The following is a 144,179-nucleotide window of genomic DNA, read 5'->3' on the forward strand; positions in this document are numbered from 1 at the left end:
ACCCCGAACGATTTTTTAATTATCATCGTTAGCAATGTCAGTTGGGAATGATACTTTAGCTGATTATACTATTGTATTGTATGATACAAGTATAAAACCACTCTTTAACAAAATCTAAGTCTGCACAAATATTTTTCATTAATTTATGTAGTTTTAATTGTTGTGGATGTAGTACTTTTTAGCACCGAACATATTGCATACTGTATGCAAGTTACAATTCATGACTTGATTGGATATAGTACCGTCTGGAACCGAACTGGTTTTTAAATGCCATTTTTGACTTTTTGGGAGAAATTCAGACTTTTGGAAGTGTCAGTGTGTGAGGCTACTACTGGGAATGTGTACACTAATGCAAAACAAAACAAAAATTTTTTTTGGAACAGAGCACTTCAAATGACAAAACATGGTTGACAAGATTTGGATATAATATAAAGCAGCACACATAGGCATATACGCCCCCTATCTACATATTCATACATGTAGTTTAAGAGAAGGGGGATGGGGAAAGAGAGGGGAGAACAGAAGAGTAGATTAGAGAAAAAAGAGAAGAGAAAGGAAGGAAAGGAAGAGAAGAGAAGAGAAGACAAAATAATAGAAGGGAAGGGAAGTGCAGGGAAGGAAGAGAAAAGAAGAAAGAGAAGGGAATGGAAAGGAAGGAAGTGAAGAAAAGAGAAAAGAAGAGAAGAGAATGGAAGGGAAGGGAAGAAAGAGAAAAGAAGAGAAGAGAAGATAATAGTGACAATAAAAATAGGAAATACAAAATAAAGAGATGGGTTACATGTTCAGTGATAATGCCATTATTATCAATCCATTCGAATTGACCCAACCGGGTTCTTAGCTGGCAAATTAGAAAATAAAAATGAATATTTACATTTTTTAATAGAAGCTCATACAAAATGTTAAAAAATTGATATTATCAAATCAAAAACTCATTATGGATTTTTCTGCATATCAGGAAAACCGGGCTAAAACTTTGGACATCAAAATGTGTGCACCTTGTTTAGTAACATTAACAACATAATAGTGTGGGGCATTTGAGTTATAACAATCGGGTACTTATTAACATATGAATTTTCTATCATGACCAATGTTCATTTGCCTATTTTGCGAATTATGTTTATTATGTGGATCTGAAAATATAATTTCATTCACTGACATTAAGGCATCACTTTATACACAAAGACCCTTTAGAGTTGCCACATTATATGCACATTTATTTGGGAGCACTAAATATGAAATTTCTAAAATGACAATAGCTAATGCACATAGTATGTAGATTGTTATACTTTCCACTAATATTGTTCTAACCAACAAAAAACTAAACAATACAAGCCAGTTCATTTATGTTTATAGATCCCTCTACAATTTGTTATTTCTTGGCCATCTTCCAATTGATTTATAATGGGCCATGTTTTATTTGTGTCCTTTATATTATTTTATAGCAAAAAACCAACAACAAACATGTCTAGAATATCCATGTTTTCAGGCGCATGCGCTCTTTATCCATGTGCGGGAGATCTGGGAATAACCACTTTAAAGGTGTAGCCCAGCATAACGTCGAATTAATTTCGACAAATGTAGAAAAAAACTAACGGAATAGTGATTGAAGTAGGAGAATTTAGACAAAAGATTCATGAAGTATAAAATAAGTAGCTCATTTATTTTATAGATCCATACAAAATTTGTCATATCTTGGCCATCTTCTAAATCTTTGTTAATGGTAAATGTTTTGAATTGCTGAATATGAGTTTATTTCACCTTATGCAGTTTTTTTTGTCACGTTTTTTCCTTTCTTGCATGTTTGTCTGTATTGCCAGCCACCTACTATACAATACTTTCATGTAATGTTGCACATTCAGTATCAATATGGCTCAAATGGATGATGAAATTTTTAGATTTTATGAAGACAATATGTACAATTTATGTGACGGTTATGATATCCCTAATGTTAATTGTAATTATCATACAGAAGATCAATTTTTTGAAACAGCACCTAAATATAATCATGCGAACAGTGGCTTAACTCTTCTTCATATAAACATGCGTAGTGTTTGTAAGAATTTTGACAAAATGTTAAGATTCATTGATAATATCAATCTAGGACGTGTAATACTTAGTGTCACTGAGACATGGTTTACGTGTGAAGCCGATAGGAGCCTTTTTTCTATTTCTGGTTTTAATCTTGTTAACAACAATAGACAAGGTAGACGTGGAGGAGGTGTTGCTTTGTATATTCCTTCCCAAGTAGAATACCAGATACATCACGATCTTGATTATAATGTCAGATCATATAGAAACTATCTTTGTTGAGATTGATAACCCTGGTCAAAAGAATCATTTTATAGGAGTTGTATATAAACATGTTAATGTCTTTCTCATTATTGCCCCTAATCACTAAGCCAACAAGAATAACAGAAGTTTCCAGTACTTTAATTGACAATATTTTTTGTAATGTACAACCATATCCACCCTCTGGAATTATAGTATCTGACATGTCTGATCATTTTCCTGTATAATAGTGGAGCATCTGAGCATGAGCAGGCGCGTACGCAGGGGGGTTTGGGGTTAACCCCCCCCCTTGAGTTTTTTTTATGTGTATGTTTTGTGTATGATTTTTGTGAACCCCCCCCCCTTTTGATTTGATTTGATTTTTGTTTTTTTGTAATAAAAAAAAAAAAAAAAAAATTATGCCAATGGCTGACCTAATAAAGGTGACCTTACCCCCCCCCCCAACGGAACAAAATGTCAAATTTTCAAATTTCGAGACCAAAAAAAAAAGTGCCCCCTTGAGTTTTTTTTATGTGTATGTTTTGTGTATGATTTTGTGAAACCCCCCCCCCTTTTGATTTTTTTTTTGTTGTTTTTGTAATAAAAAAAATAAATAAATAAAAAAAAAATTATGCCAATGGCTGACCTAAAAAAGGTGACCTTACCCCCCACCCAACGGAACAAAATGTCAAATTTTCAAATTTCGAGACCAAAAAAAAAAAAGTGTCCTCTTACCCCCCCCCCCCCCCCCCCCCCCCCCACTGGGCGACTTTTCAGCTGGCTTAGTCGGTGCGATTTTTTTTTAGACTCCCCCCCCCCCCAAAAAAAAAAAAAAAATGTCCTCTTTACCCCCTAATTTCCTATATGCAAGTACTTAGCTGAAACTAATTTCCTACTGAACGTGATGAAAGAACGCCTGTGAGTGTAACACTCGGTGGAATGTTTTTACATATGACATACCAAACCGATGAATATACAAACTAGTTGTACAATGTCTGTGTAAGCGACAGAGAAGAGACCACCAAATAGAGTATAAGACACAGCTATACATGCTGAGATGATGACAGAAAGGTTCTGATCCAGCTCCAAGATGACACTGATCGTTGATCCTGAATGACAAATAAACACAATTGGATAGAAGGATGAGTTCTAGCTGGTTAAGGTGAAACAGAATTCTAATTCTTTTTATGTTAGTATGGAAGAATGTTGTAGAAGAATCATTATCCCCTGCAGAGTGTTGCTCTTTACATGCCTACATAATCGAAACTTGAAGCGAAATAGCCTCATGTCTGTGTAGTCCTATAAAGTGCGTCCCAGAAAAAATGAAACCTGGAATTATCAATGTTTTATCATAACTTAATCACAATTATAATCGATAGATGACACATATTTGAAAAAGCTTAGATCCTCATCTTTCATTATTTTGATGCAACTCATTTGATGCATATTTACGCATGAGTGAAAAAGACTTAACGTTTCGTTGACAATCAGCCGTAGACGAAAGACTTCATGCATGGCTGATTGTCAACGAAACTCATGCGTGAAATATGCATCAAATGAGTTGCATCAGGCGCATCAGACTAAGTTATGATAAAACAATTAACGATAATTCTCTGTTTCGTTTTTTCTGGGACGCACCTGTATACACATTTCGGTGTGCAGTGAATGTGACTTTTTAGCAAGACTGAGTCAATAGCTTATAATCTGATGATTTCAAAACCTCACAGTATATATCAATTCTACAACATAATCACCTTTATCAAATGCTGCCAGACAGTTTCTTTCACATTTGATTGATAGAATTAGTTTTGGGTCGTAGGGGCTGTCGTTCTTGTCACTGTTCAATTGACAAGTCATGCTCGATCCTATTGACTGTTAACAAAAAATGTACCTGCGTAGTGCATCTACATTTCCATCACTGAAAACATCACCCTGACCGAACTTTCTTTCAAAGGAGAATGAAAATATGACCATATGTGTGTGGCCAAGTTATGAATAATTACCCCTAGGACCTGCCCTAGGACTTTTAGAGACCGGCAGCACATGCATAGCAAAAGACCGATCTCTGAATAGGATGGCATAGAGAGTGATTTTCATTTGGGGCTAGGTCGTATTGAACACCTGTTATTACTATATGCATATTGGAGAAGTTTTTATCACAATGTGACAATGAATAAAAAATTGATCTCAATAAAAGTAGCGCCGGTCACCAGCGTGTCTCAGATTACAGGATATAATAATATAATATTTCAAAGCATTCTTGAGGAGTATTCGAATATCTACTGGTATATAAATAATATACCAGTAGACATTTACATGAGGAGGGGAGGGGTCTTGACATGCTCCTCAAAAAAAATGTAAAATAATGTTTTTTATATTTTTATATTGGCAAGTGTCCGCTTGAAAAAATGACGCCTGGCTGGAATGCTCCCCATCGCCACGTTTTAGATGTAGGCCCCGCGGAACGTTTTTCAAAGAGGGGGGGGGGGGGGGGGCTAAACTATTTACAATCAGGTCGAGCGTAGCGAGCTTATATAAGTGTGGGGTCCAGTGGCAAAACCCCCGGAGGTTCAAAGGTTTTGGTATTATATTATGGTCAGATGAGCATCAAGGGGGCTGCCTTAGGGGTGAAAGCCCAGGATGCTCGTGGGTTTTAGGCATTTAATTACTTTGAGATGGATGAGCATATTTTGATACTTTTTTTTTTTTTTTGGTCTCGAAATTTGAAAATTTGACATTTGGCTCCGTTGGGGGGGGGGGGGGGTAAAATCACATTTTAGGTCAGCCGTGGGAATATTTTTTTTATTATTATTTTTTTTTAAATATAGGTTTTCCCGCCCAACTTCGTAAACTTAGCATCCGAATTAACATTACGTTCATTCAAGTTCGTGCGAAATTGAATGACTATGTAGATCAACATTCAAATACCTAATTGCGTCATTCAATTTGATTTAGTAGCATGCGATTTCATACTCTTGTCACAGAGACGTGCAAAACGAGCATTTAATTTAGAAAAGCGTGCAAAGAGCATTCAAATTCGCGCCGGACAGACGGTGGTATGTCTTCGTGCATTCAATTTCGTGATTAGGCATTTGTGCATTGCTTTTCATTTGATGTTAATTTGTCACTTAATATACTTCTGTTTGAATAATTTGATGCAAAGTTTACTTAGACGAATGACATGCGTAATCGTTCTGTCATTACACAGGTAACTGTTCCCAGAGAAGGTGCACAATTTTTTGTTCTCTTCTAAGCACAAGCTATATATAAACAGATCTTGGACAGAGGTAGAGCGACATGGTCATGATGGAAACAAAATACAATGATGAATAAAGAAAAAATCACCTACTCAATCAAGATTGATCAAAACAAACCATTAATAATGAAAAATATGAAGATATGAATAAAGTGATGTTTAAACAAAAATAAAGAATGTCGAAAGAAAGAGAAAACATAAAATGCAATATGAATATATCAGATAAATAAGAAGACTGTATAATTTGAAATCATGTCAGAAAAGATCATAGAGGAAAAGAATAAATAAATGAACATGAAATACTGAATATCCGAATGAACATCGAGCCTCATACTATGATTATGAGGTCTAGTTTTAATTTGAATGACCCGATTGCGAAAGAGGTTGCCCATAGACGAAAATGAAACCGCAATTCGCCAAAGAATTCACCTCCCACTCAACATTGGCGAAATTGAATGACCCTTACGCATTTCCAAATTGATTGAACCAAGCTTAAATTTGAATGTGCATGTTTAGAAAATTTGGTGCCTCGAAACGAAATTGAATACAACAAGTTGAAAAATGAAACCGGGGAGCAACGAGTGGAGAAAATTTGCTCGAACATGAATGCACGTTAATGAAATTGATTGCTGCTTTTACGAAATTGGCCGGGAAAACCTATAATTAAAACAAAATACTGTAACTTGAAACTGAAAGGACAGGATATTAAACAAGCCTCCTCTTTTAACTACCTCGGCAGCACGATCACCGAGGATGCCAGATGTGAGACAGAGATCAAGAGAAAGATAGCTCTCGTTAAATCTGCATTTTCAAAGTTAGGCAAAATTCTGGCAAATCGCACAATGGGTATGAGATGAGAGTACTGAATTGTTGCGGGTACAATTTCATTATAAGATAAGTCGATAGATATCGTTTGCACGTTCTTGACCTGCTTAAACGATGTAAAGAATATGCGAACGAAATCTAATGACTTATCTTATGATTAAAAAAATAATGACATTGTCCCCATAAGTGCGGGTCAAAAATATCAAATATTCCTGATTGAGGTGTCACTTTCTAGAAATGTGATTTTCTCTTTGAAATTCAGATACCGTTCGCCAAATGACTTTTGGTACCCTTTCTTCAAATCGTTTTTAATCACTCATGCGTGAAATATGCATCATAATTTATGAGTTGCATTAAATAAAAGAAGAGGATCTAAGCTTTACAAAAATGTGTCATTTATTAATTATAATTGTAATTCAGTTAGGCCTATGATAAACATCGATAATTCTCGGTTTCGTTTTTTCTAGGACGCACTGTACAGAAAGCTGATATGATAAATACAATTAATATTTAAATATATATATATATGATTATAATATATGATTATATTATACAAGAGAATTCATTTTCAATGAACTCTAACATTCAAGCTTCTGCATAGTTTGCAGAATAAGCACTCGTAAATCATCGGAACGGATAGCCTTATATTTTCAGATGCTATAAATACCAATTATCTGATAAACAAAGACATACGTGCATAAGAGACAAAAATCTCCCGTATAGTGGTCAAAAGCTGTATATCAATCGCTCATGAATAAAATGAAAATAAAACACAAGAAACTAAATGCTAAACAAAAGTGAGAAGCGAGACATCTCTTTCCGAATAAGCAGCTTTTCATTAAAAGAAGAAGACTATGAGCTAGTGATCCAAGCAAGCAATAATTTTGACAATACAAGTGCAGCAATGAGGGCATTAGTAAGAATTATCCACACGAGGTACATTTGGAACAGTCTAACACGCCCGAGGCGATAGCCGAGGGTGTTTGGACTGTATTGAAGGTACCGAGTGTGGGTAATTTCACTAATGCCTGAACAAAATGCTGTGTATTATTTGTTTTATAAGATTATGTCTTATTTGTTTTATAAAATGATGTTTTATAACCTGATTTTGATAATGACCGGTCATTACCAAAATTACGCGTTAGGCAAAATAAATGCCTGCATGGTCACGTGTACGCTTTAAACCAATTATTTGATTAGGATCCACGTCATCATCTTATAATGACAACTAATTAAATATTATTATTATTATTATTAATTCCGTAATACGAAATATAAGTAGTGAAAGATTCAATAGACAACATCACTTCCAAAATATGAGGTGGCGGTTGCCCCAACCCCCATCCCCCTATCAGGGAACGGTTCATCTATACTTATTCAGAGATTATGATATCATGAGATGTTATTGACTATTAAAGACCCAGCACAAGGAAAGACATAATAATGGCGCAAAACGTGTGCCCGTGCATGTCTGGCAATCCCAGTACCTACCTAAGGCAGCCAAAATGGCGGCACACCATAGCAGCTCTCCCGTGATAGCGGCTAAAAAGAGAATTCCTCCCATGCGATTTCCGAACTTCTTTTGAAATGGATCGATCATTGTGACGTAATTCGCTGCTCGCATCTGCTTTGCGAAGAAAAGTCCATCTGTGGAGGTAAAATCAGAAAAGTTGAATAAATAAATTTGAATTTTCAGCTATGTGTACCACTGACTGATCTGATGAACTCGTCTTTTCAACAAGGAGTGGTACCTACCCAATGGAAGCAATCTCAAGTAACTCCTACCCCCAAGTCGCAACTAGCAACCATAGTCAATCTTCGACCACATAATAGCCCCAACTAGTAACTTCGCAAAAATGGCAGAATCTTTCAATTGCCAAATGTATTCTGGAGAACATTACAATTCACATTGACTTTAATAATCAAAAGGGCAATCATCCTATTCGTATACTGCCCAGTATTTGATTAAGCTGTCAAATAGTTCTTTCACCTCCCTGCTATAACAGGGTTAAAAGAGTAAATCGTTGTGTGCGATTTCATGCATAGAATTTTCCAGGACGTTTCACATGCTTGATCAGAGCATTACAGTATGTAAACTTATCCAACTTATTGTGAGAGAGTGTATGATAGAATGGATTATCATTAATTTTAGACTTTGACTTGACTTGTCTAATACATTATGTTCAGTAAAAAAATGTTATTAGACTTTTTGTCGAATATAATATAGAGATATCTAACTGTAAAACACTCAAAACAACAAGAAAAAACAAAGATCTTACTAACGACGAAGCTGAAACTGTAGCCCCAGGGAGCTTGGGCCCAAACGAGACCCCACCCTGGGGTAAACACGACTTCTGCTGTTCCATTGATATAGCCTCCTCCGACCCAAGTAGCTGAATATAATTCAATTAAATTCAAATGTTATTGATTAAAATACACTGTTGGTCATAATGGTGGAATATTTATTTTTACCCCAATTTAGGGAAGGATTTAAAAAAATTATTTATCTCTAATAGATCTAGATAATGGCGTACATTCTCAGATTTTATTGAATATTAATTTTCGAGTGTTTGTTTTGCGTGACTGCTTAAGCATATGTGTGCTACTATGCTAATCAGCTAAGGGACCTACGTCCTTAAGTCATAATTGACAGTAATGAGAATTAATGCCTGACAAAAGGGCACTAATATGTAGCTGATCGACACGATTTTAATACTGGGGCCTCACAGTAACGAGGCCATTGCTTAGCCCCTGAATCATGAGTGTACGCAGTGTTTGCTAGGGTACGCGGCCCCTTCCACAAATCCCCCAAAACAAAGAAAATGGTATCAACAGAAAGAGGGTTAAATTTTCTACAACTTTAACGTACAGTCCTTTTTAATACAATATACAGATGAGATGTTATAGTGGATCAAACATAGTAACAATTTAAACTACACGCACTTGAACCAACCCTAAATTAACTTGGCACACAGGAGATTAGTGGCTGGCACAATAGGGATTAGCACTGTGGCACTAAGTGAATTTCATGGGGGCAGCTTAAGAGTTAAGAGATTATTATTATTTTTTTTTTTTGGGGGGGGGGGGGGGGGTCTTCCATTGAGCAGTTTGGGACTGGAATGTATCTGGAAATACCTGCGTTCAAAAGGAACAACTCCAATCGCTTTATATTTATGGGCCTTCAAAATGAGAGGGAGGGGGCATGCGCATGGCTTCACCCAATGATGGATACGCCATTTGACTCCTTTTTCTCTCGATTATTACAACTCACCAATCAGCGTAAAGAGACCTATAAACCAGCCGAAATCCCGGCCTGCCACCATCACTCTCTCTGTGTTATTAGCGCCTTTTGTCTTCCTCGAGGCCCATATTCCCACAGCCAAGATGATCAGATAGAAGAATATCATACCAGCTACCCCACCCCAGTGAACAGCCATTACGATATGCAGAGGTAGATCTTGTGCAGATGTAGTCGAATACTGGAGCAGTGGAGCAGAGCAAAGCTTGATTTTTTGCAATGTATACTCATAAAAAAGAATGAAACGTGGACACTCTTTATTGTTCAAAATTGTCATATAAACCATCGATAAAATATAAAATAATGATAATAAAAGTATATATATATATATATCTATCTCAAATTAAAGACAACATTACTGCTTCATAAACATTTATTACGGTCAATCGATTAATTACCCTTAAATATGTATGCGAAGAATGGAAAAATCCTATTTATGAAGTTTGGATTGGGGTGACGCGAATTCTTTTACCCCTAAAAGGGTGCAGTGTCTAAGAAAAGGTTGAAAAACGCTGTATTTTAATTGGACCACTATGGAAAAACAGCTCTACTGACAAGGGTATTCTACCTATATTTTTATTATGTGAAAATAACTAATATTGTTATTGGCTATATACACTGTCGGTCATAATGGTGGAATGTTTTTTTTTACCCCAATTTATGGAATGATTTTGACCATGTTTTATACGTGACTACTAAAGCATGTGTATGCTACTATCAACCAAGGGACCTAAGTTCTTAAGTCATAACTGACAGTAATGAGGATTAATTCCTCACGAAAGGGGCACTAATATAGCACATCGTCAAAGTTTTGATCTTGGGGCCTCACAGTTACGAGTTCATTGCTTTGCCACTAAATCATGACTGTACCCAGCGGGGGCTAGAGTAGGGGGCAGCCCCCACTTATATAAAAAAAACAAAGAAAATGCAATACATTTTTTAATAATTCATTGCATTTTCCCCCGGTCCCCAACAGAAAAAAATCCTCTGTACGGCCATGCATTATGGTTCAAGGCATGGCCACACAGAGAATGTTTTTCTATTGGGAACCGGTGAAAAAATGCAATGAAAACTGTGTTGTTTATTATGAAGCCATCTTTCGGCTTTCCAGCCTTCGTTGTGGACTGTACACCTATGGAAATGGAACACTAGTAGCATGGGTGTCGATCCCGGGGGGATGGGGGGATATATCCCTCCCAATATTTCAGGTGGGGGGGATGCCCTGTACAATCATCCCCCCCCCCAATAATTCACCATCAAAAAAAAAAAAAAAAAAATGAAGAGAAAAATTAATGATGAGAGCCCGATGAGAGTAGTTAATGGTTATTACTCGCAAGATGACCATCAATATACACATTTTGCTATCTCATTTTCATAATTACATATATACATGTACGAAGTAAATGAGACAACCGTATATGAGACAAGAATAAATTGAATTCTCGCTCATACGGCTTCATCAGGAATTGATGAATTTATTCAATTTGTTCAATCAACAGCATCTTACAAATGCAAAGCCGCAGCGTTAAAAAGCAACAAGCTAAATGTTAAACGCGAAGTGCAAAAGTAGCAATCTGCAATGCACATCAGACAATCCTGGACAGTGTAAACAAAGATGAACTCTGTGACGAATTCGTGATGAGATCGGAGACAAGGAGAACGATTTTCGGACATCAGTATGACTTATAAAATAGTTCACTGGTTGCTATGTTGTTTCCGTTCACCTTTCTTTAAAATTCACGTCATTGTATCTTTGTTTATTTTTTTCATTCATTTTATTTCCTGATATTTCCTAAAACATTTTTCATTTTTGGAGAAAGATTATTATGTCACAACTTATTTTTGTTTCATTTAAAAGCTGATGTAAGCCCATGTCACTAGCGTACTGGTGGAGGGGGGGGGGCAAATAAAATCCAACCATAACTTATTTTCAATTTCATACAAGTGATTTATAAATTTCGTGATATCACATACTTTTCAACAAATTCGCGTTTCTTCATTTCTGTTGCAAACTGACACATTCCCAAATAGCCAGGAAGAGCATATATTTTGTATAGTCACTAATGGGCCTAATTAGTGGCCGTTTCTAATAATTTAATGAAACGTGAAAGCTTTCGCGCTACGCGCGGGATGGGCGAAAATAATTTCAGATGTGGATTAAGAGTAATAATCAAATAAAACGTCAAAGCTACCCCGCTTCGCGCGGGAGGGGGAAAACTGAATTCAGACAAGGACACGATACAACGAATCGTCTTCCTTCTCTAATAATTAAATGAAACAGTAAAGCTTCCGCGCTTTGCGCGGGATGGGCGAAAACGAATACAGACAAGAATTAAGAATAATAATTAAATGAAACGTCAAAGTTTCCGCGCTCTGCGCGGGAGGGCGGGGGGAATTGCACTCAGACCTGGACACGATACAACGAATCGTCTTCTTTCTCTAATAATTTGATGAAACTTAAAAGCTTCCGCGCTTCGCGCAGGATGGGCGAAAATGAATTCAGACAAGGATTAAGCGTAATAATTTATTGAAACGTCAAAGCTTTCACGCTTCGCGCGGGAGGGTAGGGGAAACTGAATTCAGACAAGGATTAAGAGTAGAAAATGGTACATCGAATCGTATTTTTTCTCTAATAATCTAATGAACATCGGAGCTTCCGCGCTACGCGCGGAGGAAGGAGGAAGGGAAACTTGATTGAAACATTAAGGATTAAGAGTCGAGAATGGTACATCGAATCGTCTTCTTTCTTTAATAATCTAATGAAACGTCAGAGCTTCCGCGCTACGCGCGGAGGAAGGGGAACTTGATTCAAACAAGGATTAAGAGTCGAGAATGGTACATCGAATCGTCTTCTTTCTTTAATAATCTAATGAAACGTCAGAGCTTCCGCGCTACGCGCGGAGGAAGAGGAACTTAATTCAAACAAGGATTAAGAGTCGATAACGGTCCAACGAATCCTCTTCTTTCTCTAATAATTTAATGAAACGTCAAAGCTTTCGCGCTTCGCGGGGGAGGGGGAAACTCCTCCCTCCCTGCACCCAACCCCTTGGCTACTAGCTTAGGGAGGGGGTACAACCTGCCACACGCTTCTACCCCTTGGTTGCTTTGATCCATTGCCGAAAATATTTTGGCACCTATCATCCCCCCAACCACGGATACAAATCGACACCCTTGACTAGTAGTACTCAAAATGTTGAAATAAAATAAAATGTAGAGTAAATTATACATACAATAATCCACATAGCAATTCACTGTACAAAATATGATATTCGTGCATTCCTTACCTGTTTTAGTGGAGTTCAGATGTGTTGGCAGTGTTTGCTCGTGTGATATATCATGTGACGTGATCTTGCTTATAAAGGTTTGATTACGGTGCCATCGTCTTTCGCAAGATATCCGTGTGCAAAAGTAGACTAAATTCATATATATATATATATATATACTGGAGCGGATCCGCGTGGGGCCCCCTGGCTTTTTTTTGGTAATAATATTTTTTTTAATAAAGTTGTTTTATATATAATTATATATCTTTTTAGTTAGTGCTCACACTACCCCCCCCCCCCCCCACTGAGCGAAAAAAAACGACCTGCGCGATTTTGAAATTTCTGGAGCAAAAACGAAAACAAAAATTATGCTCACTACCCCCCCCCCCCCCCCCCCCCCAACTGAGCGCAATATTGGCCGGCGCGATTTTTAAATTTCCGTGGGCAAAAACGAAAAAAAAATTATGCTCACTACCCCCCCCCCCCTCACTTTTCACTCTGTATAACCTTATATTCATTACAATTAATTTAGACGTCTTTTCAAAGAATTAATGATATAATGTGACACTTTTAGCATATTTCATATTATGTTCTATTTTTGTCAATTATGTAAATTCTTTTTATTTGTGAAATGTGAAATAAACTTGAAACTTGAAACTTGAAACTTGAAACATTATGTGGTTAATATGATAAAGGAAAAACTAAAATACCTTTTAAATCAAAGAATCGAACAATTACGAACAAACAATTGAGATGGGGTGCTCATGCATGTTTATAGGATGGGGTCAGACGGGTCGCTGGACAACCTTACAGTGAAACCAAATAACAGGATAATACTTAAAAATGTGAAACTAAATATTCAATAATAGTGCCAATAGAATGAAATTCTACCAGTATAACTTGATGGTTTTTGTGTTCACTGTACATTAAACGTTATTGTACCTGATTGATGGTTTGCATTTTATCTCACCAGAGTTAGATTGACATATGTCACTTTCTCCTCATCATAATCGTTAAATACTTGGTCATCGGTTAGGTTTCGTGTATTCAAGTATGAAGTACTGCATGCAACCAGGGTCCCGTATTACAAAGAGTTGATATCAATCGCAACTTATCTGCGATCGATATCAATCGCAAGTATGTACATAAGAGATAGGAGACTGCAAACTTGCGATTGATTGGAGGACTTGTAAGACAGGGCCCAGATTAACATTATTTGCAGAAATTTTACTGACTCAATATTTGTTTTGAATTGCTGTTCGGAAATTCATTCGTATTTACCATCTTCACGATAGGTACTCCAGTGAACAATTATTAAGAAATGTATGTCGATAAAACACTCTCGACGTGCCTCTTTATAGCGAATATTATGAGGTTTACGATATGATTATTTTGGCATTTGGGGTTCTATGGTTTTACATTTGCGGTGGATTTTCACATCTATGCGTTCTGCATAATATAATCGTCTGATATTACCTCACAGTGACACAGTACTACAAGCATGATGTCACGTATATATTTAGGTGGTCTGTTGAAAACAGATCACCTATTGTTTTCGTCAGAATTTTCTTTCTTTATTATTATTTATTATTAGGTGGTCTGTTGAAAACAGATCACCTATTGTTTTCGTCAGAATTTTCTTTATTATTATTATTATTTATTTATTTATTCTTTATTAGGTGGTCTGTTGAAAACAGATCACCTATTGTTTTCGTCAGAATTTTCTTTCTTTATTAGGTGGTCTGTTGAAAACAGATCACCTATTGTTTTCGTCAGAATTTTCTTTATTATTTATTTATTTATTAGGTGGTCTGTTGAAAACAGATCACCTATTGTTTTCGTCAGAATTTTCTTTCTTTATTTCTTTATTTATTTATTTCTTCACTTTTTTGTGGACAAGATAACTCAAGATCAGTTTGATCAATTTCATTCAATTTTGGCACAGTCATAGGTCATTGCCATAAGACGTGACAGGAACATTTTCAAGGTCATCAGGTTATCGTGACGTCATCCAGGCGCCATTTTGTGAAATCACATTATCCATCATATCTTCATGATGCATAAGCAAAGGTCATTCATATTCATATCACATATACTTCAGGTCAAGGGTCAACAAGTCATGTCATCAAAGATCACATAAAATTCATGACGCGCACGTACGCGCGCGTCAAAATTTTAAAATGCTCAAAATCACTTAACTATTAAACGAGAGTACGAATCAGGTCATTTTAAGCATTTCAAAATTTTCCGTCCGTACGTGTCCCCGCGCGCGTTGCGCGCGCTCACAACGCGCGAAAAAGGTCAAAATCATTTTTGTTTACATGATTTAGATTCCTCTTACCATAAATGACAATTTGCATTGATTTCAGTCACCCTTGACCTTTCATAAGGCCGTGAGCGCGCGTCAAATTTCAAAATCCGCGCGTGCTGCTACGGGCAATATAATGCAAATTTGATCAAAAACATGACATTTTAAAAATCAAAATAGCTCTTCAGATAATCAATTGATCCCAACTTTTATATCATGATTAGAGAAAGCATGAGTTGGAGATATGATTTCATGTCTCATTTGACCCTCAATTAACTCATGACGTCATCATAATGGTCTCCCAACTCAAAATTTCAATTTGCATATTATGACGTCAGCAGATTTTTGCAAAATTGATTGTATCTCTGTAAATATTGATCGATTTTCTTCCAAATTTTGATATGATCTAGCTTAGACGATTCTCTACAAACACAGTCACCACAATATTTCATTTTGACAAAGGTATCATGGCGTATTTTTGCGATTAAAGGTGGCATGTCAATTTTTCACATTTTGCGTGTATTCTCTATGGGACATGACTTTTTCTCAAAACTGGATTCTACATCCTGTCTTTCGCGAGCAATATCTCCGTCGTTTTAGCTTTGTTTTCGCTGAGCTTTGAGTATGTTGTAGCTGAGACAATAAGCTATCATAAGTGTGCAATTTATTTCTCGATCAGATGCCGGGATCATGCTCATATTTCACTTGCAAAGTGGGATTTTGAGAATTTCATTTTCCGTTTACGTGTAATCGCTATGGGAAATGTTTTGGTATATCGGTAACGCACTTGACTTCGGACCTCGAGATCCCTGGTTCGAGTCCGGGAGTCTCCAACAATTTTTTTTTCTTCATTTTTTTTTTCTTTTTTGACTTTTCAATGATCATAACATTGAAAACAGACCACCTAATTCGTCCCCATGACGAATTAAATTTCTAGTATTATATTATAGAAATATTAAGTTTCGTTTTTATATATATATATGTATGTGATTGTTACTGTTATTCAGTTATTGTATTTAGAAAAATGCAGAAATAAAATTATATAAAAAAATCAACCTAATCTAATTATCAAAATTATCAAAATATACGAAATCAAATAAAAATGAAATACAGAGAGCTCTCTCGCTTATGAATATGATGTAATGGTTGCTAAACATTGGTAACTACATGTTCTATTTGGTGTAATGGAGCCCCCATCCCACTTTCAGAATTATTAAGCTTCGGAACAATTTCATTTTCAGACCAATGAACCTTTAGAGTAAAGCAATCATTTTGAATCATTAACCCAATTCCATTTTCTCATACATGAACATTCTGGTACAGGATAAATTTTTCGGAATTACGAAGCTTCATGAAAAGAAAATGTTGGAAATATGATGCGCATGTGATAAAAAAAACACGATACTTGATACTTTAATACTCTACATAGCGCCACGGTACATATTTTTTGCTGGTACTTAGACACGCTATAATCTAAATGTAAAGGATTGGAAATCCATGTTGGGGGAAGTCGTTTTAGGGATCGCTTACTATCATGCCTAGTTACAGAAGTGATGCTTCTATAAAACCTTGAGTCTGATAATAAGTGTTATACCAGCTACCCCCACTAGGTGTTCAGGATGATAACTTGATATTATTCATGGCATTATTAAATGAAGGTTGTTATCAATACCCCAGCCGCCATTAACCCGGATGTGAGAAAAAATATCATAATTATAAAACTGTTTGCTATCTATCCAAACTTCATTATTATCATAACAGTTCATAGTAGGCCCCTTTGGCATTATCCGTTCATTATCTTATCCTATATTGAAAATTGATGAGATATAATAATTTAACTTGTTGTTATCATCGTTAGATTTAAGTTAGAATAAGAGAATTACTAAAACACCTACTAATTCGAACTTGTTTTTGATTGGGTTTTACTCCCCGTGATGCCATCCACGCATGGACTGCATCCTGGCCTCCGCATCCGTGTTTAAATGTAGACGTCACGGCTAAATATCTTTTTGGTGCGCCATAAAATTGTTTTCTATCTTAATTATAAACTATTTTGAGGAATAATTCGTCCCACACTTCATAAACAAAACTTGTTATAATATGCAATATACATCGAATTAAACATAATTAAAATATGTAAAAAGATAAAAAGCAATCCAGAGTGCAGAGAAACTAAAAATAACAGACTTCTGTAATACATAATTTGTTTAAATCAATCAAAGACAAATGAATAAAACATGTTGAAATATAAAAGCTTTTTCGAGGGAAATGGGTGGACCAAATTGAATAACCTCTTGTTTTTTCTTCCTCTTGAGACCCACCTGCATGCCAGGAAGATCCTACAGGAGTGAACTACAGAGGAGACTTATCTCAGACAATCAACGGTCATACTTGTCAAGAATGGACGTCTCAGGATCCCCATCAACACGATACGACTCCAGCTAACTATCCTAACGCGGGACTAGACGACAACTATTGCAGAAACCCGGATGATTATGAGACTGCTTGGTGTTACACCACCGATCCTGGGAAAAGATGGGAGGCTTGTGCTGTAGGTTTCCTTGACCCTAGATGCCAAGGTAACAATGCATTTTGGTGTTTCATCGGGTATAAATGTCTTTTTTAATGTCAAACAGCAACAATCAAATAAACTAAGCGCACAAATCTTGAATATGTTTAGTTCTATATTAATACTTATAACTTTTGATTTTTTCCCTCAGGAACAAGTCCAGGAACAACACCAGGAACCACTCCGGCTACAACACCTGCAACAACACCTGGAACATAGCCAGGAACGACACCCGGAACAACACCTGGAACAACACCTGTGACAACGCCAGCTACAACACCTGGAACAACACCTAGAACAACACCAGGCACAACACCAGGTTAGGTCAAGTTTTGTTTGGGGTTTAAAGTTAGACACACTACTGTACTTTCAAGGAGTTGGGTTCTCTGAATGTCATTTCCAATGCCAAACGGCAACTAATAATCAAGTAAACTAAGCACACAAATCTTGAATATATTTAGTTCTTTATTAATACATATAACTTTTGATTCTTTCCCTGTTCCAACTCCTTTGAATATTAAAACACGTACAATCGCAAATAATGTAATAAACAACCATATTTACTTTGTTATTACCCTATTATCACTTGATCCATTACTTTTTGCGTGTAATCCTTATGGGAGATGACTTTTTCTCAAATCTGGATTCTACATTCTTGTCTTTTGCGAGCAATATCGCCGTTATTTCGGCTTGATTTTTGTTGATTTTTTAGTATGTTGTAGCTGAGACTATATACTATCTAAATGTTCTCTCATTTTTTTTCAGTCTGATGTCATCGTGGTCTGTTGATGATAATCATCATCATCATGATGATGATCATCATCATCATCGTCATCCCCATTACTATCAATTAGATCATCATCATCATGATCATCATGATGATCATCATAGTTTACATGTCTATATAACTTCTCCCTTTCTCAATATAGTAAATATTATAATCTATCATAAGACTTGAAGACAGACCACCTAATTCGTCCCCATGACGAATTAAATTTCTAGTTTTTAATTGAAATCGCTATTACGTAATATTACATAATACATATATTAGGTAATAGTGATTTTAATTTTAAAAATTTATACCTTTCTTACAATTTATCAGATTAAGTTCAAACTTTGACATTATACATGTATATTCCTCTGATCTTCCTGCTTTCTTTCAGACCAAATGTGGTCCAATGAGGAACACGTTTAATACATAACACATACAAAAACAATTATAACGAAATTATAGACATATTTTAACAGTGACTGAAATTCAATTTTAATATGTTCTAAAATCATTATAATATATACATCATACCATTTATTAAATCAATATCTATATTTCACGACTACTATGGTTAAAATAGTAATAAACGACATTTTTCATATTAAAAAGAAAACACAGAAGTTGGTTTTAACTTACAGAGACACATGTACCCTTCATATAGATAGCTTCTTTTCTATAGGAAAAGAATACATCTGTATATTTATATTCAATCCCATACTAGCTCTTTCCAGAGGTTAGTGGAGATGGAGAAGAAAGGTGATTACTAAATTATTTCATTACCACTAAATATCATTTACAGAAATATATCATTTTTCCAATGAAAGAAAAAAGGTCAATTCAATAATACTATGACAAGCAGTATCAATTAATTTGTCAAGTACTCATGATAAATTCGTTTAACCGTTGATTCCCCTTAGTTGATTCTTTTGTTCGGATTATTTTGCGGGGAGAAATAGAAGTGAACGGTGTCACGCTTAACAATGTTTTATTATTATTCTTATTTGTTCTTCGTCTCTACAATGCTCTTTGAATTAAAAACGGCTTTTAGTGTTAGCCTTCCGGAAAGAAATTTTGATTGTTGTTAAGAAAATTTTGGTTGCACTCTGTAGATTATGATGACGTGTTTGATCTCATTTTCAATAACAAGATCAAACGCATGACGAAAATCTACTGGGTGCATGCCAATCAGTTCTTTACAACCAGTGGCGTACCTGGGGTACTCCGTCAGGGGGGGGGGGGCAAGCGACCGAAACAAACAAAAAAGGCGATGCTAATTTTCACTTCTGGCGAGCGAGCGAGCGAGCAAAAAAAATCTTTAAGTAACGTTTGGTATATAAACTGGTATTGTTGCAAGTTTGGGGTGGGAACATTCACTTGTTAGCAACGTTAATTTCATTTTTTTGCAAACTAGTGTAGCGAGCAAGAAAAAAATCACTTCTTTTTTAATAATTGCCACTTAAACTTGGTTCAATTGTCCCATGCAGGGCGCGGGAACAATATTGTGTTTAGGGTGATTGTTGCAGGTAGGGGGCGGGCACACTCGTGTTTAAGGCAATGTCAATCCCATTTTGGCGGGCAGGCAACCCCCTACATTTCTCTTTTTAATGATATTGTAGCAGGTTAGTGGTGGGCGTAGCGAGCGAAAAAAAAAATCACTTTTCTTTTATAGGGAAAATATGGTACATAAAACTTGGGTTCATTGTTCCATGTCAGGGACGTGATTATTAAAAGCGGTGTTAATTCTATTTTGGCGAGCGAGCGTAGCGAGCGAGCAAAAAAAAATCACTTCTCTTTATAGGGAAAATATGGTATATAAACTTGGTTTAATTGTTCCATGTCAGGGACGTGATTATTAAAAGCGGTGTTATTTCTATTTTGGCGAGCGAGCGTAGCGAGCGAGCAAAATTTTTGTAATGATAATTGGTTCATAAATTTCAGATTTTTTTGTTGCAGGGCAGGGCTTACACAATCATGTCTAAGGTGATGTTAATTCCCTTTTGGCGAGCACGAGCACACCAAAACTTCTTTGAATAACGTTTCGTACATAATTATTAACTGGTTGTTGCAGGTTGGGGCGGGCACGTTAGCGGTGTCAATTCCATTTTGGCAAGCGAGCATAGCGAGCAAGCAAAAAAAATAAATTCTCTTTTAATAGAAATTAATAAATAAACTTGTTTTTATTGGTGCAGGTCAGGATGGACGCAATCGCGTTTAACGCGATTCAATTCCTTTTTGGCGAGAGGGCGAAAAAACTCTTCCATTTTTAATGATATTGTTGCAGGTCAAGGGTGGGCACAATTGTTTCCAAAGCAATGTCTATTCATTTTATTCGCGAGCGAGTGTAGCGAGCGAGAAAAATGAATTAGTCTCTTTTAGTAACATTTGGTACATATATTGTGTGTTATTGTTGCCATGGTTGCAGGTCGGGGCCCGTCGGGGCAGGCACAATTGTATTCTAGGCAATACTAATCCTTTTCTCTTTTCAGGGGGACGAGGAAGTGAAAACATTTAATACAAAATAGGCTAGCAAGCAGTTCGCGCCAGCGAAGAGTTTCAAATTTGTTATATCACTTATAATAATAATAATAATAGTGGCTACTTGTATAGCGCACAGGTCCACCTTTCGGTGCTCATGGCGCTTAGAAAAGAGTACATGTAACAGGCATAAGAAAGAAAAAACAATAAACCGAAAAACAAATTCGGAATTCTCCTAGACATATTAAATTAAAATATTGCGATAATTACAACGAAAGAAACAAATAGGTTTTTAGTTGTAATTTGAATGTTTTTGAATATTTTCCTATTTTCATTTGTTTTAATTTTTCAGGGCCGTATGCTAAATATTTTTCTGATGGGGGAAGGGGGAAAGATGCGTTAAAAGTTTTCGAAGAATCTCAAAAGCAAAAGGAGTGAAGGGAGTTCGAGCGACCGAACTGGTCATGAGGGTACTTTTGCATTTTCAAAAGTAGAATTGAAGGATTTGGTATAGGCCTACACTACATTTTCAGGAAAAAAAAATGTACGATTTCAAAATATCTGGGGTCAACTGCCCCCCCCCCCTGGTGCTTACGGTCATGTTCTTTATTTTTTTTCCCCATTTTTATTCCTTTCCTTTTCTTTTCCCTTTTTCTTCCTTTTCTCTTCTTCTTCCTTTTTTCTTTCCTTTTTTTCCTTTTTTCTCTTTCTTTCCTTTTTTCTTTCCTTTTCCTTTTTTCTTTTTCTCTCCTTTCCCTTTCTTTTCTTTTCTTTCCCCTTTTTCTTTTTTCCCCTGGAGCCCGTCAGGAGGGGGGGCACTCTGCCCCCCCCTGCCCCCCCCCATAGGTACGCCAACAATAAACAAAAATGAGATGCTATTCACATGGTAGATACAATTATGATCATCAGTACTGGGTATGATAAATTCAAGAGAACTGAATTTTTAACCCGGGCCATAGGCTACCCCCTCTCGTTCTCTCTCTCTCTCTCTCTCTTCATCTCCTAATTACTTTTCCTTCTCTTACCTCCCTGTGCATTTGTATGCCTCGATAATACAGAAAATAAACAAGATTCTTCCTCTTCCCCTCCTTCTCCCTAGTACATATAAGAGTAGTATCAGCAGCAGTATCACAATAATAATGATAACAATTATTATTATTATAACTATTATTATGGTTGGTGGTGTTACCAATGTTATTTTTTGCAATTATTATAATTGTTTTTGTAATTATTATCATTATTTTTATAAAATATTATTTTCATTATTATCATTATCATGATTATTATCATTAACATGATCATTATTGTCCCATTATTATCATCATTATTATTGTTATCATTATGATGACTATGAACATGATTATGATGACGATTAATATAAGTAGTATTATATACTGCATCAACAATTTGTTGGCTTTTGATTGGTTGAGAGCTCGTCACATGACCAGAAATATGTGAACGATTTTTAGAAATTACTATACGAGAGTACTATTTGGGGGGACTATTTGGGAGTTGGAAAAAAAAAGGTGATTTTTTTTGTTGTTGTTTGTTCTTGTTTTTTGAATTGATTTTTTTTCCTTTTTTAAAAAATATTTTAAATATTTTTAGATAAAAATTAACGTTTTTTTTGTTCTAAATTTGTTTTTCTTCCCAAAAATTTTTTTTGTTTGTTTTGTTAATAAAATAAATTTTTGATGCAGGATATAAAAAAAATATATCATGCCTTCTATTCGAGGTACTGGTTAAAACTATGGGCCTCAGTGACTCCAAAAGTACCATTTGCTTCGGCGCTGCGCCTTTCAGCAAATAGTACTATTGGAGTCACCTCTCGCGCATAATTTTAACCAGAACCTCTCAAGTGCATATTTGTATATTATTTTAATTATTATCATATCATTATTATCATCTGAATTATCAGCCTAATCAACAATGGCAGTAGTGTAGTATAGTACATGTAGAAGTAGGCCTAGTAGTACACTGTACTGTCAGGTATCATTTTGATCCTTATTATCCTGATTATTTTTTTGCAATACGTCTAGAGGATAAACTCATGGCAATTCATAATTTGTCACGAATCATTGTCTTTAAGCTTACCATTATATGCATCTGGCTCGAATGTTGCTTAGGTATTTGGTACTGGATGAAAATGGTAAAAATTAACTTGTGTCCTATTCATTATAGTCTTATTCATTTGCATTATGTTTTATTCATTCAAGTTCTAATGTTTCTGACTGTTTTAAAGATAATATCTTTTTTGTCGATCATATTTCTATGTAGCTTAATATATCATGGTAATTTTGAGAGGAAAGCACTCAAAGCAACGATTTCCGAATTTCTGACAATCGTTCGCCTTTGCTGCTCTTCAATATGAAGCATAAAGCTAATACTGGATGCATGCTCACGAAAGTTCTGTAATCATTATTCATGCATGCACCTGTCATACATTGATGAACATAGGTGGGCGTAATCCTTTCAAGAGGGCAAACAAAGAATCACCTCCATGACTTTAGCTGTGATTATTCCAAAAGGCACAAAGTGGGATGTATCTATGTTTAAAAGATCTGTGGATATTAGGGGTCATCTGAACCTTGTGGTAACTACGAACTAGTCTATTGTCTGTGAGCTAGCTAGACTCTTCGCGAAGTCAGCTGCATGGTCGGGCGCTCGTGTTCACTTAAGCTCATGCATGAATAATAATGAACGAATCTTGGAGCCCATGTCAACCGAGTGTTCCTTTTATATAATGGCGAAAGCGGCGGATTTCAGACCGTTGTATATTTCCATTCCATCTCGTCTTTGTCTTGCGATGTCGAACCTTGTGTTGGCAAAGGATGCATCTTTACAAATCCCTGGACGGAAAAGTGAAAGATAAAAATATAGACGTGGTAGAGTTCGAACTGGAATCATGAAATCAAGGACACTGAATTCAAAAGGAAAGTATAGTTTCTTCCACCATTATAATATCCATGCATTATGATATTGTGTTAACAAATTCAATAATTCTCTAGAAAGTATGAAGATATCATCAGACTCTAAAACAAAACATCATACATGATTTGTGATAATAATATAAAAATTGCTTAACCATATAGCACCTAAAAGTCACTTTCGCATGAAAAATAGAAGTATTATTCCAATACATGGTAATTGACCTCGAGTGTCATATTGTGCAGAAGGAAGACAGAGAGGTGCAAACTTTCCTAAAAACCGATATTGTCAAAATCTTTCGATTTAAAGGGATAGTTGAGTTTTGTTGCAGAGGGCGCTACACTAAATCTTTTTGGGTGAGATAATGAAAAACTGAGGGTCAAATTTAATAGAACATACAACTTAATTGACAAAATCATGTTTGTTTGATCAAAATCGGTTCAGAGACGTCTGAAATATCCGTAAATATAATTAGTTCTAATATTTGTGGTGCCCCACAACTATTCGATGATTTGAATCAGCCGTTGAAAAAAAAACGAGATGCGCCTTATACGTTTTTATTCCAGCCAATGCCGATGTTGGCTTTTTCGTGTTGGCTATAATACGCACAACCATCCGGCAAGTGTATCGTTATTATTAATTAATTAAGGGTCATCGTATTTTTTTAAAGTGGAGCTGAATCCGTATGATCGTATTGGCTAAATTTCACACATTTTGGGGTGACATAGCAATTTTAGGTCCTAAAAGAGCACTAGAAATGTCATAATGAGAATAAGAGCAATAATCATGTGTTTTGAAGGCATTTGCGGGTCTGAAACAAGAACTCAACTATGCCTTTAATCAATATAAACAACTTTACCTCTTCTTCCTTTTTCTGTTTGCGAACAGAGAGGAAAGCTACAACAAAGAAACTAAAGGCTAGAACTCTGCCGCATGATGAAAAGAGTGTGAAGACCAGTCTGAAAGCTTTGATGTCATAAACTAGGCAGTTTCCAGTCTTTCCGCAGGATTCTTGAAACAAGAGACATGTCTTTTCGATGATTGCTCCAAAATAAACCGGTCCGGGTATAAAGGCTGCAAACAAATTATGATAATAATGAAGATAGTAATCATACTTGTGCATACCGCTCAGACTAATGCCTCTGTACATGGTCTTTATGTGCTTTAAAAAAGTTATTACCCGACATCAATATCGGTGAATTGCAAGGGATAAGTCATATCAAATGCACATAATTCTGGGTCGAAAGAGGCAAATGTTTATTAGACGGTCCCATCAACTTCTGAACACTGTACCACATTGCCTATCGGTTCAAATTTCATTGGTCAGATGAGATGTGACAAAGACTCAAATGTCCCATTGGACCGACTGAATATAGGATATTCCCAACATAATAAGTAATTATCACGAATAACATGATTATCATCATGGATTTTGGTAACGTGGATATGTTTCAAGAGTTTACTCTCAAAATTATATGCCAAGTCCGGGTTAAGTTACCGTCATCATGAGATGGCGCTGTGTTTTTCCTCAGCGTGTTTGAGAACAATTTTGTGTTTAGGTTTTTTTTAAATTCTGTGCTAGTAGTGTCGATCAACTGTACTATTTCGTTTCATAGCCATCATTCCTTCACTAAAAGCGTACTCATCATGATTAGCATTGGAATTCAGTATGAGATTGATTGTGAGTATATCATCATGTGTCTAAAAATGCTTACAAATAACGTGGATGAAATGCTATCGGTTAAATTCAGTCATTAACATTTTCTTACCGAGAAGTTTCATCAGAACGTTACTAAATCCAAGGGCTGTAGACCGGTCCTCTTCTCGATGTGATCTAAAGAACAGAATACAGAATACAGTTAGAGAGCAGGGAGAGTGTCTTTGGTTTCATAAATTTCCAGGAAAGCACAAATATAAGATGACACGGTTCGGTAGGAGGCTCTCCTCATTGGTTGATGGTATATAACATAACTATACACAAATATACATAAATATACATAATTACCTAATATATATTATGTCCTAGGGTAGTGGGTAGTTAATAGGGCCATTTTCCTGGGTGGTAGAATATTAAAAAATAACCGATTTCATCGTTTTGAATGGTAAAAATACACTAAGACATAGTGGCGTGGCTACAGGGGGCACGTCATATCCCGTCCTAATTGAGTGGTGAATAAATAAAAGAAAACGTGAGAAAAAAGAAAAAGGAAAAGGAAGGGGGGGGGGGTGTGCGTTAAAAGCAGACGTCAAGACCACCTCAATCATAGCCTCCCCAATCAGTATAGTTTGTATTCGCATTTTATTTTCCGAGTAAAACCCTGCCCCCCCCCCCCTCCTTCGTTCCAATTCCCCCTCAATGGATGGACTCACAATTTTCCGCTGTTAAAATACGATATGAAATCTCGTGTTTGTAGACTTTTGTCAAGTTACCGAAATTGAAGCATAAACGCTGGGTTGTAGACGGTGGATCCAAGTAGGGACCCGAAAAGCATCATTCCAAGAAAATAATAGAGTTTATCGCAAGACCATGGGCATTCTGCGGGATAAGCGAACCCGCTACTCAGCTCCTCTATCCCAACGATCACCGTAGAGTTAGATTTCATCTCAGGGATGCAGCTACACTCCACGAAGATCTGTATGGTTGATATGAAAATCAGTGATGACACTTTGAATTTCATTATCAAAGACACAGACACTTTTTATCGTTTGGGAGACCAATGATGTTGCCACTATATCCTTTAGATTAAGCTATGTGGCTGTCGTCTCCATTAAATTTCTAGTCTGCGATATTCGAAACCAAGATAAGCGATTGAGGAAAATGTTAAAGCTACATTTTATCTTCAAAATGTAACAATCTTTTTATTAAAATGCCTTTATCCCCCCCCCCCCCCGTAGTCATTGGGCGTCTAAAGACCCTAGCCCTTGTCTAATATACCTATGTTTGCCTAGATTATTGAATGCCTTTAAGTTGAAAGAACATTGATATTGTCCAATACTGAACATGAAATCTGACTTGCCAACTTGTCGGCAAATTTTCTTTTAATTGACCCTGTTATACATGTTCCAGGAAATTTGCTTTTATAGTAAAAAAAAAAAAAAAAATACATTTCAGGATTGTTGTAATTACCGTTGAATTAACACCATCCACATCAACCATCACAACATCCCTGCAGCCTGCGTGACACGCCGTGGCGTACGTCAACCCGTCCGATCCACACACAGGCACAAAATCTGGGGAGCAGTTACATTCCACATTACAGCTCGCAGTGAGGTCGTCTGAATACTCAACGTTAGTTGGTAGCGTGGCAAATGGCAGAGGACTGTTGACAGAATAAGGAGAAAACAAAATGATGAGTTATGAATTGTGATGATTCGTTTTTCTAATTCATTGATTACAGAGTCTATACGTCAAATAACTTTTGAGTTTTTTTGAAGCAGGCGAGGAATGTGAACATTTTGAATTGTCCAAATACCTTATCAAAATCCTCTATTAAAAAAAAGAACTAGAAAGAAATTGAAAGAAGAAATGGTGGTTTCAAATACAATGTATCCATAAACGTTTGGGAGGAACTGAGCTGTGTCGCCCCTGAAAGGGCACATTCTTTTCATGTTTGTTGCCGAGTCATTAACCCATCTCCCTGAACATATTTAAATAACAACAAGCAATGAATCTCCCCTCAACACCATAGACCAGAATGCATGAAAGATTTCATAGCTACGCTAGCTGTATAGTCCAGGTGCAAAGTATCCATATTATTTATTACCTTTAATCGTTGTTAAGTAGCAATATTACCCCAAAAGGTAAATGTGGTATATGAAAACAAATGAAATAGCTAAATCCACTTACCTAACTCCGCTGGGGTCGGTGTGGTAAGGAACCACAAGACCGGCATTACTTGGGTTGTCACACCCTAGCCAATAGAGCAGCGGTGAGAGAATGACAAGTACTGTGTATATCATGAGGATCATCTTAGCACAACCCTTACTGTCTAATTTGAATTTCCGAACGATAAGACTTGCGAAGAGGTTACCAAAGATGGGCCCAGGGAGCATCATCATACCTAGGAAGGGGGAAATAGAAAAGGCTGTTTTATGAAAAACTATCTCAAAGAGATATCTTGGACGTTATAGTCACATTATTTGGAGAGTAGTACGGGTCTAAGTGAAGTGAGCTCGCATATTTTAATGATTCATTTGTTATTCACTGATATTATGATACCCAGACTATATCCTTTTCGGTGTCGTTGAATCTTCGTAAATTGTCTCTTTACGAAACTAAGAATTCCAACAAAATATCAAGTCAGTGTCAACGATGGTTCACAACGCCTTTTTTTTTCTTAGACAGATCATTTGTTTTTAAATAAAAGAATATTCAATAATAGACGATTACTTTTACCCCCAATATGATCTATTGCTTTTCCAGAGAATTGATTTCATTTTCTTACCAAACAACATAGACGACTTGGCTGGTGGGAGTCGGAACTGGGTATACATGAACTTTGGCCCAAAGATAAACCATCCCACGTGCCCGCTTATCTCAGAAGCTGTCGCAAGGAACACAGACATTGCTGTAACGTTGGTGATGATTCTTTTGAGGGTTTGGAAGAAGTCTGTAAAGATAGAAACATTAGAAATAGTAATGCGATTTTGGATGTTATAAATGTAGTTTCAGAGTTATTATTCTCATGCAGTGGGTTAGGTATACAACTGGATGGAAGAACAGCTTGGCAAAAACCAATTTGCAAGGACTAATGGGAGAAGAAAGAGGGGCAGACCAACTAGGACGTAGAATAATAACATTAAGCACTCGACGAAAATGTCATTAAGCAGTTAACTTCCAAACCTGAAGACAGAAAGTTATTTAGAGCCTGTATCTCACGGTCTATTTCATTGTCGCTTCTTCAAGCCTCCAAGCTATAGGACATAGATAAATAGATAATTTTTTTGGACAACTATAATAAAGTATAAGCAAAAGAAGTGTCACGTAAATAAGAAACTTCATGCTCAGCTTTGAATAACATGTTGAGACCCAATCTTTGGCTCAAAGTAGACTTGAAGAGTTTCCTCATATCATTATGGTTTAAAACTGGTGATGAGCGAGTAAGCACGTACCATCAAATTGTATTAAGCTCTACTTCTTTACTTCAAGAGTTAATAATGAATAACTAATTGCAATATGAAATTTCAAACGATGGCATTCAGATATATTTTCGATAGTCTAAAAATTTAATTGACATTGACATTTCTGATGATCGAGGATAGTCACACCGCTGAACTTTGCTAATTTCGATAACCCTCATGCAGTGATGAAATATAGGTTATTGTCCTTTGATGATAATTATCGTCATCGTTTTTATGGTATATTTAAGAGACTTTTTATGTAAATGTTATTATCTTTGAGAATAACCTTGATAGGCCATTGGCCTCTGTTTTTCCCACTACATTATGATTTAAATTGAAGATGTTTCATTTTAACGTTTGTTATTGTATATATGCATATACATTGTACTTGTTTTTTTTTTTAATAAATCAGATGTGGAAATAAAACCTAAACTTGAACTTGATCTTCTTCATTTGTGTATCACACTATTTGGAATATCGTTTCCATGTAAAACATCAAATAAAAGAGAAATCCTTAAATAAAAATTAAATTAGCTACGTTTGCAGAGGTTTAAGAGAATTCCTATGGTGAATTGTACCTGAAATAAAACTGCTTAGGCCTAATTGATTCGGCCGAATCTCTTTTTTCGTTGAATACATCGTATGGCTGTCGTCATCCCCTTCTCCCTTTCTATTTTGTTCAGTTGATTTCACTTCACTGCTTCGATCAGCGGCATCATCAGGGACTTCATTCCTGACCTGTCTCCGCATGGTCTTCGGGAAGAAGAAGAAGGGGATGCTGACGATGAGGAGCATGCCGCCGTTAATGAGGAAGCCCAGCCACCAGGCCCCGATGTAGTACGGGTGACCCTGAGGGACCGCAGGTGGAGGAACCGAAGGGTCATAGAAGAAGGTTGGGCGAGACAGGCAGGTGGTTGCCAACATGAAACCCGTCGTAGGTCCTAACGCAAACGTGCTGAAGATGATGCCTGCATAACATAGAGGAAAAGGTATGTTTGATTACCAGATAACAGCGAGTCTCGGGCAAGTACAATCCTGACTACGACCCTGGATAAATATCTCCTAGAATATATAATTTTAGATAAACCTCTAGTAGAAATAAGACTAAAAGCGTCGGACAACACCAGCCTATATAAGACAGTTAATCAACCTTACGCTGTTGTCCGAGTGGCCCTTTATCGGACACTTGAACAGGGGAAGGATGAACATGAAAACTTCCTTCAATGCTTTCAAACTAATTACTTTCAGTGGATTATTACAAAATATTATGAACTTCATCATCAAAATGCAGAGTCATCACAGATAATTGTGTACATGTACGTCTGTCGTTACTCATATCCTATTACATAATCCTATACTAAGAATCATTGTACGAAAAAGTGCATTACTCTACATGATCAGATAAGCTTCTCACCAACAAATATCGTTGTATTCCGTTTGTTCTTCACATTGTCATCTAGGTATGTGATACAGAGAGGTTGTGCGCAGCTTCCAAATCCGCAGAGAATTTGCCCGAAGAGTATCCAACCGACTTGCCAGATCAAAGACCCTGATGTAGACTTCTCAGTAGCATCACACTGCTCGGCTATACGAACGTGTAACAGAATAATGATAGATGCCATAAAATAATTTAAAAGAAACATGCAGGAGCAGATCCAAGATTTCAAAGGGGGTGGGGAATAATTACGAAAATTACTAAATGGGCGTTTTTTGTTTGTTGCTGTATACTTGAGGTATCCCATATGATTTTCAAAGGGGAGGGGATGGAGGCAAGTTGCCCCCTCCTCCATAAATCTGCCACTGACTCATGTATAAACGGAAAATATGTTCAATTACATCATAAATCAATTTCTTCTTTTTTTTCACTTCAATCGCAATGTAAATAAAAAATAAATTGTAGAAGCAAAATCACTATATTTTTTACATTTCTTTACGGTGTACAGGAAACATACATTTTGTTTGATATTTATTTGACAAAAGCAGATGTTCAGAAACATTCTTCCCCCTTTCCTAGCTGGGAAGGATTCCAACTCCCTTCCCCATTTTCTGTTCTTGATTATACACCACTGAATTTTTTACTTTTAGACAATGACATGTAATTTTGTCTTTGTATGTCTGTCTGTCTGTTCTTATTGAAAGGTAGTCTCAAAAGAAAGTATCATTTGACGGAAGGGTTCAGAACTTAGTGGAGATTTTCAACAAGTTGATTTTCTATGTTTTCAATTATTGGTCTGGTATAGCAATAAAAACCCGATTATGGAGCGTGTAATGTCGCCTTAATTTTAAAACTTATTTCTAGGGTGTTTAACACAATTCAAATACACCTAATCAATGAACGTAGAAAAATTCATTGTTCTTATTTACATCCATCTGCAAGAAACATTGTATAATTATGTTGTTTGTTTTATCATCCCTACTACTTTCAAACCATATTTCTCTATATATTCTGTTTCATCTTGAACCCTGGACTTCGAGAAGTAGATAGGTAAACAACATTTCAGGTTGTTACTAGATCGTATCACCTACTTGAAAATAGATTATTAAAATATTTGTCAATTTAGCATCCGTGTCATCGGGAGCATCAATTTATAGAGCGTGTAGGATGTTATCATTTTTTTTTTTAATGGAAATATTTCAATCTTGTTTTGCTTTCATTTTTTTCAAACGAGTGACATCACCAACTTGATATTGAAATTATGCCAACAGCAGAGAGACATGCAAAAAGTTTTCTTTTCGCTTGGGCTGCGTTAAACCAAATTTTCTTACTCATTGATACAGGTCGTTAAAGTCGCATAATGCAAGATGATTCATTCATGTGCCGATTTCCCGAACATTATTTGAAATGTACAGTGATCAAGGAAGTCAGTGTGGGGAAGAACAGAATAATACAAAAATTAGTGGGAAATATATTGATTCATGAATGTTATTAAAAGCTATAAAAGCAGTCACGCTTTGATTACTACCACTGACACAACTTGTACCACAATCACTACCCCTCTCTCCCATCGTCCAGAGAGGCATACAGTAGGTACTATTCTCATTGGTCCGATTAAACATAAACCTAACTCAAAGCCAGGAATTATAAGGATGCAAAGGACTAACCGGACTTAAGGATGAAAACATGTATTTGTTCAAGTCCCTTCGGTTCTATGAAAATCTTATACCTAACCTTATACGATGTCGGCCATGTCCTACTAACTGAATTATTATGATCGTGATTATTGCTTATATATCTCTCTGATGTCACAAAAAGTACATACATCGAATGGAACTTACTAAAAAAAACACATCCCCATTGATACTTACGTGGTTGGGATGGACCAAGTGAATCTTCTGGATAACACATATCCTGGATAGCCCAATCTCCACCACCTGTCGAAGTGGTACCGTTCGAACCCCCCAATCCAGACATCTTCTGCATCATGGCAACCGGTGGGTCGAAGAAGAAATGAGGTAGAGCGCAAAGAATTGTTCCAAGACCTGATATGGCAAACGCCGTACCTACAGAGGAGTGATTACATGATGAATATATATTTAGGTCATTGCTACTATGATCGATTTCATAAATTTGTCAGAGTCGGAGCCGAGATGGATGCACTCTGCGGCACAGATTGCTTTTTTTCTATGTATATATTCCATCATAGCTCTACATGCATGCTTTTTTTCTTCTTAGATTGAAGGATGGGGTTACGTGATGTTTCCCCCATAAAGTTATGAGGGCGTCAGCCGCTGTTTGGGATGAGGGCAGCTTCAATCAGATACATGATAACCTAGGCATATGACACAATTTGGTCATTGTTCCTATGTAAACATTGGTCCTTTTTTAAAAAATAATTGTACGCTACCGCATATTCTTAATATCACCTAACCAAAACAAAAAAGCCGATTCATCAGGAGTTAACATTAATTCCAAATCACGTAAAGACCTCTTTCATTGATATGGCAGTATTGTTGTCTTTTGATCCACACACACAAAAATTAAGACCGATTCGCGTTTCTGATGTACTTGAATTTACAAAAAACTATCATTCAATCATTTTGCACGAAATCATTAGTAATCTTTACAAATATCTTTAGAGAAAACAAAAGATCTTATAACTCTTCATTCATCAATCTTTTTACAATAAGGAAGACTCCTACAACTTGCCGGCGATTCTGGGACGATGCCGTGAGTGACCGAAGTGGGTGACGAAGAGGATGGCGAGCATTCCAGCGACATCGTTGATAATGGTGATTGCTCCAGACTGGGAGCTCTTGAGCTGAAAGCGTTGCTCAATGGTGCTGAGAGAGGCACTTACATAGCCACCGATAGATGAGATATACACGACGTTAGCAATGCAAGTCATGGTCACGTAGACCCAGGGATTGAAGAACGGGTGAGGTTCTATGATTATTTCATCTGTAGATATACATGTCAGAAATAGCATCATTATTTCATTTTTCTTCTCTAAATAATTAGTTCAAGTTCATTCTAAAGAATGGATGGGGTAATATGACGGTTTCATCAGTAGGAATGTTCCAAAAACAACAATTTAAAATTATTTATCACATAATTACTTCAAGTTCAATTTCAAGTCAAAGGTTATAGTAAAGGGGGAACACTGTCATATCAAGTTAAAGGTTCGATGCTTTCATACAAGAGGTCGTACAGGTTCGATCCTTGCTCTGTGTTTACACCCTTAGACAATATTTTACCCCTATTTTCCCCTCTCAACCCAGGTGTATAAAACGAGTGCCTTGTAATGATGGGGAAATAATAATTGCAGGGCCCTCAGGAAGAACAGTATTGATACTGACGAGGCTATCTCGGGTAAACAAAATTATACTAGTAGATATACACATTACATTTGAATTACGATCTTTCTTATTTAGTTTTCTGTCAGAAAACTTATCTGCAATTTTGTCCAAGAGCTGCCAGTCCCGTTAACATTCGAATCAAGAAAAATTAATTTTTTAACTGTTGATGACATGTTTAGAACAAGAACGTACATAATTGTAATTGTCATTTTCACTGCAAAATGAAAAGAGAAGAATAATTTATACCATCAAAAATTATCATCCTTTGGCTATCGAAGGGGGAATCGCCCAAATGATATGTTCCGAACAAGTTACGCTTTCGTTTTTTTTCCTCTTAAAATTCAAAATGGATTCATGAATGATATTATAAAGTTTTCATACCGTAGAATACTTTATCAAGATGAAAAACGATGGAAAAAGTAACTGTAACTAAATCTTTTAATTTGGGTTACAGAATAAGAGAATTATGATACAAAACTGTACATGATATAGATTCATACATTACCTTCTTCATTTCCATCTGTCACGTCGTTTTTTGATTTAACAGGAGATCCATTTGGAGTATGTCCTCGTTTTTTCTCCAAAGACAGAGTGTACTCGTCTAATTCCTGCATTGATCGCCATCTATCATCCAACGCCATCTTGAAATGGTCCTGTTTAACGGGGATTCCTTTCCACCTTGGGATCTCTTCTTTAGGGGTAGGAACTGTCTTTGGTGAATATACACGTACTTATATCGTTGTTCAGGACTTACGAATAATTGAGCAGTTCCAATTCCATGAAAATGCACGAATGAAATGTATAAATCCACAGGTATGTAGGATAGGCGAACCTAAAGCCAAAAGCTGTTGAAACTCAACATCAACACAAGAAGAATATTAGGAAGGCGTGTTTTAAACTTCCAGAATGACACTTCTGCGACATATACCAATGTAGTAATTCTTCGCAAGGTATACCTCCAGCTTAATCCACTATATGATTCGATGAGAAGTGTATTGATCGGTTGTGATTGAGGATACTATAGTCTCCACAGTATACTGCTCAAAGACCATGGTCATCTATCTCCTGAAATCTTTCTTCAAAATGTATCCGTGCAATTAACTCACAATAGTTGGTCCATCGATTTTTCATCCAATTCATGGTAAAACAATCCGAAATTATAAGGCGCAACTTCGTCGTTCTTGCTTGGGTGAATATTCATGACATGTAGGTTAACAAGAAAGTATGTATCCCATAGACGCACTAAGCAGTGTGAGTCGTTAGTTGTTTGTCATGTATATGGTTAACAAAGCAACGCCGTAGGTATGTCAATAGTTGAGAAGCTAGATGAAGCCTTGTAATCATGTCTGAAGCCCAGTCCGAAGCATTATTCCCGCATGACGTACAGAAGCCAAGCTAAGCATGAAAAAAGAAGTAGAAACAAATATCACAAGCAATTACTTCAAAATTCTTTTTCTTCTCTTTCCTTTCATCTTACATACCAAATACTGACAGTCTGATTTGAGATGTAACTATTTGTATTCCAATTACCCAGCTACTAGTTAGGAGCGACATCTGCTAGACCTGGACACGTGCGAATAATTTTACCATATGGAAACCATGGTTAAACTACCGAGATGACTTTGTTTATATATTAATAATTTGGATTGGACCTTGGACCTTATCAACACCCAAGAGTTGATAAGGTTTTGGAGGCAACCGATGAAATGAAACATTAAAGGTGTGGAGATTTATGATGAACCGGGACTATTTTGGCGAAGTTTTCATGCTTTGTTTCAATGATCGATGAAGAATATCATTGATCCCAAACTGTTCAATAAATAACAACGAAGAGTGATTGATAGATATATTAATGTGAAGTTTTTATTTTCCTGTCTATACTAAATTTAAGAAAGATGAGGGGGGCATCATTTGTATAGGATGCTCTTAAACTTTCCGGCGTGTCCATTTATTCCAAATATTTATTACAATTATCATTGAATTGTGTCCACCGACTGTAATACTACTCTTATAAATAAAAATAAATAATTTAATATTTCTTTCGATATCGACTCTTAAAAGTTTTATATTCTATATGGGTCCGTTTTTGTTAATATACACTAGGATATAATAGTTCAAATTATTTTGCATACATGAATCATAATGATTATCATCATACTATTCGGAGAATTATACCACGTTGAGTACTATACCCCGCGACAACGGTCCCAGACACCTATTCCAGTTGATAGGATAACAGCCCGGGCACAATAATCCAAAAGACAACTAACTATATGGGACAATTACCTTGGCACAATCGTATCCAAGGACAACCTTTCTCCCGGATAGATACTTCAATAGGGGGAAGAATATAGACATGTGTTGAATCATCATTCATTTGTTGTTTTCTGATAAAGACATAGTTTACCGAGAAACATTTTCCTACTTCTAGCGGTTAATTGTCACGTAATTACAACTCATATTTTTTTTGTCAAGTCATCGACAACGATCATAGAAATCATTGTCATTGAAAGATATCTTCATGGCACAGTAGTAAACTCAGCTCATGGTGTAGTGTGTCCTTGCTTTCTCCCTTCCAAACAAAATATACTTCCTTTTATTTGCACAAGAGCTCGTACCTGCCCACGAAAAGGCCGAAGTCCATGCAGTAGCACCCATCGTCATGAATTTATTGATTGAGCCGTTGGTTAAATATTTTGCACTCATATTGCTTATTTTGACAACGAAACTAAGTGACAAGCTGGTCAAGGCAGTGGCGGATCCAGGGCGGGGGCCCGGGGGGCCCGGCCCCCCCCCCTTGAGAAAAAAATCATGCAAAATCACGCGATTTTTACCTTTTTTTTGGGGGGGGGGTTGGGGCTCAAGGGGGGGGGGGGGGTGCAAATTTTAAAATTTTTGAGGACAAAAAAAAAAATTGTGCTCTCTACCCCCCCAAATGAGATAAGATATTTGTTCGTCTTTCTTTCAATTGTCATATAGAGCATAATATTAGATCATTACACATTTACAATGCAAACAAAATTTTGGCAATGATAAAAAACTACCTAAGAATACATTAAGAAAAAGGTGGTATAAGAAACAAGAAGTGTACAACAAACAACGGGTGAGACTAGACTAGACAAGACGGGAGATAAGAGAGAAAAATATGAGAAATAATAAAAGACAACACCTCATCGACAATAGGCACAGCACACAACGGGCACAAGACAACAGGGGAGGGAATAAAAGGCTGACAATCTGCTAATATTTAGTCAGACACGTAATATAAAGAAGAAGAAATTTTCCAACGTCGTCGACTCCACAATATATAGAATTTCCTTTTTTAATGTAGATGTAAACATACTGTTAATAAATTTGATCGAGTCTTTGGAAAACATCTATTCAGAAATATTCGAACAAACAATATCGGCTTGATGTTTGAGTTCAGTAATATGCGAGTAAATAAATCGACTTTTTAAATTTCTACAAAAACCGTCTTGCAGAGCTCATGTGTTCGATATGTAGCAAGCTACTCATAACAGAACTCTCTTGTTCCTAATAATACATGCTGACTCTCCTTTATACAATTCAGTTATTCCATCTTGTTTCATTCAAGAATGGGGTGACAAAATGTTTAACCTTTAAGAATCTTACATATAATTTACTGCAATTTAAATATACGAAATCCAAGTTTTAAGAATTTAGAGATTCTATAATGGAGTCGAACAGTAATAAGATGTCACCAGACCACGAACAAACATTACTTACCATAACTTCAACCTATTAAAACAAACAGATAAAGTACAAGGGTTTGCGCGTGATTACTTAAAAATTTGGTGGTTAAATATTGACATCAGCTATAAACCATGACATCATGTTGTGAAAGACGGGTGTACATTCGGGAGTATATTAGTAGGAAAAATATCTTAAGGGGAAATTAATGTCTTACGAGTTAAATCGGCACTTTAGTAATTACTTTATTTCTGTATTATTGATTTTTGATTATTAGTTAATCATATAAAGTTAGGAATACTACAGCTATAAATCATACTCTGGTGAGAAGTTTCGTTCTGCTAGTACATGCATAATTATGTTGTCTGTTTTCTGAATGTAATTTGTTAATGTTCAGAATCGGCATTGTCATCGACATGATGAAAGATTATTGCAATGCATGATCATTTCAAGATATTTTAATGTACAGATTTACATACAATTTTTAAAAGAAACCAAAAACAATGGCGATAGCAACAACAATAACATCAACAACAAAACAAAAACAAAACCACAGAACCTGTGATCATTGGTCGTCACTAATGTGTGCGGATGTGGTGGCTATAGCGCACCTAACCCTCATTGGTTCTTTTAATGCACAGTTCACACCGACGCCGAATGTCGCGCTTTAAATCGGCGATCAATTCGGCGTCATTTTTGTTTACTTTTCAAAAAATCTCACGATCTCCTCAAATATGTAATGCTCTGACATCTTAACAAAGCGTGTCAATTGGTGACAGAGCGTACAAAGTGGGGTCACCGCTTTGAACCAAGCTCTGTTAAACTCTGTTAAGCTTTCCTACGCTTTGAGCAAAACTTTTGTGACGCTTTGATAAGCTTTAATACGCTCTCCCCGCTTTACGCAATTCGTGACAGATCGCCTCAAATTTTTAAACAGTTTAACAAATTTTGGCGCTCTTGCCGAATGTCCCGAATTGCTCAAAGCTTTCTCACGCTGTATTACGGTCTTTACCAAGGGTGTCGATTTGTATCCGTGGTTGGGGGGGATGATAGGTGCCAAAACATTTTCGGCAATGGATCAAAGCAACCAAGAGGTAGAAGCGTGTGGCAGGTTGCACCCCATCCCTAAGCGTGTTGCACGCTCCCTAGGGGGTTGGTGCAGGGAGGGAGGAGTTTCCCCCCTCCCCCGAGAAGCGCGGAAGCTTTGACGTTTCATTAAATTATTAGAGAAAGAAGATGATTCGTTGGAACGTTCTCGACTCTAAATCCTTGTTTGAATAAAATTCCCCCTCCTCCGCGCGTAGCGCGGAAGCTCTGACGTTTCATTAGATTATTAAAGAAAGAAGACGATTCGATGAACCATTCTCTTGTCTGAATTCAGTCCCCCCCCCCTCCCGCGCAAAGCGCGGAAGCTTTGACGTTTCATTAGATTATTAGAGAAAGAAGACGATTCGTTGGAACGTTCTCGACTCTAAATCCTTGTTTGAATCAAGTTCCCCTTCCTCTGATGTTTCATTAGATTATTAAAGAAAGAAGACGACTCGATGTACCATTCTCGACTCTTAATCCATGTTGCTTAAATCAAGTTCCCCTTCCTCCGCGCATAGCGCGGATGCTCTGACGTTTCATTAGATAATCAAAGAAAGAAGACGATACGATGTACCATTATCGACTCTTAATCCTTAATGTTTAAATCAAGTTCCCCTTCCTCCGCGTGTAGCGCGGAAGCTCTGATGTTTCATAAGATTATTAGAGAAAGAAGACTATTCGTTGTATCGTGTACTTGTCTGAATTCAGTTTTCCCCCCTCCCTATCCGCGCGAAGCGCGGAAGCCTTGACGGTTCAATAAATTATTACTCTTAATCCTTGTCTGAATTCATTTTCGCCCATCCCGCGCGAAGCGCGGAAGTTCTCACGTTTCATTAAATCATTAGAGAAAGAAGACGATTCGTTGTATCGTGTCCTTGTCTGAGTGCAATCCCCACCCCCGGCCCTCCCGCGCAAAGCGCGAAGGCTTTGAGGTTTCATTTAATTATTACTCTTAATCCTTGTCTGAATTCATTTTCGCCCATTCCTGCGCGGAGCGCGGAAGCTTCCACATTTCATTACATTATTAGATAAAGAAGACGGTTCGTTGTATCGTGTCCTTGTCTTTATTCAGTTTCCCCCCCTACCGAGCGAAGCGCGGAAGCTTTGACGGTTCGATAAATTATTACTCTTAATCCTTGTCTGAATTCATTTTCGCCCATCCCGCGCGAAGCGCGGAAGTTCTCACGTTTCATTAAATCATTAGAGAAAGAAGACGATTCGTTGTATCGTGTCCTTGTCTGAGTGCAATCCCCACCCCCGGCCCTCCCGCGCAAAGCGCGAAGGCTTTGAGGTTTCATTTAATTATTACTCTTAATCCTTGTCTGAATTCATTTTCGCCCATTCCTGCGCGGAGCGCGGAAGCTTCCACATTTCATTACATTATTAGATAAAGAAGACGGTTCGTTGTATCGTGTCCTTGTCTTTATTCAGTTTCCCCCCCTACCGAGCGAAGCGCGGAAGCTTTGACGGTTCAATAAATTATTACTCTTAATCCTTGTCTATATTCATTTTCGCCCATCCCGCGCGAAGCGCGGAAGCTTTCACATTTCATTAAATTATTAGAGAAGGAAGACGATTCGTTGTATCGTGTCCTTGTTTGAATCCAGTTTCCCCCCATATACGCTTGTCTCATTTATTTCGTATATATGTATATATTATGCAAATGAGATAGCAAAATGTGTATATTGATGGTCATCTTGCGAGTAATAACCATTAACTACTCTCATCGGGCTCTTATCATTAATTTTTCTCTTTATTTTTTATTATTTTTTTATGGTGAATTATTGGGGGGATGATTGTACAGGCCATCCCCCCCACCTGAAATATTGGGGGGGATATATCCCCCCCATCCCCCCCGGATCGACACCCATGGTCTTTACGCTTTAATTAAGCTTTGTTACGCTTTGCCGCCGCTTTGCTCGCCGATTTAATTCGCCATCAATTCGGCGTTGGTGTGAACTTAGCATAACCGTTGACTACAGAATTCTGTCATTGCCATAGTCTTAATACACGGGCCATCAGGTTCCAGTAGGCAATGGGCTAATGTACTCTCCTTGTTTGATTTCGACAGTGATCTAGAGTGCAATGTCACGGCTCTGGTCACAATAATTGACAGTTCAAAGACAGTCCAGTTCGTTCATTTCCGGACATAAATGTGCTTCGTGCGGTTTCAGATCGAATCAAATAGATTCAATAATTTGCAAGTGTGTTACTTTTCAGATATTTGTATATTTATACTAAACATAATGTACTTATAAAACGTTTATAAAAAACACCGTACAACAATTAATCTTCATTCTTGTAACCTATTTCTGTTCCAAGCGCGTCCTGTAAGTTTACATGATCTTGTATACATGAACATTTAAACGCTTTTACTGCTATATAATTAATGACGCCTGAATAAAATTCCCTTTCGAATAAATACACTATAAATAACCTTAGAAAAATGAAATTGTCATCTGAGTAAAAAGTATAATTAAGGTACGGTCACTTCGATAAAATGAGACGTAATCAAATCATAGTTGTCTATATAGTGATGTCAGTGTAAATATGAGAATCTTTAAAAAAAAAATACTCCTATATGTGATGGATATAGTATAAATCGACTTCGAATCAAAGTAACAATTTAGTTATACTTACAAGAAAGATCTACCCATGTGTACTTCGTAATTTGTACAGACTGTCGAAACACTCACGCGGTCACGTCCATTCAGAACTATATGCCTCCGTGAATGTGCACTTCATACGCTTATTTAAATACCGTCTTTTTCAATTTTGCCCATGTATGTTTAATGCATTTGCATACATGTCCAAACTTTTCAACATCATCATCACGTGATCACACTTGAAACTACCCGGAAAGGGTGCAGGGTGCCATTGGTTTGGTTCCCACTCTGTAAGTATTTTTAAGGAGGGACAAGAGGGGTAATTTGCCAGTCCTGATATAATTTCCATCAAGAAAAGAAAACTGCAGGCTACCTTTTAATATACGCAAGTAGTTATAACTCAATGAGTGCACTATTGCACACGGATACGAATAATCGACACATTTTCAAAAGACTCACTCCTCTTTCACAAATTCATTATGGGCGATAAGCCCCCCCCCCCCTCCCCCCTCCCCCGTGCGCAAACCAGTGTTTAACAAAAATGGTAAGTTACTACTAGACTACATGCATGTATCACAATATGGGCTGTTTTTACATCCTCCTCAGGCCAAGGCCCGGATACGCCACTGCCCTCCTCTATTGTGTATTGTCGCTGATCCGTATCGACTATATGTTTTTCTTCTGTTTTTAGCCGGATATAGTTCAATGTCATTGTCACTAATTATTTGACAAGAGTGTTTCTTACATCGTGGAATATCGGTTATGAAAGTGGACCGGAACATTGGAAGTTCAATAATAGTTTATTAAATGAAAGAGACTATATGTTTTAAAGATGAGGGAAGCAGAGTTTAAAGAACAAATTAGAAATATTCCGTTGGTAAAAGGAATTTGTTTGGGAAATACATAATTGAAGCAAATATTGTAAGCGGATGAAATAACGCTCTTTTAAGATAGGAGTTCAAGATTAAAGATAAGACATACATTCTGCCCCTGGGCCCAAAGGTGTGTACTCATACGTTTCAGTTTGGGAAGCTCGTAGATGTTGTTAAAATATTAGGTGTTTATTTGTCAGTACATGTAGATATCAAGGAAAAATGAATTAAAAGGAAATATTAAACAATATTTAAAAATATTGACGTGGTGGAAACAGCGTGATTTAACTTTAATGGGTAAAATTCAATTGATGAAAGTATATGGATATTCTAAATTTAGTACATGTAACATCACTAATGCCAGTTCCAGAGTGGGTATTTAAAGAAATTGAAGTTTAATGTTTTGATTTCTTGTGGAGAGGTAAATATAAAATTAAAAGAAATACAATGATTTTAGATTATCAGCATGGAGAGCTAATGATGAATCTTAGGTTATTTGTAAAAGCACAAAGAATAAGGTGGATAAAAAGGCTTGTAATAGGAACTCATGCTATCAAATGGAAACAATACTTTAAATATTTAATGAGACCGATGGGAGGGAATCTAATATTTTATTGCAATTATTGGAGAGATACAGTGAAATTCACGTTACCTTCTTTTTATCGGAATCTTCTGAAAGCATTGATAGATTATGAAAGAATAATTATGTTAACCCATTGCTTACTGGAACCGGGTGCTCCCTGTATTAAGCCTATGGGAATTAGATAATTCAGTAGTCAACGGGTTAAAACAGAAGAGAGATACAGATGGAATAGCATTTTGAATAATGACGATTTAATTGAACTAGAAGGTCAAACCTTATTTGAGGAAAATATGTTTAAAAAAATATATATCCTCTTCATCATATTTGTGATGAAATTGGAGAATTGAAACCTAAAACTTATTTTTTTTAAATGTTAGATAGATGACAGTACCACATGCCTTATTAAGTATATATCTCTATGCAGTACCATCAAAACAGAGCATTTCCGCCCTCTCTTGATAAGAAGCTGACAAGTAGGCAAAAACTTAGTACCAATCAACGTCATGTCTTCAGATATTTTCAAGAAATCTACGGTAGATCCAAAACAAGCGAAACAAGCCTTCAAACCATGCCATGAAGATTATCAAAAGGACACATATGAAGGGAAGAAGATGGCTAAAATGCAAGACCAATCCAACGGAAGTGGTAGAGGAAAAGCAGACTCTCAGTCCAGTCCCACACGTACGGATTCGTGTAGTTACCAGCCTGTAACGCCGACATCAGCGCTGCTGAGAGGAAACAAGATCATTTATGCTGTGCCAATAAGTATCATATCGTTAATGGCGCTAGCTACAAGATTCTACAAACTTCGAGAACCTGGTCACATCTGGTAACTAGCATCACTGCCAAATTAAAAAGATATATAGGTATAGGTATACGGTCTGAAATTATAGTAAATTCTAAAACTTAATTGCCAAAACTTATAAAAACCCTATTCTAGCCTTAAGGGCTCTCTCGAAATGTTTTTTTAATGATATTATTCGAGAGAGCCTTAAACGGCTCCCATACCCCTGCACGGAGAGGCATGTAAACAAAACTCAAAAGTGGTCCAAAATCACACTTTCGCGCACCCGACCAATATTGGACAGTGGCTTTGATAAATTTTGTCCGAGTTTTGGTCTTAATTAGCGCTTTAATTTCAAAATCGGATCTAAAAATAACAAAATAAGAGCAATTTTCTTACCAGACCGATACAGCTCAGCTCCCTTTTCACGTGTACCGTGTGAATTCACGATGTCTACACAATGGTGATGACCTCTGACTGGCACTTCCGTAATTGTGGGTAAATTGTGCTGCTTCCGTATAATGCGCTGTATGAGTGTTATTCAGCGCATTATACGGAAGCAGCACATTTACGAAGTGCTAGTCAGAGGTCATCACCATTGTGTAGACATCGTGAATTCACACGGTACACGTGAAAAGGGAGCTGAGCTGTATCGGTCTGGTAAGAAAATTGCTCTTATTTTGTTATTTTTAGATCCGATTTTGAAATTAAAGCGCTAATTAAGACCAAAACTCGGACAAAATTTATCAAAGCCACTGTCCAATATTGGTCGGGTGCGCGAAAGTGTGATTTTGGACCACTTTTGAGTTTTGTTTACATGCCTCTCCGTGCAGGGGTATGGGAGCCGTTTAAGGCTCTCTCGAATAATATCATTAAAAAAACATTTCGAGAGAGCCCTTAAGGCTACCCTATTCTTTGTTCATTGACTTCTATTCAATAATCAAATCTTGTCCCTGACTAGTACTAGAGAAGGAGAAAACGCATCTTTTACATTATGATGAGAACAGGTATGACTTTTCCTTGTTTTGAATTATCCTAAGGAATCCGATAGACCCTGTTAGATTTATTTAAAAGTAAAATATTGTTGAATGACTAACAATAATATTATTTATACTAGACCTAGATCTATAGTAGTGCTGGTGGGCATGGCATGTGCGTTTGTTTTGTTGTTGCTGCTGTTGTTGTTGTTGTGTTTTTTTTTTTGGGGGGGGGGGGGGGAGGGGTTGTTGCCTTCTTATTTCCAGAATGTTTAATGTTTATTTTTTTTAAAGTAAAAAGAGAAGGATTAAATGCAAAATAAAAGAAAAGAAAAGTGAAATAAGCTTTCAATTTGATGATGACCCATCCGGTGTTGATCAAGCCAATTTAAAATGATGACAGAAACTGGAACTAGTTATGGAGGATTAAGTCTGCATTCACAAGCTTCTATAACTATCCATTTAAGTAAGTAAATACATTGTATGTCTTTTAAATCCCTGGTCTATACTCTATAGCCTTGTATGAAAATAGAATGAACAAAAATGAATAGAATAGCATTGAAAATAGACATACTGATGCTTTTTTGCCTTGCTCTCATCACAGCTAACCGCAAGAATGAACAACTGAAGTTGGACATTAAAAAGGAAACCAAAGGAATAAAGTACACAAAAATAGCAGGGTCTAATGGGATGCATACAAATTCATATGTATGTTCCTCACATTGGCATCATGAATGATGGGGTCAATAGTGGTGGCAATTTAAATCTGCTGGTACATGCCCTAGAGTTTGTGTTAAAATCCACCTTGATTGAATGTTGCTATCAAAGTCTTAAATCTTATTTCAGCTGGGATGAAACTCATTTTGGAAAGATGGGGAGCTTCTACATCAATCGCACATTCTTCTTTGATGTGCACCCGCCGCTGGGTAAGATGTTGATAGGCCTTGCAGGTTACCTGACTGGATACGATGGCTCCTTTCCTTTCGACAAGCCAGGAGACAAGTATGGCGACACCGAGTACTATGGCATGAGAGCTGTGAGTATGTGTGTGAATTTTGTGAGATCTTTGATTACAAAAGGTATTTCTAAACAGTGTATGAAAGATATCGTAAAATTGTGTAGTTTGGAAGAAGGAAGAGTGAGTGAGTGAGTTAGTGAAAAAGAGAGGAGGAGACAGAGAGAGAGAGAGAGAGAGAGAATGAAAGAGAAAAAAAGAGAGAGGGGCAATAAATATACTATAGGATATTGATTATAATGCACCTTTAAAATTATTATTTGAATGGTTCATAATTAAACTCTTCATGTCTATTTCAAAATTTAGATCAGTAACATAATTCAAGCATTTTTCTTTGTTTAGTTTTGCACCACCCTTGGGGCACTCATCATACCTCTGACCTACCTAACCGTGGAAGAAATGACCAAGTCGATTCCTGCAGCAATAATCGCATCCTCACTAATTCTATTCGGTAAGTCTATTTTGAAGGAAGATATATAAGTTCAACTTATTTAGAATCAGAGGTATAAAGTGACACTTTTTGCCTATCTTATATCTTGGGGTATTGTTATAGAATAACATTTATCCTTTTCCAACATAATCTCATTGTGAGATCTTGTATTGTAACCATACATAATTCAGTCTGTGCTTTTGGGGAAAAAAAATGGAAATTCCACAAGTTTATTACTTCAGTATACTTTCTTCAAAGGTAGGCAATTCCCAATTGTCTCATAAGAGAGGCTACAAGGTCGATCTTACTATGTTCAGGGATCTATTTTGTCCCACACTAGAACACTGGGTTATTCCTTCATTTACCTGTGTACATACAAACACTATATTCTCAAATTCTAAAGAAAAGTTATATGCAAGTCTAGAAATGCCTTGCCTTCCCAAGCACCCAAAAGCTAATCTAGTTACCTGATAGTCTGTCTTGCTAAACTCTGCTAACCCATGACAAGTGCTGTGTAAACAAGAGGTCCAGATTTTGCACCTTTCTTTATTTTCTGTTGGCTGTCCTTGTTTTTCTTAGACTGTGGATGCCTGACACTGTCCCAGTACATCCTCCTAGATCCTATCCTCATGGTATTTATCAGTGCCTCGGTCTTCTCTCTTGTTAAGTTCCAATCCTGTCAGTCGAACCCGTTTAGTCCAAGGTGGTGGGTCTGGATGGCTGTTACTGGAGTCTTACTGGCATGTTCTTTCAGGTATGGAATCTTCAAATCTTGAAATTTATGTACTGATGGTTGTGTCAGATATTTTGTGTTAAAAAAATGTTGATAATAGCTTATGGAGTTCTCCTCTGCTGCACCACAGTACTGTTTACACCTTGCATGATGTGCATTCAGTAAGTTTCAGGCAATAAAATCTTGATTATGTAAATTGTGCTCCCTTTGGGTCAAAAACCAAAGGTTGTATAATTGTCCTAAGGCACGATTTTCTTTTTTTAGCAGGGCTCAACGCTTTTTTCTCGTTTTGATTGCAAATCTAAGGAATATATATTGGAGAAAAATAGTGAGCAGTGTCATTTAACATCTTTTTTAAGTTAAACCATCTCTAGCTTTAAAGTCTTTAAAATTGTGTGTTTGTCATGTACAGTTTGAATTTTAATGAAGAAAAAAAAATTACGTTGGAAGCTAACTCATGTATATTTTGTGTCAATTTTAAAAGGATCCTGTTTGATATCAGTGTTTAGTCAGTACTCAGTAGACATCATTAAGATATGGAATACATGGGAGATACAAATGGTCACTTACAATTATATAAAGTTAAGTCAATGAACAAAATGATTATTTGAATGTTGGCAGTGTCAAATGGGTTGGACTGTTTGTCATCCTTCTTGCTGGGGCAACCACAGCTTTGGACCTATGGAAACTCCTTGGGGACTTGAATCTTACAAAGGTAAGCAGATAATCCTGGACATTGGTGGTGTTGCATGAGTTAATCCATCATAGTGGCATGGGGATGGGGGGGGGGGGGGGGGGTAACCAGATTTATCAGATGAATAAAATGCACCAGAACACAGGTTTGTGTCATTTTCTTTTCATGCCAACCTTCTTCCTCTCTTTTTCTCTGTCTTTTCTCTTTTATTTGCCATTTGATGGGGAGACCTATGCAACCATGTAGCTACACACCACATAAGCTAGAGTCTTGGTATCTACGTGCATTTCCTTGAAAAGAGAAATGGGAGAGAGAAAAAAAGAGAAGGGAGGGAGAGTATGAACATGGATATCTACATGTATATATCTGTCTTAAAACACACTTTCATTTGCTCAAGAGTGCTATGGAGTGCTACATATATGTATTCCTGTATGTGCATGCAAGAACAATAGGACATGAGCATCCGAAAATCAAATAAAGGCATGTGTATAGCATAAACTTTGAATTTGTGAAGGCAACTTGGGCGATGAAGCCATCCGGTGTACAGTGTGTTGAAAATACTGAGATCAGGATGACCAGGTGCATGTGTGAGACCTCTCTACATGACTGCAAGAAGAATGAAGAATTGACAAAAGGTCTTTCAAGAGATAACGATGGGTAGATTGAAATGTTATGGACATGTGGTTACCGGTAGTACAGTTTAAAGCAGTTTAAAAACTATACATTTTCCGGTGGCTGACTCATAATCCTGGATCAGAACTCCCAAAACTTGGAAGGAGTCATTAAAAGAAGATGCAAGAGTATTATGCCTCATCAAGGTGAATGTTAGAGACCAGTAGTAGTAGAGGGTAGATGAATTGAAGCAACTTCTTTTTTTTATACAGATGACACTGTTGTACCACCTCTTGGCGAGAATAGTGTGTTTGATATGCCTGCCTGCAATCATCTACACAGCTTTCTTTGCAGTGCACTTCCAAGTGTTAAATCAAAGGTAAGTAAATCCTGATGCAGTGATAGATTTTGAAGTCAGCAAAAGACAAAATTGGGCATGATATTGTGTGCAGCCTTGTGCAGATCACGGAAAGGCTCCGAGTAAAGTTATGCATTAATTACCTGCATGGTTTCATGGTATATATGTTTGTGGGAAGGGGGTATGGTTGAGGGCACTTGTATTCATATTTGGAAATATATCCATTTTAGATGCATGATGTGTGTCACGAGTAAACACAAGTAAAGGTATGAATGTTACAGGCCTTAGTTATTTTAGGAACAGGCCACTTGGTCAGTCATCAGAGAACAGATGCCAACAAATATTAAATGGTAGCACCAGGAGATGGGTTCATTTTCCTTTAAGCTTTGTCATTTTGGGGAAGCATTGCAGAAAGTGAAAATGATATTCATGACAATATGAAGTGGCCTGATGTCGCCATTTTGCCATTTTGAAGGGGAGAGACTATAACATCATTTTACTAAATGAGAAACTTAACAACATGGATATTTGCTTAATCACAGTGGCAATGGAGATGGTTTCTACAGCTCAGCATTCCAAGCTAAACTCATAGGAAATAAACTTCACAATGCAGCTATGCCAGAAGGTAAAAACTTGCCTGTCAAGTATTTTCTTTGTTTATTGTGATTCTTTTCATTTTCTTTTAATACAGGCTATGTTAAAACAATCAGGAATTTATTCAACCAATTGTTGTTTATACTAATGAGCCAGCATGCTTGGGCTGGTCCGTGGCACTATGAAGTTAAAATATGAAAATATAGCGTATGTGAACTAGCCCATATGGATATTTCTAATGCATCACTTCTGTATTCCTCCTGTGTAGCTATAGCCTATGGATCTCTCATCACATTGAAGAACCATCGATCTTCAGGGGGGCTACTTCACTCCCATCATCACCTCTACCCTGAAGGTTCTGGTGCGATGCAGCAACAGGTATATATTCTACTGTTAAGGTCCTCTATTTCATCGGGTTAATCACCCACGGTTTATAGGATCCATTAGAATTGCAGCACAAATCTGTTATTAGATAAAGGATAAAAATATTTCATAGTGCAAGAATAAGGGCCATATCTCACTTCTCTTCATCTGACTTTTAGCCCTTGACAATAAACAAAAGAATCTATAACTTTTAACATTATTTTAAATCTCAATATTGTCATTATTTTCATAATAGTCTTCATTATTATCGTCAACATTGTTGCCACTTTTATTATCATTGTTATCATTATCTTTTTCATTACTGTTTTTATCATTATTAGTATTATCAATATAACCTTTACTATCATTATTGTCATGATTATTACGTGATTTTGCTTTCAAGGTGACGGCGTATACTCACAAGGATGTCAACAATGAATGGTTGGTGAAGAAGTTTAATGTCAACCCTGACCCGAATGATACATCCATAGAGTACGTCAAACATGGTGATCTCATCAGACTGGAACACACTGCGTAAGTAACTTGTTTCATATTATGGGGTAGAAGAAAATCGAGTACAGACTCAGCACAGGGGGGCATTACAGAAAGCCTTTTTTCAATAAAAAATGACAAAAATCAGTGACAAATCTGCTGATAACTAATCGGAAGCAAGGATTTCAGTAGCTTATAACAAAAACTGTCATTTGTCACTGATGAAAAGTTTTGTGAAACGACCCCAGACCTAAAACCTAATATGAAGAGTATCATTATCACTTTGATCCATAACCAGTGCAGACTTCTCAACCTGATTCGAGAGGAGGGATGAGTTCAGACTAATTCCAGACTGGAAGTCTAGAGAGAGCTAACGCACTAATGTAGCCATACAGTTAGATTGACTTATGCTCACTTTGGTGTCCAGTGATGTTTGTAATGGCAACTACATTTACATAAAGATGTACCTCTACATTTTATACATGTCTTGATTTATATATTTCTTATCCGCAGAACTAAGAGAAATCTTCACAGTCATCCGCTACCAGCCCCACTGTCCAGTCGACATCAACAGGTTACTTGCTACGGAGAGGTGAGATTCTCTATGACAGCATCTAGGGTCAGAACAGGACTTCACATAGCAAGTGAAAAATGTTCTAATATGTGTTGAAAGGAGGGCTCAAATGGAAGGGCTATTTACAGAGACCTTGAAATCTTTTGCTTTTAATTTAAATGCTTAAATGCTTTTAATGCTGGATAAGCTGATGTTTTCGTGTACAGATATTTTTTTATGACAGGGACACAGACATTTTTGTAAGTTGTTAGTTTAGCAATACACGTTGGCACATGCACTGCAAGCTCCTTTTCTCATGTTGTTAAATTCATGACCCTAAAACAATTTTTTTGATATCCACAGAATAAAACCCTCCTAAATGTAACATTTATACAGTAGCTGGAGTGTCCATTCGTGCCCAAACTAGTACTCAGACCATTCTAGATTAAATCAAAATGTAGTTCTAAGCCATCAATCAAATCTGATTTCCATTGTGTACTCTTTGTATATCACTGAATACTGCTGATCAATCACTTATGTTGATTTGTTGTCCTTTTGTCACAGAATGGTACGGGTGATGTGAATGATGTGTGGAGGGTTGAGATCGTAGGAGGCAGAGAAGGAGACCTGGTCAAAGTGGTGAAGACCAAACTCAAACTTGTTCATCAGATCAATGGATGTGCCTTATTCTCACACTCAAAGACACTCCCTAAATGGTCAGTATTTGGATTTGAATAAATTAAGTAATTATCTCTCTGTTTCTTCTTTACTTTGAATTGTGATAAGGACTGCAATTTAGGATTGTCATAAAATGGATATTGTAGTATATCGCACATAGTTTACATAATAATTAATGAGATAAAAGCAATATGCCCTGTTGTCTTTCTTGAATCATCTCCATGAAAGTCCTGTAGGATATTTAGGTCATTGGATGGATATTTATATTACGATAGATATATCTGCAAATATAACATAGAAACAATACACAAAAAGAAAAGGAATGGAGATTACTACATTTAAATCATTAATAACTGTATCTAGGTAGTTCCTATATTTAGCCTATATGAAATTAGAAAATTTGGTAGTCAATGAGTTGAATATGATGTGGGTCACAAAACAAATGAATACAATGGGGTTATTTACAATTACATGATTATTTGGTAGAGTCATTCCATAATTTTTGTGAAATAATATTTGAAAGTAAAAAGAAAATAATGGCAGGGAGAGAGTTTGTTTGACTTGCCCAGAGCTACTGGGCAAGTGTTTATGAAGCCCAAGGACTGTGGGATAAAGTGTTTCACAACAATCAGTTACTCAACATTTGCTTCAGGTTCATTTGCCATACACTTTATTTCATTAAAGACATGTGATTATGGTTTCAGTTATGTTTGGTCTTAAGTTGAAGTTAGCAGTTGGGTTAGTGTAGCAAGTTGACTGTAGCACAATGTTCTAGAGATCATGTCTTGTAGAACTGAACAATCATCTTGCCATCGATGTTGATTATGTTGCAGGGGATGGGAACAGCTGGAAGTCACCTGCAATCCTTACATCAGAGATGTGAGAACCCTGTGGAATGTAGAGGATCACGTCAACGAGAAACGTGAGTTTATTGTTTATGATTTAATTCATTACTCGATACGGTTACTCTATGTTACGAAAAAGAGAGAGACTGAATCATGTAGGGCTTAGTGATTATATAATAATTTAGTAGCATTTATTTTTAGCTAATCTTAAATAACTATTATCCAGCCCCCCCCCCCCCCTCTCCCTAAGATATATAGAAGAGAGAACAAGAGAAACGGGAAGAGAGACGAGGAAAAGAATGAGAAAAGGATAGGGCCCCTTCCACACCCTCATCCAAATCGATTTGCTGAGTAAAACCGGTGCATCTCCCCCTCCACCCCGTTTAATTGATGAGGTTGCCCCATCACCGGCTGGACCCATGCTACATGTACACCGCTGATGTTTACAATGCCATATCAGTCATTGGTCACTCATGGTAATTTAGTTTTATGTGGGAAGTGAAGGAAAATGAAATACATGCTGTGTTGCAATGTCAATAAGATTAACGGCCTCCTTGCGGGTAGTCAAGAAATTGTGTTTAAAAAAAAAATGTTTAAAATGAAAAGTATCACCCCAACTGTATAGATAATACATGTAAATTACCAATATGGAGTACCGGTATTGGAGTTATTTTCTCTGTACCCTTTCAATTTTTTGACATTTCCTTGAATTTTAATAACAGATAGATGTCTTATTTTTTTCATGTTGTCTTTACAGTTCCCAACATGAACATAAGCCTATTTGTGCCATCATTTCTGGAAAGATTCTTAGAGGCTCACTTGGTCATGGCCTCAGTGAGTTATTAGAATTTAATCTTTATCTTTCAATGAATGCCTGTTGTTATGCATTAAGGATTGTCTCTGTGATAGAGATTGCATTGCTTGTGGTTGTGTTAAACATGTCTTTAAAATAGTATTCAATAGTATAATTATGATATTAATATCATTGACATGTACTGTAAGGTGCATAATGAAACTGCATCCCTTGGCACATGGTGACCTGGTTTTACTCTAGCAGTCCTTAACAATGGACAGAGTGTGATCAGGAATGTCACATCTTTACTGTGCCCATGATCATACATTTGTAAGAAGGCAACCACAGACAAAGATCTCATCTAAGCATCAGGAATAGATTTGAACCAATGAGCCTGTGCCTGAGAGTGAAGAGGACTGTCTATTTTACCACTGTGCCTTTAGTACCGGTATGTTTAATTATTCGTCACAAATTTGTGCTTTGTCCTTTATAAATCCCTCAAGGAACCATTCCTGTTATTCTTTTTATTTCAGGCATACCCAAAATCAGTTCTTGTCTTATTCTTTCTGAGTCAATGCTATTATTGTTATTACTGATTTAAATATTCCTATATTAAATTGATGAGCTAGACAAGAATAATATGAAATCCATTGTCTACTGGAACCAGGTGGCCCCTGTGTTAAAGGCTATGGCTATGAGAGAAACCAGTAGTCAGGGGGTTAACATGCAGTTTTATTGCATTTTCAGGGTAACAGCAACCTCAAACCCAAGGAAGGTGAGATAACATCAGAGCCTTGGCAGTGGCCCATCAACTACAGGGTAAATTACAATTAATTTTTATCATCATAGTTATCATTATAGTGATTATGACTTAAAGCACTTAGAAACAGAGTATTAAGCACTATACAAACGTGACTATTGTTGTTATTTCTTCTTCTTCTTCCAGTGTAAGTGCTGCTTCAAGGTGATGAAGATAAACGCACTGGTTGTGTGTGTATATGTGGAGACTTTAACATATCCTGTTATTCCACATTTCCACATTTTAAATTGTTGTTCTTGTTGTGCTGGTGCATATATACTTGTGTAAGTAAAAAAAATGTGCATATACCAGTTTGGTTTACTTTCTAATTTCACATTCCATATTACACATAGTCAGTTTTGTTTACAAGAAATGTGATGATGATGCATATGTATTTTGAATGAACATTGGTATATGAGATAATGAATCACTTTTGGTTACTTCTTAATTATGGACTGAGATAATTTGGAAATTGTGATATGAATGTGCTTAAGGTAAAAGCAAAGCTTGTTGTTTGTAGGCTCCCGAGAGTAATACCATAATTATAAACCTAACAAAGTTGTTGGAAAAAACAGGGAACATTTTAAAAATAAGTGTTATTAAAGTGAAATGCAATGGAGATCTCCTCATTTAATGAATACTTCTTCAGACTATGGACCACATGGTAAATGGTTTGAATCCCTGCCATGGCACTAATGTCCTTTGGCAAGATGTTAATCTAGATTTGCCAGGTCAATAGATACCCAGCAGGAAGAATTTTGTTGAACACTTGACCTCCTTAAAGATGCTCTGCTTCAGTCAAGGTAATAATATTATCCAGGGCTTTGTAACTAAAGGACAAGTGCTTTATAAATTACAAATTATTGTTAATATAATCATGTTTTTGCATGCATAGCGAATAAATCATACCAGACAGAATGATTCGTAGAGGCTCCCGATTCTTCCCACAAATATCTATTCCAAGTCAAACAGTGATTCTATTTTTCAATTTTCAGGGGCAGCGGTTTTCTGGGACTAATGAAACTGAGTACAGGGTGTACCTCCTGGGCAATCCAGTGATCTGGTGGGGCAACCTAGTTGTACTAGCCATATTCTGTCTGGCAGCAGTGGGCTGGCTCTTTATGATGCAGAGGGGCTGTGAGCTGTCACCACAGATACAAGGTGTGATTCTCCCTAATATTACTCATATTAACATACACTTGGTATTACATTGATATGGTTAAAGCCTGCTTATTTGTGTGAGAGGGTTTCTCTTTTCTCAAGAGACTGTTTGATATTTAAATGGACATGATTCACTTTCGGTGGATAATATCAATACATTTTAAATGGAATAAAAATATAAAAAATTTAATTTAATTTTTTTTTTTTTTTTTTTTTTTAACAATCCTGGTATGCTTAGTTGCTAGGTTTATGTATTTCTAGGTTTTTCAAAAAGAAAATTCTGAAAGAGATGGACTAAAAAATACTGTTTCCTGTTTTCTTTCTATAATCCTTATCTTTTTTGATTTTTCTTTTGGAGGTAGAGTAAATCTCTATTTGATTAGCAGTTGTTCAGTTACACTATAAATGAAAAATGACAAATGACAATCAGTTTTGTACCTTTGGGAGAAGAGCATATAACCAGTTCAATCTAACTATTGATCATCATTCAGACTCTGCTGCCAATGTGTATCCTTCATGTGGTTGGTTGCTCCTCGGTTGGGGACTTCACTACTTGCCGTTCTATCTGATGGGACGAGTTCTCTACTTCCATCATTACTTCCCTGCCATGGTCTTTAATAGTATGATTACAGGTAAGAGGGGTTCATTCATTAGATGAGAACGATTCTCAGATGAGGGGGTCTGACTTTATTAGTGAATAGAACAGTGGCCTTTATAATGGGAACGTCTAGGTTTAAGTTATTCCACAGCAGTGCATGTTTGCCCTTGGGTGAGGCTGTTATCCCATGTACCTAGTCCCTTTGATGAACTTGTGTTCTATTGAGCTTATAAGCAAACATGTGTATATTACATATATTTAACTCTCTGGTACATTCATGATACCATTATTCATTAAAAAGTACCTGTTGAATAGAATAGAATCGGGGCTTATTCACATGGATATTAAAGGAAGGCTTTAGGAAAAGGTCTGATCTTACTTCTATATTTACAGAGATGAAAAGTTCAACTCAGAGGGACTTTTATGGCAGAACTAATTGGAATGACATGGTGTGTGTGGAAAAATGGAAGAAACAAAAAAGTAGTTAAGTAACTAAGGCATTACATGTTATAACACGGGGTACCATACAGATGTATTAAAATATGAGCTGTCTCTTCTTTTTCATTGTTCAGCTTGATATGCAGAGATGCAGAGTAGGGGGTGGGCATAGTGGTTAAGGAATGTGGTTAAGGGGTAGTGATTCTGTTTTATCCATTATGTAGTTGTATCAATGATCAGTGAAATGGAAAAGATGAGAAATGATTGTTTTCTTGTACAGGAATCTTCCTGGACCATGTCCTGAAGGTGCTTGAGCTGAAGCTAGGAGGTCGCTTTCCTCACCTTCATCAAAGTGGAGTGGTGATCCTCCTTGCTGTTGTCATTCACAGGTAGGCTACACTAATATAGAATCTCTTGAAACAAAAACTAAAGCTACAAAAATAAGCATAAAACCACAAACAAACGAACACAAACATCACCTTCTAACAATCTTTCGAGTTTTATGGCGAAAACAAGAACCAAGTAATTGAATGCTGTAGACCTTTACAATTGTATCCAGTATTTTAAAAGATATTCACTTAATATAAGCACAATGCATATTGTAATCACTTCATGTTTTTTTCTTCAAAATATGAGATGGTTAATTTACCACATGGATTGCTTTCTTGAAATTCAATGCTCACACACCGTATATATTGAATATACAGTAGTATATCATCTTTACTTTTTAGTAGGATGATTTGATAAACAACCATTACAACTAGATGGTAGATATGATTGCCAGAGACTAATATCCTTGTGATTGACTGATTGTCTCTGTCTTTGATACCACTTGCAGCTTCTACCTGTTTTATCCGCTCTCCTACGGGATGGTTGGACCATTAGCAGACAAACCAGGAAGCCAGATGGCTGGCCTTCATTGGCTCTCAACCTGGGAATTCTAGTCGACACTTATCATCCATCACCACTATGTCTTCTTCAAATCATATGACCAGTACTAGCCATCACTTGCATCTTGGAGATGGACCCTGTTTCACAAAGCTATTATATTAAAGAGATATTGTGCTCACAGCCAATCTAATGCATTGATTTTGTAGCTTTAGTGTAACTTGTTATTGGTGACAAGTTTTGTGAAACAGGGTCTAGATGTTAAAAAAAATGTAACCCCGCAAGAGATGCTGTCTCCTATTTTTACTTCACAATTACTTCGTCAAATATTTATTAAGTAGTGCCATTCTTGCATCCTGTTGGGTAAAGTATATATCTGAAGACAAATTTTGACCGAAATGCAGTCCAGAATACGCAAATTATATATAATTTTAATTTTGCTTAAGTTACTCAATGAATATTAGTATAGATGGCCATTTGGCCTTTATTGCATATTGATGTTCAATATCATGTAGGTGCTAGTATTATAGTGTTTGTCTTTACGCTTCTTTACAACCATGAGTTGACTTTGACCTATGACACCGTCTATCAAAGAGGTTTAATTGAATTAGGAGATGTTTATAGATTTATTTTTATATTATGTGCATGTATCAACTAACATGTAAATTATGTGCTCCCAATTTTTATTGTGCTTAATCAGTGATGCAAATTTTATGCAATTTTTATGGAAAATCATGTAGTTTTTATGAAATAAATAGTCAATTTTGTATTAATCAAGGACTAGACAAGAAAAATAAACTTCAATCATGTGAGACTTGAAGATTGGTCATAAAATACTCCAATTGTTAGTTGGTATACATGAAGTGGGCTTTTGTGTTATAAGTGAATCTTTTTCTCAGTAGCTCAATTAAAACCTGTTTGGATACTTTGAGTCTTTCTTCTTGTTATTTTTGTTTAGTTTCTGAAGAATTGTATAATTGTATATATTCATGCTGTGTAGTTGATTTAGCCCTTTGTATGGGTTTTTTAAAACTGTATATTTTAATGGTGCTGGTAAAATATTCAATCTCCTTGGCTTGCTTTGATAATTTATATTTATAGATTTATTTGTATATACTTTGCCTTGCTGTATTCAGTGGGATGTTGTGTGCATCACATGTAATGTGTGTGGGACTGTAGATGTTAGACTTTAAGTCTGCTACATACTTTGTATTCCTTTTGTTCCTTTGTATCCTTTGCATGAGCTGTTTTCTTTTTGATGATGTACTATTTGTTTTTATAAGAGGGAAGTATTATTTACACAGAATGTTGTCTATGAATAATTTTTGAAGTCTCAGTGCCCTCTATAATCTGACCTTAACACATGGTTCTGGCTTAAGACAGTAGCGGTAATCCTCTTTCGTACAGTATTACATTGTTTCATGTAGCTATCAATGGCAGCACAGCTAAAGCCGGGGTAATAATCTCCAAGTTTGGAAGCGCTTAGTGATTGTAATAAGCGCTATATAAAAACTGAGTATTATTATTATTATTATTGTTATCAAGCTCTCTTCCTCTGGTATGCCCTAACCACAAAAAGAGTAAAGTCCTGCTGTTTGGACAGATACTTCTCAACTTCTGCATTGTGCTTGTTGGGATAGTTTTATTTTCTGCTGTTGCAACCAAGCTTCAAACTCCTTTACTTTCAATCAGTTCGAGTCAATCTGGGAACTTAAATTCTTGAAATGCTCAAGATCCAATCACCCTAAATTTGTAAGATTTTGGAAAAAATTAAGTTGATGTTCTCATTCTCTTTGGTATTCTTGTTCATTTTGTTGTTGTTGTTGGCCAGATGTTTCTCAGAATATCTTTTAGATAAATTGTAAATATTACCCTTGTGTTGGACTTCAATTTCTATGCATGTTTGTGTGTGCTTATGTTTTTATTTTCATTACTATCTCAAAACAACTCATTTAATATGTAGAATTATTTAAATAATTATTTTAGTTTGCCAAATTCTGCCATCATGGACATAATTAATATTTGTCCCACATGTATAGTGCTAGTGTTCAGCCAGGAGAATGCAGCCTTATCCATCCAGATAACTAGGGATAAAACTTGCCCCATCCTCTAATAAAATTGTTATTAGAGGAAATCTTGGAAATACAAAGAAATATTAGTGTTTGGTTATTTTTGGTCAGGTGTGTATTACATGCCTTTATTCTATGATTCCTAGACTGATCCATCTTTACATGATTTACGATTTACTTCTTATTTATTTTTAATGTTTATTTTTTACCTAACTGAGGATTAACTGAACTATTCTGTAAAATCACAATGCACACCACCTGCATAACGTGATGTTCCCCTGACAAAACAATATGAATGACATTCAATGACTTTCTTCCTAACAGACTTGATTTAATGTTTCCAGTTGAAACGTATCTCATGTTAGGAGTTTGCATAGGTCATTGGTGCTAATTATTTGCCAACTCTTAGCATGAAAATGCTTCCATTACATTTTGTATTTGAGTATAATTTATTCCATCTGTCCATGTCTTTCTAGTGATAGTTACCACTTATTTAATATCCATACTCTCAGTACTGAAATGATGTAGCCAACCTCAAGCAATCTGTGATAAAATTCATGTGGGCATGGTGAAAAAAATATTGTATTTATATAGTGTGTAAGTGGTCATGATAAATCATGTGTGGGGAAATGAAATATGTATATATTTTTGTTGGACGAATAGTAGCATTTCTTGAATAATAATGTGTATTCAGTTTGTGGTGTATGTATTTGGGTTTAACTATAATCAGGATCATTTGTAGTGAGTAGTTTCACATATATTATTATGCAGTTATAGTTTTATGTATATATTTTCTTGCATTTCAGTAAATATCCGCAAGTAACCCATTACAAGGGCAGGTGCTTGATTTAAACATTGCAGATGTAGAAAAAAAGAGTATTTTCTGTTATTCTAGTATGCATAGAAATCAGAAATTGGGCACAAAAAGTAGGATGTAGTGACTATGATTTTTGTATTGTGTATAATGAATTAGAAGATACTTCCTAAAAGGAAAAGAGATGAATTTTATTTTCAGATTTACGGACTCATTTGGATTTTGGGAACTATTTTGCTAAGAGAGGATTTAACGGTTGTGTTTATGACTGAATGATATTAATTTAGATTATGTGGTTCAGAAACAAATGAACAAGTGAACAAAATAATCAAATTCCAATTCTTTTGTTACCCTTTTCACCACAAGAATTTAATCTCAACTAAAGCTGTGTATGAGAGTACGTTGTAGTTATTGGTGCATGATTAAAATGATCAAAAGTGATATAAACACAAACAATTAAAAGCTGTGATTTCAGAAGTTTAAATTACAAATATAATATTCCAATTCAACTCTCACAATAGCCATGTATAAATATATGATTTCTATTGTAGTTATATAACACAAGTATACTATACTATATTATACAAGTAGGATTAAACTGGACATCTTTGAAACGAGGTAATAAAATGGTTGTACATCATAATACATTTTACATCAAATATACTCCATTTGATGAATGGGTCTCTGCCTTCTTATCATTTTTAAAGAGAAGTTACATTAGGTAGATTATATATTAGCTACACAATATTAGCATCAACTCATCGACAAGTTTTGTAAAAAAGCGTTGACTTTTGGTAAGTTGCACTTTGCAATAACTTTGTGTGACCTAATTAAATTTATTATAACATCAAGATAACCATCAAATTATCTTATAATGATATATAAAATAACATTGGCCTGTGAAAATATCATGAATTCATAAAGTATAACTACAAATATCCACTATGGATGCCATTTGTATGATTCGTTAGGACAAAAAAAAACTGAAGATTGTAATGTATGTATTCAGATATGCCTTATATTTACACATTGAATTTTCATGATAGTCATAATATATTTTTGTAATGTACACGTATTCATAACATTCATATTCATGCAGTTCATGAGGTTAAATTAAGGTTTATTAAGGTCATTATTATTCCACACAGAGTTGACTACATTTCAGTTTGTTTTTGCTGGATAAACAGTAATGAACACAAATATGCCTCTTTTTCTTCCAAAATATACAGAGCACTAGAGGGATATTTAAGAAAATAAAAAGTCCTGTACAAACATTTTGATAAATATGAATAAACATTTGTCGCATGTATTTATCAAGAATATGTCTCCTTTCATCACAAAATATGAGAAGTTAATTTGAAAAGTCAAATCACATCACTTTTGTCTTTAAAAAAATAAAAACTAAATTGAAAAGAAAAATCACATCATTTTTGTCTTTAAAAAAATAAAAACTTCTTAACATTGTTAATTTATACGTACATTGGTAAAAAGCTTTTTTAAAAGATATAAGATTATGATTTTAAAACAAGTGGTTGTTGAGGTTTTCCAACTAGTAGTATATTTGCAATAAGATTCATAGATGTGTATCAATGTTAATGGTATCATACAGGAAAGATTGGCTGAAAAGATTCATGATTATGCCCAGTTCCATATTTTTGTTTTGACGATTGTCGATTGATAAAATACATGGCTTAGAACTCATTAAAATTGCTTTTTTATATAGAAAGATATAATATGTGTTTGTGTAATATTTGACGACTTCGACTAGGCTGTTGACAATTTTATAGTAAATTATCTTAGTAAAATGAGTCATGATCGAGTAAATGGGAAGAAAACAGTTGTTTGATGTCATAAGTACTAACTGTCACTGTCTATTTTATTCACTTGGCAAATTGATATGAGTGATCATGTTTTATATTTCAATTTTGATGACTCTCATGCATGTCTTACATGTATTGATTGTCACTGGGAATATTCAAGATTTATATGGGTTGCCTTAAGTTCGTTTTTTTCCTATGGTATAATGGTACTTTGAAATGTCATCAATAACTCTATATGATCAGACATACAACAAATCGACACAGATTCATAATTATGGAGAAACATATAAATTGAACTTTTAGTTACTAATATACACACATTGTAATTAACAAATACCATTCCCCCCCCCCCCCCCAAGATGGTCAATAAGTGTAAAAAGTAGAAAATTAGATAGATTTAGGATGTAATAAAATGTGAACGAAAAAAAAAGAAACTTAAAAAGCAGCAAGAACAAGTATAAAAAAAGGCAAGAAGACTGACCAAAACACCAAAAGAGAAAACAAAAAAACATCTTGAAATATAATAAAGAATCTTATCATTCTGCTGCTGTTTTGTATACACCTGACCTATTATAGAAATATATAAACTAAAAAACAGACAACTAGACTTTAACTCATCTACTTGTGAGATATATATTTAACATTCTATTTACCAAAAAAATATGAAGTTATTCACAGATGTAAAGTATTAGTATATGTACATGTATTATCAATTAACATGTAAACATACATGATTAATAGCTTTGGCCCAAATTAACCAACATTGTTAATTATCAACTAGATTATGAAATACATAATAATCTGAAAATTCAGACTAGGCTATATACACAATAGGCAGAAAAATACTTTCATTTCAAATGTTCAAATATGCCATATATCATAAGCCCTCTGTAACGTAGAAAAATAGGTGTAGGTCACCCCGATTATATGATAACTAAATAAAAAAGGAGAAGATTTAATGATGGAAAAGTTATAGTAAGAGTAACATTGTTTGTTGGTGTGACAGCCCGCCCCCCCCCCCCTCCGAGAATGAACGGACCCCATGCGTGTTACCAAAATGTCCTTTTCGTAACAAAAGAAAAAGGTCGAGTCGTATTGACTTTACACACCGGACTTTTGCTGAAAAGGGGGGGGGGGGGGGGTCGCTTGGAACACGCATATGCATACCCTAAATAACACTGAGTGGGGGGGGGGGGGGGGGGTGTGACAGGCTTCTACCTAACAACCTGCTGGTTCATCTCACTGCCTCAAAAACGTGGACACAAAGGGAGTTACATGTAGATGTGCTGCTTGAAACACAGTCAGTATAGACATTTTTAATGTTTCGTGACTTTTGTGCGAAGTATCTGGTTGTAGTTCTGACTCTGTTGTGATGCAACTCTCACATTAATTGATTGTCATTCATGAGTATCCTACAGCTTCTCACACATGCTGTCCTCAATGAACTGATATGCTGCTGCCCATGCCTCCTGGACTTCTCCGCTGAAGACTGACTTGCCTAGGCCTTGTTTCAGGGTGAACATTAGGGCACTCTTGACAGCCTGTAAAGGAAATAGTAAAAAGTGAAAAAAAAATCGAAGTAAAAAATCGAATAGAGATAAACTATATGGACCAAATTACTGATAGAATTAACATGAAGAAAGAAATTTTCAATTTCATATAGTTAAGATAGGGTGAAGTTCAAATACCCGCGACGTTTCATATCGGTGTCTTTTTTTCTTCATTTCAGCTAGTTTTTTAATTTCCATTTATGGATATTGCAAGTCTTCCTCTGTCATTCTTTGGCTTCAATCATCAAGAGCAGATACCTTGAGCAAAAACTATTATTTTCAACACCACATTTCGGTAAACAGACATTGGGAGTGAAAAGTCTAAATTCACTGTCACTCCCTTGAAATAGATGCCTATTTCCTCATGAGTGTCAATAAATTATGTTAATCGTATGATGCATTCAGACCTTTGCAATTTCTTTCTCGGAAGATTTCCCAAGCGAATGCTCAAGTCTAGATGAAACACATGTACAATCAACTCACCAGGAAGAGTTCTTTCGTGACCCCGTAGCCAGAGTGCCTGGTTGCGAGCTGGTGGAGCATCGGAACCAAGAACTCCGGGTCGTCCAGGCCACCAACCACTTGACCCAGGGTGGTCATGAACCTTTCACCGTGACTGATCACCTCGTTCTCATTCAGGAGTTTCTTGTAGGGATACTTTTTCTTGCCGAAAGGGAAGAGCCTCCCGACCTTCGGATTGTCGCTGACCAGTCTAAGCAGACGATAGAAAAAGGGGAAAACACGTGTGAATGATTCAGGGGATATGTATCGTTTGCCACTAAATGAGTAAAAATTATATAAGGGAACAATCATGATACTGTTTCTTTGTTTTTTTACTTGCAAAAAAATAAATCTAAATTGTTATCATTAGTTATGATATTAGTGAGGCTGAGTAACCTTGTGGATAGGCGATCGCCTCGTACATGGAAGGTATTGTGTTCGATACCCAGCTAGTTCGTTTTTTTTGTTGTCATGATCCGCCAAACTTATACATACGAAGAAGACAATAGAGAGCGTGTATGTGTTTGTGGGTGTGTGCGCGTGTGTGTTTGAGTGATGGAGAGTGAGAGAGAAATGTAGTCATACGGTGAAATTTAATAAACTACTAAAAATTAAGAGCTCTATCCCACATCCACAATCTTATTCCTACATCCCACCGTGCGCTAGGACACAATGTTTAATATCGTCTTCAAGTTCTTGGGTCTTTTCAATCAATTATTTAAAGGACTAACTTACTTTGCAAACATGACCGCCCCATGTTTATCGGGAGCAGAAGCCATCATCTCCCACGTGCTCTCAACGAGTTCCCGCTGTTTCTTCGTCATCGTGTCGATATCCGTTGCCTTCTTACCGTCTGGTAACTTTGCAGACATTACGTCAACTATCAACTGGAAAACTGTCTCCCACGCCTGGCGGACGTCGTCCGTGAAATCCTGACCGAGCGCATCACTGATGGCGTACAGTAGCGCTTCCCCGGCAAACTGGTCAGAAAGATAAAATATTATGACAACGTCAACTAAGAGAACACAATAATAGCAACGACTTTAATTATAATATATTGTTAAGTTTGTATTATGAGACTAACTTTAAAAGGTTGAAAAGTTATCTATATTTGTGCATGCCAGCTTATAGTCTGAAAAGAAGAACCATAATATCATCACTGCCACTGCTATATTTCAGACGATATGCCCCATTTCTACTGAAGATACTGTTCCGTTGTCGAGGTTAATAATACCCGATCGATAATGGGCCTACGAGTTTTCTCCCAATTCGTTTTGTTCCGAAGTTACCTATCTTATTTGAATAAGTAAATGTTATCCATTTCTACTGCACTTCTTGGATAACTTACATCATAATAAAGTATATTGTTTCAGTCTCACAGTGTCTTGTTCTTCCCTTTCTTATTGTCGGGAGTATGTCATGCGACTATGGTTGAAAATGAGGTGTCGAAACATCCGTTTCTACCAAAGTTAAATTTGGCGGAATTTTGTTTTTGTTTAATGTGTTCAGGACGCAAATCTTGATTGATGTGGTCTTGCCCGGTTTTTTTCGTAAGTATTTTATTGACTGCTATTGTTTGAGCTAATCACATTCATGCTATCACATACCGGAATATGTTGCCTTGTGACACCAAACCCAGCGTGCCTCTTGGCGAGATCTTCAAACATAGGGATGAGAATCTCGTGATTCTCGAGATTCTCGATGGCATTGCCGACGGTAGCCATGAATTGACGGCCATGTTTCTTGACGTCATCGTTTTGGAGGAGTTGGTCGTAGGTCAGACCTTTCCCGCCAAAGGGAAAGAGCGAGCTGACGAGAGGATGGTCTGATGCTAGCCTGCAATCGAAAAAACAATTTTAAAGAAGATTGTATAATGATTTTAAAAAAGTATTAACCTGGTTGAATAAGTGATCGCGTAAGATGATTGTGGTTTACATTGAGGCTTGTTTTAAATGACAGCACTTTCATGGATTCAGGATTTATAGGTTAATAGATGTTATAACCTCGTATCTAAAAGTATTACAAAAGAGAATTTAGACTTCTGTTCTTCGGAGTAAAAAAGTTTAAGCAAAAGTTATTTTATAAAATCCTTACCGAAAAAAAGTTTGTATGATACCTTTGTAAATCATAACTTAAATAAATGTATATCGAGTCGGAGCTGCGTTAAATACCATTTTTATATCGACTCTTGAAAAAAACAAGAAGTTGGATTGGCTTAAGACTGATCGCATACAATCGTTTGTTGCATGCGATCGTAATCTGGGAGCAATGGAACGACATGGATCATTCAGGTCTGTGTCATTGTAAATTGGATAATGAAAGGAATGAAGCAAGTCAAGAAGATTCTTTCCATTACTTGGCAAACAGAACAGCTCCAAGTTGTTCGGGATTCTGACCCAGGACCTTCCATGTTCGTTTCAGTAGTTCAATATGGTTGGACGATATGGGTCCTTCAGGCAGTTCTTCCGACATCGTCTCAGAGATCAATTGGAAGATAGATGACCACGCACCTTTCACTTTGCTGGTGAACGACTGTCCTAGCCCCTCTTTGATGGCGTAAATCAATGCCTGCCCCACCGGCTGTGCAAGCAGAAGAAACAAATAGTAGTTACGAAAATATGCTATAGGAAACTACCAGGAAAGAATATTGTGTTTAGTATTAAAATCACAGGACTCTTGAAAGTAGCGTGGGTGGAGGAACAGAGACACATCCCCAATCGTACGATGAAAGTGGAGGGGAAAAGAACAAAGGAGAAACGGAATAGAACGCCAAAAGAAGACTCCCCAATGTGGTGGCAAACTAAATTCACAGTTACATGCACGGTGTACCTTAGTAAGATCGATGCCCCCGAACTTAAGTGTCCCCTCATTGCCAGTTCCGTTAAAACTTACTGTACAAGGTCATTAATGTATTGAAGGTATTATCTATTCGTTATTATAAGAAATGATCGATTGTCTGATTAAAATTTATGAATTTGCACTATTGCCTATCGAGAAAAAAATAGAGAGACGAACCTCAAAGTGCATTTTGGTGACGCCGTACTGAGTGTGCCTGAGTCCCAGGTCTTTCAAGGCGGACACGAGATTGTCCACGTTGTCGAGTGTGTCTACGGCCTGGCCGATGGTTTTCATCACCTTTGTTCCATGTTCTCTGACCATTCGATTCGAAAGCAGCTGACCGTAGCTCAAATTTTTATCCCCGAATGGGAATAGTCGGCCGACAATGGGGTTTTGTGTTGTTAGTCTGTGGTAGAAGGATAATATCGTGTCTATTAGCAATTTTGATTTGAAGGATTTCTCTGTATTATGCCAGAAATAGCTACAGAATATGGAAGCAAAACAAATAGAAAAGTATTAATCAGGACTGTAATAATATAGCTTTCTTTATTCTGATTTACGTCCAAAAGTATAAGGAATTATCATAAAAAATGAAAGCCCTGGACATCGTAAGTTAAAAAAATAAGTCAAGAAGAAACAAAATCGTTTTAGCGCAATTTCGGGTGTTCGTTTTCTTGCTCTTGATACACTTTCAGGTATTACAATACTAGACAACCCTGATAAATATTATTGATATAGTTTCAGCTATTTCACTTAAAAAAAAAAAAACTTTAGTGTTATTCATGAATTCCTCTGGGTCTTAAGATGTCTTTGATTATTGGGTCGACGAGACTTACCTTGCAAACATGACAGCGCCGTGTTTACCAGGGTCTGTTGATAGGATCTTCCAGGATTCTTTCACAAGCTGTTTGGTTTCCTGCGTTAGTATTGTATTCTCTGGCAAGATCTTGGACATGGTGTTGGTTATCACCGTGAATACAGCTTTCCAGGCACCCTCGACTTCTGTGGTGAATCGTTGACCCAGTCCTTTCTCGATGGCATGCATCAGTGCATCCCCAACGGGCTGTACATTAAAGAAATGCATGGCATGGTGAAGTTTCGTGGATAATAATTATGGAAGTCTGTATATCATTAAAATAGGTAAGTATACAAAAGTTACAGAAATGCAAGTGAATATGAATCTTGTTTTTAATCGATAAACAGCACCGTGCTTACAATCCAATTTCACGTACGGTAGAGTAAAGGCCAATTGAGTGTGAAAGAAATGTTGATACCTGACCGGTATATGAATGTTTTCCTCCGTTTCCTAGAGTTTAAGTAACCGATTTTCTAACTGCCTATAAATAAACCAAAATATGCATGATAAGAAACAGTGCTGTTTTGATTTTTGCCACAAGTATATATTATATATACATCTATAAATTAATTTTAAGCACTGTATTTTCACAGTAGCCAACGATAAAACAACTTTTAAGGTCTTATCACTCACTTTGAAGTTCTTCTTGGTTACACCGTACAGATGGTGTCTCTGTGCTAATTCTTCGAGGATAGGTACCAGTAGATCCAAGTCATCGAGACCCGCTACGGCATGACCCACGGTATCCATCACTCGTTTTCCGTGCGATTTTACTTGGGGATCGACAAGAAGTTGATCATAAGAAAGATTCTTCTTTCCGAAAGGAAATAGCCTGCCGACTGTGGGGTTATCTGTTACCAGCCTGTTGTAAGACATAATAATGTTAATAGTGATGAAGGAACAGTCTAATAACGCGTCTAGCAGAAGTTTTTAAACGATTAGGGAGACAGCAGGAAAATAGTGGTGTGTACATATCGACCACTTAGATCAATACACTTTCTGCGAAGTTTAATTTAGCTCAGTGCAATGGTTTCTAGCTCTTTATCAAAGTGTATACACGTTTTACTTTTGATGATTTCATAAAGTTGTACATGATATTCATTAAAATTTATGGATAAACACACAACATTTTGTTAAGTTTTTTTGTTTGATCAGTTTCACGGTTATTTTGGGGAAATTGAATGGTCATGCCTTTTGCAGGACAAGTCGTAACTGTACTGGTTTTATGAAGAAGTCTACTGTCGTTATATCATGTAAACGGTGTGACTGTGAAAAAATGTTACGTTGCACATACATACTTTGCGAACATGACGGCCCCATGTTGTTCTGGATTCGTAGACAGGGTCACCCAGGTCTCTCGAACAAGATTTATCTTAGCGTCGTCGAGGGATCCGTCTGGTAGTTCGGCGGACATCGTATCGACAATGACCTGCAGGACTGCAAGCCAAGACTTTTCGACATCGTTGTTGTAGTCGCTGTCAAGTCCCTGTTTGATGGCGTGCATCAGGGATTCTACAACAGGCTATGAGAAATGGGAATTTCCCGACAATTCAAATGGAATTCACCAACAAACAGCTATATATTCTGTATACGAAAATAACAGCTTTGATAAAAATTGGTATGACTTCAGAAGAAAAGACGGTCAATATTTCAACTTTGCTATATGAGACTCTATATCGAGAATGTCTTATTGCAGTTTTAGGCCTATTCATATAACTTCATGAATATAGTTCGTTTTGGTAATTTTGTAAGACAAAAGTAAACTAGAGATATGACTCATATATTAACATGCCTAATAATTAATATTCAAGTAATTTAGCTACCTGTAGGATAGAATTATAACAAGTTATAGAGAAACAACCAATAGTTGCCATTATTACCGAAAAGTGTTGCTTGGTGACACCATAAGATATATGTCTCGTCGCAAGTTCTTGTAACAGTGGCACGACCGATTCGAGATCATTGAGTCTATCCACGGCGCTTCCAACAGTCTGCATGACCTTGGTGCCGTGGGCGCGGACCCGCGGATCGACCAGGAGTTGGTCGTACGAAAGACCTTCATTACCGAATGGTAGCAGAGTACCCACTGCAGGATAATCTGTGACCAGCCTGGAAAAGAAATGATAGTACTATTATTATCATTTGATTATCCTGGTGCACCGCCACACAGCCAGTGATATAACTACGTCGCAATTTACTTGATTTGTAATTAGGTATACTTTGTACGCGTTAAGCATATTCAATTCAATTATTTTCGTAATCCTTGCTACGGCAATGCGCTATAATAGAATCTTAGTACAAAATCATAAAATAACTACAAATATGTAATCTAAATGATTTGATTGGAATTTCGCTTAAACAAGTACCGCCAAGGTTTATCCATGTGCTGGAAAATGATGGTCTTCATACGTTTGTTGGTAGCAACTTTATATCTCGTAATGCATAATACCCATCAGAGTTTATTTCATTGAATTAAATATAATTTGATAAAATCGATCTGGGAGCGGGAAGAAACCTACTTTGAAAACATTGTGGCTCCGTGTTTAGCTGGATTGCTGGATAACTTTGTCCAAGTCTTCTGTACCAGTCGTTTATGCTCAGCTGTAATGGACCCGTCTTCATTCAGTGGTTCAGACATTGTATCGGATATGATCTTAAAAACTGCTGTCCAAGCCAGTCTTAATTCTTCGTTAAAAGTATCTCCCAGTGCTTCTTTGATAGTTTCCAGAAGTACCTCTCCAACAGGCTTAAAAGGAAATAACATTTGATTTATGAGACTCGTTCATAATTTTGTGATGTGAAGATTATATGTTTGACGGCTGATATTTCATATTCATATAGCTACACCTCATTAGCCATTTTCCATCTGTAATAATAGTTTACACATGCTCGGACTTGACGGAGGGAGATTTAAGACGAGATAGCCTGGTAAAGAGAGAGGGAGGTTGATGGAGGAGAGCAAACTGATTTTAGAGAGCAAGGAGAGAGAGAGAGAGTGGGGGTAGAGGATCTTTAGGAAATTTAAGGATAACATAATGAACAAATTTCCAGATAACAACTGAATTGAAAAAACAAGTTTCACGATATCAAACACAATTGCCTTCTCTACAATGTCACACGTAGCGTAGTATTCATTATGCTACCCTTGCACTAATGGAGAGACTAATAACGCCAGACAGCAATGGTAATACCTCAAACAGTTGCTTGTTGACACCGTATCCCACGTGTCTCCCTCCAAGCTCCTTGAGGATGGGGACCAACAGATCAAGGTCATCTAGCCCATCCACAGCATCACCTACTTTCTCCATCACCTTCTTCCCGTGAGCCTGAACTTGGGCGTGCTTCAAGAGCTGTTCGTAGGACAGGTCTTCTTTCCCGAAGGGAAAGAGTTTGCCGACGTTGGGATGTCTGGTGAGTAGCCTGTGAGTTAATGTAAAAGAATTTCGTCAAATATAATATGATGAATGTAGGTTTGATTTTAAATTGACAAATTTAAAAACTATAATAATATTCCATTTGATATTCGCATATTCTCCATGATAACCTATATGAAATGCAATAAATACACAGGCCAAATCGTCATGCTTTCCTGTACTCTTACCAAAAATTGATGAAAGAGTCTATTCATAGTAGGCCTAATATCCATCCCTTTAAAATATGGATTCAATTTTAACTCAACAATATTAAAAAAACATTAATTTAGTTTGGGCAGCTACAATTTTCCAGGTCAAGAGTAATTAAATATACAATATAGTCGATACTAGTCTTGATAAAATATCAAGACGTTGCAAAAAAAAACACTTTTGTAACGAAATTTTACACATTCTCACTAGACTTTAAAAAACATTTTGTTTTTTAACTTGTGAAATAGTGAGTGAGTATCCAAGTGAAAGATTCAATTGCCTTTTCCCTCTTTACTTGTTTTCACCCTAGGTACTTACTTCGCAAACATCACAGCTCCATGCTTTGCTGGGTTCGGAGCTAGAACTTGCCACGTTCTTTTCACCAACTCCTTCTGCGCCGACGTCAAAGGGCCGCTGTCTGGAAGGACATCGGACATGGTGTTGGTAATGAGCTGGAAGACAGCCACCCAGGCACCCTGGATGTCTGGAGAGTAGGATGAACCAAGTCCTTCTTTGATGGCATGGATCAAAGCTGCACCTACAGCCTGGTTTAACGAAAGATGAAGAAGAGAGTAGTACTTCATATATTTTGAAAATTATATTTGCCTAAAGAAATGGTAAATCTTAATATTCCGTTCCGTCATTAAATATAAAATGTAGGTTAACATTGAAAACTTGGGGATATTACAGATTATTTGGGAAGAGAAATACTGGTCAATATCGGTCAATAACTCATTCTTGCCGTTTGATACATTATGGTATTCCGTTGCCAATAATTACTAATTAAAGTGTTGCCTTGTGACTTTGTAGCCTATATACCTCGTTGCTAGATCCCGCAAAAAAGAGGCATAAATGTTAACTCTTCCTCGCTTGGCAAAGTTACTTTTCATGCCTCTAGTTTTTGATAGACCCCTGAAAGGTATTGTATTTTTGTATAATATGCACCTTTTTAAAACTGTTAACCCACAACGGCAAAACAGAGTCAAAGAAAGGAATTATAAAGTGATGAATTTTATTCAAAATTGGAAGAGATTTAATGCAAAAGTTGATGGGGTAACTCAAGTTTATTCGGATCAGAAATTGCTTTTCCTAATTTCAGTGTTATATAAATCATGATCCTTAAAGTAAAAATTAGTAAAGGTTAGTATGGTTGCCCTTGTATTACTTACACTGAAGTGTTGTTTTGTGACTTTGTAGCCTATATGCCTCGTCGCCAGTTCCTGCAAAATTGGTACGAGGAGATCTAAATCGTCCAAGCCTTCTACAGCCGTTCCAACCGTCTCCATAACACGTTTACCATGTGCTTGTGCTTGGGGATCCTTCAGTAGCTGTTGGTATGAAAGATTTTTGCCACCGAATGGGAACAGATGACCTACATCAGGGTTCTCAGTTGTAAGTCTGTAAGATTGGAGAATTTCAAAGTAATCATTATGACGTAAAATTGCGATTTGCTTGACACTAAAACCCTATTTAACTAGCTGATGTCGGGTTCCAAATTACTCAACATTTCTTAAAGTTCAGAAGAGCCATATTCTATGGTTCTTTAAAATACTAATTTAAACTCATGTAGATAATTCATAACAAAGGAAAAATAATGATTCATCAACAAATGATTTAACTGGCTTGTAATACCACTTACTTTGCAAACATCACAGCTCCATGCTTCACTGGGTTAGGAGCTAGCACTTGCCATGTCTTTTTCACCAACTCCTTCTGCACCGACGTCAGAGGACCACTATCTGGAAGGACATCGGACATGGTGTCGGTAATGAGCTGGAAGACGGCCACCCAGGCACTCTGAATATCTGGAGAGTAGGATGAACCGAGTCCTTCTTTGATTGCATGGATCAGAGCTGCACCTACAGCCTGGTTTAATGAACAAAGTAAAGGATTTACTACCCGGGACAATCTGTAACAAGAGACTACAAAGAACTTGAAATGCGATCGAAAATATGTTAAAGAAATTAACCTGCGGCAAGTTCAATATCAAGAAGCACCGCTTTTCAAATGCACAGACATTGCAATGACACATTGCCTAGGGAACATGATGATTGTGGGCAATACAGCAGAGTATTGAACTTGCCCTTCGGTATGAAAGTATTTGTGATTGCGTTTTGATAGGATTCAAACCGAGAACAGCTAACGACTAAAACTAGATTCATATTAATTTGTAGATAGTAAAATTTCACATTTAATACATTAATATCTTCGTATTCAAAAGCCCAAAAAGGCTCAGGAAGTTTTTAAGGTGCTGTATCCGAGTATGAACCTTTTGAAGCTGTAACGCCAGAACGTCTATACAACAGAATGAAAGAAAGAAATATAAAATAGATGAATTTTAACCCAATTTTAAAAAATTCAATGTTGATTGAGGGACTAGGGTTTTATTCGAGTCAGAAGTGATGCTTGTACCTGGAGTGTTATACCAATTAGAATTCTTTATTTAAAGATTCGTCATAAGGTTCGTATAGTCGCTTTCATATTTCTTACACTGAAGTGTTGTTTAGTCACTTTGTAGCCTATATGTCTCGTCGCTAATTCCCGCAAAATTGGTACGAGGAGTTCTAGATCGTCCAAGCCATTTACAGCCGTTCCAACCGTCTCCATAACACGTTTACCGTGTGCTTGTGCTTGAGGATCCTTCAGTAGCTGTTGGTATGAAAGATTTTTGCCACCGAATGGGAACAAATGACCGACATCAGGGTTCTCAGTTGTAAGTCTGTGAAATCAGAGAGAGAGAGAGAGAGAGTCATACTATGTTTTATCCTTAAAATGCTTGAGGGAAGAACGGCATGCGTCTTAAAGCCGGGGTAATGTAACTTGAGCGCTAGGAGCGTCTAGTGTGACAGAAAGAAATGCTACAGAAGAACCCACCAGTGTTATTATTATTATTATTATTATATACTATTGATTTCACTTTGAACAATCGTATTTTCAGGACAATGGATACACTTTTCACCAAGACCAGCTTTGACTAGTTGAAGTCGAATAATACAGTCCTCGGTCATGACGACAGATCTTATAGCTCCAGATTATAATGGTCTCTTGAACAATCTTGTAGATATTCCGATACAAATTATTGTTAGATATTGTACTCTCGGTAAGAACTGTATGACCATGCCAGATGCGTGCTTTGTAAGGGACCTTTCACCATACAGTAAATGAGGAATATGACTTGAACTGTATCTTCTTTAAAAATTTTAACTCCATTTTGGAGAACTAAAAAAAAGGTGCTTTCAGGAGGGGAAACTGATATAGTTCGTGTAAAGACTACGACGTTGCCTAATTGGCTTGCAATACCACTTACTTTGCAAACATCACAGCTCCATGCTTCGCTGAGTTCGGAGCTAGAACTTGCCACGTTCTTTTCACCAACTCCTTCTGCGCCGACGTCAGAGGACCACTGTCTGGAAGGACATCGGACATGGTGTTGGTAATGAGCTGGAAGACGGCCACCCAGGCACTCTGGATATCTGGAGAGTAGGATGAACCAAGTCCTTCTTTGATGGCATGGATCAGCGCTGCACCTACGGCCTGGTTTAATGAACAAAGTAAAGGATTTACTACCCAGGACATTCTGTAACAAGAGACTATAAAGAACTTGAAATGCGATCAAAAATATGTTAAAGAAATTAACCCAAGGTAACTTAAATATTCATAGACACCGTTCTTTCAAATGCACAATCATTGCAATGACACGTTGCCTAGGACATGATTTTTATGAGCCATACAGCAGAGTATTGAAATTGCCCTTGAGTATGAAAGTATTTGTGATTGCGTTTTGATAGGATTCAAACAGAGAACAGCTTACGACTAAAACTAGATTCAGATTATATAGTATGTAGTAGATAGTAAAGTTCACATTGTTAATGAAATGCATTTTATACATTAATTTTTTTGTGAGCTCAAAAAGTATCAGAAAGTGTTTGAGGTGCTGTATCCGAGTATGAACCTTTTGAAATTGTAACGCTAAAACGTCTATACAACAGAATAAAAGATTTTTTTTTTTATAATGATTATTGAGGGACTGGGTTCTATTCGAGTCAGCAGTGATGCCTTGAAACTGGACTGTTATACAAATTAGAATTCTTTATGTAAAGCTTCGTCGTAAGGTTGGTATGGTCGCTTTCATATTTCTTACACTGAAGTGTTGTTTGGTCACTTTGTAGCCTACATGCCTCATTGCTAGTTCCCGCAAAATTGGTACGAGGAGATCTAAATCGTCCAAGCCATCTACAGCCGTTCCAACCGTCTCCATAACACGTTTACCGTGTGCTTGTGCTTGAGGATCCTTCAGTAGCTGTTGGTATGAAAGATTTTTGCCACCGAATGGGAATAGATGACCTACATCAGGGTTCTCAGTTGTAAGTCTGTGAAATCAGAAAGAGAGAGTGTGTGTGTGTGAGAGAGAGAGAGAGAGAAAGGAGAGTCAAACTATGTCTTATCCTTAAAATGCTTGATGGCTGAATGGCATGCGTCTTAAAGTCGGGGTAATGTAACTTGAGCGCTAGGAGCGTCTAGTGTGACAGAAAGAAATTCTACAGAAGAACCCACCAGTGTTATCATTATTATTATGATATACTATTGATTTCACTTTGAACAATCGTATTTTTCAGGACAACGGATACACTTTTCACCAAGACCAGCTTTGACTAGTTGAAGTCGAATAATACAGTCCTCGGTCACGACGACAGATCTTATAGCTCCCGATTATAATGGTCTCATGAACAATCTTGTAGATATTCCGATACAAATTATTGATTAGATATTGTACTGTCGGTAAGAACTGTGTGACCATGTCAGATGCGTGCTTTTTAAGGGACCTTTCACCATACAGTAAATGAGGAATATGACATGAACTGTATCTTCTTAAAAAATTGTAACTCCATTTTGGAGAACTGAAAAAAGGGTGCTTTCAGGAGGGGAAACCGATATAGTTCATGTAAAGGCTACAACGCTGCCAAGCTGGCTTGCAATACCACTTACTGTGCAAACATCACAGCTCCATGCTTCGCTGGGTTCGGAGCTAGCACTTGCCACGTTCTTTTCACCAACTCCTTTTGCGCCGACGTCAGAGGACCACTATTTGGAAGGACATCGGACATGGTGTCGGTAATGAGCTGGAAGACGGCCACCCAGGCACTCTGGATATCTGTAGAGTAGGATGAACCAAGTCCTTCTTTGATGGCATGAATCAGCGCTGCACCTACAGGCTGGTTCAACGAAAATTAAAGTGAAGATAAGAACTTCGTACATTTTGATTATTTTTATTTTTTTACTATATTTGCTTAAAGAAATCAAAAGTCTTAATATACCATTTCGTCATAATATATAGAATGCCGCTCAACATTTAAAATAAATGTGGGGGTATTACAAACAGATGATTTGGAAAGATAAAAATAGTTTAATAATGGTCAATAACCAATTCGTGCCGTTTGATAAATTAACATGTAAATGTACTTTTGTTGCCATTGTACCTTGAAGTGTTGCTTTGTGACTTTGTAGCCTACATGCCTCGTTGCCAGTTCCCGCAAAATAGGTACAAGGAGGTCTAAATCGTCCAGTCCATCTACAGCCGTTCCAACCGTCTCCATAACACGTTTACCGTGTGCTTGTGCTTGAGGATCCTTCAGTAGCTGTTGGTATGAAAGATTTTTGCCACCGAATGGGAACATATGACCTACATCAGGATTCTCAGTTGTAAGTCTGTAAGATCAGAGAAAATTTATCCTATAATGCAGTACGTCAACCTGAGACCAAAGTTAGTTTAAAATGGATTAGCAATGTCGAATCGTACAATGTTCACTCGTTGATTTTACATGTGCTTGCACTTTGCTTCTTGATAAGCCAATACAAGTCAGTGTTCAATTTCACTTACATTTTACGCTAACAAGAAATGTACAAGCCCAAAAGGAATGGTCGTAAACAAACCCGTTTAACAGTATCATCTAAATTTCGTTTCCTCATAATTTTAGTAAAAAACAGTAAAATCTCTGTCAAACTGTTAGGTCGTGATGATAATTACCATCGTCATTCGTTAATATGAAAACAATTCATGCCGATATTTCAACAATAACGCAAAATATGAAATTTAAGCAGGGATATAATTTACCCGAATAATTGGCAAGAGTTTGTGACTTTGCGAAGATATTTTGCGTATCATAATGTGAGATATAAAATGCTTTTCTGCCTTGAATAATGTGTACATGGATACTAACTTTGCAAACATGACGGCTCCATGTTTTGTCGGGTTCGTGGCAAGTTTCTTCCAAGTGGTTTTGACCAGTCTTTTCTGTTCGCGCGTCAAAGGTCCTCCCTCCTCCGTGGAGCTAGGTAGTATTTCAGACATGGTGTTTACAATTATAGAGAAGACGGCCATCCAGGCTTCTTTGGTTTCATTGTCAAAGGTATTCCCTATACCCTTCTCTATTGCGTAGAGCAGTGCTTTCCCAACAGGCTGAAAGTGAATAAAATATATCTATTTATCACTACATGCGGCGAGAATATGATTTGCATTTAATTAATTTTTACTATTCGTTAATCACTACATTTAATTTTAATGATTACCCCTAAGGCCACAACGAAGAGGAACTTTTTGTATGAGATGCAGCATGTTACATCATTTTATTATTATTTTACCAATCTGTATAGGTCAGTTGTTTAGCTGTAGTACTATCGTTATAGAAAAGGGGGACTTTGTCACATCCATCACTTTAATTGTGTTCGTCGACAGTGATTTTCTGGATTTATCATCAATGTGAAAGCTAACAACAGACAAACCTCAAAGTGCGTCCTGTTGACATTGTACTCGATATGTCTTCTCGCCAGATCTTGGAGAATGGGAACGAGGACATCGAGATCGTTCAAGCCATCTACAGCATGTCCGACGGTCTGCATCACCTTCTTGCCATGTGCCTTGACTGTGTCGTCCCAAAGCAATTGGTGGTAGGATAGACCCTTGTTTCCGAAGGGAAAGAGATGACCCACGTCAGGATGATCTGTGAGCAATCTGAGATTACAAGAGAAGAAGACACACTTGTTATTAAAATTAACTAACTTTTATTTAAAAAAAAAAAATGTATTTTGTGCAAATTTATTTCAGTCAGCTAGGAGGTAACTTTCAAAGAATCTAAGAATTTAATTAATAATAATAATAATATTTAGCTTTTATATAGCGCTTAATACAGTGTCTCTAAGCACTTCACAAATATACTATTATCTCGCTATTCACGAAAAGAGATATTGGAAATTGACGATGTATCTCTTTCATATCATTTTACGAACCTAGCGAACATGACGGCGCCGTGCCTTCCCGGATCTTTCTCGAGCATCTTCCATGTTCTCTGCACTATTTCCTTCTGGTTCCTTGTTATAAGACCATCCTCGGCAACAGCAACGAGCTGCTCGGACATGGTGTCTTCGATGAGCTGCCAGAAGGTAAGCCAAGCGTTCTTAGTGTTGTCGTTGAAGGAACTTCCCAGTGTTTCCTTGAGTGAATTTATCAAGGCTCTTCCTACTGCCTGTGATAGTTAGATGTTTTGAACAAGGTTGAGATAAATTTGTCTTATCGTTCTCTACGTGAAAATTAATAGTCATAATCCTCTATATCATAACACCCTATGGTCTGACACCTGTATATTCCGTCATAGACTCCAACCCTGGAAACTCTCATAACGTCCCCGCTGTTTTCCAGTACTGTATAAAAGGTGGTATATGCCAAGCAGCATAACACCGTACAAATGGAGAATCAGTTGTAAAAAAATTACAATAGCTGTATAATATTCAGATGTATTCAAAAGGTACAGCTGAATGTAAATTGTTTAAGAATAATTTGTTGAAATACAATCTTGTTGGAACTTACTGCAAAATGTTCTTTGGTAACTCCGTACGCGACGTGTCTCTTGCCGAGGTCTCTGAAAAGTGGAAGGAGTTTGTCCAGGTTATCTAACACTCGGATGGCATCACTAATTGTCTGCATAACTCGAAGACCATGAGCCTTAACCTTGTCATCCATGAGGAGACTCTGGTATGACTTGTTGAGTCCACCAAACGGGAAGAGCCTTCCTATATGTGGGTGCTCAGTAACTAACCTGGATGAAACACAAATATTTCATTCTCAATTAGTTGCAGACTCTCGTGAACCTGAAATGACGGTTACGTTAAGGTAGCGACTTATTCAGCATAGGATGGAGCCGGCGAATGCCCCACCATTGTTGAAAGGAAAATGAAAACAACAAATACAGCTGGCAGAGGGTTAACGGCCAGCGTAGTAGCTGAGATAAATTCAGCCATCCTTTCCGAGAGCATTTTACACCTCTTGTTTATCATTTTTATGGATAAGCAACTGAACATGCATGATGAAGATCGTTATTAAATTACGAGCTAAGTCAGAGAGCGATGTACATGGTGGAATTGTCAACACGCCGATATACACAAATGAGAAATACGTATTCATGTCATTGATCTATTTCTTTTAATTCATGGAGAGGGAACAAGGGAGATATGTATACCAGTTATGATGATATTGTGAACTAGCGATCGACAATCAATTAACTTGCCATATATTTATAAATGTGCCACTTTAATCGTGAACTGGTATTCCAATGCCTTCCGCGTCTCACTCTCCTTGTTTACTGATCCCCATCCACATTTCCATATTCATATAAAGTATTTCCTCCTTTATCATAAGCATTAGTCTCTTTGATGGGTAAACATATCATTGTTCTGTTGAATGATGGCCCAATGGATGGACCTGGAAAGGATAACATTTCGTAAGGTTTTTTGCCTAATTTTTTGGGGTACTACCTATCAGAATAAAATGAATATGAGTTTAGTACCACACAAATGTGGAATTTGAATATATTATATATGTAATTTTGGTCATCATAAAATGAAGGTACACCACATAATTGATATTATTGCTATCTTGATCTAGTTCGGGTAAAAGCAAATCAAATTAAATCCTTTCACAGCAAACCATGGGAATGCGTAAAAATACAAATAACTTTCTACTCAAACAGCTAAACACAAAAACTTTGTTTCTGTATACATTAGGTTTTTAAATATTAAACCATATTAAAACAGTGAACAGTAGAAAAGAACCTGTAATCATAATGTACAATGAGGATTCCATTGGAGAAAGCTGTTATTACTTTACATACATGACATAAAACACTAGAACAAAATTGGCCAATGGCTATGGAATGCGACAATCTACGAAGACGCGGAAATGTCTTCTATCAAGGAGAATCAATTCATTTATTCCCATGAAATCAAGTCGTATACGTCGTAAAATCGGCTGCGTAAATATAAAAAAAATATATAACATTCATTACCCCGCACGTAAAGAAGAGCAAGTCTTGGTGTTTTTTATGAAATACTTTTCCTTTGAAAACTTTTAAGGAGGAAGTTATCATTCTTTTAAGTGAATTAATTTGTTTAACAGATGTAAGGACATTGCATGATATAATCTTGATGTGAGGGCTCAGAATAAGTTCATCACATTAGCATTTTGTTCATCACGCTGATGAATCATTAGTCAGAGCGCCCTTTGGACCCGTTCTTAAAGATAACGCTTATATGATGCTGCTCAATCTGAACAGGGAAATTCCTCTCAGAGTTTGTTTAATGAAATCAGCACCAATGTGTGAATTCGACCATTGCTTGGTATGGCAATGTTTTTTGGTATTGAGATAATGGTAGAGAGAAGGCTGTGGCTTGACTGTACGATTTAACCAACTGCCCAATGCATTTCACTTTTAATAGGTTGATTGACCATTATTGTTTAATTTTTATGAGGCGAGGAGAACGGGGTCACACAAAAAAAATCTGGCGATCTATCATACTGGCCATTCAATTGTATCGACACAAGTCACGCAAGAATTAACACATGATTTCAGACTTAGACAGTGGATTATGTACGTACAGTATATACATACATATACATGAATAATGGCAATTAGATTTAAGACAACAACACTGGATTCTAGGAGGCAAATTTGCAATTGAATGAATGTCTTTTTGGCAATTTTCTGATCAAGTGCGACAGTTCTGTATATTTACCATCCTTATAATTTTGAAAGCACCATTTATACGCAGACTACATCCTCTCTGTGTCTCTGCCCTCCCCCTCTCTGTCTCTTTCTCTCCGTCTCTGCATTTCAAATTCTCGTAGTAGCCTTTCTCGCCCCTCTCGCTCATTCTCCTCTCTTTTAATCACTCTCTCTCTCTCTCTTTAAAAATTGTCTGGAAAACAGATTTTAAAATGGCGCCTGGTATAACAAAAACTAAAATACATTATGTGAAGCAAATGAAAAGTAATTCCAACTCACTTTGCGAACATGACGGCGCCACATTTTGCTTTTTCTGGCGCCACACTCCTCCAGGAACCCTTGATGAGATTCTTCTGTTCGGTGGTCAATCCACCAGCGGGAAGTAGAGGCGACATGGTATCAGCGACAACTGAGTAGACAGCTGTCCATGCAGCCTCTAGCTCGGGTGTGAATCTGCTTCCGAGACCTTGTCGTAGAGCGTGTATCAGAGCTCCCCCTACAGGCTGTGAGAGACAGATGAGAAAAATAAACACCGATTAAAATGAATTCAGTCAATGCAAAGCTGTTACATGTTTTGAAGTTTTCAAACTTTTTCAATTTCTATCTTGCTTACTCGTCTTCGTCAACTCTTTTCCTCATTTATCTGCACAAAACACAGGCATGTGATTATCCTTTGTTTGCGTTGGTAGCTTAAAACGTCAAACCAAATTATGTCTAGCTAGTAGTATACCATTATAGGCGCCCGCAAGTAGTGAAACGCTTACTTCCGAGTTTGGCTGGCTGTATTTTGAATGCCAAATACGCAATGGTAAGCCGGGAGTTAATACGAACCTATTATACACTATTAACGCTCTAGAAAATTTCAAGTGAATATCATGAAATTTGGGTAACTCGTATCTTGTTGCGTGTAAATCAATGACCCCTTCGCCATCATAGCAATGCAGACCTATGTCCTACCTATTTCTTGTTGAATAAAAATTATTATTGATCCTCTGCATGGGTTCGTATTTTAAACTCTTATCTTGAGTATAGACCGAATTCCTCGTGTGGGAGGTTGTCGTTGATAAACACTTTAGTGATGTAAATAATAACCGTTCAAGATAAAGCTTAAAGTAGTTATCAGAAAAAATTCCTCGAATCCGCATGACGCACTTAAAACATTTTAAATGGAATGTGTCTCTTAAAAATCGTCCATCATAAAATAGCCCTAAAGGGGTTATGCCAAACACTTAGCACCACAAAGGCTTATGATCTCGAACAATAACACAATTTTTGTCACCCATTCAGGCTCCATTCATTCAGAAAATTCTCTTCTTTTCTTGTCCTGTAATAGTTATAAGCCCTGACCCTAGGCCATCGCTACGAAAGTGAGAAAATCCATCATAGTTTGCGGTTTCTTGAATATTGTCAAAGTTTTCAAATGTGGTGAGATTTCTCATGTGTTTTACGAACATTTTCTGCTTTGCCTTTTGGATCCCTTAAAAAAACACACACCGGATATTAGGCCCTTGTTTGGGATTTATTTTTTAATAGAACTCTCAATATGTGAGGTTGATGATTGATGTGGGGTAATTTTTCCAGCCTTTGAGCTCATATATTTCGATGGAAGGCAGTGCGTAGATATTGTATGATATCGCGCATCTATTCTAGGAAAATGAAACTTGTTTGTCACTACAGATTAACGTTTCCACTATTTTGCACAATAATAAAAAAATAATGAAATAATTTTACAATAGATAGGAATCTGATACAAACTTAAAAGTGTAGCCTACCTTGAAATGTTGCTTTGTGACGTTGTATCCCACGTGACGCTTGGCTAGATCCTGCAGTATCGGGATCAATAGTTCCAAGTCGTCCAGTCCAGATACGGCCACCCCTATCGTGTCGATGATCCGCTTTCCATGGGCACCAAGATCCTTGTTGGCGAGGAGCTGGTCATAACTGAGGTTCATGCTCCCAAATGGGAAAAGTTTGCCGACATGTGGATTGTCTGTGATCAACCTGTAGTAGAATAGATAGTGTTTCAAAGTTGTGACAAAACATATAATGCCAGTTTTACATTCACTATGCGTTTGTAGTGAACCATAAATACTAATGATAAGACTGAATGTATACCACGCTTAATACAAGCAGAACATCATTTTTCCGCCATCGGAATGAGAACTTTAAAAAAATTTAGAGCATGTCAAATGCTACACACGTTGTGGTTGGATTCTGCCATTTTATTGATCATGAATTCATTTGGAGTCATTGATGTCACTCAAGACATACATGAGCATGAATAATAATCGTATCAACGAGGAGAAGGATTCTGTTGATGATTCTTACTTGGCAAACATTACTGATCCGTGTTTTGTAGGATCCTGGCCGATTGTCTTCCAGGATTTCTGCACGAGGCTCTTGTGTGTTGCCGTGATGGGTCCATCAGGGACTACCTCAGCCATGGGGTCAGTGACAACTTTGAAGAGGACAGCCCATGCATCTCGGACATCAGACGTAAATGAGGAAGGACCAACGCCAAGTCTTACCGCGTGCAGGAACGCTTCACCAGTTGGCTATATAAGAATGAGGAAATTGTTAGATAATTAAATATATATATAAAAATAGAAGATACATACAATAAGGAGAAAGCAACGGAATCTATTGGGAAACTTATGCTCAAATATCCCACATAAAAGAGTGATTGTTAATTATGGAAACTGCCTCCTGTTTGGTAATTTTGATACTAAGGAATGAAGAGACACTTACAACGAAGTACCGCTTCTGGACATTGTATCCGACATGTCTCTGCGCCAGATCCTTGAGAGTTGGCATAAGTAAGTTGAGATCATTGAGACCATTGATCGCTTGACCGACAGTCTCAAAGACGCGTCTTCCATGAGCCTTGACGTCCCGATTTCGTAGCAGCTGCTCGTAGGAGAAACCTTTCCCGCCAAACGGAAATACTTTACCAACCTCTGGATAAGAAGTTGTTAATCTGAATATATAAAAGGAGATACCTTAAAATGAAGGAAGTCAAACATAATAACTGATATCCTAGAAGGAGATTTAGACCATTACCTTATTATTTATATTCGTTATTTCTTCAAGCGAGTGAGAGAGAGAGAGAGAGAAAGAGAGAGAGAGAGAGAGAGAGAGAGATGTAGAGGAGAATTAGGTACCCCCTTTACCAAAATTGGCAAGGAAGATACTCAATTCGGGAAATTAAATAAAAAGGGAATACCCAAATAAGATACCGTATTTTATTATAACGAAAGCGGGATTTTTTCTCCTGAGAACACCACGTGTCATAATTGTTACAATAAAACGATGTAACAAAAAAGAATCTTCAAAAAAACAAAAATTGAAGGGGGAAAATGATACCAAGAACATTCTACTCACTTGGCAAACATGACGGATCCATGTCTTTCTGGATCTTTAGATAACTTCTTCCATGTGTCCTGGATCAAGCGCTTCTGCGTTGTAGACATGACCTCCTTAGGTCCCTCTGGAAGCATGTCGGACATGGTATCCACAACCAGCTTGAACACTGCCAGCCACGCCCTTTCCACTTCTTCGCTGAACGATCGGCCAAGTCCCTCCTGGATGGCATGCATCAAGGCTTCACCGACGGGCTAGGAAGTCAAGCCAAGATGTTATTCATTATAGTTGAAAACCCTGTAACAGAATATATCACGACTGAGGGGAAAGTCTATCATCCAGGAAATACAAACTCTTTTTGTCTTCACTTAGGAATTAATAAAAACTATGCATGTCGATTAAGCCATGGACCTTACCATCATGAACAGGTTGTGTATCATTAATGGTAACAATTCCAAACTTATGCATCCACATCATGGTCTTACCTCGAAATGCTGTCTGGTGACACTGTACCCCTCGTGTCTCCTGGCCAGATCACGAAGGATAGGCACCAGGATATCGAGATCGTCGAGGCTTCCGACTGTCTGTCCGATGGTCTCCATCACCCGCTTGCCATGAGCTCTCAAGGTCGGGTTCTGCACGAGCTGACTGTAAGAGAGATTCTCGCCGAATGGAAACATTTGAGCAACTGCAGGATGGACCGATATTAGTCTGTAAAAAACAGGGTAAGTGGAGATGGATCAAGGGTCAGTGCTGTTTCAGAGAAGGGTGTCTTCTACATCCATCATGTCTATAAAATGCTGTCCATCGGACTCAAATGGTGCATGTATCATAAATGGAACATTATTATTTTTACCCCATTTCCATGACATACAAAAACGTATGCAGTCTCGTAACCCCATAAATCTCGAGGTTGACAAATACCAAACTTGGCAAAATGATCATGGATTAGGAGATCGAAGTTCAGTGAGCATGGTCGAGATGTATATTGTTTTTAAAATATCCGTATTACGTACTTAATATGTAACATAAAGTAAAGGGGTTCTCAAGGAGGTATATGACTTATCTATCGCGGTATAGTACTTTGCGTAGTCAGTCGGGACAAGGTTTACTGTCTCCATCATAGTTATGCTCTTTACGTGAAGCTCTTTCACATACTTGGCAAACATGGCTGCTCCGTGTTGTTCTGTATCAAGAGAGAGCACACCCCAGGTCTTTTGTACTAGCTCCTGCTCCCTGGCCGTCAGAGGTCCACCGGATAGCTTCGTTGACATCGTATCAGACACGATGTTATAGACGGCAGCCCATGCAGCTTTCACCTCGGGTGTGAATCCAGCACCCAAGGCTTCTTCTATGGTGAATAGAAGGGCTCCACCAACAGCCTAAACCAAATATTAAGCGAACGTTAATTTCAGACAAATGTATCATGAAAATCATTGGATTTTGTTTGTAGGTGTAAGAAAGGATTGTTGATAGCGGGAATCTTATAAAATCCGTGAGAAGAGGTAGGCAAAGGATTTCACCCATTCTTTTGCAAAATAATATTACTTTCAAGTCGCTACAATTTGTTTTCAACATGGACGTGTTATGTGATTAAAAAGTATTTTCAGCTGTGCGAAATAATATGAAGGTTATTACATTTCTACAGGAGATATCAAAACGTAAGTCATTCGAATATCTTTACAGGTCTCGTACATGTCTTTACAAAATCAAGTCTGTGTAGCTTAACGAAGTCCATGATAAATTTATAGTTATTGGATTTAATCCCTGCTTAATCCTAAAAAAATATTAACTTGACATTCTTACATGATCATACTTTATTATCCATAAAAATAAAGACTCGAGCAACATTCCTCAACACGCTAAATTATCCCACACCACACATGCCGGATAGAAAGCAAAATGTTTCACTTTGCTATCTATTCAAGAATGTAAGACATCTCCGAGTGCTAATAAACACAGTATTAGATTTCACGCCATATAGGCCCATTGACAGATATATGAAATTTAAATCAAACCATATTCAAAACGAGAAAACCAACTGTTTGGTCACATCCTTACAATAATGTGTGTCTTCTTGGCGTTGTAAGCATTGTGTCTCTGACCGAGGTCTTCGAGGATCTGAATGACGAGCTCCATGTCGTCCAGGTCTTCGACCACGGATCCAAGGGTTTCTATGACCCTCTTACCATGCACACGGACATCGGGGTCGACAAGCAGTTCTCCGTAAGTCAGATTCTTTCCACCAAAAGGAAATAACTTTCCAATGTCTGGATGATCAGTTGTCAATCTATGGCAAACATTTAGAAAGATTAATGATTCAATGATAAAAGGTAGTACACTGATTAAATGCTGAAAAAATCCAGAAGATTACGTTACATTATAAGGGAGTTTACAGATACAATCTGCGCATGGGCAGATAAAGGTCATTTGTACCAAAAAGGTAAAACCCACAGAGAATTATACTGGATATGCGCTCATGAAAGTTATGTAATATTATTCATTTATGCACCAACGGTACATTCTATGATACGCAGGTGGAAGTATTCTTTTCAAGAGGGCAAACAAAAGGTATTCATGAAGCACATATAGGACTTTGGCAGTTATTATTCTGATATGCTCAAAGTGGAACTTCTCCTTGTGTAAAAGATCTGTGGATATTTGGGTTCATTTGTACCATGTGCTATCTGTAAACTCCCTTATTAATGTCTCAACGTTTCATTTAATCTCATCAAGTTTGGGAAACTTACATAAATCATATGCTACTTATTTTTTTGTTTACGAACAGAGGACATTTTTCATTTATAGAAATGCAACTAAACATGTTTAAAGGGACTTGGTAACATTGTCTGAATGAGAGAAAATGGTGATGAGATAGTGAGTTCAATGCTAGATGTAAAAGATAAAATGAAAGTTTGAGTGAAAACAGACCATTATTAATGATGATGACAATTGAGAAAAACTGATCTGATCGATTCCTTAATTCTCCCAACTATATATATATATATATATATATATATATATAAATCGTCGCAAAGCAATGAATTGGCTCTAAATACCATTCCAGATATTTAAGTGTTGAAAGATTTTTAAAAAATTGTTTTAAGTCTTTATATTCATGGAAACGATTAGGAAAATTCAAAAATGGTTGGGAGAATTTATTTTTAGAGCTCGTTGCACAGTGACGCCTTCAAAGAAAACCATAAATATCTTTGTGGTTTGAGAATATTTAAAGAAATTTTTGCATGTTAGACTGTTAGAGGGTTAGTATATACAGTAGAAGGAATACTAACATTTTGTACAAAAATTACGCGGTTTTTTTGTCAACCTTCCACAATGTTACCGAGTAAAGGATACGTCCAGTATGAATTTCTGATGAAAGTTAATAAAAATGAGGGAAATTATGGAGTGTCAAGTCTTTTAGCCCGGATGCTGTGACAGCTAGGATACAATTTATTACCCACAACACGGACAACAACACAAAACAATCTTCATTCCTCTCTGATACTTCCTTGCAGAACAGAACAGAGTATCAAAAAATGGAATCGGATATCATCCATCAAGATGAATGACGGCGTCATAAATTTTCACCAGAGAAGGTTTGATAAACTCATTTTTTATATTTTAAGCAACGGTATAACAAGTACCCACTCCATTCAAATTTGATTAAGAATCCACCATGTCCTTCACCATCGAAATCTTACATGCTTTCAGTCAATTTAGACACCATCCGCGATAATTGTTCAAAGGCGAAAAAGAACAAGAAGGTTCCTAGGAAACCCTCTTTTCGACTCGTTCCTTCACAGAGCCTTGGCCATCAACGTCAACTAAGTGCGGGAAATACGATTACCACCTCTTTTATCAAGAAATTCACCGCGACATCCATTTAAAAGGTCATACGACCATGGAATCATCGTGGAGTTGTGTGATAACTCCTTTGTCTGACTTTTACCATACACACTCTAAATACAATTACAGTGCACAGAATCGCTTGTTAACTGGTATTTTCGTCATTATTTCCATATCCTCCTAGTGATGGAAATCCAAGGCTCTTAAAATATCGGTGTTGGCACAATGAATACATAGATTTGCAACGCATAGTAGTAATTATTGACGATCGCTGTGATTAAAGCGATACATGATCCAAGGATTTAAGAGTTGGACAGTGCGTTTAGCATTTACAGATGTATGGTGTATACTGAAAACTAGATTTGTTCAATCTCTTAAAGATGTTAATCAGTCACACCTGCCGCGTTCAAACATAATTATCTAAAGAATGATTTGTTTAACGAATATCGAGTATGCACAAATCCCAACATGGAAGAGTTTAATGGGCCTGGAAGCCGGTGATGCTCTTTTTGTTTTCAACGAAATATGTTTGGAAATGTAACCACAAATTTAAGTACCACTATCTTCCATTTTGGTGTAATCTTGCTGTTCTATATCAATTGTTTTGCTGTTGCCAATCATAGGATATCGGAATGAAGAGACACCCAGCAGCACACACCCCCCCCCCCCCCCCCCCCCCGGTGGAAAAGGTCTCTTGGAGGTGGCTGAAGAATTTCTGCGTTAACAAATACATTTGATCATTAACAAAGTAGGGCTAGTCTAGCTGTCAACCATTTAGAAATTGCCCGTCTTCCCTTTCATTGAACATAATTATTTTGAGTGCGTGTGAAATGTGCCCACACAAGCAGCTACTAAGTCCCATTCATGTCAGTGGCGTCTATACGTCTCTCTCCCTCTTTCTCTCTCCAGCCACCCTCTCTTTCTTTCTCCGCTCTTGACTTTTTATTTAATGTTATACAGGGACCGCGAGTGAAGCATGTTGATACTAGTTGGGTACAGGTGATACACCAAGCGACACTGTATAAAGCATAAAGTATGTGAACCAAATATATTTGGAAAATTTCGCTTGTAGTAGAGGATGTTTAACATTGATATCATTATCTTAAAATCTATCATGAAATTACATGCGTACAAATTATAATCGCAGGCATACGTACAGAAATCGGTTTGTGGGATCGCAGTAGTCAAATGCATTTTCATGAAAATTATATTTGAATGAATAACGTGAGTCATAAAGAATTATAACTCTTTACATGTGATACACATGATGATACATATATAGCTTGCATGTAGACTTCCCAAAATAAATTCGACAAATACAACATTCAGTTATGTAAATGCACCTACATGTGTTGGATATCATTGTGTCGTTTCATTGTTAATAATGCTTTTAAACTGGTGTTGATGAGCTAAAATATCAATACAAATGTGCGATGCTCTTTGAGTTAGGGCTATAGCAAAAAATATATTAAAAAAAAGAGAAACACCCCTTAAATTATTTATACAATAACCCACTTTTTTCACGAGAAAATTCTCCAACTAGGCTACAGAAGCGAAAAAAGACTCACATGCAGTTCCAGATTTATATCAATGTTGATATCATCTGATAAAAGATTTAATGATTTCTGTTCAGATTTTCATCACCCAAAACGAAATATATGCCTCCCACGTCTGTTGAAAGTTTTACGGCAAATTGTATAAGCTATAAATATACACAATTTTGGAGGCTTAGCTTCAATGTTTCTCCAGGGGATTACGGCTCTACCGGGTTTTTTAACTGGAAAATTTGTTAACTTTCCTGTTATTTCGTTGAGAAAATAAGGTCGAAGTGCAGCCATGTTATATTAATTTAGATCATCGAGACTGAGAGAAGGGGAGAGGTGAAAAAAAAACTTGTGAGCGTTTTCGTTGTTATTATGCAAGTGTGGAAAAGCATTAGAGAAAAAATGTTCCCTGAAAAGCATGGCTCTTCAAATGCCTTCATATTCTAAGTATGACAACAGCTTAAAAATGTGGGCCATATTTTGATGCCACATGTTTGTGTGGTCCCATATTTCTGTGTACAGTGCTTGTTACTTTTACCAGGCTGGGCCAAGTGATATTGATTTCTTTAGTTTATTGATGGAAAGTGGAATTACGTACATTCCGTTACATGGTTTGCGTGTCAATTGAAATAACTTAAAACTAAACAAGAACATACTGGTTGCATAAACATTATGCGGCTCTTGACTTCTGCATATACTGAGTAAAAGTGTGCATTTTCAGACGTAATGTTCGTTTACCTTCTCACAGACAGTACTGTCAAAATTAAGACCAATAACAATTGCAACAACATTAAAATTAACAGTTTGATAAAATGTATTAACTTTTGGCAAAACAGTCCCAAAAATACCAGGGACAAAACGTCGATCGGAAACATAATTACACTAGTGGAATATGGGTGCCATGGGAACACCTGCACCTAATTTATCTCTTCTCGGAAAGTCGCCCATCTCGGTTAAAGATAAATTTGAGTTCTGGTAAAAAAAACAAAAAAAACGAATTTTTAGAGAATCAAACGAAACTTACACTGAATGTTCGAGATTACAAATAAATGTCATTTGCCTAAAAATTTAGGTAGAAAATGTATACTGGCTGAGTAATGAGCATAGAAAGATAAGGAAATCAAGGTACTGAGTAGGCCCAACACCATTTTGTATAGTCCCATATACATCTTTCTGTGTACAGTGCTTGTTAGTTTACCAAGAATGGGCCAGATTTAATATGATTTTGATGACTCCAGAACCTTGCAGTACACACCAATACTTACATGCTACATGATCAACTTTGTCTGATCCATTCCACACCTTTTCTTTCACAATGCAATCGCATGCCCAGAACTCAACACTATCTTTAAACAGTTGGATGGTGGTTCTCAGTCAGGACTATTAAATTACTTACTTGGCAAACATGATAGAACCATAGAGCTCTGTATTCTTTTCTAGAGTCTTCCAAGTATTCTCTACCAGGGTCTTCTGTCTCTCATCCAGGCCAGCGGTCATTGGTGCCGATGATGATGATGATGTGTCAACCCTTGGTTCTTGAATCAAAGAGGCGCTCGAACCCTGAAACCCAAGGTTCTCCAGTCCCCTGTCACCTTCCATTCCGAGCACGACTGAACGAGAAGAATTGTTCAGAAGTGGCATTTTCTGTAGGATAAAATTCAAAACTTATTTAGAGAGTAGATGAGTCCATCCATCGTTCCATTCTGGTGTTTTGTTTTTTTTTCTTTAAAAAAATGAAATAGATCCATCGGTGTGATTTTAAGGCCCCCTTTAAACAATTCATCTTGTAATTACCGCACCTCCAAACCGAATGAGTCAATCTTTGAATATCACATTATAGGGCCTGGTAAAACTTAACTCCCACAATTAACTAATTGGTTTCAATGATACAATGTAAGAATTATGCATTTTCACCACGAGAAAACTCCTACATGCACGGTCGATGTCAGAAAGTTTAATGCACGTGAAAGCGGCCAATTTCATCAAATAAAGGTTTCACAAAATAGAATAGATTAAATGCACATAACACAGGAAAATGTTATCCTCCCGTCTCCAATGACTTCTGTGACTGTATCAGTTTGTATGACTGCTGAATAAGGTTGAGGAGCCTTACCAATCAAGGAAATAAACACCAGACCTAACATGAGATACCCGACATGCAGTTTACCCTACTTTACTATTAATTTCTGGTCCACCGTCGCATTCTTCGCTCATTTTCACTAAAGTGTGTGGAAAAATCATATGATGGAATTATGTGGCTTCAACTGAGAGATAAGCGGCAAAACGATTCATTTTATATTTGCATATGTTACCTACCCCAGAGAACTCGAGCAGAGGTGGACATGCAGAAGAGTTTTTTGATAAGTTGTTTTCAGGATTGTACAAGTATAAAGATCTGGGTAAAATCCAGATATGTGGTGACTTTAATGCCAGAACCGGAGGTTTACAAGACTTTATTGAAGGCATAGACCCAATGAGACAGAGAAAGACTATAGACTTTGAAGTAAATTCTCAAGGTAGACTGTTTGCAGATTTTTGTGTAACCTCAAATTTTTGCTGTCTGAATGGTCGATATACAAATGATAATTTTACCTGTGTGTCCTACAAAGGAAAATCAGTTGTGGACTATTGCATTGTACCTTACCATGACATAAATTTGTATTTCAATTTTGATGTTTTGTTAGTTGCTGATCTACTAGACAAACACTCAATCCCAGTGGTGGGTTCAGTGCCAGATCACTCAATACTATGTTGGCATTTTTACAGAAAAACAGTGTGTAGAAATAGTGATAACCAGATGCACTCTAAACCCAGTTTTCAAAATTTATCCAAGCGATACCAACTGAATGATATTAATGATTCCTTTATGTCCGATGAAGAAAGTAAAAATGCAGTAAGTGAGCTTATAAGTAAACTTAACTGTGGTCTATCATCGCAGGAACATTTGGACGATGTGTATTATGGCTTTGAAAAAGTAATCCAAAAATGTGTTCATAAATGTTGTAGGGAAAGGAAAACTAGTAGACCCCAAAAAGGTCTTCCCCATTCACCTAAGGTCTGGTGGAATGATAATCTGCAATCGTTATGGAATTGTGTTAAATGTAAACAAAAGGAATGGTTGAAGTGCAAGAATACTGAGGGTAAAAAAGTGATGTTTATTGATTACAAAAATGCACATAAGATTTTTGATAAAGCGGTCAGAAAAGCTAAGAGAGCTTACCAGTATAAAAAAATCAATGCTCTTGATGCAATGGTAAATAAAGATTCTTGTTCATTTTGGAAAGAGATTGGTCGAATAGGGTCAGATGAAGAAAAGAAGTACCAAAATATACCAATGGAAATAATAAATGATGATGGAGAAATAAGTGAAGACTATGATAATGTTATGAGTAAATGGGAAAATGATTTCCATTCTCTGTTTAAAGATAATGGCAGTGGTTTCGATGATGGGTTCTTATCACATGTTAACACACAGTTGAAAATCCTAGAGTGTAATGTTCAAGAATCTGATACTAGAGGAAATGATTTAAACCTTCCTATTGAATTAACAGAGGTGACTGCAGCTGTAAAGAGGGCAAAATTAAACAAAGCTGCCGGAATAGATGGTATCGTTTCGGAGATGGTAAAAAACAATGCTTCAATACAATTCCTTCATGCCCTCCTCTCCTTTTGTTTTGAACGTGGTATTTCCCCTACAGCTTGGCAAAAAGGCATAATCCATCCAATTTTAAAACCTGGAATGGATGAACGTGAACCATTAAGCTATAGAGGTATAACTCTGATATCGGTGATATGTAAGATTTATTGTGATATCATAAGAGAAAGACTAACTCATTTCCTTGAAAAAGAATGTATTATTAAGGAAGAACAGAATGGATTCCGTAAGAAAAGGAGTTGTCTCGACCACCTGTACAGTCTTTACTCTATGATTGAAAACAGAAAGCTTTGTAAAAAAGACACTTTTGTTTGTTTTATAGATGCAAAAAAAGCTTTTGATCGAGTTAATAGATCTTTGCTATGGTACAAGTTGAGATTAATTGGTGTTCATGGTAAGCTTTACAATTGTATACAGGCTCTTTACCGGGACACTACGTGTACTGTGAATGTTAATGGTAATCATACTAGTTTTTTTAAAGTAGAGTCAGGGGTCAAACAGGGTTGCCTTTTGTCTCCCGTTCTTTTTAACATTTTCATTAATGATTTAGTTGACAATGTCATGCTATGTAATGGGGGGATTCAAGTACTAGATACAAATATTGACATGCTTATGTATGCAGATGATATTGTGGTACTTGCTGAAAATGAAAATGACCTTCAACGTATGTTAGACAATATTGGCGCTTGGGCTCGCAAGTGGAGGATTGAATTTAATGCCTCAAAAACCCAAATTGTACATTTTAGACAGAAGTCCCAAGCTAAAACCTCAGCACTATTCAATTGTAATGGAGAAAAGCTTGATATTGTGGACTCCTACAAATACCTTGGGCTGTGGTTTGATGAATTCCTTAGCTTTCAGAAGGGTACCAGAATGCTAGCTCAGTCTGCATCCAGAGCATTGGGTGTTGTTATAAGTAAATTCAAATTGATTGGAGGCTCTTTATTCAAGACATATAAAAAACTTTATGATGCCATGATTTTACCCATACTACAATATGCAAGTGGTATCTGGGGTGTGGATGAATATTCTGTTATAAATAGTGTCTTTTTCAGAACATGCCGTTTTTACTTAGGAGTGGGGAAATATACACCTAACAATGCAGTGTTAGGGGAGATGGGTTGGGACCCACCATTCTATCACCAAATTCAATCGGTTGTTAGATTATGGAGTAACTTAAGTAAACTCAATAGTGACCGCTACCCAAGTAAAATCTTTTCTTGGTCTAAATCTCTAGCAAACAATGGAGTCAAAAACTGGTGTTTCAGAGTCAAAGAGCTTTTTTCAAAATTACAATGTGTACATGTTTTACCTTTAGCTAATCTTGTTAGTACAGACAATTTTGTAAAAACTGTGTCATCGTCATGTAAATTATTTATCGAGAATAGATGGAGAAATTCAATTTTTGACGATAAAAGGAAGAAAGCTCATGCTAAAAATAAACTTAGAACTTATCGAAATTTTAAACAATCTTTGAACACGTCAAAATATGTAATAGAATGTCAAAATAGATCAAACAGACGTGCTTTGGCTTTGTTTAGATGCGGTTGTGCCCCTATAGCTCTTGAAACTGGGCGTTATCAAAATGTCCCATATGAAGAAAGATACTGTGTTTTTTGTAATTCTAGTAACATAGAAGATGAGTTCCACTGTTTTATGATTTGTTCTGCATATAATGACATCAGATCACAACTTCTTTATGATATAATAGAACATGACCATACGTTTTCAGATCTTTCCACATACCAACAATTTATTTACCTAATTTCAGCTGACTCACTAAGCAGTTTAATAGCCAGTTTTGCAAACCAAATCCTAACAACTCGCCAAGAACTTTTGTACTACTTAAATGAATAATTTTTTTCCTTTTTTTTTTCCCCTGTGATTGTAATTATGTTATACTTATATTTGTACTATGTTATCATGTCAAATTGTTTATGACTGTTATTTTTGATGTATCACTCATAGGCCTTTTTAGGCCGGCCGTCTGATGACGGGTGTGATTTTTTAATAAAGAAAAAAAAAAAAAAACTAAACTAACATTAAAGACACATTTAAGGATGTGGCATTCGAGGAGGAATCCCTTTAACTACATGTACATCCCATTCACAATGTCTTTATCATCATTCACTGAAGCTACATATCCACCTTCCTCTGTAATGAACACATTTTCGAACAAACAGCATCCCCTAACAGCGATTTCCCCCAAGTGATCAACAACAACAAAAAATCCTCCACCTGAGATTAATAGGTTTTCTTTTCACATAATGTGGTCTTTTACCAATCTGTTGTGCATAATGTGCCTTCTATATATCTCAGTTTTCTTTTGACTACAGTGATTTAAGTATCCTTTTTCTTTAATAACAAAATGACTGGAAAATGAAGTGCAGGCACAATATTATTACATTTGTAGTGGAATTTAGATAAATAAAGCGAGGGTATAATGTTAGAGAGGAGGACAGTGGGAAGAGAAAAGATGTATATATATATATAAATAAATAGAGAGAGAGAGAGAGAGAGAGAGAGAAAGAGAGAGAAAGAAAGAAAGAAAGAAAGATAGACAGAGAGAGGTAGATATAGAGGGAGAATGATAGGGAGGAGGGAGGGATGATAGTAAAGTATATAGAAATATAGGGAAAGGGTTAGAAAGGAAGGAAGATGGAGAAAGACTTTGGAAGGAAAGAGAGAATGAGACGGACAAAGGCTAGAGAAAGAGAGAGAGAAAGAGCCATATAGAGAGACACACAGAGAGGGGGTGGGGGAGAGCACCGGAGAGGTATTGTAGAGAAATACGTATAGCATAACTCTGTTTCGTTGTGGAAAAAAAATGATTGTGGATTTCCTGGAAGTCAAGATAATTATTTCGATCAAGTCAGACTAATCGATATGAATCTCTGCCCCTAGTGATAGTACATTCTCATCGGGACATAGGTATACATAATTATATTGACATAGTTCTCATGAAATTGTGTTTTAAAGGTAAGTTGCACCGTTGTCAAAGGAATTATACCGTATCCATGAGCAGACAATAACCTTTAAAGCATATAGAATGTCTTGGTTCTCTGTAGATATTGCCTAAAGATTTCTGAAAGTGTAATCTTTCAAAGTTTTGTTTTCTTCTGGTTTTAATAAAACGTTAAAACAGTTATGTTAATAGTAAACGACATAGGCTTTAAACCTGTCAAGTTCAAACAAATTAGTAGACTTAACGTGATTACATTTTTATCTATGGGAAGGGTCGTATGTTTAATATTTTGAGTGAACAATGACTACAAAATCCATTTTTAGACAAACTATCTTACAGAGGGATTGTTTGTTTTTTGTTTAATATTAACCTGTTTATTATTTGGTATGTCGATGTCCCGAACACTAGTTTTTCAATAAATATTTTGTCTTCCCTCACAAATAATTTTCTTGACAAGAAACTATTCCAATCATCCTTTCCCATAAAGGGCAACATATGTTTTCGAACATTGTTTCCATTTTCAACACGGTCAATTATCATATAGGTAGAGAAATACTTGGGTTGAATACGTCATTTTCATAATTTCATTATTGTGGACGTAACAGTATATCTTAAATTACACTCCTCTGGCAATGAGACAGACCTTTTCCCACCGATTTGTTTTCTCTTCTTCTAACTAAAGGCCTAAAATCTTTTCCCCCCACAGGAATTGGTGATGCCACGCACTGATTAGAAATATATCATAGTGCTGCTATTATAGTAAAAAAAATTCTAATCCCTTAATTAACGGGGGCGGCAACTGCCCCAATTTCCCCGAGAATTAATGCTTCTGGATATGCTTGGTATATACTACCGTCCGGCTGACATTTGAGTAGCAGCAAATGTCACTTCTTTCCGAATAAAGATGACACTAAAGTGCTTTTAAGCGGCAAAAAGAAAGGAATGTTCGCTCGTGTGACTTTCCACGCAGCGAGCGTGTACTTATCGCACAGGATCAAAGAATACCTGACTAAATCATCGGTATTTCAGCCTCAAACGCGGAAAATAATCGTTCACCTTGTTCACGGTGCCCTTTTCAATGTATTCCGTCACCCTTAAGTGTTGGCACTAGATTGTCAAAAAGTAGAATGCCCTTTGTACGATACTTTTATCAAGAAAGGTTAAACTTACGAATGTATTTTATCACTAATTGACAGATGTACAATCGGAAAAATTCGCAAAACCGACCTAAATCACTGGCAAATCCACACTTAAAGTGTCAAAAACATTCATTTCTGTTCTGCCTCCTAAATCTACATGTTTTCTCCAGGGGGCAGGGCACCGCCATTTACACGGGAAATATTGATGTAGAGTTAATCTGCTATGTCAACACGACTTTATGCCTACCATAGTGTTCCCGATGTCAGGAAAATAATAACAATGCTTGTTGAATAGGTGTGCTTTTTGACTGGTGAGGTGATGGTGTCACGCGATATACGGATACCCCAAAGGCGCCTTATAAGCCGAGAGAGTGTGGGGAGTGTCGTGGTTCGGTAGCTTAGATCTATACAATTTTGCAGAAGTTCAAAGCTTAATTTACTGTTGTTTATATAATTGCTATCATAGCTGTTAATTATTTACACTGTTGGTTTAAGATAAATCGAGAAGATTGACATACATAAATATAATTAGATTTCAAAACATTTTTTCATTTTTGTTTAATAGTGAGAATTGTGATGCTGTATACCGTGGCATTGATTGTAATTCAAGAATGTCGTTAAATAGGATGTTTCTGTTGTTGTTAAAGTTAAAGCTAACAGAACCATACGAAACGTGGGAATGACGTATTCAGTAAGACTGACATATAAAGATAGCAATTGAAATAGACCAGTATAGGCATATCACAAGAAATGGCAATTTAATTGTATGAAGATTAAAATATCTAACACAATACAACAAAAGACTAAAAATATGCCTTCCTTGTGTAAACATTGCATACCGGTAAATATACACACGCACATGTACACAAAGAGGAACGTAGCATGTATTTGCAAATAGATTCCTGTTGACTGTTGATGCATGGTTGTATTGACCACCTCCACCTGTATTGGTATATAAAACATATTGCGGAACTCTGAACACATACACATATGAATATATTTAAGTGGCACACCGTATACCGACCGAGATTGAATGCTCAACCTAGATGGTGAAATGAGATTATGTCCGAAAATACTAAAAAATGCCTGACACATTTCAAAAGTGCATCCATATAAAACATCTCAATACCCTTTTAGGGGGCGGAGAAAAATAGGACCTTGGTATGAACCATAACAATTTTGGGGAAAGTACATTTCGCACGTTTGGCGCCATTTCAGTTCGATTATTTCTATCCTTCTGTGGAATGCAGGTCAGTCTAAGTACCCAGGCTCTGCGTGCTTGGAAGATGAGAGTGTTTCTATCTTATGATCGAGAGGAAAGCAAAATCAATTTAGGACCCATAATTGGAGTTTTTATTTACCACCGTCTTTCCCCCCTACTCCCCTCGACGTGACACCGTCTAACAACTCCTTGTTTTACGGGGGCTGTGAGAGACGGAGGTGGAGGCTTGCAAGAATGAATTTAAAATGGAAAAAATAGAATATAAAAAATGTCACCGAAAAGTCATTGAATGAAAATGATAAGCTTTTCAGGGAAATCAGATATGAGTATGTGTATATTAAATGACTGAGAAAGAGAGAGAGAGAGGGGGAGAGAATGGGAGAGAAAAGAGTTAGACATGTAGAAGAGAGAAAGGGAAGTGAAGAGAGAGAGAGAGAAGGAGATTTAATGAGAGAAGCAAAAGAACGAAAGCAGAAAACAAAATATGATGATGATATAGTGAAAAAGGAGGAATCCGAAATATTCGAAGAAGACCACAAAAGGTATAAGGTTTCCTTAGGAGTAAGAATACGATAAAAAAAAAAGTGAAAATAATAAGTGGATGAGTGGAAGAATTTGGGAGTTATCATTTCAATATAGTATATCAATGAAGAGAATGGCGTTTGGAATATTGGGTGGTGCACACGAAAGGAATCAAAATGATAGAAAAGAATGGGGTCAGATTAGAATCTAAATGTTTTAGAGGAGGTAGTCATAGAATCTACAAAAATATCAGTGGGGACTTAAAGGGATATGGATTGAGATACAGAGAGAAAGAGAGAGAGAGAGAGAGAGAGAGAGAGGCTGGATGATGGGGGAAAGAGTTGAATATAAAAGTGAGGAAGATGCACAGACGCTAAAAGCCAATCGCAAACGCTTGCCGTTAGGTATCAATATAGTATAACCCCAAAATTAATTAAGAGAGCAGAAAGGCAGTCATGATTAAAGTAAACTATCCTCGTTGATTGGCAGGGTAGACGGAATAAATGCTTAAAGGGGATCTAGGTCAACTACTGTCCATTATTAAGGATCCACCCTTTCTTGATGATTAGCTCAATATAAGCGTCAACTTGGTTATAAAGGCATTCGATTCCTAGTATTGGCCTCAAGGATAGTAAGACTGGGGTGGGGTGGACATTTTTTTGAGAGAGAATAATGGACAGAATGATTTGATCATACTCATCGCGTATTCGACCATCAAGACATCGATTTTCAAATATATGTCATTACTACTTGAATTCTCAAATGGCGAATTGTAACGGTCCTTCAACACAGAATCAAAAAATGATTTCGGGGAACACCGAACGTGGACATTCTTCAATGATTAAAGTTCTCAAATACAAAATAAACACGATCGCGAAATCTTCTAGAAATCAATATAAGGGCAATGTCGTAACCCTATTGTATGTCTCATACAAATCATGTTCGGATTAGGTTATATTTCATTGTAATGTTGTTGTTTCCTTTTTCGGGGGGGGGGGGGAGAGAAGGGTTAGAATTGTTGGTATGTCCCCCGAAATGATTACATCACAGTTGGGTAATTTGATGTATAATGCCTGCCAAACAGCCATTTATATATATTTTCGTCTGTCCTTGGATATTATCATCAGCGTGAACATAAATTTGGCAAACGACCGAGGGCCTATGAGATAAATAAGACAAAAATATATTCAAATGACCGGTAATATTCTTACTAAATTCCGTCTCGCGAACCATCAGAAGAGAGGAGAGCCTGAGTGAACGAACTTTCCGGGCTCGTGTGCCTTTTCGAGGGAAAGAGAGGGTGAGGTAGGGAGAGAATAAAAAATGAAAGGAGAGAGGAGAGGGGGGGGGGGGGGGAGTCAGAGGAATTATATGACCCCCTGCCAGACCAACGTATTTCACACACCAAGTGAAACCTGTGCCCCACCCCATGACCCAAACTATTGTCTGGCGATGCGGGATGGAGAGGAGTATGGTATATGTCCACACCCTTCAAAAATGTTATTTCCTGTTTTCAAAATGCCAATAATGATCATTTAATTTTGTTTAGATGGGTGACAACAGGTGGAGGTAAATGAATAGTTATCTTACCCCTGATGTATCCTTGGGGTACCAATTCTCTGTCTGGATGCCAATGGTAGAAACCTGAGAGGGGTGCTTTATTCCGTCAAGTGCATCCACGTCCACGGATGGAGCTACATTAGGAGCAGCTACGTTATTATTCTCCACCACAAGCCCATTGCTGCGTTTCCCATCTGATGGTGTTGGTTGAAGCCTAACCTCGTCCAGTGAGGTATCAAATGATGCGGATGCTGTTCCGTTCACATCAGGAGGAACGGGTATCTGTTGATGTTGAGAGTGATGCGATCCGCCGTTCGCGGGCTTAGACTGACAGCAACCCATGGTGACAGGTGGGACGGACGCGTGTCCGTCTGGTTCGGGGGTTTAGCTTACGCACTTATGTAAGGATGGTGGTCAACCTTTTCTATGCTGACATGTTAGTCCACGTATGACGACATGATGAGAGGATATCTGAAATAAAAAAATTGGAAAGAGGGAAAGGTCATTAAATAGTGTAACATATTTTTTATTACTTCATTTTTGTGCAATATTCTTTATTTTGAAGCTTATACTGAGACTTTACATAGATACAGGTCCTTACATCTCCTCATGGTAAAAAAAAATCCCGAAAAAAGTTCTGTAATGACATTACATCTATTCTCATCATAAATATACGCTAGTTCACATTATAAACCATACCTTTAAATCTCCCTACGACAGACATGCTTTTTATTGTAGGATCAAACCAGGAGCCTGATACACGTGCATGCTTTTACACACTGCTTTAAAACATTGAGAGTGCACATGCTTTTGATTTATTCGTATATAATTGACGCAAGAGTTGCAGAATGTGCTAGCACATAATGAATTTACAATACCCCTAGGCTACATTAAGGAAGACTAATGAGACAATATCATTGAAATCATCGGTTTAAAGGAAAAGAACCCTCTGATAATAAGTCGATTTTATAAAGTAGAAACGGAAGCAGATCAGTGAAAGTTTGAGGAAAATCAATAAAGGAGAAGCAAGTTATGAATTTTTGAAGGTGATAACCAATTAAACGCAAACCGGCAACTCTATGACATGTATTTTGAGCAGCTCTTCCTTTTATACAAATTTATTCATTGTATATGTGTTTTATTTTCTCTTCACAACCCTCTATGAAAAGGATTTATGTTTTCATCAACACTTATAGAAATGGAAATTTTCCTGAATTTCTAGTATAACAACAAACTTGACAAAATGGGAAACGTTTTGAAAGACACGTCACAAGAGCTACTAATTTGCATTTTGATTGATTACAATTTTCAAAATTAACAACTTATTATCATTCTTTCTTCAAACTTTACTAGTTTATCTGATTATTTCACTTTTAATAATACTTAACAAATGGATTAGGTGGACTTCCACTTTAACTTAAAATATTACATGGGTTTATAACCGTATGAGTATATTGTATTATATATTCTATGTCTATATTTAGGCCAACTTGTGAAATTTGTATGAGTTATTTATTCTCCAAGCATGCAAATGTCAACTCAGATTGGAGTTGAATTTAAGATGTATTCTACTCTAAATGTGGGATGACTGCAATTTCGAGCAAGAAGAAAAAATTCCTTCATTTTATACCTTAACTTTATTACTCCTGTATATTACTCCTTTCAAATTATCCATATGATCACATGATAATGTAAAGCCATACGCATCTTCCTTCCGCCTTGACCATATAGATATATGCATATTTTTTATTATTACCCCTTATCTTATTCATCTGATGGTATCAGTCCCTACTACCAATCTTAATGAGGTAGGAGGATACCCCCATGGGAGATCTTCCTCCCAGGGAACTCCATAATTTTGGACTGATGGATACGATGATAATATTGAATGGTATTGTGTGCGGGGCCGAAGAACACTATTCCAATCAAGCCGATATTCCAATTTCTACAAATGGACGACAATGATTGCCATGCAGGGAATGGAAAGGATGTTTCAGACAAGCTCATTTTCCACTTATATTAAGGTGGAATGTCTTTTCCTCATTATGTTATAATTCCGACTCGGATTTGGGGCAATGTAATTACAGTGAATAATCAGAATAGAATGTTCAAAGCATTTCCTCGTTCGGTATCCTCAATTGTTCTAAAAAGTATAGGATGTAGAATTCATAATAGTATACAATGGATTTCTAGCTCAAGTTTTCATCCTTATGAATGGTAGTTAGTACCGTTATGCTTGTATAAATTATGTTTTATTATTATGAACGATCCCTTTTTTGCTGGCATATTTCTTTACTATCGGGGCATCTTTTTTTCTGGAAAATATAGGCGACTCCAAACATAAAGGTGCTGAAACTGTAACATATGGGAATTTGATCGATACTGTGTTAACACCATACTTGGAGGGTTACGTGCAGTGCGTGCATTGTATGGTTTTGGTGAAGCTCTATTCGAGAGTACACGTCAAATTATCATCAACATTGTTAGAGACAAATCAAAATAACAAGAAAACAATAATATCAAGAGAGAGTAAGCAAGAAAGAGAGAGAGAGAGAGAGCGAGCGAGCGAAAGATGGAGAAGGGGGGGGGGGGGTGGCGTCAATGGGGTTGCTGCAGAAACGTGTCGACAGAAGTTTATCAAAATCTTTGTCTTAAAATATGTCAAATCACCTGCAACTTTTTTGTTGAAAAGTACAGAGTAGAGTAATTGCAATATGGTTCGTGGATTTGACATTGGCTATTGACTTATGGGAGTGATCATAGTTCAAACTATTATTCACACTCCGCTTAATCAAGGTCATGGCCACTACTATATACTATTCATCTTTTTATACATGAATGATATTTATCCTTAAATTCCTTTGGAACTTAAAATGACAGATTTATATTTCTGGTATTATTCTCCCCTTCATATGTCGGGCTGGAGATTAAAATTCCTTTCGTTCAAGGTCGCGGACGAAATCGTGACTTTTGTCAAATTTGAGCGCGGGATGATTTACGGGGATTAACTCCTGAAATAATACAAAACACGGTCCATCAGCGCCGACAGAGAATAGTGTGTTTTTGATCTAGTTTCGTAAAAATTATATATTCAGTCGGATATTGTACCAATAAAAGATAAATTTTGTCCTTTAATAAAAATATTTCTTTCAAACTTTTCAATTACACCTGTTGACCCAATTATCATTGCCAAGATAGTCTATAAACCATTCAACTGCAAGAAGGGGGCAATGATGTTGTTTGATTGGGTTTTAAAGCGATTCAGTAAAAATTGACTATTTATGCCTTAAACGTGTGTTTTGGGCCTTTTATACCAATAAAATTTCGACGCTTATCGCAGCAAAAAGCATGCAACTCAGCCTTTGGCTGCGATATGTTGATGAATGAATACCCTAACTTACCATACGATTAGCAGTAATCTACAAGGTTCCAAATACTGGTATGAGATGCACAATGGTACTTCTGTTTTCTTTATGGAAATTGCACATCTTTTGCCATTTGTAATCACACAAGTCATATATCAATTATGGAAAGCTTCGTCAATTGTCATGTGCGATTGGCCAAGTAGAGCTACAGTGATTTTACAAGAAGTACGATTCACATCGACAAGTTGATTTATACAATTTAATTTCAGCGTCTGTTAGCTGCATATTGTGCTGCTCATGCTAAAACATCGACGGTATTTCATACTCGATAAAGCAACAATCTATATAAATATCCTTTATAGGCACATCTAGATTAGGGAATGTCACCGTTCGTTTAAGAAGGTGCTTTTAGTCGCAGATGCCATGTTTTTAAGTTCGCATATTTATAAAAAAATCCCGACTTAGATGGCCATTACGTGAAACCAATTTCAAATAAAAAAAACAACATTGAATTCGAAGCAAATCAAGCGTAAAATAAGCTTTTGCAATAGAGCAAATGCTCTCCTGTGATTTTCCTGTTGTTTGAATTTTCTTACTGAAATACATGAAAGCCTCTTCGTACCTGGAGTACACATCGATGTCTGTTCAATTGGTTTGTCATCAAAATTCTCTTGCAAAATACCATTCATCACCATTGTTTTCGTTGCTTCATGGATCGCAGAATGTTCAATACCAATATCCAATATCAAAATGTACGCAAAACAATATTGACTGGATGGCTGCATATCGAACACTCTCATTTCGATTTTCGTTTTTTTTTTTTTAGGTTCCGGGAAATGATTGATGAACGGATATTGAGTTAGCTCTGCACTATGACTTTAATTATATTGAATCTGTAAAATTCGAAAGGGAAAACGGGTCAGCTTCCATACATTTGATTTTCCATAGCCACTTATTGGCAACGATCGGGGTTTTGAAACATACCTCCATCCTATGCATGACATGTGCTTTTTGAGGCAGTCATGTTGGTTTGCATTGGACATGTCGGATAGAGTGTGGAGGTGCGTGTGGCTACTGCTATCGAGAGTAAGGTTAAATTATGGGAATATTTTTCTGCTTTAACTTGGCACGTCAGTTGAAGATATATGAATTTATCCAATGCGCTAATCCTAAGGTTAAAATCGATGAGATCGATACGTGAAAGTTCTTTATACCGTTAAGTTGATCTGATTTGATTAAGAAATGAATTTAGTACTCCAATGTAGACCATGCTTGATATAGTAATTCTATTATATCTATAAAATACAGAAGGCTAATTATTTCCATGAAATTCTATAATGTTTCTAGATTAATAGCTTAAAACTCAGCAGTAGAAATATCATAAGCACTTGGCCAAATCATATTTTTATTGTTATGTAAGACGGATTCAAATGTAGTCCCATAATATCTATGAAATATAGTAGTTATTTCTATGAAAAATGTTACCGTTAGTTCTGCACAACAACTAAAATCTCAACAGCAAATGGTCATAATCACATGGCTTAGTTTTACATCTTATTATGATGGTTACGTAATATGGGCTCGCCATTGTGTTCAGCTGTAGTCGATATTACCTATCAAGTAGAGCAGACTGATCATAGAGGGGTCAGCAAGACAAATAGTATGACGACACAAGAAAAGAATGATAATGTTTGTCTGGAGCAAACATGGACGTGTGTAACAACCCACCAGCTGAGTTTTAATCCTTTAAGTATATTGTAAAAGGCTTCTTGAAATCTCTCCATCACACCATGTTTTTAAATCAGGTGTCTTCTTTGAAATTGATTGGGTATCTTGCGATAAGAACCATTGATATTAAACATCTCTTAACAATTTTGAGTACGAATATTGCCCGATAAATACTTCAATTACGAGACGTCATACGAAAGAAGACATGGTAAATCATAATAAATTGTAAACTCTTTATAACTCCTTTCATACTGGTTTGTTATACAGTGCGTCCCAGCAAAAACGAAACCGAGTATTATTGATGTTTCATCATAACTTTATCACAATTATAATTAATAAATGTCACATATTTGTAAAGCTTAGATCCTCATCTTTCATTTGATTCAACTCATGTAATTCATATTTCACACACGAGTGATTGCAAACAAATTGAAGAAAGAGTACCAAAAAGTCATTTGGCGAACGGTACCTGAATTTCAAGAAGAAAATCACATTACCAGAAAGTTCATTTTCTACCCTTTCATGTGACACCTCAATCAGGGAAAAAATAGTCAAGAATAACAAAATCCTGTTTGTTTAAAGTAATGCTCGCATTTTCATAATTTTTATCAAACGATTTCGTTTTCACTGGCTGTCTGCCGTAGCAACATGAACAACAAACTCCGTTTCGTTGACGATCAGCCATGCATGAAGTATTTCGTCTTCTTAGTTGTTAGGGCAGACAGCCAGTGGAACATATTCGTTTAATACAATTATGGAAATGCAAGCATTACTCTAAACAAACAGAACTTTGTTATTCCTGACTCATTTTTCCTACTTGAGGTGATGTATGAAAGGGCAGAAAATGAACCTTTTAGAAATGTGATTCCGTTCGCCTAATGACATTTTTAGGTATCGTTTCTTCAAAGTGTTTTTAATCACTCATGCATGAAATATGCATCATATGAGTTGCATCGAATGAAATAGGAGGATCTAAGCTTTACAAATATGTGTCCTTTATTAATTATAATTTTTATTAAATTATGATAAAACATCAATAATTCTCGGTTTCGTTTTTTCTAGGACGTAACATCTCCTCACATTTCCATGTAAATAGTTAGGCTACTGCACTGTATTGTATTTCTTTGAGACCACATTTACCTACTATAAATTAATACAAACAATAACATTAAACAAAGACAAAATCTTTGAATATCTTTTTGTATATAAAGCAGATATACAAAGCGACTTAAAGGTGCTATGTCCCTTTTGCAGCCAACCTCAAATTCTGTAGAACTTTGCAGGAATTATGAATATGTCACGTATGTCCTATCTGTGAAATTTAAACGTTAGCAGTGTCCTCATATTCAAATTATGCAAGGAAACCCGTTTACTTGCTAGACTTCACTGTCAGACACTATTGAGTGACTGACTGGCTTTTTTCTTCGTTGGTAATAACATACATGAAAAGAGTTGTAAAGGGTAAATGAGCATTTGTCTACATCAATAACCCACTTCTTGTGATGGCCAAGATTAAACTGATTGAATCTTTGCGCAGCATAAAACGTATGACCATTCGGTACAGTTGTCTGAAAATCAAGACTATTACTTTTGGGCTCTATAGCCCTAAAGTCGATTTGACAACTAATAGTCATTATTTTCCCACTTGAAGACAGTTTCAAGCCCCACTTTTTTTAGGGAAGTTCTAAATTAGTATTATCTTTCAAATGCAGTTGGAATTTAACTTTTTCATTTTTTGGCCTGCAAATGGGACATAGTACCTTTAAGGAGGTATTCGGGGCTATACAGACGTAACCGCATATTCATGGGCTGCCAAAGTCAGTCCTTTCCGTTTGGAAGCATGCCAATGCCAAGGGTCACTATCAAACTGATAATTCTGATCAATTTAAGCAAGATTCCTGCAAATTGAGACACCAAGTTCTCATCTCCAATGAAAAATTGATCCTGCAACAGAGAGGGGGGGGGGGGGGGGGGGGAAGAGGGAGGAGGGGGACACATCTTACCAAAACTCTTCATTGGCGAATATAGTTTTTTACATCTCAAACAAAATGTTCCACTTTCGGTAGCAATTTTGATAAGATGTAAGAGGACCCCCCCCCCCCTTTCACGTGTTTTTCATAGAAAATGTAGTTTTTCTTATGCCTTTCTATATTCATAGCTCATTCCCATCGTTTTTCCCTCAAATCAAGCAATATTATGTATCAGCAGAATTGTCGAATCTCTACCACAAAAATGAATACACTCACTGCTCTGTGATGTTTATCATAAATCTCTACAAGACTCGTTATATGAGTCGTGACTGGTAACATGGACCTACATGCATGTACATAGTGCAGCGCACGTAATCTTGCTCCAGCGCTGAACATATTGAACTAGTTTCTGATTTCGATTTTGTCGATTCTCAAGATATTGCGAATGCCAGGATTGTATTTTGTAATTTTTGTTCAGTGAAATAACAGGTGCAAAATGTTGCTTTTCATTTTGTATGAATGAAAGTAAATGCGATTAAGGGTGTCTAGGAAGTGCTGGTGTGTGAATGTAGAGAGCTAGTAGGCCCATCTCGGTGCTCCTGTAAATCTAGGACAATGTACTGTTGTGACCTTTAAGTGCAAAGCTTGTTGTTGGGGTTATCGAGTATTGGGGGAAAAGACGGAAGAGTTAAAATGGCAACACATAAACGAGATGAATGGCGATATGAAGTGTAAGAGAGAGAGAGAGAGAGAGAGAGAGAGGGGGGGGGGGTAGGAAGACGATAATGGAGATAACACAGAACAAAATTAATGAGAAATATCACTTTCTATCGACTATTTGACATCTCTCTTGATTCATTTAGTAGACATAGTTTCAGTTGTATGGGTGTGTTTATTCTTACATCTACTGCAACTCATTTCTACATATCCTAAAGGTGTTTCATTGTCATGAATTTACATTTAATGGGTATTGCCATTTCGTGATGCTTTTATGTTTTCACTGATCTGAATCTATGACAAGAATCGCATAAAATAGATGAAAAGAAGCTACATTTCAATAACACAATGTATTAATGTGTAATTACCATTCTTAACGACGGATTTTTCGAGAATGCACAAAGGATTGCACTTACATACTCTTATATGAATGTTTTACATTATAATGTGAATGTAACAACGGATTCAATCAAAAGAAATAAATCTTTACCAATCCTGGAAATCGAGGGAATCATAAACAACTTGATTTTAAGCCATAGAAATAGATATTATGTTTAATCTGTAATAATAACATCTTTCTGAATCGTGTTATCTATTTTGATAAAATCTACTTGAAAACTAATTTCCGTTTCCATATCAACGCTGAAAATTGATTGTCAAATTTATTTGGCATCTGAATTGCGTTTTTTATATCCTCTGATGAACGTGACCTCTCTAATAAATAAAAAACAAGCAAGCGACAATTGTTCCTTTAAAGTCTCTTTTACTTCCTTTCATTTGACTGGCTATAGAGAACTTCAGACATTGTCCAATTTATCCAGACACCACTTTGCTTCGGGCGACACATATCAGGAATGCTTGTTGCTATCTGGTAAATCAGAACAAATTATCTTCGCGTTGAGCAAATTCGTTTCAATTCACATCAATAAAGGGCTCATCTCCACTGGATCTTTATAGAGATGGGTATCATATCTATAAAGAGGTTGTGCTGTATTGTCCTCGATCTCGACAGAATATTTTCAAGTTGAATCATCCACAATACACCCAAATCCCTCTTTAGAGCCTCATGATTGTAATGCATTTGAAAAAGAGGAAAGATGGCTCCACAGTAAACAGATAGCCAGAATCGGAGAGAATATTAGGGTTTTGTATATAAACGATGGCAGAGAACTGTGCTTTTACCATTAGTAGATTCTATTGTGGTTTTTTTAAAAGTTGTCAGACTTTTGTGCTAGATAAACCGAACGGTCTTGACAATGGTGTTGGTGTATCTAGATATTAATACTGTTGACATTTTTAGGGTAAATCCTCTCGAGGGTTGGGGGTGCAGCCCTGTGTGCCAAAGACCCATTGGACGGTAACGGAACGTATTTATTGTGCAGCCCATAATTACCCGAGACCATATACCATTACGTGCTATTACAAAAAGAGAGATATTTGTATGAAAGAGGGTAAATATCTATGGTCACACCCTGTTATCAATTTTTACAAAATAGAATCGTGAGATACACACCTATCTAATATGCAATCCAGTTATTGAAATCGTAAAAAATATTTTATAGATTAAGTGACCACAGATGGGATATTATTTCTCAAATAATAGCCCTTTTGTAAAATGCGTTGAGCAGAAAATTATATACCTTATCGCACATTTGAAAGTTTTAATTAAAGATAACTGTTAAATAAACTGCTTGTGTCGTGTTGTATTCTACCATAGTTTTGGATACCGTGTTTGTAATACAGAAACGTAAGAGAACAAATGCAACATAATGGAGAATGGCCTATATCATGGTACCTGAGTTTGTTTAATTGTTCAATTGTTGTGGATTCTTTGTTTATTTTAAAAGTAGGGCTCCAATATTGTGTAAATAAACTGATCATCCTGTCTAAAACTGAAACTGAATATATATTTTGCTTATAATTTCAATTAGTGCAAACTTTGATGTAGGCATCTAGACCTTCCTAACAAAAAACAAAACAAATTATGAATATGTTTAATATCATACCCATGGTCTACCCGACCTATCAGGCTATAAAGAACAAACTGTGTTTGTTGATCATTGAAATATCAATTGCTTGAGAACAGATAGACCTATCATTTTAACCGTCGAGCAAGATTGAATAATAGCCAGTGGGTGATACAGGTCAGCAAAGAGAATTTTTTCCATGAGTTTACGATTTATTCATTATGACACAAATCACCTCGGGCATTTCTCACTCAGGAATTTATCTTGACAAAAAAGATCAAAATAGAAAGCGTCGGTAATATAGCTATTAGTACCTCGTTATCTTTTATGAATTGTCGAAAGGGATAAATTCCCAATGGTCACAAATTCGAACCATACCTTCGAAGTCCCTAATATGAGCTGACAGAGTTCAAGGGTAATGTGAAAAGTTATCAAGAATGATCGAGCTAATTGAAGCCTGATCCATAAAGTCCAGATGAAAGGGCGAATTCCATTTTTGTCTCTGAATGACAGAATTCGGTTCTTTCATCTCTGACGATTTTATTGAATTTTCTTTCCCATAGGTTGTTACTTCAATCTGCAATACGACTCCACTACTTTAGATTTACCGGTATCTCTCTCCATTGACTGTCGTCATACGCAGTTCTGTACAAAGCTGCTCTAATAAAATATGTACAGGAACTATTAGACTGATACTATTCACCTGGAAATGAGATTAAGTTTGAGTATTCTGTGCTATCTTTAGTCCTGGATATAACACAATTGACTGTCCTGATCAATTTACATATAACGAATTTAATATCTCATGTCTGTAGAACATGAAACGGCACATCGCCGGCCAGGCATACATGAAGTTAATTTTGCGATATATATGCAGCGAGCTGTCCTTGAATGAGTTAAAGCATTAAAGGAGACCCAAGCTCTACAAAATCTACTTTGTCAATCCCTCCATTTAATGTTTGCCTTATCACGAATATCTTGTAATTTCCTTTTTCTTTTTCTCTAATTAGTCTAGTATAGTAATGATGCAATCTTGTTTAAAAAAAAAATCGTCGTTTAAATTGTATAATGAACGTGAAAAGTAAAGAAACAACTTCTTTAAACAAACAAAAATATGGCTGTGTAAACGCAGGAAGAAATGATTACTGCTAGCTTCCTACTTCTATTTGATTTGATTTATTGTTTTCTGCGTTTCGTTTACAATAATAATCAGCAACAATATGATTTTTTTTTAAGATAGGGTTGGATTTTTTCAAATCACAAAGAACACAATTTATGAAACAAAATGATGGGAACGATTGCGATAGCAAATGCAGAAGAGCTGCAGCATCATCGTGTGCTTGAAGTGCATGCAGCTCTTTAGCTTACGATTATAGTGACAGAAAAATATGATAATGTTAAACAGGCAAAAAACAACAGGAATGCAATGGTAAAAAATGACAAAAAACTCATAAAAGCTGACTAGCTTCAAGAGCCAGAGAGATAGAGAGAGAGGGATATTTTTAAAATCGGATAAAACAGTTGACCTTGAAGTAGTTGGACGTTCGCTTTTACTTTTTAATTGTTTTTAATCGCAATGATAACAAGAAACGAAGATGATCATTTTTATATTCTTACTGCAGTTTTCTAAACTGCACAGCAACTGGTGCAGTTTTAGACATAGTGAAATCATGAGTTGATAAGTGCTCATTCAAAGAATAGTTCTGCAGGTTTTCATTGTGAAAGAAAAAGAAGAAGAACAAGAGGAAGATGAAGAAGAAGTAAAAGAAAAAGACGTGTTCTGTTACACCAATACAATATACAAACATCATGACTATATTTGCGTAATCCCCACCAGTATGAAAGCAGTGCACCACAGTGTGAATGTAGTTTGTAATACTATGGTCACGCAAGTCTGTAGTGAGTACACTCGGTCATTCTTATTGTGGTCAGAGTGTCACACTGTGGTGTGTGCAATATGTTACATTATGGATGTTCATCGCATCACATTGTGGTGTATACACTGTTATTCGCTCTGTGGTCGAACACTGAACTGTTTACACTCTGTATTTCTCTCTGTCGTCAAGGTGTTATACTGTGGTGTATATATTCTGTCCCTCATTATTGGATAACAAAGTGTCACACTGAGATGTATACACTGTTTGGTTCTCTTTGAGTGTCACATTGTGGTGAGAACACATTATAATTCGTTATGTGGTCATAATGTTACACTGTGGTGTGTACACGCCATGCTTTTCTTTGTGGTCAGAATGTTGTGTGAACACTCTATGGTAGTATCTGCTACCAGAGTATCACATGTATGTACTTTGAGATTTACTGTGTTTAAAGTGTCACACTGTGGTGTGCACAGTTTATGAGTTCTCTGTGATCAGAGTGTTGTGTGTACACTCTGCGGTACCATCTGTGGTCAAAGTGTCACACTGCGGTGTGTACACTCTATGAGTTCTCTGTGTTCAGAGTGTTGTGTGAATACTCTGTGGTACCATCTGTGATCAGAGTGTTGTGTGTACACTCTGTAATTTTCTCTGTGGTCAAAGTGTCACATTGTGGTGTCTATACTCTGAGATTTTCTCTGTTTTTTAAGTGCCACACTGTGGTGCGTACACTACGTGATTTTCTCTGTGGTCAGAGTGTTTTATGTACACTCTGTGGTTCCATCTGTGATCAGAGTGTCACACTGTCGTGTGTACACTATGAAATGTTCGCTGTGGCCAAAGCGTTACACTTTGGTGTGTACACTATGGGATTCCCTCTGTGTTCCAAGTGAGTCGCACTGTGGGAGATCGCACTTTGTCCCACAATGTTGAGTACACCCTGATTCATTATGGAGCCTATAGCATTTCCAGGTGTCAAATCTCTCTCTCTGTTTCCACAGTGCAACACTGTTTCACCATTTTTACAAAAGTTTGCAATTTTCCAAAGTTTTACTGCGTTCTTTCTGGCACGGATATTTCACGTATTTTTTTCTTTCTATGATTTTACAGATTTTAGTTGTGTGTGTAAGGTTCTTCCATTGTGTTGGAAAGATATCCAGGGTCAAAGATCGAGGACAATAACGTGAGAGTTCAAATATATTCATTATCGATTCTACAATGAGAAAGTTTAAAGGATGATGAATAGTCGGCCTTATGTCCAGATGTTGGTGGTATTTGCTCAAAACAGATGCGGACGAGCTTCTAGCACCTTCTATTATTAAGGCTTAAATCATTAACACCAACTTAGACCAAGGTACGTGTAGAATGAAACGATTCACATTGATATCAAGTTAATATAAATTTCTGCACGTACTATGGTACGTGCAAAATAGTCCCTAAAAATCTATGACTGATATCAACTACTTATTATTGGTACAGACAAAATGCACATCCAACTGAAATGAGACAAAAAGGTTTGCGAGTGTCTCACGTTCAGTTTGTTTGGAAATAAACGCGTTTTGCATTTTCTTCGAGTTTAGAAATATGAACTAAATTATGTCTCCGATTCCCTGAGGTGCTTGTAATGATCTATTCTCTGATTTCTCTCCATAATCATAACATATAAAGGCAGCATGATTCAGAATGGAAACGTTTGATATAGTTTGGCCTATATTTATGTGATCATGCATTCCTTTGTTTTCTTTTCGCCTCCTCCTCCTCCTACTCCTCCTCCTCCTCCTCCTCATCCTCCTCCTCCTCCTCCTCCTCCTCCTCAACCCCTCCTTCTTCTCCTCATCGATTTGTTCTTATAATTTTGTATACACGCTTTTTATATATGATTTTATTTGATAATGGGGGAGGGGAGGGGTGCGGGATTGATGTCCCTTCCCAGAAATTCCTCGTGTTTTGATAGACAAAAGAGACGTTTAGATTTTGTTTTAATGTACCTTCATGCTTAATAGATTTAAATGTATCATAACCCCCCCCCCCAACAATCAAGAAACAGCCGACGTTGATACCTACAATAATTATCCAATATTTAGATTATTCACCAACACATTCAACATGAGTTTTTGCACAGAGGAAGAATGGGGGGGGGGGGGTGCAAATATGTAAATGAGTTTTAATCTATCGAATACAAGTCATAAACATTCCGGTCGTCAAAGCTAAACAATCCTTTGTGACATAGGAATTGGCACGAAAAAAGGCATGGCTGTATTATATGATAACTATTATACTTTGCGGTTTTCAAAAGGCGTGCCCTATCACTTGTAACTTTAAAGGTACTGTTTGAAACTTAAAAAGGAAAAAACAAAAGTGGTTGAATTGCGCCTAATCTATCTAAAAATCGCTGAAAAACAGGAATTTGTTGTTGTTAAAAGACAAGGGCAAATCTACTGTTAAAATAAAAAGTTTTCGCATAATACTCAGGGATCAAATACATGTCCTAGTGCAGCATTAATTTTGTACCTCTTATTTCATGGAACATCGTTAAAAATTAGCTTCAAAATGTTAGCAGTCTGGTTTTTTAAATTCAACAAATTCAATCCATTTTGTTACCGCCTATGGAAAAAAACTGTGCAAAGAATTTTAATCTCTTTCGCTCAAATTTCGATAATAAAATTATAATCAGCAGGAAAGTCCAGCTGGGCCCTCGGTTCTGGATACTCTTAATAGTAGTTTATACAAACATGAAACTCCATAGTACAAACGAGGGGAATTGTGTGAATTTGACAAAAGATGAAATATTTTCTTCCACCTAGTTTCTGTTTTTATCTTCGCTATTTGCCTGCGTCAGCTTTCATCTCTCATCATGCAGAACTATTCAATGAGAAACCTGGCAGAGATCAGATAATAGCATAATAGTCGAATTATTTGCCGCTTCGCCTCCACCAATCTATTGAATTTTTTTCATGACACAACCACCGCGGTAGGAAATATTATAGTTGGTAGGTGGTGGAGCAGAACCTTGCTTAGGATATTTGAGTGTCAAAACAAATATTTTGTAGGAAATAAATGTGTTTACCAAGACAATTCGAAAGAACATTATTCTGCATAAATGACGTATAATGCTGCAGGTCGCATAATGGTTATTATTTCATAAAAGTATCAAGCAGTCAATTTGAAAGTATGAGTGACTAAAAGGCTGGTTGACTTTTTGAAAGTCATCATTTCAATCTGGTTCTTTGACCTTTACATCCATGTAACAAGGCGTGGCTTTCCGGCATATATTCATGCTTAGAATACTGATAACAGGTGGTGATTTATGAGATGGTATCCTTATCTATAAAGTCTGCACTTTTGTAGACACTTTTATCTTGAAGCTACAGTTAGATTAAAACGCGATGTAATTAATAAATGAATTCTGTATCATTGACTGTACAGTTTCTAACGAATCAGGTTTTAAAAAGGAAATTATCAGTAGAATGAACGTACATGGTTTGTTTTACGTTTTATGAATACAATATTGATCCATGCTAGTGACGCTGAAAATGATTAAAATAGCCAGCTTTTGAATACATGTTCAGTGTAAAAACCAAATTCTACTTAGAATATACAAGTAAACTCTATTTTCTCATGCATGTAGTTATAATCTAACGCTAATTAGCCCATCATTATGAAAGAAGGAATTTGGCACAGAAAACTCTAAAGATCCATAAAATAACTTTGTAAATTGTTGCTCGCTTTCATTTCTTTCATGCGAGAACATATAAATCATCCACGTGTGAAATTCAATATTTTTCAAAGCGTTTATTAATCATCACATTTTGTTTCTCTGCGCTTCATATCATATTACAGTGCTCTGGGAAAAGGTAATATGGAATAAATCAAACTACAAAGCATGATTTATAACCTGTGGCTTTTTATGGCTCCGCTATTCATGCCTTTCGTTAATGAACCAAAAGTAATTTTCTACTATGATGCACAACCACAGTTTAGTAACGCATGTACTTATGTCTTTTGATATCTATTGAAGGTATAAGCTATACATAACCTGCGAAATTTGTTTTCAAGAAAATTATATTGGATTAGTAATGTTGATGTTTGGCAATAGCTGTTTTCTTTATATAGTTGAGATTACTTTGACGAATTCTTTGACGGAAAGGTATCAGGCTTGAAAAAAATTAACATAACTTCGTATATCATGTTACAATAGTTCTCTGTTTGATTCAAATAATCTTTACTTTTCGTGCTATAACAGATCGTGTGCATGTATATATAGCTGTGCAAAAGATGGCTACATCATTTAAAGAATTGGCACTCGATTAGATATTCTCATTTCTTATCAATCTTCTGTTCTCCCACGTCCAATCCATTGCATCCATGTTGGTGGCCCAACCTTGTTGAGGCCTAGTCCTAAATCGAGGTCTGACATGACCCTTGTCATACTGGCAAACCCTAAAATTCGCCCCGATAATAGAATTGTCCTCTCATTGTCTACCAAGTTCATCACGGTCAGGTTCAAGGTGCATTAAGGTATTAAATAGGACTTGTCCTTCAGATAATACTTTTAGATAATACCAAAAAACAACAACAAAAGACTCAATCCCGATGTATGGCCGTTGAAAATGAGGCGTCATTTTGTTGACGTATAGGACTGCGTCGATGACTGGCACGACCGCCTTTGACGCGCCTTGCGACAGTGAACAAAACAACGATTTTAATTACTGTCGTTTGCACTGGTTTCCTTTACGGGCTTCATTAGCGCAGGTAATAAAGCAATCGCAGTGACGCCTTGTGTACAACTAGTATTTACAAATACGTGTTTGCGTCGTTGCACAATATTTTGTTGACGTAGAACTGCGTCAGGGACTGCATGCAAGGCCTTTCTGCACCTTGGGAGAGTGGAGTCCAATGAAGAATAAATGCACAATAAACGAAGCAATCATTGATTTGAATTGTAGGCGTTTGCACTGATTGCCCTCTTAGGCTTGATTACAGGTATTAACGCAATCGAAATAGTACTTCGTTCATTCATTTAGCAGTATTGACGCCCAAGTTCAAATCCCTTCACTACATGTCCTGAGACAGTGGATGCGTTACTATATTATGAAGTGATCATCCAGTCAGACAAGAATTTTGATTAGCCAGCCATGTTTAGAAGAACTAAAATGATGTACTTTTCGTGATCATGTCTTGGACATGGCCTGGGACCACCTCATCGATACCAGCTTAGAGCCAGAGTTCATCTATCATCTCCCAAGAGGTAGTAAGTGGATGTCCTCAGACCAATAATTCATAAATAGTTCATCGTCTTTGATGTAGTTCGTGTAGTTTTGGAGGAATCTTTCCGCTCTTAATCTCACAGGGGACACGAAATTTCAATAAAATTTGCGACGAAGCCTCGATAATGCCGAAGCTCCATAAAGTACAAGAGCAATAATTTTCTTTGTTCAAAAGACAGATATATAATCATGTCAATTACTTCAAAGATTGATGAATAAGCTTTATACTACACAGGGAGCTAGCTGAGTTTATCAAGGTGTACACTGTAGGCTGTATTTAACCCAATTATCAGGTTTTTTGCTAGTATGATTGAAATATGATAGAAATCAACTGAATAACGTTTCACGATCGAAGCAAAATAGATCATTGTGTGAATTAAAAACTACTAAACGTATAACCAATCACACCCAGATACTTTCAAGACTTACCTACATTTGATCTCAACTTTTGTTTAGTACAAGAGACCCTACATTTTGTTTTAAAGAAAATAAAACAAATTCTTTAAAGACTGGACAGGCTCGTATTTACTAAATCATATTCGAAATTGGCAGTACATAATCTACCAGCCGAGGAAATATGTATCCCTTTCAGAGTAAAAATGTTCCGACAAGACTTATACTTCATATTCGGCACACATTGTTAAAAAAGTTAGTTGTTGAATTGTTACAGCATGGTGCTCATGCATTATATAAATCTTATTAAAAGTTAAGGAAGCTGATTGATACGTCATGACCCCTGGTATCTAGGTTTACTATGATGGGGAATGCTGGAAAAGGAAACCAATTTAACAAGATTTTAAATGTATTTGTTTGGGGAAGGGATCTCGATAAAAGCCTAGCTCTGTTCCATACAACATTTTCTCACAAGGCGATCGTTCTAAATAGGGTATTTCCCAACTGGGTCGCCCAGTTTCTTATGGTCTGTGCTTAAGAAGCGCGTGCTGAAACGATAAAGTACTGGATTTGCAAACCCAACTAGAAAAACACATCTTACAAGTGGCAAAAGCGACTGTCAAGTAAAGAATCACATGGAATACCAATTCTGATTGCGTGCACGTTCTTCCTCTTTGGTTTCTAGTTTATCCTTGAGGAGCGTTTAAGCCGTAATACTCAGTGAAATCACACACACAAATAATGACACTTGTTGACCATTTTGCGTGTACTTGCCACGTCGAATCATCCAAAGATGTGAAGTACTCAGGCAAGAGAGTTTGGTATAAATGTGGATTATTCTGAGACCCATTAAAGGTAATCGCATTTGTCATTAAGTAATTCAATAGAGTATCTTGAAGGTCACATCAGGATATCCCAAGTCATTCGACACAAAAGAAGACCTGTACCATCAGAAATCAAGGCACCATTTAGAAAGAAACCTCACGAAGGGCCACACACCTAAACGATTTTTAAAAATCGTGTAGATCTGATTTAAAGGTTTTATGTTTTGTTTGCAGGCCAAACAAATGAAAAGGGTAAATTCTGAAAGACATTACTAATTTAGAACTTCCCTCAAAACGAAAGAGCTTGAAAATGCCTTTTAGCGGGAAAATAAAGACCATTAGTTGTCGAATCGACTTAAGTGATTGCAACCATCTAAGTAATAGTCTGATTTTCAGACCCTTTTACCAAATGGTCGTACGTTTTGTGCTGCACAAAGATTCAATCAGCTTAATTTTGGCCATTACAAGTGACAATGAAAATGACAATGACAATTTCAATGACAAGTAGTGGGTTATAGATGTAAACAAATGCTCATGTACCTTTTACAGCTCATTTTATGTATGTTATTACCAAAGAAAAAAAGACGTCAGGTCAGTCACTCAATAGTGTCTGACAGTGAAGTCTAGAAGATAAAAGGGTTTCCTTGCATAACTTGAATACTAGGACACTGCTAATATCTAAATTTCACAGATAGGACATACTTGACATATTCATAATTCCTGCAAAGTTCTACAAATTTGATGTTGGCTGCAAACGGGGCATAGTATCTTTAATGTATGGTTAACTTAAATTGGAGTTGTGAAGGAAGTAGTATGGCTGATTTCAGGTCATTAGTAGGTTGTTTATAAGAGGAACTGAAAATAGTATAATGCGTGGTTGCTTTCAACCAACGTCACCTCATCTTTCTATTGTAACGCCATATTCTGTCAACTTGTTATGTTCATGTCATATTTATAATGTGTGTTATGAAAGAAAGACAAATACAAATTGATCTTGAACTTAATGGCCCTGTCACACCTTGACGATTTAGCCAGCGTTTGCTGTCGTATGAAAAATTCGGCGAAATACGTCAATATAATGTCTAGCGTGCCCAAAACTTATTTCGAACCTATATGAGTAAACGTGCTTTGAATATCGAACTTATCTCCAACGCATATTGACGTAATTATGTAGACGTATTTGACGTGTTACGGAAGACCACAGAACTAACTGAACGTGTTTATTGGCAGCGTTTAAAAGTTTATTGAAACGTTCTATTTAAGTCATTATTACATTATGTATACGTCCATCTCGTTACGAATACGATAATGTATACCCCCAAAACATCGATAGTTCAGCGTAGGCCAGCGTTTTAGAGAAATGTTGATACGTCGGCATACGCTGGCTAAATTGTCAAGGTATTACAGGGCCATCAACAGTATCCCATTAATATCTATTTTTAAAGAAGACATGTTGCCTTTAAAAAATTCATCATAACTATATTCGAAATGCCAATCACGATAAAAGCGCTTGAATTTGGTCCTATTCATGATGCGTAATGTACCGTACCATACACCCGTTGACTCTCCTTTACTTCCTCTCAACAAAACCGAATTCTGTCGGCAGCCACACAAAGGAAGAGATTACACAGGATTGCTCCTGAATGAGCATGATGTAGAAGAAGAAAAAAAGAATAGTAAGTAGGTGGAAAACATGGGAAATTTTACACGTATCATGGTGACGAGACAGAATGACGCAGCATGATTTATGATCATCATCTCCATGCCTAGATCTTTGAGATGTTCAGAATGCAAAGGCATGTTTACAGACTTCAAGTGACAAGAGAAAGATACAATGCATTTGAATACGTATTATTCGGGTTAAAGGATGGTGAGATAGATCTCATGAGTTCCATTACAATTTAATATCATGTCTTTAAAAAAAAATAGTTATTGCCTTGATTATCAAATAAATGTAAGTTTGTAATCGAATTACGCACATGAACCATTGCTCAAAGGATGTCTGAGTTACTGAGAAGCAGGATATAAGTGCATCGAAATAAATAGGCGGGTTCAAGTTTAAAGCCCCACTTAAACTCTCCCAGTCGTAAGTCATGGGAACCACATATAATATGGATACATTTAGAACATATGGATGTGAAATAAATTGTGCCCGTACCACAAAATGTGATAGAAATTGTGATTTAATTTTCATTGCGGCGTTATAAGTTAAATGCTTTTTAAAGGTACTATGTCCCTTTTGCAGCCAACCTCAAATTCTGTAGAACTTTGCAAGAATTATGAATATGTCATGTATGTCCTATCTGTGAAATTTAAAGGTTAGCAGTGTCCTCATATTCAAATTATGCAAGGAAACCTGTTTACTTGCTAGACTTCACTGTCAGACACCATTGAGTGACTGACTGGCATTTTTTCTTCTTTGGTAATAACATACATGAAAAGAGTTGTAAAGGGTACATGAGCATTTGTCTATATCAATAACCCACTTCTTGTGATGGCCAAGATTAAACTGATTGAATCTTTGCGCAGCATAAAACGTATGACCATTCGGTACAATTGTCTGAAAATCAAGACTATTACTTTTGGGCTCTATAGCCCTAAAGTCGATTTGACAACTAATAGTCGTTATTTTCCCACTTGAAGACATTTTCAAGCCCCACCTTTTTTAGGGAAGTTCTAAATTAGTATTATCTTTCAAATGCAGTTGGAATTTAACTTTTTTAATTTTTTTGGCCTGCAAATGGGACATAGTACCTTTAAGTCCGTCACTAAATACAGGTTTTATATAGCTTGCTATGCTTGTGAAACATGTTAACATTAATGGTTCTGATACAGTTTGTACAATTCCATTTGCAAGCTGGTAAATCACGCGAACGAATAGACATCTTGAGATGAGACTGAATAAATAAATATGTTGTTACTTCAACAGATAAGGATGAGGAAGCAGGGGTGACATCGTCAAGACACTGGTAACGATTCTCCATATTGGGTTTAAGATAACACCTTGGTTCAGGTTTACCTACACCCTCATTAACCAGGTCTGATGTTTGCAGAGAGAGGTTTGTAATGAATCAACATGCCATTAAACAAAATCGAGTTCTCAATAGCGCTGTAAATACGGGTGAACACTACTGCGGCAAAGCTTGCTTGTATCTCTTTATGCAGCAGGGTCCAACGTTTGACCTACTTTAAACAATGCAGACAATTTACACGTTTGATGATATGAAAGGTATGCTTCTAATTCATAATGGAGAAATTATGGCTATAGGATTGGAAGCTTCAGAGAAGGCAAGATAAAATCAAACGGTGATGCCCTATTTGTCTCTCATTAGAGTGTCGATTCCGTTCAAAATGTTGTCCTTTCAAATCAACAATTTTTTTAAATGATAGTGAAGTAAGATATAACATCAGAAATTGAATGCTATAATCATGATAATGGTATTGATAATTATGATGTGTGCTTTTGTATTTGTTGTTGAGTATGTTTTTTCCTCATAATTCTTAATCACGACATCAATATTGTTAACCCACCTGAGGGTATATCTTTCTTGGGTAACAGCAACTGAATAAGGCATGGTTGCTTGCAATACTGATGTAGTTTAAGCACCACTTAGCACATTTTCTAACTGCTTTTACAATTATTACCCTAGTCATGATTTACTCACAAACATTCTATACCCTATAGCCACGCCATTTTGGAACATTCTTAAAACATATTATTACCTTGTGGGCGTACATCGCAAAATCAATCACAACTGTACAATTAATTTCAAGACAAGTTTTGAATTTATGTGTATTTATGTTTATGAAAAGCTCTGCCAAAATATATAATCACCATGTGGGCGTACATGGCAAAATAAATCACAATGGCACAGTTAAATATGACGATACTCAATACTACCTTCGTGTAAGCATGCATGCTTGGATGCCAAATACTCAAATTATGATATTATCCGGTATCATTGGATTATAAGGTTTATTATATATTTTTTAATTCTTTAATCTCTTTTTTCTCTGTTATAGTAACTAATGTCGTCTATTTTTCGAAATTAAAAACTCCTGGTATGGCATGTACATGATGTACGTTATGCAAATCTACAAATATAGCATTGAGGTATCTAAATATTTGATATGTGAAAATGAATAACGTTTGGAGTAAAACTGAAACAACAATTACTAATTACTAAACGACGTTATATAGTGCCGGTCTGGGAGTCGAGCCCTCAACCAATAGATTAAGATTCAAGTGAATGGACCACTATATCACGACACCTCCACATCATTATCATTATTCATTATTTTGCAGCCACCTGGCTCATGAGAGAGGAAAGTTAACTTTGGACATCATGGTCTTTGTGATGTAATGCCTCTGGAAAGCCTTGCAAAAACATTAGACGCCCATTCAACCAATCAAAACCAATGTCTCTGATGAATCTTATTAAAAGGTCGGTCTTGATTGGTCATTAAATGATGGGTTTCTAAGAGTTTGTTACAAATGATAACATATCCTCAGTTTTGCAAGCCATGACCTGGACAAAATGCATGTCAAATTATGTAATGGTTTGTTGGGGGAAAAACTACTATCAGTGTATAAATACCCACTTAAAAATCATTAGAGGTGAAAAGCCCATTCAGAAAATTGTTTATTAGCGATTGGTATGGACGATGGACAGATCAAAAAAATACCATAGATTGCCTGAAGTTCATCAAAACAACGGAAGATTGATTTACACAACTTCCAAGGATACGTATTTATAGACAGATGAGAAGCATCGATCGTGCGAATCAAAAGAATATGAATGATAATGTATTTCGAACAATAACAAAATAAACACACAAAACGTGTACCGAAAATATCTAAAAATTCTCTTTTTAAAAAATGTGTCATTGGCGACAACTTTGTGTATAATTTTCATACATTAGAAGGGTAGTGGGGATCAATACTATATTTTCGTTTCATCGGAGAATGAATAACAGACATTGTGCAAGTTGGGCTAAATACACACTGCATTTACAACAAAATATTATAAATACACTGTTATAGGCGTTTAATATTCTTAGTTGACATGATTGCATTAATGATTCATCTTTTGTATTTAAACATAAACTTTTAGTGAACAGTCAGTCAATAGGAATGTTGAATAGGCCTATTGACGAAGTAAACGGTTTTTCTTTTCCTGTAACAAATATTATGCTCATGAATTTTACAAATTAAATTTTACCAATGAATAATCTCAAAACATCAGTTTTAATAAACAAAACCTAATAATCTACCACTTTCCACTAAATGATATTCAGAAATTAGAAAAAGATTTTGTCTAATTAGCTGTTACAAAAATCATATAGCTTACTGGTGGTGCTTATTGATATTGAAACCAACTTCGTTTGATGGTGTCATAAAGTTCACGTTCATATAAATACCACTTTTTGGTTCGGTGAAAAGTCATTCAATTTATTATTGAAAACAAAAACGTGGACAAAAAAAAAGAGGAATGTGACATAAAGCTGTTTACACGTGCATGTTGCAAATCATGCATAGGTGTATTTAAATTGAAGAGTTACATGTTTTTGAAGAGACGTTGCCGCTACACTCCCTGTCTGATAAACGAATAACATATTGGGCTATATTTTGTTAATGTAATGATAATGATAGCATGACTTGTGGTGATTGTTCACCTCGCACCGTATACCAAGATGGCACTAATAGAAAATGGCCTAAAATCTAGTAGCGAGCGAGCAAATCATGAGACGTTCATTTCTTTTTATCGCTCACAGCTCATGGTGATTATGCATCTAATTTTGTTATTAAAACAGTATACATCTTAGGCAGTTTTTAACGTTCGAATATGAGGTGCATGGTTCCCCGACTATGCGCAGCTGCAACCCTTCCTACCCCGTCTCGGAGGCTTACGCTGTAACAGAAGGCATTAAGGATGCTCGCCAGACACAACAAAATGTAGAAAACACAATACAAGTATACTTTTGTAAGTTTTGAAGAACTTTCAATCTCGAAATTGTAGATATACATTATATATGTTCCCTTATACGCGATCTCTTATTCTACGAATGAATTAGCAACGGTATCATGAAAATTGGTTGATGCACCAAAATCAACAAGTATCATCCAAAACTAAGTTTAAGTCTTACCTTGGAAATAAGTCCATCCAAAATATGTCCACACGAAGTTCAAAGACTATAGATGTACTGCTTCTCTCCCACGTATTAATTAACACCAATGGTAAGGCAAAGAGAGGGGTGGGAGGGGGCAGGCACTGTGCGTCTTTGTTTGTAGAATTAATATGAACGAGTCCTCTAAAAGATTAACTTAATTCATTCAGCGATCATGGAAAACAGGATTTGAAGATCCCGGTATCATTCGGCACAAACAAACATCGCTTTTACATGCCCTTATCCGTGGTACAAGAGTGATCTAGAGGATTGTCCTCGATCTAACCCTCTCGAGTGATAGTATGACCGCTTTGGATCTGGGAATTACACCAAACAGCGACGGGAGAGTCCCAGATGTTAAGTGAATCTGAAGGGGCGCGAGACTAGGTCGCAAACAACACCAAAAGACCGACGGACAAGCTCTGATGAGTCCAAAAGAATACAAGGTAAACACTACCCCTAGTCAATCGGGACACATCAAGATAGAGGAAGCAGAACAAGATAGGAGAAAGATAGACTCAGACGGAAGATCACAGAGTCAACACTCCAAAATGTGGATCAATGAAAGAATTTGAATGTGGGCTAAAGACTAGAGAGTTTGGCCCCACCCATTTGAACCACCATTAGTATTATGATTGGTTGGTTCAGTATGCAACATGTGCATACTGCATTTGCCAGGATCGATTTGGAGCCCGTGTTTATCACAGCTCCATGTTTTTGCTACCCAGGCACGTGATAATAAATCATTGGCAGTGGTGTCGGTTCAGGAAGATATTGGCACGTTTATTTTATTCTCTTGAACTTCAACAAAAGACCATGCAGGCAATCCTGCAACCAAAAACAGTTTAAGTGATATTACCAACCAGTCACGTAATGATGACTGTGGTTGAATCGAGAAAAAATACAGTGATAGATTTTGTGAAAAAATACTATTTTCATTTTTCTTAATATGGCATTTTATTAAATTTGAGATCGACTGTCATTGGGGATAATTGATATACCCCCTGCTCCCCACAGTAACATAGCTCCGCGGAGCAGAGTGCCCCCCCCCCGATGCCCCCCTCCTAAATTGAATGGCAAGAGAGCATGACTATGCTTGTTTGGGGGCAGGATGTGGGGGCAACATTAGTTCCACGTTGACAAAACTTTGACGCTCACCCCATCAGATAACAAGAATATTTGCACATGTTTCTAAGGACCAACATGATTGCCCTCGGTGTGACTGTTTCATAACTCATTTATGTAATTTGTTTTGATTCATAAAGTGGATGTTGCTAATTATCAGCTGCTTTTGAAAGAGCATATTGTTGGTTAGAATTACCTATGCATCACAAATTACAAATGGGATATCTTGTTCAACTCAGTGGCGGATCCAGTGGGACACGAAGGGCATGTGCTCATATTCCACCCCCCCCCCTTAAAAAAGAGGGGAAAATAGAAGAAACATGGGCTGATGACCTTTTCCCCCTTTTTGGTAGTCGGACGATTTTGTATACTGCATTTTAGAATTCATGTTCCCCTGCATGGATCCAAACCCTAGATCCGCCAAATTATATAGAAATGTGGAAACTATATTTGCGTCGAACTGTATCTAATATAATACAAATATTAAATTATGTCAATAAGAACATTCCTCAACAGTATCTCTCTCTCTCTCTCTCTTTCTCTCTCATTCTTGCACTTCCTTGCCCTTCTCCCATCCCCTTTCTCTATTTATCTTTTCATTTCATCATCGCCGTTGTACCGTCTAAGTTGTCTTTTGTGCCCAACACCTGATATTGGGGTTGTAATGTATTTTTTGTCCTCTACGTTCAGAGGGTAAAATAACTTGTGATATTCTTGTTTTCAAGATTTGTAATCTTTCAATATTTTGCCCCAACTCATTCTTAAACCAAGCTTCACTTGTATTCATTGTCAAGATGTTTGTAATGTTATTGTTGTGCATTTGTATTTCATGTGGTTTTAATGCGTGAATAGATTGAATTGAATTGAATTGAAAAGATAGAATGAACAATAAAGGTTGACTGATGCGATAGGTTGCACTCATAATCATACATTGTGTTTACATACGTGAAAAAATGTAGATGCAAACAAAATGACGACCCCCGCCACTTCTGTTTGTTCCTTTCGGTATTGCAACGAAACTGATGTACATGTATATTATGGCAGATATCCAAATCGGTTGCGCGGTTGCCAAAATCAAGTAAAATGATAATTATTTACCTATAACAGTTCTGGTAATGTGGGATAAACAGACAGTGAGAAAATGAACATGAAATCTGAATTGTGCATGAACCTATCACATAAAGTTGCTTAGAAGCATTTTGTACATGTTGTAAGTTTCAAGAAAATTACGATTTTTGTGCATTAAAAATAACAGTTTTCATTGCTGGTTTTTAAAATGTTTTCCAATTGATTTTGCCAGTTAATTGCAAATTAAATTTGCAAAGAAAAATGTATACTCAGTATTCGTTTTCCGTGCTTACTTTTCTGCCATAACTTTATAGTAAATTGCGTATCCGGGGCAATTTTAAATATATTCTGTCCCTTCTCCCGGGCCCTACCACCCAGAGCGGATTCCGCCCCGGATTTAAAATAATGGATACCTTACTACCCCAAATGTTGTTTTTGCTAGGTCTATGTTCAAAGAAGTTGGATTGAAGAATGCGAATTTTCTCAACAAGGACATGTCAAGCATTCCCTCTCCCACCATACAGTATGCTCTATCTCTATTGTGTTGAAAAAGTTTAAAACTCATTTAAATCTGATCAGAAAAACCCTGTCCTCATTTTACCATCCAACGTTTTATCACAGCCCCAGAGGTTTCAAACGAGACCCCCCTCCCCCCCCCCAAAAAAAAAAGAAGAAAGAAAGTCCCTGCCAATAAATGTCTCTTCACTACAAATTTGGTATATTTCTTTCAAGACCTTGCGAAATGAAGCATAACGAGTTGATAAAAACGAACCATTTGATGCCCCTAAGCAAACTACATATTTTGTATAGAAATGGGCCCTGGAGGTGATGATGGTCTGATAACGTCCAAAGCTATTAGTCATTTTCATGGAAAATATTAAAATCCGCTTAAATGTAAACGTTTCCCGAGGCATAACTGACATGTTTTTCTCGATCTTAGCATACCCGCACCCACTTTTATCTCAGAATTAATCACTCGAAGAGATCTGATATATAGCTTGGTGAAGTATATCATAATACAAAATTAAAGAGAAAATAGCCTATTACAATATGGTACGAATCATCCTATCATTATAGTACTACTACATATTAAATCATATACACTATATCTAATGATAATCATGACCATATCACACAATACATTATCATGTATTATGAATCAAATCATATCATAGTACATGTATTTCATATCATATCATATCATATCATATCATATCTTTATAATAATAATAATGGTTCATTTATTTCAACAACAAAATCTGTGGATATAATTATGACACATCAGAGCTAAAATTTATAGATATCATCGTCGATGTATTGATAAATAATACTAAAATGCGACCCTATACCGTTGTTTATATATCTTCTCCATTACAGACCATAGAAGAAGAACAAATGCCACTTAGTATGATGATACCCTATTTCCTCATTTCATACAGCTAGAGGGAGTGTTTATTCAGTCACGAACGTTGTCAAGGTGAACTTTGATACGAAACAAACTTTTAAAGTTTTGCGCCAAAATCGACTATCCGACTTGATTGTTTTTCCTCAAAAACGTGTTTGTCTAACTTCAACTGCGAGAGAAAACAAAAAACAGAGCCAGTGATTTGACCTGAGTTTGAATACACCGGCAGTCATTATCTCCTTCGTCTCATATGTCCCAAAAATGTATTTTCATTTTGCCAAAGTCATTGGTCCCTTTGAAGTAAACAAGTATAACCAGGAATAAGAATGGAATGAAAATCCACGGCAGCTTTCTGTACCTCTATTTGCTAACGTGCTACATGTTTGTGTTTTGCTAATCCCTGAAAAATGACTATTTACGTTCATTTTCTTGTCATGGATGTACATTTTCCTTCAACGTTTGTGGATGTTCGAATTGCCCGTTCAAAGATACAGTTTCATGCACTTTTTGATAAAAAATGCACATTGAAGATTTCATATGATCGTTAATGTCAAAGCTAAATCGCATTTCCAACATTTCGATTATCCCACTCCGCTGTCATTTGGTTACGAAGAAATATCAACAAAATTAAACTCAAGAAACTATTTTGTCTCGGAAGTAAACAAGACATTTGATAATTTGATCAACTTATGGCTCCAAGACTGGTCCATTATTATTATTTTTTTCTTTCAAGAATGACCGTTTATGTTTTCTCTGGTATTTTGTTATTCCGGGGCGATTGGGGGGGGGGGGGGGGGGGTCTAACCTTTAGCCCTATCGTCAATGTCCCAAATGAGTGTTTGACGAGGTATTCAAAGCATGTTAAGTAGATTGTATCTTTCATTAGACAACGAATTATAGCCCCGCGGTCTATATGGAGTCTTTACCAACGATAGGTATCACTAGTCTTACGTAACAGTGTTGTCATTATGTAAGATTCGATCTCCATAATATAGCAGCAGTTCTAGGAATAGGATTTTACTGGTTTTTCGGCACCTTTTGACAGTATCTACAATTATTGGATACTTGTTTACTTCTGTTTATTGTATCTCTCAAACACTTTAATCTTGTTGCAGTCACAAACCACGGATTTATATAGCTCTTGCCCTTATGTCATTTCTGATGAAGACTTGGGTGCATTCGTGATTTTTCCTTTTCTTCTTCTTCCTTTCTTTTTTGTTTTGTGTTTCTTCTTCTCTTTCTTTTTTCGCTCCCCCCCCCCCCCCCCCCCAGTCTTCTTCTTCCTTTCATGTTATCTTTAATCCAGGTCATAATGGGCTCCTATCCGGCTACGGTCCGACAATGCACACTGTGCCTGGGGATTTGTCTGGTAAAGGCAGTGAAAGGGAATAAGTGTTAGAAACTAAACACATTGACAAATATTCGTATCGATTTCTTCGAGTGGTTCCACACAGAAAATCGCCTTGTATTTGCACACATGTCGATCAGCGTCTCTCGAATGACAACCATGAATATATTCTTTTTCCTGGCGTTTTCGGAATTATCTTTAAAAAAATAAGAGAGATTATAATATTGATGAAGTGTTATTGTAAAAATTAAATTATACGAATATGAATGTAAAAAGTTTGGCCAATTGACAAATCTAACGTTTGAACCAAAGTATGTATCATGTATATTTCACGAGGGGGAACACAGTCAAGCTACCCTGATCTCTGATCTTCTATGCCAATAGGCTATATCGTTACTTTTTAGCGATAACCAGGTGTTAATTTTATTTGATTTTGTGCTATGTTTGCCGCACAACATAGTTTTAAATCTATTAAAACATTTACTATGTGCATTAACAAGTCGTAAAATCATAAACCTTAACACCTTCCTGATGCTGAGTGCACAGACGTATTCTTATTAAACATCCTAATTAGTATCAAATCGACTTAACAAACATTGTAAACCAAAAATGTGTTTAGTTACTGAATCATTAACACATTTCTGCGTTACCGAGGCAAAGTTGCGTGGACGGTACACAACACTGCCGTACATTTTGCGAGATGCAGATCTTGACCTGATTGATGGGAGCCGAACTAATAATTTTGCGTAATTAACAAATTATTGGGAGAGGATAAAACATAAAATATTCAGCAGCTAGTTATCAAGGTATTCACGTTTCATCGAGACTGTTGTTAAGGCCATTTATGCTATATCTTATAGCGTATCGGAGATCTTATGTTACTTACAAGAGAGGGGCAAAGCGACCGAGCGGTATAGCGTTTCGAATTTTGAACACTGATAATCAGTTTTCTATTCATGATTTCTTCCTCAAATGGCGCACAACATTTACAAAAACTGTTTCAACTGTTAAAGGCAACCGACACTTAAGATTTCTTTCAAATTGTGAACCTATGAAAATGCCATATTCGCTTTATCCTTTATTCAGGGCGTATTATTTTGACAAAAGGCTGACAAAATTTATATAATAAGGAGCAAGGCAAAGAGAATTTAATAATTCACAAAAGTTGAAGTATTAATAATTAAAAACTATGATATTTAGGCGGAAATCACGAGATGCTCAAGCAACATGAGCGAGGGAGCAAAGTGACAGAGCTTCAGAAAATGTTCGTATTTCGAATTTAAAAAAAATGGTGACCCGATTCGATAACTTTAGTTGTTTTAGTTTTTTGGGTCCCCAAAGATAATGCCACATTTTGTTGTTTCGGTCAATAGAGGGCTTCCCAGTGAAAATAAAAAGTCACACTTGCAGGAGAAGCTCTTGGAAATAACGTTTATACTGAAGGAAATCAGTAGTAAGTAGTATAATGGCAGTGTAAAAAGAAAATTATGTAACACATGATTGTTCCAGACTGATTTTCGGTCCCCCTCCTCTTGACACCAATATCCCTGGCTGGACACACGCTACGCATCTGGAACCTGTCATAATAACATTTAAATGTGAACCGTGATTTGTCTCGGGGTAAACTAAAATACCCTATAAATAATGAAGTTGGAATAATTTTTCTTAACCCCTTTTTTCTTCATGAAACAATTGTGACAATATTGATTTATTCTTGATAAATCAAGTTTTTATCTTTTCAAAACTTCATTGATCAGATAAAAGTTTTAGAAATATTGTTCGATAAAGTTCTGGAGAATATATCGTAATAAATATTACCATCAATACAGAAAAAGAGATAAGAAACTGAAAATTATTCTAAATTTATGGGCAACATAATTTATGTGAAAAGTAATTAAAGGTGATGTGGCTAGGGTAATTTGTCCAAGACTCGACGACAACGGTGTATAAAAAAATAAATAAAAAAAACACACTAACAAACAAACTATGCTCGGAGAAGATAGGGTCAAAAGTTGGAAGCCAAGGCAAACAATTTGCAATTTTTAGTCTGGTCCATTTTATTATGTTTAAAAATACGTGGAATACATTTACTTTCTATATAAACTTCCTTTTCAAGTAAAAAATTGTCATTTTGTTATTACATGTGTAAATGAAAAGGTCGATAACCTATATGTTATTTTAACTACGTCTTAATCGTCTCTTGCCTCGACTTTTTAAACTTTCTAAAATTTAGCGAGAGAGCCAATAGCCTTTGTCAGGCAAAAACAGTCAGACCTTTTTAATTTCGACAAGCCTCTCGTGTTGTACTGTTACTGTTTGATTTTCGATAGAGTTTTCATGTTTTGGACGATGAAGGATATAATAACAGCTAGAATCTGGACTTATAAAGCGCTTATCACGAAATACCGTAAATATAGACTCCGTTAATCATATTCACTCACGAACAATGTGTACAATCTCCACTCCCTGGGGATTATTCCCACCATAATAATGGACACCGTGATAGCATGATTGTGTCAATTGATAACACATAGGTTTTCACCATCCTTCCGGGTTCCCCTTTTCTCCTGGATAAACATGGTGCGGCAAAATATAGATAAATGCTTGCCAAAGGACATAAGTGCCGTGTCGGGGATCGAACGACCTTTTGCATTACAAGTAGGATATGAAAAAATTTACACATATGACCACTTAGTCTTCGTCAATTTACAAGCCTCTGTTTGTGAAATATATACCCACTGGCCTTTTTTATTGTATTTGTTTTCTTTAGGGTATATTAGGCTGGACAAGAAAATAATAAAGGCGACCTTCTTGCGCAAATATGAGTTTAAGATTTCCCGCATGTTGGGTAGTTTATCACTATCAGTCTGGGAATTAGGGGGGGGGGGGCTTTGGCCGCTAGCCCTTCCCTCTTTTCCCGTTTGCCAATGCTAATTCTATTCACATTTTCAACTAAAAAGATCAACCCTTATATTTATACAAGTTTACTTTACTGAGGTCAAACGCCTTATAGAACATTTAAAAATGTGCTTATTTTTCTTCGTTGTTGATGTTGTATGTAGAGAGTTGTAAAAGCTTGGTTCTGTGGTTCAGCAAAATAGCAGAAAATGCCGTATTAGCAACTTGACCTTGAGATCATAATAGATAATTATGAGAGTGTAGTGACCAAATGTCACGATTTTAACTTTTATATGTATAATAATGTTTTATGCATTGAATTGTACATGTTTAATAAGTATTGCTTTTTTACTGTCAAGATGGCGGCTAGGGAGAATTAATTTCCCTTGCGTAGTCCGCTGTCTGGCTTTTCAGACGTGTCCCAACCGGCTCTGTCTGGCTTGTTGTGCAGAATTGTTATTGTTACGTACAGCGCGTATACATGCATATTAATTTTGTGCGCTTGTTTTGACCAATCGCGCTACACCAGCGATTGGGGCTTTTTCTGATATTTCCATGTGGAAATCAGAGGGAATATTTATATCGGCACACACAGGTCGATACTGTGTTTTCGTTTACTGTGCCGGTCGAATTTTCGTCCAACATGGACTCGCCGACTTGGTCCCCGGACCTCTCCCGGGTGACTTTTCATTTGTGGAGAGACTTGTATCGCTTTTACTAGCACATACTTGGATTTGTCTTTTCCACTGACACTTATCGTTGTAGTGACACGATGAACGCCATCGTCACCACCTCGCCATCATCTGCTTCGTTGTAGTGACACGATGAACGACATCGTCACCACCTCGTCATTATCTATTGTGTTGTGTTGACACGATGAACGCCATCGTCATCACCTCGATCACCTCATCATCATCATCGCCTCATTATCTTTTCGACTGCTATCATCCATTGTGCTGTGCTGACACGATGAACGCCATCGTCATCACCTCACCGTCATCCGTTGTGCTGTGCTGGCTCGCTGATTATCGTCACATCATTGACATTATCTTCACGACCATCATCGCATCCATCGATTGATCGTCTCATCACTTTCATCAACAAGACCAACGTCTTCATCGTTTCTGTCATCATCGTCGTCTTCAATCCGTCATCGTCGCTGTCTTCGTCATCGTTTCGTCGCCTTCATCAGCATCGTCATCACCTGACCTCGGTAATGCTGATTTGGCTTGATCGTTTATTTTCATTGAACGCTTTGCTGAACTAATTAACGATCCCTTTTATTGGATTTTTGATGATTGACATTTGTTGTTTTTGATGCCTGATTATATTTTCTTGCATTCGATTTTGAACGTGACTGAGATTATACCTCCGGGTTGGTTCCCTCGAGATGATTCCGTTTACTATGATCACTGTTATTTGTATGTTAATTATTTGCTTTCTGAGGGCGTTCTTCCCTCCGGAAACACATGATTATTATGTGTACACGACCGTTATTATACGACCAGATGATTTTTGTTGATTATCTTTAATAAATTCATTGTTATTAATATTATATAACCTGATTGTTTGATAGTGTAGTTTATTCCTCGTGAGATCGTGAAGTTAAAAAGTACGACTCCCGTCAGGGGAGTTCTACAACTACAAGAGCGTTACAATTTTGACATGGGATCTCTCCGCAATTTTACTATGGCGCCCTCTACGGGAAAAGCTTATAAGGTCAAGCGCATGCGCTTATCTTTTTCATCAAGCAACATGGAGGCCTATCAGAATTACGAAGGACATGCTACAAAGCGTCAAAGAACAGATACAGGAGGAAGGGGAATACAATCTGGAGCAAGGGTATAACTTTAATTTGCAATCAAGTGCTTATATGATCAATAATATAACTTGTCTGTGATGAAATGATTGGTTGCAATGACATTTTTAGTTGTGACCTGACAGCTAGCAGCTCAAGCTCAAGCCAAACGCCGACAGGCTTGTGCAGCAGTGTTGCCGCTTGCATGCTCAGCTCAGCTCACCTCGATCTTCAGCTTGTGTTGTGGCCTGCGGCCTTGGCTTGGCTTGGATGGATGTACGCGTGTGGAATGTCGTGCGAATGTTATTCAGCTTTTAAATGTTTTGAAAGGCTGTACTCTCCTCGTGCCTGTGATACTTCTCATGTGTAAATGCTAAGCAAATTCATATTAAAAAATATATTCACAAAATTGACTTTAAAAAAAAATCAGACGATTGATTAGTCTGAACCACACCAGCAGGAAATTGTATAGGTGCTGTAGGCCTAGCCTGTACCGGCTGTAGAACTAAATAAATGAGTGAAAAACTGACCAGATATTTGGACATGAAAAATGTGGGCCTACATGTACTGTACAGTAGAGTAAAGGAGCCCGTTTTCGGCCACTTAAGACAAAATCCTATTTTTAGGACTCTTTACTTCCTATTTATTATCATTTCTTGTTCAAATCATGAAGCAAATATTATTATTATTTAAACAAAAAAAGAATCCCAGAAAAAAATCACGAATTGCCATGACAATATTCATTTCAATTTTCACTGTTTTGGAGCCAGTTATCGGCCGAGCGTTTCAGTTTACGGCCGCATGTACAAAGTCAATTGGAAGCGCTCGCGCGCGCCGTGCGTTTCCGTGCTGATGTACAGCACAAGCGGGCGGAGCAGGTATCCCACGCCGGAGCTCCCTGGTGCTCGCCTGGCCGAAGACAGGCACAGCGGTGATCGGAAGTTGGAATCTGAATTAGACAGACATATCGTGTGTGCGTGGCAGGGTCTGGCTGCATTGATTTAATACATGCGATGAGATACTTTTGAGCTTGCGACTAACACAAAATCGGGCTCTTAATCTGAAAAATACTTGAAATAAAGCTGATTTTATGGTACCCATATTTCTTACATACATGTACACGCGTAAGAAACTCGATTTTTCAGATTTGGGTAGCGGGACCGGCGATTACGTCGCTAAAATGTGATATTTTAGGATATATTTTCCATTGCAAATATGGTTCTTCAGTGACACTGGCATGGTATGGTATGTGTGGGATATGTGTTATGCTATTATGCGATGTATTTTAGAGTGATTTTACCTTGCATCCAACCAATCGGCCGAAAACGGGAGCTGGCCGATTACCGGCTCCTTTACTCTATGTCAAATCGTCCTTACTCTCAATTTTCTTTCGACAGTGGATAGATGACGTGCATGGGTCAGAATGTGGGTGATTTTGAACCAGTGAAGTAAATTTGCACTGAGAAAATAACACACCAATTTTCAGAAAATCATATTTTTATTTTGGGCAGTAGACTCTCGGGTCAAGTGGCCATTTTTTACACTCCAGAATCATGGTAGACATTTCTCAATTTTTTTCTTCGGTTTGGTACTTTGGGGGCCGTTTCTCGGAACCGTCATAACTACAAGATCAACGACATCTCGCCACTGTCGCGCAACTTGTCAGCTAAGTGTTTCACGAAGCCGTCTTTGCCAAGATGAGCGACAACTTCCGCGACAAGCGAGTTGTCACTGCTCCGAACCTGTCATATCTTTTTAATCGCTGTAAAGCGCCATCACAAGTCAATTTGTTGCCATTCCATGGGCCGCGAAATGGACGATTAGTTTCACTATCACTTTGAGAAAAATATAGACGAGTTCGGTACGTAATTCTCTGGGATGCGAAATACAAATATACAAAAGTGAGAATACAAATTATACAGAAACTTTAAAAAGCTGAATATAAACATTAAATCACAAATCATTAAACTATAACATATAAATAAGAGAGGTTAGAATGTTACACACCGTTTTCCATAGTCGATACATAGTCTTTTCTTAGGATACCGTCATACATGTACCTTTGGGGCCTATGTGCATTATTATTCCCTCTCTAATTACTTCTTCCAAATTATATTTTCAATATCAAATCAATTATATAACGAGTATTTATGAGACTCTGGAATAAAAACTGGCTGAGAAAAGACATTTTGCCTAAAATTTCTCGTCACAATAAACAAAAAAGTACGTATTGATAAACTATCACATTACGGTATCCTTCAACTAACTTTTGATTCGACTGTTGAAAAAAAACACTCATCGGTTTTTCTTCAATTTAAGAATCTTTACAGAAATATGCAAATCATTTGATGATGTAAATATGATAATGACACTATTTATTATTTATTTTAGGAGAATTTATATGTATATATTTCTTTTTGAACAATTTTAGCCCCAAAACTTGTTTTGGGTTATTTTTCATAAATCAAATGGATCGTGACAAAGACTATGTTCTTGAGCTGCTAGTATCGCGATATATCGATATCATGTCTGTCATGGCTTTGTGAAACGGTTTATCCGCTTCATGACATCTCCGTAGGTCGGCGACAAAGATATGACTGTCATGGAGTTGGTTTCGAGAAACGGCCCCCAGGTGGTCATTTCTAGGCTAATATTTATCGGCAATGGGCTCTATTTTTCTCTTCTTACACTTGTATGTTATTTTTTACTTACATTAAACATGAAAAGACCGAAAACATTATAATAAAAAAGATATATTCTTCCAGCCTGCCATATCCAAACTGTTGGCTGATTAGTGCCAACTCACTGCAAGAAGCTAAGTTTCAGATTTCTGTACGTGTGAAGCGCATCTAGTCTACATGTAGTGCTGCAACTTATGCATTTCCAAACCATCATTTGTGTGCCTAGCTTTCTGCAGGTTCTGATGATGCGTGCACAGAAAAACAAGATGGGGAAAAAAGAAGAGTTCATGTATGTACACTGAAGAGTGAGGAGGAAGTTTGTGATTCATGACATTTTTATTTTGTGATCTTTGCTCCTTATAAGGTATAGAATTTATCCCTTCTGTAACATTAAAAAAAAAATGTACTTATTTATTTATGTTGAGATGATGTATCATTGCTCTACTGTTCCTAAGGTGGTGCTACAGTAACAATGTGCACTTCTATAATGCATTTATTGACAGGATTTATTTGACGATCAGCACAAGCCTCTGCCATCATGCGTTGTCCATGTAAGCAATCTCTCTGAGAATGTTAGCGATGCTGATCTGGTTGAAGCCCTGCAGCCCTTTGGACCAATTAGGTATGATTCTGGGCCTCCAATTTGATGCCTTTTTTTAATTGTTACATTTTTGTTAGAAAAAAATTGTGTGTGTTTTTATTGAATTGAAAAAAAGAAGAAGAAAGATAATTTTGATTGTTGCTTGCATTACTGTTGAGCCCTTTGTTTACTTACAGTGTCCACATTTGTTCTCTTTCAGAGGATTTTTATTTTTTTTCTTTTTTAGCTTGCAAAAACGTTTACATTTTTTTCTGCCGAACATCCGAACCAAGCCTTTGCGTTTGGTTGGGTTGGGTTGGGTTGGGTTCGGAAGTGCCATGTTCGGCGAACTTCCGTTCGGTTCGGTGGTTCGACTACAGCACTATCTTTAAGTCATTTTGTATTCCAAGGCAGCACTGTTATGAACAAGGACTTGTGAGCAATAAGTGACTGATGGTGCAATGCTTTGATGTTTGTTTCACAGCTTTGTCCATCGTATTCAGAAGGGTCAAGCACTAGTGGAGTTTGAAGAAATGAAGAGCTCCAAAAGTTGTGTTGAATTCACACAGGTGAGTCATAAATTTTGTCTTCATCTTCATGATTTCGCTTTTTCCTCTTCAGGAAGTTCAATGTTAGATTTGGATGATTAAAAAGAAGTAATGATTGCTTTAAGCTATTGTGTTTGTTGGTTTAAAGTGATAGGTAACAATAATTGAATTTTATAGAAAGAAGATACCTGTACTGTATACGTTAAAAAGAATTACAAAAATGGATGCCAAGACTACATAATATCACTGTATTTTCTCCTTCCAAGTTTAGCATAATGGTTATACAGCATTCCTCTGTATGATGATTTTTGTCTCGCCTGCGTAGCAAAAAGCGAGACATAGGCGCCGCTGTTCCGGTGACGGCGACGGCGGCGTCAATTGATATAATTTTTAAAGTATAAGTTCTTAGTCAATGAAACTTTGACTATAGGGTAATCAAGTATCCCCAATCATGTGAGTAGAATTTCAGATCACAAAGTCAAGGTCAAAGGTCATTTCAGGTCGACAGACTTGGACTATATTGTAGTATCATCATCGAAAACTTAACGTAAGGTTAAGTTATTGAATTTTTGATATAATTTTGAAAGTATAGGTTCTTAGTCAATGAAACTTGGACTATAGGATTATCAAGTCTCCCCAATCATGTGAGTAGAATTTTAGGTCACTAAGTTAAGGTCAAAGGTCATTTAAGATGTACAAACTTAGACTTTGTTGTGGCATCAACATCAAGATTTTCTTTATTCGTTATTTTTCAACCGATTTTGATTCTGATTGTTTCATATGATAGGGCTAGGAGGGGGATTTAAAATATCTACACAGAATCGTGAAATTCATTGTCTATGCTAATTTATGTAAATTTATTCGAAATCACAAAAAAAAACTTTTTCTCCTTCATTTCTTGACCGATTTTGATTTGGTTTGCTTTATATCGTAGAGCTAACTTTGGTACACTAAACTTCTACACAGAATTTGGAAATTGTTCTCCATTAATTAATTATGGTAATTTATGCAAATTTATTCCAAAAATAACAAAAATTGCTTCTTTTCCCTCATTTCTTGACTGATTTGGTTTGCCTTATCTGGTAGAGCTAAATTTGGAACACTAAACTTCTACACAGAATTGTGAGATTTTGCTCCATTGATTATTTATGGTACTTTATGCAAATGAAATGAAATTGTGTCCCTTCCAGGGCCTCAAATTTTTATTTTTTGACCAGTTCAAAAGTGTACCACAAAAAATTTACGATATTTGTTGTTGCGAGATGCAGATGAGCGCTACGTCATAGACGTTCTGGTTTATCATATTGAATTGCGTTATTCAGGCGAGACCGCCGAGAGCGTTTCCCTTCTTATCATTAAAGTATTCTATGTAATTTTGATGTAGGCTCATCCAGATAACATCATCAATGTTGGAGGAAAGCCAGCTTTCTTTGACTACTCCAACAGTGCCAGGATCATCCGACCTGGGTGAGAACTTTTTTTGTTTTTACAGTATACTCATCATCCGTATTTGCATTACTGATTTTAATGGAGTGTGAGAAATGACAAAAATTATATTCATATGGTGTTGTTTTTATGCGTACTTCAGATATATGCGATATGTGGGATGTCCTTGATATGCTTCTACATGTAGGTCTGCAATGTGAACATATTGTGTAATTTCTAAACAGGCTTACACTAAACACTCATGTAATTTGCGGTCATACAAAATGACATGTTGTTGAAAATTATGTTAGCAAATTATAAATGTTATATTTGTGTAATAATTAATTGTCAAACTACAGGTGTGTATTTAGTGAATTTCTAGTGAAAACACTCTTTTGAGGTCTATTTCTTTGTGTTCCACTTTCTCTTTTATCATCTTCTGTTTGTATGTCAAGTAGCAGAATCAAATAGTTTGTACAGGGAACCTCCTAACAAAATCTTGGTACACTCATATTTCAATTATCTGTTTAGAAATATGGATGAATGGGATCTGCAATATGAAACAAATAATTCATTGATATTTTTACCTCTAATACAGAGAAAATGACAGCGAAGCAAACAATGTACTTCTCATGACAGTGGTTAGGCCAAAGTATAGAATCACCACGGTAAGTTTGAATTATAAACCCTTCGTGGGTGAATGTAATGCAAATTTTAATCTAAAATTAAAAGAAGCGAAGCATACATGTTTAGGTTTAAGTTTACTTCAAGATATGTAACACTGGATGGGAGAATCAAGTAAACCTCTTTTGTTGAAACTTGATTGTAATTATTTCTTATATGTTATGGCAGTCACATATGCCAGGTAAGGATAAAGTGTACTTAATCTCTTTGACAATGATATTTTTTCTCTATGTCCATCTGCTCTTGTGGAAAGTGTATTAGGTTCATTTCGTGCATTCAGTATTGTTATTCTACTCATAGGACATTTGCATCCCTTTTGAAGGACCAAGCACTTCCAATGTTTCACAGTACATGTATGTGTCTGGAATGGGTAAATTAAGATACTTGTCATGTGCCTTTCTGTTTCACGAACAGTTTTTATAATTTCTGTTTTACCACTTGTGTCTTCTTCTTCAGGATGTCATTCATACCATCTGCAAAGGATTTGGAAATGTCCTCCGCATTGTCATCTTCAAGAAGAATGGAGTCCAAGCCATGGTGGAATATCCTTTTTACTAAATTCTGCTACCTTTCTTATATTTCTCGATTTCCCCCTCTCCTCCCATCCCCAAATAGCACAGGAAAAAAAAAGAAAAGTCAGAAGTAATTTTTATACATGCCTGTGCAAGCATGAATGAACAATCTTAACATTAAATTGTGTGTGATCAGTTAGCCTAGACTTTGCAAGTTTGGTTTATAGCACCTTTATCGGTTTTCATTCCTGTACATGTCCTGTCAAATAAACAGGTCAGGTATAGCAGCTTAGGGAAAGGTATAATTAATCGCCCGGTGTACATGTACCTAATTATAACCTTTCTTGTCAGCACATACATACTATTGTACATGTAGTTGGCAAACTGTCAATTTTAATTTGGTTCAGACCATGTTGTAGTACTTGACTTTTTTTTTTTCCATTGTTTTGATTGATTATTTTTTTCTTCAAATGACTCCAAATTAGCAGATTGTCTCGGGATTCCTCTGCCTTTTATTCAGTTAGTAATTTTGTATCAACTCTCATTTTTTCTTCTGATCCTCAGTATGTATTTGATAACTAATAGTGCTGGTGAAGCAATAACTTTCCTTAATTCCTTGAGCACGTTTGACACCGTCCAGAGTGCCACTCATGCCAAGCAGAACCTGCATAACTGTGACATCTACTCTGGTTGCTGCACTCTCAAGATCGACTTTGCAAGGGTATGTATGTGATTCTGCCATTCTGTACTCTACCCACCAAGTTTGTTCTCTCCTTAGTCTTGTGATAAATAGATTAACTGCAACTCTCCGATAAACCTATCCAGCTCCAGCTACTTTCAGCTATTTTCTAAAGGTTGGGTAAAGTAAATGGAATATTCACAAGGTTGAAAGTATGAAATCTAACCATTTGATAATACAGATTTTAAAAAGCTGTTTCATTGAAATCTACTCAAAGAACTTATGGAATGAAAGAGGTATTCTTTTTTTTGTTTCAATTACATGTAGATCCCCAAATGTTTCCTATTATATTGAACATATGCAGTGAAAATGGTCATGCTCTTTCTGTCAAAGACTGCAATTTGGTAAGAAATGTTGATATGACGTACTCCTATTTTTTTGTAATGCAGCCTAAAACCCTGACTGTCTACAAGAATGATGGAGAGACATATGACTACACCAACCCAGGCTTGAATGCAGGTAAGGTTTCCCTACATGCAACATACTCATTGATATTAAACACAGCTTCTTCATTTACCATTAAATAAAGAAGGCAAAAAGGTTTGGAAGCAACTTTTCCAATTTGTTTACTCGGTGCTTTTTCGCATGTCAGGTGATTGAAGTGATTGAAAGAAAACAGAATTTATCTTTACAAATTTTTGAAAGTATCTTAGTGATATGAAGGGAACAAAATTCATCCCCATTTACATGTACTTGTGATATGTCTTTTGCTTTTAATATGATGGTTCCAGTTATCTGTATCTGTTAATAAATTTGTTTTAAACTTACAGTTATATATGAAGATTTGAAATTTCTTATTATGTACAGTTTTTGTTACTGAATGTGTTGATACATGTATGTACCTTTCTCATTGACATTTGACACACCTACACCGATTATAAGTTTGCACATAAAAATGCACTGGGGTTTATATATGCAGTCTTTTCATTTTTATTATGAGGCCCTGTCATGTAAAGAGTTCTGATTGATCCAAATCAATTGCCATTCCTCAAGTTGAGTTGTGATTGATCTGAATCATTCACAACTGTTCAGAAGACAGGGCCCAGATATACAAATAAATATGAACAAATACTATCAAATTATACAGCTTGCTAACCATAATCCCAAAGAAAGAACAAGGGGAAAGAAATATAGAGTGGAAATACACAGTATGTCAGTATATATATATATTGTGATTAATTTTTTTTTTAACTTCAATTTCTGGCCGTTAATTTAAGAGTAATGAAAACATTACATGTAGAAAAAAATATGAAATGTTGCCAAGCTACCGATATATGCTTGTGCATGTATGTATTTTCCAAAGGAATGGTATACTTTTCACTGTATGATCATTGATCAACACTTCAAAATGGAACAAATACAAATTGTTTCTTGGTATAATTTTTTGTTCAATGTGTATATCATTAGAATTTTTATATGCTTTCAAACATTTACAAAATGAATACATACAATATTGATGTGATAATACTGTGAAGGGAAAGCTAATTTAAACACCTGACCAGAAAAAAAAAACATATTCTTAACTCAGGGCGCATTTATTGGGGCATGCCACTAGATATGTACATATCGTACCCCACTATCGAACCCCACTATACGAAAGTGATTTGCGGGATGTCGCGTTTATCGTCTCTTCACGATTCAAAATAAAGGCCTTGTGTCTGCGCAGCTGTTTTGACCCGGGAAGCAGACAGTTTCTCGGAGGTCAACTACACACACATGCTTGTACACAACACATGGCGCGCGCTAGCCTCTGAACCCTTAACCTGGGTGGTCCGATTTGTATGTGGGGTTCAAAACTGTTTGTCACATTCAAAACACACCTTTTTGCGTCTTTAGATATGCCCATATCTAAAGACCTTTAAAAAAGGCTTTGCGTTTATCACCTTCTAAATTTGCCTGAAAGGCGTTTGAGAAACCTGATTCTAGCCAAAAATTTGGTCAATAAACGCAACCATAGTCAATCTTGCATACAAAGTAAATGTTGATTAAACAAAATGATGCTCCATAAAATTCAGATTTATCCCTTTGCTATTTCTTCACAATATTTTTGCACAAACCAAATTTGAGAGAAAATAACTATTTGCAGTGCACAAGTACACGTACAGAATGTTACCAAAGTACATGTACATAATAATACACTTTGTCTTTTCAATTATACATTTTGACTCGTACATATATTTACAATGCCAACAATCTTACATTTTTGTTTCTAGACATACAGGTTGTATCTGTGCCAGATTAAGAAAGCAATGTTATTGTCTTTTGTAAATTTGTTCTTCATTAAGCAAATGTACATTTGCAAACAAATGAACATTATATCTAGTTAGCCACAGTATGTCTACATGGTTTATTTTTAATCGCGATGTACATGTAAATAAAGACTTCATGTTAGTAAGTAGTACACATTTTGTCTGTATTGTGAAAAAGAAGAAAAAAAGGAGAAAAACAAAATCATTATTTTACAGAAAGTTATCTTTTGTCAGATATACATATCATCTCTTAATATGTCTTTGTTAACAGGACATTTACATTTTCTGCTCTCCATAATCGATATACATGTAACATACTGATATTCTCTGTGTGATATATGTCCATGCATTGTCTGTACAC

The 144,179-nt window shown here is 36.6% G+C and overlaps 5 protein-coding genes across 10 annotated transcripts in view; 2 read left to right on the plus strand and 3 right to left on the minus strand.

Annotated features, from left to right (window-relative positions):
• Positions 1–9,922, minus strand: part of LOC581846 (high-affinity choline transporter 1) — a 12,917-nt gene extending 2,995 nt beyond the window's left edge. The window contains exons 1-4 of the mRNA XM_030999145.1: positions 9,621–9,922; positions 8,629–8,742; positions 7,841–7,996; positions 3,229–3,377 (exon numbers count right to left, since the gene is read on the minus strand). Coding sequence (XP_030855005.1) covers positions 3,229–3,377; positions 7,841–7,996; positions 8,629–8,742; positions 9,621–9,786 — 585 coding nt within the window. The 5' untranslated portion in view covers positions 9,787–9,922. The remainder of the gene's footprint in view (positions 1–3,228; positions 3,378–7,840; positions 7,997–8,628; positions 8,743–9,620) is intronic.
• A 12,988-nt stretch (positions 9,923–22,910) lies between these two features.
• Positions 22,911–41,675, minus strand: LOC581041 (solute carrier organic anion transporter family member 1A4). Its single transcript, XM_781065.5, has 13 exons — positions 41,321–41,675; positions 34,386–35,275; positions 33,231–33,482; positions 32,390–32,584; positions 30,498–30,668; positions 29,662–30,051; positions 28,408–28,572; positions 27,810–28,023; positions 27,090–27,282; positions 26,393–26,595; positions 25,732–25,796; positions 24,822–25,036; positions 22,911–23,883 (listed from the first exon to the last, which is right to left on the minus strand). The coding sequence occupies exons 2-13, from the start codon at positions 34,519–34,521 to the stop codon at positions 23,797–23,799; spliced, it is 2,286 nt and encodes a 761-aa protein (XP_786158.4). The 5' UTR covers positions 34,522–35,275; positions 41,321–41,675; the 3' UTR covers positions 22,911–23,796.
• Positions 41,676–43,182: 1,507 nt separating this feature from the next.
• Positions 43,183–60,088, plus strand: LOC580971 (protein O-mannosyl-transferase 2). The gene is made up of 18 exons (XM_780996.5): positions 43,183–43,570; positions 45,349–45,538; positions 45,860–45,968; positions 46,527–46,701; positions 47,302–47,395; positions 48,259–48,365; positions 48,887–48,969; positions 49,207–49,316; positions 49,705–49,835; positions 50,307–50,385; positions 50,911–51,062; positions 51,858–51,946; positions 52,627–52,703; positions 53,410–53,481; positions 54,457–54,622; positions 55,114–55,254; positions 55,939–56,047; positions 56,497–60,088. Exons 1-18 carry the CDS (start codon positions 43,245–43,247, stop codon positions 56,600–56,602), a joined length of 2,316 nt encoding a protein of 771 aa, XP_786089.4. The 5' UTR covers positions 43,183–43,244; the 3' UTR covers positions 56,603–60,088.
• A 2,351-nt stretch (positions 60,089–62,439) lies between these two features.
• LOC763287 lies at positions 62,440–100,956 on the minus strand. 5 transcript variants are annotated; one of them, XM_001199205.4, is made up of 34 exons: positions 100,516–100,956; positions 90,819–91,066; positions 86,091–86,319; positions 85,188–85,411; positions 84,515–84,740; positions 84,051–84,283; positions 83,418–83,646; positions 82,998–83,224; positions 82,442–82,670; positions 80,949–81,172; positions 78,479–78,707; positions 77,902–78,137; positions 77,398–77,626; positions 76,836–77,074; positions 76,095–76,323; positions 75,604–75,830; positions 74,759–74,987; positions 73,925–74,151; positions 73,108–73,336; positions 72,257–72,483; positions 71,787–72,015; positions 70,936–71,162; positions 70,186–70,414; positions 69,514–69,740; positions 68,875–69,103; positions 68,293–68,516; positions 67,628–67,856; positions 66,975–67,201; positions 66,316–66,544; positions 65,657–65,880; positions 64,908–65,136; positions 64,036–64,280; positions 63,283–63,511; positions 62,440–62,790 (listed from the first exon to the last, which is right to left on the minus strand). In XM_001199205.4, exons 1-34 carry the CDS (start codon positions 100,825–100,827, stop codon positions 62,662–62,664), a joined length of 7,788 nt encoding a protein of 2,595 aa, XP_001199205.3. In that variant the 5' UTR covers positions 100,828–100,956; the 3' UTR covers positions 62,440–62,661. The 5 variants fall into 5 exon arrangements, with proteins under 5 accessions (XP_001199205.3, XP_011670834.2, XP_011670835.2 ...); XM_011672532.2 differs by lacking the exons at positions 73,108–73,336; positions 73,925–74,151; XM_011672533.2 differs by lacking the exons at positions 72,257–72,483; positions 73,108–73,336.
• A 33,320-nt stretch (positions 100,957–134,276) lies between these two features.
• Positions 134,277–144,179, plus strand: part of LOC580804 (heterogeneous nuclear ribonucleoprotein L) — a 19,089-nt gene continuing 9,186 nt past the window's right edge. For both annotated transcript variants that reach the window (XM_030999837.1, XM_780838.5), the window contains exons 1-8: positions 134,277–134,444; positions 137,585–137,703; positions 138,146–138,230; positions 139,594–139,676; positions 140,233–140,302; positions 140,775–140,860; positions 141,455–141,551; positions 141,959–142,028. In XM_030999837.1, the coding sequence (XP_030855697.1) occupies positions 134,292–134,444; positions 137,585–137,703; positions 138,146–138,230; positions 139,594–139,676; positions 140,233–140,302; positions 140,775–140,860; positions 141,455–141,551; positions 141,959–142,028 (763 nt within the window). In that variant the 5' untranslated portion in view covers positions 134,277–134,291. The remainder of the gene's footprint in view (positions 134,445–137,584; positions 137,704–138,145; positions 138,231–139,593; positions 139,677–140,232; positions 140,303–140,774; positions 140,861–141,454; positions 141,552–141,958; positions 142,029–144,179) is intronic.

Source organism: Strongylocentrotus purpuratus, unplaced genomic scaffold, assembly GCF_000002235.5.
Source record: "Strongylocentrotus purpuratus isolate Spur 01 unplaced genomic scaffold, Spur_5.0 spur5_scaffold_5, whole genome shotgun sequence".
Lineage (NCBI taxonomy): Eukaryota > Metazoa > Echinodermata > Echinoidea > Camarodonta > Strongylocentrotidae > Strongylocentrotus > Strongylocentrotus purpuratus.

Coding starts and splice junctions, on each gene's coding strand:
- LOC581041 (XM_781065.5), bottom strand. CDS start 34,521: ATGGCGTTGGATGATAGATGGCGATCAATGCAGGAATTAGACGAGTAC. Junction 33,483..34,385: donor GACAGATGGAAATGAAGAAG/GTAATGTATGAA, acceptor GTATATCTACAG/ATGAAATAATCATAGAACCT. Junction 30,669..32,389: donor ACTTGGTCCATCCCAACCAC/GTAAGTATCAAT, acceptor ACGTTCGTATAG/CCGAGCAGTGTGATGCTACT.
- LOC580971 (XM_780996.5), top strand. CDS start 43,245: ATGTCTTCAGATATTTTCAAGAAATCTACGGTAGATCCAAAACAAGCG. Junction 46,702..47,301: donor TTACTGGCATGTTCTTTCAG/GTATGGAATCTT, acceptor GAATGTTGGCAG/TGTCAAATGGGTTGGACTGT. Junction 47,396..48,258: donor GGGACTTGAATCTTACAAAG/GTAAGCAGATAA, acceptor TTTTTTATACAG/ATGACACTGTTGTACCACCT.
- LOC763287 (XM_001199205.4), bottom strand. CDS start 100,827: ATGGGTTGCTGTCAGTCTAAGCCCGCGAACGGCGGATCGCATCACTCT. Junction 65,881..66,315: donor TCACCAAAATGCACTTTGAG/GTTCGTCTCTCT, acceptor CTGCTTGCACAG/CCGGTGGGGCAGGCATTGAT. Junction 64,281..64,907: donor TCACAAGGCAACATATTCCG/GTATGTGATAGC, acceptor CTTTCTGACCAG/TTTGCCGGGGAAGCGCTACT.